The sequence below is a fragment of the Carettochelys insculpta genome, chromosome 32 (genome assembly GCF_033958435.1).
Source record: "Carettochelys insculpta isolate YL-2023 chromosome 32, ASM3395843v1, whole genome shotgun sequence".
Lineage (NCBI taxonomy): Eukaryota > Metazoa > Chordata > Testudines > Carettochelyidae > Carettochelys > Carettochelys insculpta.
This window is the reverse complement of record NC_134168.1, coordinates 5,678,683-5,803,752: the sequence shown is the minus strand read 5'-3', so window position 1 is coordinate 5,803,752 and position 125,070 is coordinate 5,678,683. Positions and strand designations below refer to the sequence as shown.

The window sequence follows — 125,070 nt, the reverse complement described above, 5'->3', positions numbered from 1 at the left end:
CCCATCAGCCCCACCCACAGTGACCTCACGCTGCTGTAGGTACTACCCTGTCCCATCACACCATCCCCGATGACTTCACACTGATCTAGGTACCACCCTCATCCCATCATCCCACCCCCAGTGACCTCACACTGAACTGGGTACCGCCCCCATTCCATCACCCTGCCCCCAATGACCTCACACTGTTGCAGGTACTGTCCCTATCCCATCACCCAACCCCCAGTGACCTCACCCTGCTACCGGTACCACCCCCATCCTATCACCCTAACCCCAGTGACCTTACGCTGCTGTAGGTACCACCCCATCCCATCATCCCAACCCCAGTGACTTCACACTGCTACAGGTATTACCTTTATGCCATCATTGCATACACCTAAATAACCTCTTTCCCTCTCTCTCTCTTCCCTGTCCCACTGGATCACTTCTCCTCTGCAGGGGAAGCATGTAGTTAAGAAAGGTGAAGGTGCCAGAATCCCACCAGAATCTGATCTGTGTCTTGGTGGAACCACGATGCCCACCACAGTATCCTCGGCATAGGTTGAAAGCCCAGACCCTGTTGTTAGCTGCTGAGCCAACTCCCCCAGCTCCGTGTCAGATGTCCCCATACCTAGTGGTGCTCTGCTGAAGGGGGTCCCAGTTAGATTTGCCCACAGCTGTGTCTGGCACCAGAAGGAGCAGCCCTCCACTAGGTAGAGATTCAGGGGCTCAATTACGGGGACAGGTGACCAGCTTGGACTGATCTCCCCACAAAGCCTGTGGAGTGGGGTTTCGAGAAAGGAAGATGGCTGAAGCCCTACCTGGAAGGTAGTAACCTCACCCTGCTCTCTCCCCACCCTTCATTTCTGATCTACACCAGGTGCTGGGAAGAAGAGGTTAGGAAGGATGCATCAGAGGATGTATCACAAGTTGCATTCATGCAGTGGAGTTGGGGATGTGTTGCTCTGAAAGACACCAGCCCTGAGAATCGGAGATACAGGTTCTGGAGCTGGGTTAACCAGAACACAGGCTGTAGCTTGGGGTCCTCCTCCTATGTACCAAGCCACTTCCCCCGGCTCAACAGGGATGCATGGCACCGCCTGGGGTGAGCAAAGCCTGTGATGGCCACCGCTCCACTGGAATGGTTGAGAACCTGCCCAGGGTGACTCCTCTTTCCCCCACCTTCCCCAGCTGGAGGGGTGAGGATTGGGGCATTGAGATGGCAGTTGTCTCCCCCAGGGCCCTGATCACCTGACCCTGAGGTTTCCTGCCCGTGAGGGAAGGGACTGTACTCGATGACATCTTGAGGTCCCTTCCAGTTCTAGTGGTCTATGGTTCTATGACAAAGGGAGAAATGCACAGTGGTAGTCCTCCCCAGGTAACAAAGACTTATCCTGTGCTTGATTATAAACATAAGAGCTTTTATTAAGCATAAACAGTGGGATTTAAGTGGTTATAAAAGAAAACAGACAGATCAAAATAAGTCACTAAATTGCAATGAAAAGAAAATGCATAGCCACATAAAGGCAGGGAAGGTCGTGAGCACACCTTAGCCCTGAGCCCCTGCTGTGCCACCAGCTGGACATTTAAAGGCCTGGTCTGAAATATCAACCTTTCACAAGAATCCCTTTTCAATCGTTGTGCGCCAGTGTGCAGGAAGCAGTGGGAGATTGGAGGAGGAGTAGAGAGGTGGAGCTCGTGGACCTGCCAGAGTGCCTTTGTGGACCCCCAGGTTCCACAGACCCAAGAAATGACATAGTTCACCTCAAGGTTAGGGTACGTATTAGAAAAAAAGTCACTACCAAGCAACTTGTCAGTAAAATATTGCTCATACTACTAATTTCTTGTCATATCACCCATGGGTACATATTTTCTATAATCGAGAGCAGAGGTATAGGATCAATCATTCTTTGGTCACTTTCGTCAAGCATTTCTGTTGTCTAGTGTGGCTCAGCTACTATATTTGGGTAAGTCTACACAGCAAAGTTATTTCAAAATAAGTAACCTAGTACCAAGCTGATGCAACCATTATTTCTAAATAAACCCAAAATACCAGTTGCCGTATTTCAAAATCAGTAAACCTCATTCTACAAGGAATAGTGCCTATTTTGAAATAAGCCAGTATGCATCCAATCACTTCATTTTGAAATAGGCTCTATGTGGAATAGGGAATTGTGGAAGATATTTCAAAAACGAGTCCCTGTGTAAACATGGCCTTAGAGATTAACCAATTCATTGGGTCATGAGCTTTCACGGGTGAAACCCACTTCATCAGATGGAAATGGAGAATAATATTCCCTTGAAAGCTTGTGACCTATTGAGTTTGCTAGTCTTGAAGATGCCACAGGACTGCTTCCTGTGCCACAGACTATACCTCTGAGATGCGTCCTACGCGTCCCTACTAACCACTCATCTATCTTATACTGTATAATGCTACCTTTAACCTCTATGCATCAGACAAAGGTTATATATGACACAGCAAGTGAGTTAATCATAACATCAAATACAAAAAGAGTAATTAGCTAAAATGCATGACTACAGATCCATCCATCTGCAATACCCAACTATATCTTCAGGCAGGCTAGGGGAGATGGAGGCTCCCCTCTAAGGTCTCAGGTGACGCAGAGTTTTCCTGATCCACAGGACATATTCGGAAACCCTGGTGAACACCCGGGGTGGTGATCCATCATCTCTGCCATAGGAGACAACGCCCTTGACCTTCCCGTCACAGATCAGTGGGCCCCCGGAGTCACCCTGAGAAGTAAATATCAGGCACGGGGTTACCGATGTCCGAGCAGCGGGAGATGCTTTTTCTATTCGTGGTTCTGAAATTCAGCTGTGAACTGAAGATCCATGGTCAAGTCACTGCTGGGACCCAGGGGCTCCCATCCCATGGTCCAAAGACCCAGCTGGCACCTATACCTGAATTCTAGAATCTCACCCATTCTAGTGCCTCATTGCTAATATCTCTTCCTGTTTTCTTTAACCTGCTCGGTTCCTAGCTTGGATTCCTCATCCTGATTTCCAGCATCTGGCTGACTCCTGACCTTCATTTCCAGGGTCTCATGTTGCTTTGTCAGCTGCACTCTTGGGTTCTTGGTTCACCAATTCCCCTCTCTGACTCCTAAAATCAAGCTGATTCTCAGTCTGGATTTCTCTGGGATCTGCTCCTCACCATTAATAACTATCCCTGGATGTATCTGTTTCTTGTCATTTCATTTCTGGAACCTTCAAATGCGCAGCTGATTTCTGTCACTAATTTTTTATGAACCAACCAGTTCCCCGCCCACATTATCAGGGTCCATGTGAACAAACTGCCTGGTTCTTGTCTCTGATTTCCAGGGGACATCCCTGATTCCCACCACGGGGATCAACCCTTCACAATCATCCCAGACCTATCATTCTCCTCTTCTTGCAGCACATGGCCCTGGGTGCCCTGTGCCCCTGGGCCATATTCACCTGGAATGATGCCTTTCTCTTCTTGGGGTCCCCCATGCACAGCATTTTGGACGGTACGTAATATTGATGGAAGAGAGAGTGACAAAGATCACTGCTCATGACCTTCAGTTCGACCTCCTGCAGCGTCGTGACAGGTTGGACCTTTGCCTTACTACTAGTACGGCCCCAGCCAGCCACACTGCACACAGACCCCTCCTTCGCCTTCTTCTTCGACACAGAGATGGTGGCAATGGCTCTGCTTAGCTTGGCCTTTTCCTTCAACTGTGATGGCAGGGAGAGGGAGAAAGAGATAATTTAGTATGCAATGATGGCATAAAGGTGGTACCGCCAGCAGAGTGAGGTCACTGGGGGTGGGGTGATGGCATGGGGGCAGTACCTGCAGCAGTGTGAGGTCACTGGGGGTGGGGTGATGGGAGGGGGTGGTACCTGCAGCAGTGTGAGGTCACTGGGGGTGGGGTGATGGGAGGGGGTGGTACCTGCAGCAGTGTGAGGTCACTGGGGATGGGGTGATGGGAGGGGGTGGTACCTACAGCAGTGTGAGGTCACTGAGGGTGGGATGATGGGATGGGGGCGGTACCTACAGCAGTGTGAGGTCACCGGGGGTGGGATGATGGGATGAGGGTGGTACCTACAGCAGTGTGAGGTCACTGGGGCTGAGGTAATGGGATGAGGGTGGTACCTACAGCAGTGTGAGTCATTGGTCATGGAAGGATGGGGTGGAGACTGTACCTGCAACAGCATGATGTCATTTTGAAACATCTCATCGTTATATTCTGGGTGGGGGATCCGGCGACGCACCAGGATCTGCTGCCTTTGGGGTTCATCCTGCTGGCCCAGGGCAATGTCGTGGGCCCCCAGCAGCACGGTGATGTTGCTGTGAAGCAGAAGGGGATGTGGGTTCTGCAGGCAGGCCACTGTGAGAGCCTTGTGTGGTGGTTTTAGTTCAAAGGGGTCGGTGTGGGTGGATCCTTTCTAACGCTCATTCTCAGCGTACAGTCCCCAGGTCTGCAGGACCTTTCCCATGCCGGAGGGAGGGTGGCTTTGGCATGGCTCAAGGTTAGGGGACGTGTGAGCTCAGGGGCAGGGGATGGTGCACTTCTTACCGCAGGTTGCAGTTACAATGAGCCGCTGTTACCACCACGTCCTCCCGGATTAGGAACCCTCCGCAGCTGCGTTTGTCTCTTTGTGACTGTATTGTCACCAAGGCCATGTAGGGTCTGGAGTGAGGCATGACTTCCCTTCCCCCGATGATCTCCCCTGGCAGAGCCCCCAAGAGAAGGAGTTAGTTCAGGCCCCCAATCCAGCCAGCTGGGGCCCCTATCTCCCCACTGAGATTAAGGTCCCCAACATACTGCATAGAAACAGCCTGAGAATCTCTGCTCCTGACAGGTCATGCTGACGGAGGGGGTGTATCCCCATTCCACAGCCAGGTGCAGTGGGAACGTGACTCACATCCAACCCCTGCTGTTGAATGTGGGGAATTGGAAAATGTACCCAGATTCCTCCTCTGCTCACCCTCCCTCAGCGGCACCCTAACCGCCAGCTCCCACTCCCTTCCCAAAACCAGAGAATGAACCAGAGACCCTGGCTCCCAGCCCTCCATTGACATCAGCCCTTACTGAGTGTTTCTGGGGATTTATTGGAGTAGCATCAATCTCTGTTCTCACTTTCTGCCTCCCACTTGGCCCCCCCAGATCCACTCGGCTGATGGGGACACTCCTATGGCCCTGCCAGAAGCAACTGACTCTGGGGAGGAGCCCTTGTTTGGAGACAATGCAATAGGCCTGGACTCAAGCACCTATTGGCTGTGTTCCCTCTAAGTTGCGCACCTGGGCACCCAAGGGAGGTTCAAATGCCGCTCAGATGAATGGCATGGGTTTCTGTTGGTGGGTCCTGGCCACCCATGCTTTGCTGCGCGTACAAAATTAATTCTGCATGTGGGTGGAAAAAAATAGAGGGGCCATTGTTTATGGGCATGAAGGACCCATGTCCCAAGTACTCACCTGCCTGAGATCCTGGGGTCAGGAGATAAGCAAAGGGGAGTAGGAGCAGTAACATCCTCAGAGGTAGTCTGGGGGAATTGGTGAGACATCTGCCTCTGGGTTCACTTATTGACCGTGAGGGAGGGGAGGATGAAAACGAGGGCTTTCCCACCCCCGGATGACAGTCAGTTCTGGTTAAACCCCAGCTGCAGAGTCCTGCGGGGGAGGAGTTTACATGAGTGAATCATGTACTAACTGCTGTGCAGAACGAACAGAGAGGAACCTGGCTGGGGATGTGCCCTGGTCCTCACTGGGACGGTGCAAATCTGGGGCCTTGCATCCCCGTGGGACGGTGCACATCTGGGGCCCTGCGTCCCTGTGAAACAGTGAACATCTAGGGCCCTGCATACCCATGGGACAGTGCACATCTGGGGCCCTGCATCCCTATGGGATGGTGCAAATCTGGGTCCCTGCATCCCCATGGGACTGTGCACATCTGGGGTCCTGCATCCTCATGGGACAGTGACCCCCATACAGGGCACAGCACCTGGGAAATCAATCCCCAGAAAAAATCAATGAAGGGGAGATGTGCCCATTGGCAGCTCTTTCCAGGTAATAACAATTTACACTGGGCCTGTTTATAAACCAGAGTTTTTCAGTAAGCAAAAGAGTAGGTGTTAAGTGCTTAAAAATAAAAAAGGGCAGATCAAAGTGAGTTATAAAATTAAACAAAGGAGAAAACACTGCTAATTCTGTTTCCCTAAAAATCTATTTACTTGTGAGTTCTCACCCTAAACAGCTGCCTTTATAGAAGGGGAAATCTCCAGGTCAGAAATGATCTTCTCCTGACCTGGGTCTCCAGTACAGTTCACTGTCTTTCTTAGGGTGTCTCAGGCAATTTCCAAAGCAGGCTGAAGACAAACATGGAGAAACCCCGAGCCTTCTTGATACCTCTTCCCTGTGGAGGGCATTCCATTGTTCTCTTTGTGTAGAGGTATTCTTGACGATGGAAACTGTCACGTGAGTGAAATCACCTGCCCCTGTCCTTTCTACGTAATCCGCCATTGCCTGCACAGTGATATGAATATGACAGCAAAGTTCTTCAGATGTTGATTAACACCCATGAAAGGCCCTTTGTTGGCTAAGTACTTCCATCCTCTCACAAACCACACTCTCACAATAGGGTCGCCACACGTCCTCTTGTGGTCTTCACAGAATGAGCATTTGCAACTTGAATATTTAGAAGATACTTATAAGTGCAGCTACAAAAAGAATGCATGTACAAAAATAAGAGTTAGCCGGCCAGCAGATTATACCATTCCAAATGTTAGGTTGCAAGTCGTGTTTTGTCCAAAGCAGTTCTGAGGTATGAATATTTATACTCATAACCCACTTACTATAAAGCATAGAGATGGGTCTGTCACAGGGACACCTCAGGGCCCAGATGTGCACAGCTCCAGAGGTGCCAAGCTCCAGATGTGTACAGCCGCAGAGGCCCAGGGCCCAGATGTGCACAGCCCCAGAGGTGCAGGGCTCCAGATGTGCACAGCCCCTGAGGTGCCGGGCTCCGGATGTGCACAGCCTCAGAGATGCAGGGCTCCACAAGTGCACAGCCCCAGAGGCCCAGGGCCCAGATGTGTACAGCCCCAGAGGCCCAGGGCCCAGATGTGCACAGCCCCAGAGGTGAAGGGCTCCAGATGTGCACAGGCCCTGAGGTGCAGGGCTTCAGAAGTGCAGGGCTCCAGATGTGCACAGCCCCAGAGGCCCAGGGCCCAGAATTGCACAGCTCCAGAGGCCCAGGGCCCAGATGTTCACAGCGCCAGATGCCCAGGGCCCAGACGTGCACAGCCCCAGAGGTGCAGGGCTCCGGATGTGCACCGCCTCAGAGATGGAGGGCTCCATATGTGCACAGCCCCAGAGGCCCAGGGCCCAGGTGTGCACAGCCCCAGAGGTGCAGAGCTCCAGAAGTGAACAGCCCCAGAGGTGCAGGGCTCCAGAAGTGAACAGCCCCAGAGGCCCAGGGCCCAGATGTGCACAGCCCCAGAGGCCCAGAGGTGCCTTTTTGAAAGCTTTGCTCTCTGCCAGCTCTGCCAGGAGGCTGGCAAGCACCCTGCCTGCATGTAAACTCCTCCCTGCCAAGATCCCGACACTGTGGTTTGCTCTGAGCCCTGCATCATCCGGTCAGCTCTATAAGAGACCCTGGAGGCAGCCACGTCGCCTCTGCCCTGGACACCCTCGCAGGATGCAGCTGCAGTTCCTGCTCCTCGTGGTCCTTCCCTTCCCCCACAGGGCTCAGGCGGGTGAGCACAGAAGAGGGCTGCAGCTGGAGAAGCCCAGGCTCCTCCCCAGAGTCAGCTGCCTCCCCCCAAGCTATGGGGGTGTCCCCAGCATCCTGCTGCAGTGCCATGAGATCTGGGGGCTTCTGGGGTTCAGCCACGACCCATTTGATGGCCCTCAGGGCTGTGGGGTCTGGGGAGGGCAGATTTTGAGGTGTGAGAATCCAGGACACAGCTGCGACACCCCATATGTGTGGGGTGTGTGGTCACGGCCAGCTGGGGAGCGGTCAGCAGGAAGGTAAATGGGAGAGGGGAATTGATACTACCCCCCTGAGATCAAGGGGAGACAGAAAGTCAAGAAGGGCTGCTGCAGGTAGCCAGCTCTTGGCCAGGAAATGCTCCTGGTGTGGCTAGACCTTCCTGGGGGGGGAAGTGATGGCAGGTGGTTAGAGCGTGGGGCTACAGGGGGCAGGGCATTGACTCCTGGGTTCTGTCCCTCTGGGAGGGGTGCGTGGTCTAGTGGTTAGAGCGGGTGTCCCAGGATCAGGACTCCTGGGTTCCTTTTCCATTTCTGCCCTGGGAAAGCTGAGGGAGTCACCTTCTCGGATGTCCTGTGGGGATGAGGACTGGTCCTCCGTCTATATTGAGTCTCCAGACCAGGGTTTCTTAAGCTTTCTCTGCCATACAGGTCACAACGGGGCCCCAGGTCTCAGTTAACACAGGGGGACATGACGAAGCGGGGTGTGTGTGAGGGTTTGATTCCCCTGGTTCGGTTGCATGTGCTTCCTCCTGTCCTGCAATAACTGGAGGTGGGTGCCTCAGTTTCCCTAGACATCAAATCCATGCAGGGCAGTGAAGGGAGTATGGTCTGAGGACTTCTCACAGGTACACAAGGGATCTCCAGTCTCTTTGCAACCTAGGCCACCAGGAGACATCTTAGACATCTTTCTTCTCCAGGAAACAGGACAAAGACAGGAGGACAAGCCTAGGCTAGGGACCTCCTCTCCTAAGGTGGATTGTACGGGCGGCTTCTGGTTTCTGTGCTAAGTCTGTTCAACACTGTGACCCTGTCTACTGAAAGCCCTTCTGTTCTCCCTGCTGAGTGAGAACCACCTCTACCTGTGGGTGGGGCAGGCCTTGGGGTCCCTCACACACCTTAACAGTAGGCCAGCTGAACTAACTCCTTCTCTCGGCGTCTCTGCCAGGGGACATCATTGGAGGGCATGAAGTCAAACCACACTTCCGACCCTACATGGCCTCGCTCACTATCCACAAAGGAGGGAACGCATCAGACAGGTGTGGTGGGTTCCTGATCCGGGAGGATGTGGTGGTGACGGCAGCTCATTGCAACTGCAACCTGGGGTAAGAAAGGCAGGGTCCCCTGGCCCTCTGCCAGCCCTTGTCCTAACCTGGGCCTGACTGTGTCTGATTCCCTGGAAAGGGTGATATTCGCCCACCATATTGAGGTTAACAAACCACGACTGAACCCAGAACATGGGTCTGTCTGTAGCATCTGTATCCCCTTATGTTTCACAGCAACATTTCTGTGCTGCTGGGGGCCCACAACCTTTCCATGGATGAACTGGGCACGCAGAACATCTTGGTCCAAAGGAGAATCCCCCACCCACAATTCAGAGATGCCACGTTTGAAAATGACATCATGCTGCTACAGGTACGGTCCCCTTGACATCACCCATCCCCAGTGACCTCACACTGCTGCAGAAACCGCCCCATCCCATCACCCCGCCCCTAGTGACCTCACACTGCTGCAGGAACCGCCCCATCCCATCACCCCGCCCCCAGTGATGTCATGCTGCTACAGGTACCATCCACATCCCATCACCCCACCACCAGTGACCTCGCACTGCTCCTCAACAACCTTAACTGCGGGGCAGTTAACTTTTTAGCTGAACCTGCACCAACTGCTGTAGTATACTCCAGAGGGCCCAGGTTCAAATCCCCTTCTCACCATCCTACCCCCGGTGGACATGTGGCATCCTAGTTGACATTGGGAGGTGCTCTACCTAATCCCATTCCCCTAAGAATGATTCACCTCCCAGCAGAAGTTCTAATTTCCCTTCTGCCTTTTCCCCCAATGACAGCTGCAGCACAAGGCCAAGCTGAGCCGGGCTGTGGATGTTATTCCTCTTCCCCACCATAAGGTGAAGAGGGGGGATGTATGCAGTGTGGATGGCTGGGGCCAGAAAAGTATCAACTCCTCAGCCCCAGCCACCTCAACTCTGCAGGAAGTGGAACTGAAGAACCTGGACGGGTGTATGTGTCTGCCTGGCCTTTATCCACAATTCGTGCCCTCGAGAATGCTGTGTGGGGGGGACCCCCAGAAGAGGAAGGGGCCTTTCCGGGTGAGTGTGGGGCTGTGTTGGTGGAGCAGGAGAAATGTCCTGGGAAGCAGGAGCCAGACCTGACCAGATCCTTGAAATTAGGAATATAGGCTCTGAGCCTAGGCAAGGAAGGGTAGCTCTGTGGTTGGGGTATTGGCCTTTTCAACCCAAGGCTGTGAGCTCCATTCTTTTAAGAGTCTGGAGCAAATTAAAAAAAAATCACTCAGGCATGGTGATAGGCTCTATTTTGAATGCAGAAGACTGGACTGAATGACGTCTCAAGATCCTTTCTATGTGGTATAAGCTCTCATGGGCAAAGACCCACCAAAGCTTATGCTCCAAAGTATCTGTTAGTCTATAAGGTGCCACAGGACTTCTTGTTGTTCTCGAAGATACAGACTAACATGGTTACCTCTCTGATACCTTTCTATGTGGTATGTATACTTCCATGTTTTAAGAACAAGGCAGGTCTTTCAAACGTGGCATGGCTCCTCAACATTTGGTAGAGGAACTGGCTGGATCATAGAGTTGGGGGGCAGGAATCATCATCCACGACAAGAAAACAGGGATGGACCATAAGTTCTGGCCAGAGAACCCAGAAATCAGGCTTGGGAATCAACTGGATCCTAGGGGAGAGATGACAGAAATTGCCACCAGCAGAAACCAGAGGTGGAGCAGAGAAATCGGTAGGCTAGCCTACAACAGGGAGCAGCCTGGTGCTGGAAATCGCAGCCAGGAATCAAGGATGGGAACTGGGCATTAGGGAGATCCTGGGAACCAGGGACGGGGCAGTTTGGGTTTTGGCATCCTAGAAGCCTAGGGCTGGAAGGGACCTCAGGAGGCCATTGAGTCCATCCCCTGCCCAAAGCAGGATCAACCCCTACTAAATCACCCCAGCCAGGACTTTGTCAAGCTGGGACTTAAAAACCTCTAGGGACGGAGATTCCACCAGCTCTCTAGGCAACACATTCCAGTGCTTCACCTCCCTCCTGGGGAAAGAGTTTTTCCTAATATCCAACCTACACCTCCCTCGCTGTCACATGAGACCATTGCTCCTTGTTCTGCCATCCGTCACAGCCTCTCTCCATCCTCTTTAGAGCTCCCTTCAGGAAGTTGAAGGCTGCTGTCAAATCTCCCCTCATTCTTCTCTTCTGCAAACTAAATAAGCCCAAATCCTTTGGCCTCTCCTCAGAGGTCATGTGCTCCAGCCCCCCAGTCATTGTGGTTGCCCTCTGCTAGACCCTTTCCAATGCATCCACATCCTTTCGATAGATTTCTCAGCCTGCCCTTTGCTTAGACCTCTGTAACTCTTCCTTTGGTTGTTGCTTCTCAGGGTGACTCCGGGGGCCCCTTGGTGTGTGATGGGAAAGCCCAAGGCATCGTCTCCTATGGCAAAGATAACTTGTCCGTTCCCAGCGTGTTCACCAAGCTCTCCAAATATGTTTGCTGGATCAGAAAAACTCTGCACAAGCTGAAGCCTTGAGGAGCACGACCATCTCCTCGAGAGTCATGGGAGAGATGGGTATAACAGAAGGATGGGAGGAGGGAGGGAGGGATGTGTAGCCAGCTATTTTAGTGCATTGCTCCTTCATAGTGTGGTGTTATGATTAAATGTACAGCTCCCCTGTCCATAGGAGGGGTCAGTGCAGACATCCAATGCCCCACTCTTTGGGGATGCCCCTGGTGGGTGCCTCAACCTTCCTGTGGATGGGACCTGCAGAGCTTAGGCAGCCTGGGGGATTACCTATGGGGCCAGTTGCAAATGGGTTGCTGAAAACATGCATCACATTACAAATCATTGTGTGCACGCTGTTCTTAAAACGGGTACAAAAGTATGGTTTGATGTTACTTGTGAAGGACCATCTCATAGTCACATCAATTGTAGCTCCTGCATTAGAGCTTTTTTTGCTGAAGTGGAAAAAATGGCTCTTCTTGATATTTTGGTTGCTGACTTCTGGTGTAGATCATCCCAGAGATGTCTTTCTGACCTGAGTTTGAATATCTCCAGGGATGGAGATTCCACAGTTGATTCCAGTGTTTAACCACCCGGACAGTTAGGAAGTTTTTCTTAATGGCCAACCTAATCCTCCCTGGCTAAGGTTTAAGCCCATTGCTTCTTGTCCTGATCTCAGAGGCCAAGAAGAACATTTTTAATCCCTCCTCCTTCTTGCAACACTCTTTACGTACTAGAAACCTGCTATCCACTCCCCCTCTGTTTGCTGAACTAAACAAGCCAATTTTTTTTCAGTCTTCCCTCATAGCTCATGTTTTCTAGGAACATGGAGATATACTTATCTCACAGAGCTGGACAGGCCCTCAAGAGGTTGTTAAGTCCACTCCCTTGCTCTGAGCACAGGGCATAGCACCATACCAGACAGATGTTTTCTTTTAATCTATCCTGCCCCTAGAGCCTGGAAAAGCCCACTCAAGGGCTGAGCTCACAAACCCGGGTTGACAAGGCCTGTGTTTTAAGCACTGAGACGTCCATCTCTCACCCTTTCTTTCCTTTTCTAATAGTGTTTCATGAGTTAGGTCCCAGAGGTGGGGGCAGGTCTAGTTAGAAGCCTATGACAGGCGTGTGGTTTGAACCCAGGCCTTCCTTGAAGGACCAGAACATCCAGACGAAGGAAAGAGAACATATTGGCTACATCTACACTAGCCCAAATCTTTCAAATGGCCATGCAAATGGCCATTTCAAAAATTCCTAATGAGGTGCTGAAATACGTAATCAGCGCCTCATTAGCATGCTGCCAGCCATGGCATTTTGAAATTGCTGTGGCTTGCTGCCATGTGGCTTGTCCAGACCGGGCTCCTTTTCGAAAGGACCCCACCAACTTTGGAATCCCCTTGTTCCTATCTGCTGATAGGAATAAGAGGATTTCGAGGTTCCCAGGGTCCTTTCGAAAAGGGCCCTCATCTGGATGAGCCGCGCGGCAGCAAGCCATGGCAATTTCGAAGGGCCACGGCTGGTGGCATGCTAATGAGGTGCTGGATGTGTGTCAGCGCCTCGTTAGTAATCTTTGAAATGGCCATTTGCATGGCTATTTCGAAGATTTGGGCTACAGTAGACACGGCCAAGGCTACCTCTACCCTGGAAGAACGTGTCTAATGGAAGCTACTGTTGGAAGAGATGTTCCAACAAAATTTCTCTTGACAGATTGCGCCTACACATAAAAGTGGATCGATCTTTTGATCTGCTTTATTGACAAACACTCCCCTCCCATCCCATCCTGAGCACCTACACAGCTTTTTTTTCTACAGTTGTCACCAGTTTTCTACAGTTGTCATCAACAAAATGCTCCCTTAAAAGGCCCCTCCCAGACACACTTGACCTGCACTGCATGAGATCCACAGAGCCAACAACCAGTTGCAGACCCCGTGCACGCATCATGGACCCTCAGTTGCAGCAGCAGCAGCAGCTGCCAGAAGCCCTGGGCTAAGGGCTGCTGCATGCGGCGACCATAGAGCCCCGCAGGGGCTGGACAGAGCGTCCGTCAGCTGATGGCCGCCATGGAGGACCCCGCTATTTTGACATAGCAGGATGTGGATCATCTACACATGCCCAACTTAGATGCTGAACGTCGAAATAGGGCACTATTCCCATCTTCGGATAGGAATAGCGATTTTGACGTCTCGCCACCTAACGTCGATTTCAACATCGAAATAGCTCACGGTGTGTGTAGACGTGACATGTGCTATTTTGACGTTGTGCCGGCTACTTCGAAGTAGCCAGCTACTGTAGACGCACCCTAAAGGAGCTACTTCGGTTTATACCAGAAATGCAGGAACACCGGTTTCCAACAAACACAGCATTTTTGTCTACACAAAACCTCTAAAAGGGATCTTGCTTGCTTTTTCCTTTACAAATGTTATTCTACAGCCACATTTAACAAATGACATTTCTCAAAGGAGGGCAAATTCTAATCTTAAGCCTCTCTTATTCCCCAGAACAATTGTAATGCAAGTATTGCCACTGGTGGTACAATTCTGATTAGCAGGAACGTCTCCCATGAGTAAAATGTTGAAGCGAACGTGTTGGAAGCATTTGAGGAATGAGAAACAGGTTGAATGGGGGTGGGAGGGATAGGTCACTGGTTAGAGCAATGTTCTTGTCAATTCAGGGTTATAAGGTCAACCATTCTTAGACAGAGGCAGCCCAACTGACCATATTGTGATCCAGATAGAGGCCCCCCGTCTCAAGAATGAACATTTCCTTTCAGATTCCAAGGTGGTGGGAGGGTTGGAGAAGAGAGAGTAAAGAGGACCAGAGGAGTAAGAAACAAGAAAAAAACCACCACCAACATAATAATGGTTTTGAAAACAATCCTTGGATGGGGGTGAGCATATTTGGTACTCCTCTATCCCCCGGTGGGCTCCATGGGATTATGGGACCAGCATTTCACCTGGTGTTAACAAGCATCACACCCCTGAAGTCAAGCTTCTGACCCATGATCTGTGAAACCAATTGAAATGAGAGTGATTGATTCAGAGACCAACAGAGACTGATACCTGACCAGATAGCCCACCAAGTGGATGTGACCAGGTAAGGTGGGTAGCAAGGTAGTTAGCTTAGCTAGACAGATGGTTGTTGTGTATCACATTACTGGAGGTACAGCCCCCTCATCCCATCACCCCACCCCCCAGTTGGTATGTGCCACCACTGTACTGCAGTTTTTAAAAGGATGCCCCACCCTGTCCCCTCCAGCTGTACCCCTACCTCAAGCAAAGCTCCATCGTCCAAGAGGAATCGTTCTCTCTCTCTCTCCCCAGTGACAGCTGAGTCAGAAGGCCAAGTTGACCCGGGCTGTGGGCACCATCCCCCTGTCCCAGCAAGAGATGAGGGAGGGGGACGTTTGCAGTGTGGCCAGTTGGTCGAACTCTATGTCTAGTGTAGACGTAGCCTTAGTCTGATTTCTTGCTCCCCAGAGATGATACGGATTGTCTGACCCCAGAAGGAAAACAATGAAAGACAGATACATGTGACTCTGAAACATTAAAATACATTGTTTAAAATTGTAATTAATAAGGAGGGTTAATACAGAAGGAAAGTGTTTGGAATGACTAGCACAGCCTCAGATAAGCAAAGATTGACTGAAAATGTAGATGCAACACCACCATCTACTGGATAGTGATGGAAGCAGCAGAGAAAGTAAGAGACTCAAAGTCCAGGAGTTCTTAGCAAGTGTCTAATATCTCCCGCTCACTTTCTCTCTCTCTGATGGGAGTCCATCTGTCTGTTGGTGAATCTGTTTTGCTCAAGAACACCGCCTAAACAGCAAAAGTTTGGGCCACCACATTTAGTATGCAGTTTCCTCTTCTCCTAATTTAGAGCCAGGTTGGGGTTTGGTTGTGCCAGGAAAAGGGGATGTGCCTGGAATGGAAAGGTTTTCCAGAACCTGGAATGGGAGGGGCACAGAGAGGAGGGATGCTATACTGCAGCGTGGCCACTGGGGGCAGTAGAATGGACACCTGGGGATGGGACTCTGCATGATGAAAGCCACTGGACTGAGTAAGTAATCTCCCTGTCCCAAACAAAGCTGCATTTGGGGATGGAGCCCAGGCTGTGGCTGGTCCCTGGAGCCTTGTCCCTTCCCCTCTGGACAGACTGGAGGATGGGGGTTGCGCAGCTGGAGGTCAGAACCAGCCCCCAGAGCCTCAATCTCTGGACCAGCTGTAGTGGGGGGCGGCAGCTGGAGGTTGGGACCAGACCCCGAAGTCCCACCCTACCCAGAACAGTGGGAGAGTGGGGGGCACTGGAGAATGGGGCCAGCCCCCACAGCCTTGACCCCCCTGGACAAGCTGAAGGCTGTGGCAGGGTAGGGGGTGGCTGAAGGCTAGGGCCAACCCATGAAGCCCTGCACCTGATCATCTTCAGACCAGGGAGTGGCTGCTAGAGACCACCAATGGTCCTCTCAGCCCTGTCCCCTCAAGAGGACCACTGCCCACTGTCATATTTCTTTCAGGCTTCCACCATGATCTCCAAAGAGACCCCAGCTCCAAGGCTCCTCCTCACTTCCTTCTGCCTTGCTTCTCTTGCCTCCATTTTCATCCTTTGACAGACCCCACTCCAAGAGAAAAACAAAGTAAATTCAATCCCCACAACTTGACGAATGCTCAAAAAGCAATTCTTTATTTAAGCTTCAGAGTTTCTTTGCATTTGGACCATTGGGTCAACCTCCAAACCGTTCCGAAGCAGAATTCAGGCTGTGGGTTATAATGTGAGAAGACAGAGAGAACATGCAATGAAATCATATGGCTTGGGAGCTAAATTAGGAGAGAAGCTGGAGAAACGGAGGAGTTGCGTTTGCAAGCTAGGATGAGGGGACTGAGAAACAGTAAGCGTGGATTTGAAGCAACAGATTTGGTCTCATTGGTTCCTAGGAGGCTAATATAAAATGCAACTTAAGAAGAATACCAAAATTGCAGCAAAGAAGGTTTATAGAATCCCAGGGCTGGAAGGGACCTCAGGAGGTTATCAAGTTCAGCCCCCTGCCTAAAGCAGGATCAATGCCAACTAAATTATCCCAATCAGGACTTTGTCGAGCCAGGACTTAAAAACCTCCAGGGACTGAAATTCCACCACTTCTCCAGGTAACACATTCCAGTGCTTCACCACCCTCCTGGGGAAATAACTTTTCCTAATATCCAACCTACACTTCCTTCTGTAGCTTCAGACCATTGCTCCTTCTTCTGCCATCTGTCACCACTGAGAACAGCTTCTCTCCATCCTCTTTAGAGCCCCCGTTCAAGAATTTATCAGATCACCTCACACTTGTCTCTTCTGCAAACTAAATAAGCCCAAATCCCTCAGCCTGTTCTTGTAGGTCATGTTCTCGTAGGTCATGTTCTCCAGCCCCCAAATCATTTTGGTTGCCCTCCGCTCGACCCTCTTCAGTGCATCCACATACTTTCTATATTGGGGCTGGGTGGCAGGATACTTCAGATGTGGCCTCACCAGTGTCAAAAAGAGGGGAATAATAACTTCTTTAGATCTGCTGGTAGCGTTTCTCCTAATGCACCCCAATATGCCATTCATCTTTCTGGCTACAAGGGCACACTGTTGACTCATGTCCAGCCTTTCATCCACAGTTTGAGCTGGAGGTTAAGAAAAACCTCCTGTCAGGGTGGTTAAGCACTGGAATAAATTGCTTAGAGAGGTTGTAGAATCTCAATTGTTGGAGATATTTAAGAACAGGGTCTGACTTGATCGATCTTCCGAGTAATCTAGATGAACCCTAACTGCTTGGACTATGGCATAAATTCTGGGACCCAACTTTGGTCCATCTGTGACCACTCAGTTTGGTACATCTCTAGAACATCTAGTGAATCTGATCTTTGAGATGTAAAGCTGATGATTACATGTCTGGTTGGCTGCATCCTTTGCCAATGAGTTCAGCTTCCAAATGAGAACGCTGCTTCTCCTTGGACTCAATAATACAGGGTTATCCTAATTAAATTTCATTCAGATGCAGACAGCCAATCCAGTCTGCTAGATTTCAGATCAGGCATCTACTCTGGTACCTTGGCAAATCCATAGTATCAATGTCTCATTCTTACGCACCCGTCTTTACAGATTACTCTGGTTTCTGCTAGACTCTTGACTGCGCAGAAGCCAGGACAAATGCTCATCTGTAAATACTAGTGATATGGGGAGAGAGAACAAGCATGCCATTCAATCAGTTATGATACAGGCAAGATCAGGAAGGAGATTTGCGAAAGTCCATGAAAAAGGTGGATGAAAGAGAGTGGAAGGAGGAGTTTAGAGGAAATATCGGCAGCTAGTGTCCGCTTCCCTCAAAATCCATCTCATTTTTATTTGTTCAGAAAATCTGAAAACGATTGGCAACAATTAAAATGATTTTCATTTTTCAGCAATATACATTTTTGTTAATTTTGGCAGATTTTTGTTTCCAGAGGAGGAGCAGAAACATCTGGAAGAAGGCGGAAGAAAGTTTGGACAGCTCAGGGAAAGACCTGAAGGAGCAATACCGGGACAAAGAAGCAAATATACACACATCCAGAACATCATCCAGATGCTCCTATTTTCCATCCTCATGGAAGTTCAGGAGACTGGAGGCAGTGGGATGTAGTCGGGTGGATTGTTTTCTTTGGTGAACTGGACATCTCTGCAGAACAAGATGGGCTCCTGGCCTATGCCAAGGCGGTACTGCCAGATGTAGAGGTTCTTTTTAGGTTCCAGGGTCACCTGGAGTGACTCTTCTTCTTCTCGGGCTTCACTCCAGTCCACCTGCTCCGTGTGGACACTTTTACCACCGTACTGGGCATTGAGGGAGAACTGGAACTGGGTGATGAGTCTAGTGAGGGCTCCAGCCTCGACGGACATCTCAGCCGAGATGGTCCAGTTGTGCTCGATGCTGGACATCTGCTGCTTCGCGTAGCCCACCTTGCAGACGACCTTGTCCGACCAGGTGATGGAGGAATCAGAGTCATTGTGCAGGGTCTTGAGGCAGTCCCAACCACCAGTTGAGTTTCCCTTGGTTAAGGTCAAGCCCCCGGGGAAGAAATTCAATATGTCAGGGTGGATGGAGTAGAAGGAGATCAGGTTTGGATCGGGGCTTGTCTTGTTGTACAGGTAGAATTGAGCCCCCCACTTCTCATCCACCTTTATCAGCGTTACGCAGTCGATGATCCCAAAGTAGTACAGCCCCTCGCTGCATTTGGGGCTCAGGTCTTCATTTCTTTCAAATGCAGCTGTGCTCAAATCAGTCACCCAGCGGATTTCACCCCGGTTTTGGAAAATGATGAAGAATCCGTCACTATTCCTCCCATAGTGGTCCCCATCACGGCACCGGGGATGCAAATCGAAGACGTTGGGATTCTCATCTGTGCTCAGGTTCCTCACAACCCGGCAGGAGCTGCCCTTGATGATGTAGATATAGGGGTCCCCAACACAGGCCACGTAATGCTCCCCACCCTGACATGCAGGGTGCAATCTTTGGATCTTGATGTCTTGCCCCTTCTCCAGGAGATCAGGTGTCTGCAGGTAGCAGCCCAGGTCGGAGCGGATGATGCAGTCCCCGCTGTTATTGCGGAAGATGTCTGTGCCTTGGGTGTCCTTCCGTGGGACCAATGATGCAGTGATTGGAATGTAGGCCTGGGATGGGGTTAAAAAAGGGTGGGAGAGAGGGGAGCCATTGATGGAAAAATCAAGGCAGATGGAGATCGTACCCATGTGGGGTTGGACAGGGAGACATCAGAGGACTTCTCCATTTCTATCAAGGAGAAAACTACAGGGATCCTTCTTCACTCTCCCCAGAGGAGCTAGGGCCGATACACACCAAAGGAGCTGGGAACATTTGACCTTAGCTGAGCTGATCTTTGGCAAACCTTAGGTGCTTGAAGGTGGACTGGGTCCAAAAGGGAGTGGTCACCTGGGATAGGAATCTAGCAGCTTTGGGAGGTGTCTACAGTGATGTCTCCTGAATGTGGCCTGCAGCCCTATCACCAAGAGGTGGGAATTTCCTGAAAGAGAATGGAAAGGGCACAAGGATCTCAACCTACATTGCATCCCACTTACCATGGTTGAGGGTTTTGATTGGGCCATGTCTCCTCCGTCTCGCCAGCTAGTACGAAGAGCTGTAGAGGGCAGCAAATATCTATTGTCTCCTGATGTACAACTCTGTCCAGCCAGAATCCCATGAATACAGCCCACAGGAAAACAACATGCCCAAGTCCCCACAATCTGATGCACAGCCAGCTCTGTCCCAGCCTTTGCCTCAGCGTTGCTGGTGCACCACAATCCCAAGACTGTCCCAGACTTAGGTTCTGCTATCCCCCGCCCCAGCTCTGCTGGTGCCCCTCAATTTCTGACCCTTCGCCCCTGCTGTCCCAGCTCCGCGTTGACTGATCATGAAGAACTGACTTACTGTGAGGATCTGAGCTTGATTTCTCTGTCTGTCTCCTGCTGGATTTCTGCTTGGGATCTAACACGACATGAAAGGAGTGCAGGTTATATAGTGCACAGCTGAGCCTTCCCACCTGCTTCCCCTGTCCTGCCTCTCTGATGTGGCACACCCTGCTCTCCCCTGGCTGTTAGCCGGCGGCCAGGTAATGTGCGGTGAGGTGCTCCCCTGGGTCCTAAGCAACCCAGTTTTTTACTGTTAGAGCAGGCAGCTCCGAGCACACTCACCCACGGCCAGGCTGTAGTAACCAAACGGTTAAAGTTCTTTTGTTGTGCCGGCTGTGTTGCAGTGACAAAAGGGTTAACAAAATGGTTAGGCTCAGAGCTTAACTAGTTACAAGTTTATTTAAGCTACAGTTATAAGCGTGCGGTTACAAAGGCTATTGTCTACTTCTTATATGCTAGCAAAGTACAGGTGTTAACAAGTTCCGTTACAATCCAATACAAAGATATCTGTTACCATCTAACACAATGATATCTTGGCACAATGACATCTAGTTACAGAGCTCTAATTCTTTAGCTGTGCACAAAAAAAGTCAGAGACCTAGCATGGGTGTATCTTACCCTCTCTGCATCTCTCGATACCAGCGTAGCCAAGCTGGATCGGTCACTCAATTCCGCGGAAAGACGAATACGAGGTTGGGCGTCCCCAGCTGTGGACCTCGGGAGGCAATCACCTGACCCGACCAGCAGGTAGTTGGTGGAGATGCACTCAAAGTTAGAGTTCTGCTGGACCCATCTTTTATACCCCTTTTGGGTTACGTATTCTCTTTCTTATCTATGGTGCCAGATCATACTGGTCTGTCTTTGTGACTCCAGTTTGTTACAAGGGCATTTCTATTTAGTTTGCACTTGTAAGACAAGAGATAAACAATTTAGGAGTACAGGACATTCTTTTGTGCGGGCGGGGCACGTCCCCTTCTGGGTGATTGTGTGTGTGCATCATATTGATCAATGCCAGCTGGGGTGATTTCTTGAGGGTCCCCCCCCCCTCATGTTGACAGTCTGGCCTGTTAGCCTTCTAGCTGTACTTTCTGCTTCTCAGGGTCACGATAAGCCAGCATATCTGGGCCTCAATGAGGGCATCAAAGACTGTGCTGTCAGCAGCCGTTTCCGTGCCCTGTGTGCTCCTCAGTGGGGGGTGGGCAACGAGCAAGCTGGCTTGTAAGGGGGAGACTTTGTCTGGCTACATTTCACCCCCTGATGCACCACACTACATCCCAGAACGCAAGGTGGTGGTGATGCCAGCACCTTTTGCCCTCCTTGGGGGAAGTCTAAAAGTGCCCAATGATCCAATCAGTATGTGGGGAATCGCGGAACTGGCTAGGATCACTTGTCAGTTCCATGTATCGGATTTGCGTGGAGGAGATAGCCACGTCAATTAGTCTCCTAACGATGCACAGTGTTATACAAGACACAACTACTATGATAAGAACAATCAAAATAGTGGTTACAATAGAATGCAGGAATGGAGTAAGAGAAAATTCTAATTGTTGAGCTAACCATTTTAACCATGAGATAGTTACAGCATGTAAGATTTTAACTGCATCTTTGATGGCAGATACATCCTGTTTAATCTGTTCTGAGTGTTTACCTAAAAGTGGCCAGATTGGTTAATTACAGCACAAACTCTTCCTTGTTGGGCCAGGACTGAATACTTTGAGACCCACCCATCACTTGCTGACACTCAGACAGAGAACAATTAGACAGGAAGGCAGATAAGCATTATGGTCTAATCCAGAAAGTTCAAACCAGTTACTTCTACCCACACCAGCTTGGCTGGGAGGATGGGACAAAAGGGCCCAGCTTAACCTTGGAGCTTCCTCGCACGCGATGGCTTCCACTCCAAGGAATTACAAGCAAGACACTCAGTGCCGCGAAAGTTTAAACCGGTTACCTCTACCCACACCAGCTTGGCTAGGAGGACGGGACAGAAAGGGCCCAGCTTAACCTTGGAGCTTCCTCGCACACGATGGCTTCCACTCCAAGGAATTACAAGCAAGACACTCAGTTCCACCCTCCCAGCACCCGGGACAACAAGGCTGTCAGGGACTCAAATCCCAGCAAGCCTCATCCCGTTACAGGGTACAATAACAAAACCAGAACCAGAACTTCCCACCAATCATTCAGGTTCAGAGGGACAAACTTAATTCCCAACGTGGTAGAGGAGTTCAGCAGGGTACACATCCAGCAATCCGTGGCACCAGCGGTGGAGACGATGGACTGGATGGCATTCCTGAGGGGATGCTTAGGTGCGGCAAAGGTCAGCGAGGTTGTCAGGAAGATGACGAGGAGTTGAGGTGCCATGCTGTCATCTGGGTTGAAGGTAGCTACAACACAACTAGGCCTATAGCAATTACTAAGAGTCTATTAGTATTAATATGGCATCTAGCAGCATGCATATATTATATACATTAAAGTTCTTTGGTGTGTACTGATGTTACAGGTGGCCATTGCCTTGCTTCCTCCCAGGGAGGTGTGTATTCCAGGTGGTTCCTTCTTTTCCTCTCTGTGTTTCTGAAAGACAAAAGAATACTTTTCTACCCCCTTTGGGGTGGCAGGTTACATATTGGAATATTCCATTTACAAATATGCTCAGTTCTTTCTAAACTCTGCAGGCTACTCACTCTGAATTTTCTCCAGACCCTTAGAGTTAAGGACTTACTCACTTACTCTTAGCCTCAAATCACATGCTTATTTTCCAAAGTGACATTTTATTGGATGTTACCATTTTAAGTATCACTAAAGGGATTTAGATCCTTTGTACCTATATTGAAAGGCGTCCATATCAGAAGGCGTCCCCTCCTTATGGATGCACCAGCAGGACAAACAGACAGACAGACAGACAACATTGAACAAAACCCCATGACATGACACAAACACGTGTTAGCAAAACAATTAATGTGAACAAAACTCCATGACACATACACATACACCACAACATAAATGTTTACACAACTACACTTTGTACCACAAAGAGTTAAGAACTTGAACTAGAGCTTTCAGAGTTGGGCAGTTTCTTCAAGGTCTTATAATCTGGGCTTTTGTCCAAGGAGCTGTATCTCACAGCCAGATACAAAACTACTCCAATATTCCTTTTTCTCTTTTAGTTTACAAGCAGTTCTCTGCTTACAGAGCTGCAACCGTGATTCCTCTGATTGTCCCCAGTTCTTTTCCAACATTTCCTCGTCCCATTTAGGGTCACCCCATCCTTCCCGGGTGAATCCCTTCTCTGTGTTGGGGAAATCCATGTTGTTTATCATGACTGGTTTCATTTTGTCACTGTGGTACAGCCTGTGTCACAACCCTGCTCGCTGCGCCAATTCTGTTAGCCGGCGGCCAGGTAATGTGCGGTGAGGTGCTCCCCTGGGTCCTAAGCAACCCAGTTTTTTACTGTTAGAGCAGGCAGCTCCTAGCACACTCACCCACGGCCAGGCTGTAGTAACCAAATGGTTAAAGTTCTTTTGTTGTGCCGGCTGTGTTGCAGTGACAAAAGGGTTAACAAAATGGTTAGGCTCAGAGCTTAACTAGTTACAAGTTTATTTAAGCTACAGTTACAAGCGTGAGGTTACAAAAGGCTATTGTCTACTTCTTATATGCTAGCAAAGTACAGGTGTTAACAAGTTCCGTTACAATCCAATACAAAGATATCTGTTACCATCTAACACAATGATATCTTGGCACAATGACATCTAGTTACAGAGCTCTAATTCTTTAGCTGTGCACCAAAAAGTCAGAGACCTAGCATGGGTGTATCTTACCCTCTCTGCGTCTCTCGATACCAGCGTAGCCAAGCTGGATCAGTCACTCAATTCCGCGGAAAGACGAATACGAGGTTGGGCGTCCCCAGCTGTGGACCTCGGGAGGCAATCACCTGACCCGACCAGCAGGTAGTTGGTGGAATGCACTCAAAGTTAGAGTTCTGCTGGACCCATCTTTTATACCCCTTTTGGGTTACATATTCTCTTTCTTATCTATGGTGCCAGATCATACTGGTCTGTCTTTGTGACTCCAGTTTGTTACAAGGGCATTTCTACTTAGTTTGCACTTGTAAGACAAGAGATAAACAATTTAGGAGTACAGGACATTCTTTTGTGCGGGCGGGGCACGTCCCCTTCTGGGTGATTGTGTGTGTGCATCATATCGATCAATGCCAGCTGGGGTGATTTCTTGAGGGTCCCCCCCCCATGTTGACAGTCTGGCCTGTTAGCCTTCTAGCTGTACTTTCTGCTTCTCAGGGTCACGATAAGCCAGCATATCTGGGCCTCAATGAGGGCATCAAAGACTGTGCTGTCAGCAGCCGTTTCCGTGCCCTGTGTGCTCCTCTGTGGCGGGGGGCGGGCAGCGAGCAAGCTGGCTTGTAAGGGGGAGACTTTGTCTGGCTACACTGGCCTGGCCTGCAATTGCCCTTTTCCCCAGCCTGATAAGCAGAGAGGGCTTTTGTTCCCGAGTTCAGTGCTGCACCTCGTTCCAGAGTCCAACTCAGCTTGGCTTCTACAATTGCTTAGGGAAGTCGTGCAAAGCCAGAGACAAATTCTGGGGCTGTCTGGATTCGCTAGGCTGAAGGAACAGAGCTCAGGTGTCCACAGGGGGAAGGCTCAACTGTGATCAGTGAGGATCGTAGATGGGAGCACCTGTTTAAAGCTGGTAGCGCTGAAACCCACTTCTGTTGGTGAAGAGCAGTGCCACAAGGCTTCACGCATTCCTGGAATGCTTTTATCTGGGGATCCCCCACAGGGGCTGGAGCAACAGAACTGAGCATCACCAGCATGGTTACCTCCCCAGTCATCATTGGTGATGTAGGAATCCACTGTTACACCCTTGAACCGTCGTCCTCCTGATCCTATCAGAGTCCAGTGCGGACGGGGCCAAAATCCATATGTCCCCAGATCCAAGTATCCTGCCTGCAAATCTGTGCTTTCCAACCCCACTTGCAAACATCTGGTAGAGTGTGGATGCGTTGGCTTAGTATGAGACATCCCTGGGGGTCTTCTGGTACGTAATCCCTGTGGCTTAGGCCTCCAGAGCTTGGATCATGGAGAATTGTAAGAGATTCTGTCTGTCCCGCAGCGCTTATAGAATCACAGAATTACAAGGCTGGAAGGGACTTCAGAAGGTCATCGAGTGCAGCCCCTGCCCAAAGCAGGATCAACCTCAACTAAGTCATCCCAGCCAGGGCCTTGTCAAGCCAGGACTTAAAAACCTCTAGGGATGGAGATTCCACCACCTCTCTTAGTAACACATTCCAGTGCTTCACCACCCTCTGGGGGAAATGGTTTTTCCTAATATCCAACCTACCCCTCTCCCTCTGTAACTTCAAACCATTGCGCCTTATTCTGACATCCATCACAGACCACTCTCTGAGGAGCAAATAAGCTGTGCTCCAAATCCTAAGTAAGGGTGGAGGTGAGTGAGGTGTTGAACTGGGGGAAAGGAGGGCTGATTCTCCCAGTAGTTATCTAAAACAGCCCACAGGTTGGTGGAACCCCTTTGCAGTTATCTGTCCCAATTGCTAAGGGCTGTTATCTACCCCCAAGAAGTGTGAGTTTTGAGTTTCAGGGGTAGGACTTAAGGCTTAATAAGAGGGTGTGAAACACAGACAGGCTCTGTCTTGTCGAGCACAGAGGCTCAGGGATCACGCTTCCCAGCGGAGGCAGCTTGCTTTCAGAACTTCCTGGTCATTGGGTCAAAGCCCTTTCGGGGGTTCTGGGGCGTCTTTGCCTCAGCCTCACATCTGACCTTTACAGGCTGATGAAACTAAAACATAAATGCATCACCAGATGGACAGACTTGCCACAGGACAGGATACAAACAGACAGAATGCAAATGGAGTTCTCTCTCTGGCATCCTTCAGTCTGCATAGACTGTGGATCGCGCCCTTTATAGTTTCAACTGAGGACTTCATTTACAGTGTCTACTGTGACTATGAAGACCCACACGAGAGTGACAGTCCTTGCTGCATCTCTTGCAGATGTGGTGGGTGTCTGGCAAGTCCGTAGTGTGCTTTCTGTGCGCTCGCTTCTCCTCTGCTAGCTGTCTGATCCTCATCTCGCCCTTCTGAAGGCCCTTGTGTAACCCCTGCCTCCATCTGCTGCGGTCGTCTGCCAGTTCTTCCCAGTTGTCCAGCTCCATGTCTACCTCTCTGAATTCTCTCTTGCAGACATCTTTGTAGCGCAACTGGGGGCATCCTGGAGTTCATGAGAGCATTTACTTACACAGTTAAGCAGATACAGGAATAAGCCACCCCGTTGCACCACGTTATTGAGCTAGCTAGATTACTAATACAAGTTTTCGTGGTACCGATAGGTATTCGTGCCCTACTGTATCTAACTTGCGAGCAGGCGGGAGGAGTGAGGCCTTGTCGCAGACAGCGTCCGGTCTCTCCAGGATTCGGGAGTTCCTCCTCCTCCTTATGCTGTTGCCCCCCTTTATGGTCCTGCCGTTTGTGAGCTCCACACGAGGCCTTACACGTCACATCCTGGTTGCTTCTGCTTCTCTTTGCCTGCAGCCCCTCTTAACTGCTCTCCCCATTTTACACAGCAATACAGCTCTTGCTTATTTTTATCCTTTTAAGGTACGCAGCTGGTGCTTCTGGGTTGCTAGGTCAGAGGCCATGGGTCCTTCCTACATAGGTTTTTCCTGTTTGTCAAATTTAGACCGGGGGATGCGGCTGCTGCTAAGACAGTCTGCAAGCAACTCAGTAAATTCCGGCGCTAACGAGTTCAGACTTGCCCAATTCACTTGGTTCCTCAGTTCTTGCTCTGGGGTTGGTGTGTTAGCCCTTTTGTGCTGAGGCGTATTTCTCTATAACATTTTAAAAGGGTCTCTGGACCCTGCCTCCACCCCACGTACCTCACCGTGTTGTTCAAGTGCCCATGCAATTCACCCTAACATGCCCAAGCGTGGCTGTTCACTTAGGGGTCACCAGGTAATTTTGCACGCTCTAGTAGTTTTTCCTAATATCCAACCTACACGTCCAACTCTGCAACTCAAGGCCATTGCTCTTTGTTCTGCCATCCGTCACCACTGAGAACAGCCTCTCTCCATCCTCTTTAGAGCCCCCTCCAGGAAGTTGAAGGCTGCCATCAAATCACCCCTCACTCTTCTTTTCTGCAAACTGAACAAGCCCAAGTCCCTCAGCCTCCAGGAGATGGGACCTTAATTTAGGAGTCTTGGCAAACAAATCACCTTGCTCTGACTCACTGGACTTACCTCCAGCAGCTTGAAAGACAACCCACAAGTCCCGACTCACATCCATTCTCCTCCTTACCTCTCACTAACCACCCAGAGATGTGAAAACAATCCAGAAGTTCTGCACACCCCGAATATTACCCTCTGGACCCCCTTCCCTTCCCAGAGCTGGGCGTTCAACCCTAAAATGCAAGAGTCAAAGAATCCGAGATTGATAGAATCATTCTCTTTGTTCGGCCTAACAGTTTCCCTCTATTCAGCTTCACCAGTGCCAAACAGAGGAGAATAATCACTTCTCTAGATCTGCTGGAACGCACCCCAATATGCCGCTCTCTTTCTTGGCTATAAGGGCCCTCTCTTGGATTATCTCCAGCCTCTCATCCACTCTAATGCCCAGGACCTTTTCTGCTGCTTAGCCAGTTGGTCGCCAGCCTGGACCAACACTTGGGATACTTCCAAGCCAAGGGCAGGACTCTGCTCTTCTCTTTGTTGCACCTCCTCAGATTTTTTTTTTTTGGTCCAATCCTTAAATTTATCCAGGTCACTCTGGAGCCTATTTCTACCCTATCTAACTCTCCTCTGATCTTAGGGTCATTTGCAAACTTGCTGAGGGTTCAATCCAACCCCTCTTCCAGATCACCTGGCCCTTCGGGGTCTCCTGGGTGTAGGCCCTGCATCCAGTAGTGGTTAAAGAGGCTGATATTGTAGCTGCTTAAAGTCCACAGACTTCTCGGCAAATTTTCCTTTCTTCCTCCCTGTCCTGAGCTCCTGACAGATTTCCTTTTATCCCCTTTTCCTAGGAATTTCTCCAGATCACGTTTCTTTGCTGCGCGTGATACCCAGTATCTTCCTGGCCTTCTGTCTTGTCAGGTGCCAGATTACTGGCAAAGGATTTGGAAGCTCAAAGTTTTCATCTTTGAAGAAATTTCATAGACTAGAATCAGAAAGGTGCAGGAAGGGAGAGTTGGCAAATAACAAAGGGTGTTGTCAACCGCCAAGTTTTGTAAAGAACAAGAGGGCATAAATAATCAGGGTACTTATGACTCAGTTATGTTGTGTAATAAGGCAACTTTACTGTTAGCAATGACATTTTCTGTGATTAATGAAATGGTGATCTGGTCACAGATGTCGTTAACGCTTTAGGAATTACTTGTTTCCTCAAATGTTCATAGAATCATAGACTCCCAGGACTGGAAGGGACCTCAGGAGTTCATCGAGTTCAGCCTCCTGACCAAGCAGGACCAACCCCAACTAAATCATCCCAGCCAGGGCTTTGTCAAGCTGGGGCTTAAAAACCTCTAGGAATGGAGATTCCACCACCTCTCTTGGTAACACATTTCAGTGCTTCACCACCCTCCTGGAGAGAGAGTTTTTCCTCATATCCAGCCTACACCTCCCGCTCAGTAACTTCAGACCACGGCTCCTTGTTCTGTCATCTGTCATCATTGAGAACAGCCTCTCTCCATCCTCTTTAGAGCCCACTTTAAGGAAGTTGAAGGCTGCTATCTAATCACTCCTTACTCTTCTCTTCTGCAAACTAAACAAGCCCAAATCCCTCAGCCTCTCCTCATAGGTCATGTGCTCCAGCCCCGTAATCATTTTGATTGCCCTCCGCTGAACCCTCTCCAACGCATCCACATCCTTTCTGTACTGGGGGCCCAACAACTGGGCATTGTACTCCAGAAGTGGCCTCACCAGTGCCGAACGGAGGGGAATAACAACTTCTCTAGATCTGCTGGAAATGCTCCTCCTAATGCACCCCAATATGTCATTAGCCTTTTTGGCTACAAGGGGCGTGCTGTTGACTCCTGTCCAGCTACTCATCCACTGTAATCCCCAGGTCCTTTTCCGCTGCACTGCTACTTTGTTGTCCATTTTGGAAACGATTGGTCATATCTCTGATCAATCATACACATTTTGGGCTGCAATGGCCATCTGGTCCAGCTCCCTGCGCTGAGACGGCCCAAGATCACTCCTCAAGGATATTTGTCCAACCTGGCCTTCAGAACCTCCAGTGATGGAAATCCACAAGCTCTCTCGGTCACCTGTTGCTGAGGTTCATTTCCCTTTAGGAGAACAAATGTCTTCCTCATCTCTAACCTAAAAACGGTTTGTGGCAGACTAAGTCCATTACTTCTTGTCCTACCTTCCTTGGGCATGAGGAACAATTGACCCTCGTCCTGTTTAGAACAGTGTTTCAGGTATTTGAAAACTGTTACCAGCCCAGCTTGTCTTCTTAAGATGAAAGCTGTGCTATTTTTCATTGATACACTCATTTGCACAGAAGGAGTCGGGGTAAGAGTGAAGGGCTACAGGAGATAGGGTAATAAGATAGGGCAGAGGACTATAGAATGTGTACAGAACCCATGCGCGACTGGGGCAATGGAACACCATGGCCATAGATGCCGGGGCACCAAAATGAAAATGTGCCCAAATGCCATTTTCTCTAAGGCCGATCTTGCTCTTTACCCTTGTTGTCTATTATCTCAGCCCTGGGTTCTGCCTGCCCCTGCCAGCTCTCCCAGTCCCCTCATGCCTGACCCAAAGTCCCCTGTGGGCCCAAGCTGGGCTCTCCTGAGCTCTGCCAGTACGTCTCCCTCCTGACCCACAGCTGAGCCAGCTCAGCCCTGGGCTCCCTCAGCTCTTTCAGTGCCCCTCACTTTTGAAGAACCACCCTCAAGGCCCCAACCTTGGGCTCCTTTCGTCTCTGCCAGTGCCCCTGTCGCCTGACCCACAGCCCTGCCATCCCAGTCCTGGGCTCCCCCAGCTCTTCCGGTATCCCTCACTCCTGACCCACAGCCCCTCCCAGCCCAGCTCTGGGGAACCCCCACCAGATCTCCCAGTCATGGTCTCGCCTGGTAAATGATCTTGGCCAACAATCGCCTTGCTTTGGGACAGGAGCAATCTTTTGGGCAGATGGGAGCTTAGAGGGAAGAAAAACCCATCCTGCAGCTTTCTGGGCATTTGTTAACTCTTCAGTGGCTCCTTCCTCTTTGACACCCCCTTGGGGTGAAGGGAAGCCTCCATGAACATGGATCTCTGCCATACTCTTCTCTGCACATTCCGTATTGTTTGCATGTGCATTTGTGGTGGAGGAAGCTATGGCTGGAGGAAGGCTTAAGATTCCCCAGATGGTGAGACGGTCAATGCACCAGCCACTCTCCACCATGTTTGGGCCAGGGTGGCCTGCTCAGTGGTAGGGGGCACAGCAGCTGTGGGAGCAGGCCCAGGAAGCCAGGTGGAAAGAGAAGGGTTCGGAGGTTGGTTGAGGAACAGGTGGAGGGACCAGAGCAGACAGAGCCCAACAGCCTGCCCTGGGCCCCACACTTTGGGGGAGCTCCGTGCGTCAGGGGGATACAGGGCACTTCACAGAGTTAGTGGGGGGTGATGTTGGAAGCAGAAAGGGGGGTGTACTTAAGAACATCCCTCCTGGGTCGGACCAAAGGTCCATCTAGCCCAGGGTCCTGTCTTCTGACAGTGGTCAAAGCCAGATGTCCCAGAGGCAATGACCAGAACAGGCTGTTTAGAAGTAAGGGCCCACTACAGAGCTGTCCCAGATGATTCATTGACAATAGTCCCATCAGAATGAATGGGCCGGATTTCTATCTGGGTGACTTGGTGGGACTTCAATAAACTCAGCGGTGCCAGAACCCCAGCTGGTGTAAATCCAAGTGGCCAAATGACACCCGCCGAGCCTCTGGCCCGCTGGCAGCTGGGCAGTGGACAGAGCAGCCAAGCAGAGCAGTCGTCATGAGAATGTTCTCCGGTTGGGCAAAAGGTTGCTATGTAACGTCTGGTTCCCCCAGCAGCTCGGTAAACATCTTGTTTATTTTTTTAATTGTTTAAATGTTAGCCGTAGCAGGAGAGGCTGGCAAACAGTGAGCTTGGAAAGTCTGTTTGGAAAGAGAAGGGAATTTCCACTAAGGGAAACCCAGCTGTGTCCCGGCGGGTTCCCTCTCTGACACTCGATGTGCAGAAGGTGGAGGCCTGCAACAGATTTTAAAATGACCACGCCTCTATGGAGTTCTGCTTAAAAGCTTCCCAAGGTCACAGATCCTGGGAGGAAGCTGCCACCACCCAAGTTAAAAAAAAGCCCCCTTTGAAAATCCAGGAAGACACACTTGGGATGTCTTTCTGCAGGGAAACCCCAAGCTTGTAACCCTATCTTAGGAGAGCGCTTGAAAACAAAGAGAAACAAATTAAACTGCAAGCTGCCGGCTGACTTTTCAGTCTTAGGCATGGGTATACAGAGCAACTTTTCTCCGGGGCACTGGAATCATGTCATTGCCTTAGAAAAAGGTGATTTATTACCAAAGCAAAAGATGTACGTGATAAAGCATATTTGGCTGCTAAGTGGTACAGAGCAACTAGAAAAAAAAGATCAGTGAAAACCATTAGAATTAAAAATAGGAGACATGCATCAACAAGAGCTAGAACGGACCTTGGGAGGTCATCTAGTCTGCTGCCCTGCCTTCTTGGCAGGACCGAGCGCCATCTTTGGCATCTATTTGGCCTAATCCCTAAATGGCCTCCACAAGGGTTGAGCTTGCAACCTGGGGTTTAGCAGGCTAATGCTCAGCACTCTGTGCTATCCCTCACCCCTACCCCTGCTATTTATGTCCCTGGGACTCAGTTTAAAGGTTACAGTGGACAGGAGGTACCTCAGCCAGCTGGAGAACTGCCACAGTGTGGTAATGAGAGATTTGGTGTCAGGCGAAAGGCCGAGGACAACCGTCAATGCTTTGTTAACAGACAGCAAAACTAAAGGCCTCAAGCCTGAAAAAGAGTAGGTTAAAGCAAGAACTAGGCTAGGTAGATTCTGCTCACATGAAGGAGCAAGAGACAGAGCTGGTAAGTCACAGGGCCTAAAAGCACCCAGAGCTGGGCACTGAGTGATACACATAAACACATCCCGCTTGGTGCCCTGAAATCCCCATCCCCTCCCCATAGATAACAGCTCAGCACCAGGTACGTTCCCACCCAAAATCAGGAACAGGTTGTAGTGACAGCAGGATGGAGTGTTTTGATTGGTACCACGATCAAATACCACCAGCTTTTCCCCAAGTTAATGGTTTGATCTAGTTACATTGTGGGGTGTCAATGTATTACAACGAGGGGGTCTTTCCTGGATACGTCACTTGTTTATATCTGGGTATAACAGGGCGTGTAACAGGGGCTGTATCAAGCGACCAAGGGGATGACAGAGCCCCCTTTTCTGTCAACTGAGTCGTGTCCATGGTTACACCGTATGCATGTACCAGTGCAAACTGTTGAGTCATGTTGGAGACTCATGAGGGTGTTGGAGACCATACATCAACGACAATAAACCTGGCTCCAGGGCCTTCATGCCTCGCTTGATTTGTGGTTCTTGGGGGCTCTCACAGGTCTGCATTGTTGGCTAACTACAGCGTCGACACTGTTGACCAAAGACAGCACAAGCATGCGGCCAAAGTGCTTAACGTCAAAGGGAGCAGACTGGACATCTGAGCACCTTTCTGGTAGAGGCGCCCGACCGTGTTCACCAAACCCATAATACATCCTTTTTCCCGCATCCCGAGGAGGAGGTATCCAAGCAACTTGCAAATCTGTCATGGATTTAACCTCTCCAGAACCCCAAGGGAAACAAAAATATAATTCTAACTATCCAACAAGTTGATTCATGCAGAACTCAATGCACCCACTTGCCATGCCCTGGAGGGGTTGGAAGCCCCCTTGGACAACCTTAATTCTGCAATAACACATATTCTGGGGAGTAAATTTCCAGGACGCTGTCAATCCCAGCACAGTACTAGACTAGAAAAACTACTTCACCAGGAGGGTGGTGAAGCATTGTAATGGAGGACTGAGCCAAAAGAAATCTGATGAGGTTCAACAAGGAGAAGTGTAGAGTCCTGCACCTGGGGTGGAAGAATCCCAAACCTTGTTACAGGCTGGGGACCGACTGGCTCAACAGCAGTATGATGGAAAGGGACCTAGGGGTTATGGTGGATGAAAGGCTGGAGATGAGTAAACAGTGTGCCCTTGTAGCCAAGAAGGCTAACGGCATACTAGGGTGCATTAGGAGGAGCATTTCAAGCAGACCTAGAGAAGTAGTTATTCCCTTCTATTTGGCACTGGTGAGGCCACATCCTGAATATTGTGTCCAGTTTTGGGACGCCCAATATGAAAAGGATGTGGATTTGCTGGAGCAAGTTGAGCGGAGGGCAGCAAAAATGATTAAGGGTCTGGAGCACAAGACCTATGAGGAGAGGCTGAGGGATTTGGGCTTGTTTAGTTTACAGTAGAGAAGACTTAGAGGTGAATTAATTGCAGCCTTCAACTTCCTGAATGGGAGCTGTAAAGCGGAGGGTGAGAAACTGTTCTCAGTGGTGTCAGATGGCAGAACAAGGAGGACTGGTGTGAAGTTGAAGAGGGACAGGTGTAGGTTAGACATTAGGAAAAATTACTTCATTGTAGTTTGGAATGTGTTGCCTAGAGAGGTGGTGCATTCTCCATCGAATGAGGTTTTTAAGTCCCGGCTTGACAAGGTGCTGGCTGGGATGACTTAGTGGGGGTTGATCCTGCTTGAAGCAGGGGGCTGGACTAGATGACCTCATGAGGACCCTTCCAGCCCTATTGTTCTGTGATTCTGTGACTCCAAGATCTCTTTCTTGAGTGGTAGCAGCTACCCTGTCATTTGATACGAATAGTTGGGATTATATATTCTAAGGTCCATTACTTTGCATTTACCAACATTGGAACACCTCCGCAGGTCAATTTGAAATGCATTTCTATGCAAACCCATTTGCTCCCCCCCACAGCTGCCGCACATCAGCGGGCAGGGATTTGGCATATCAGTTTTTTCAGAGATGCTTTCACCTCCTTGTTCCTCAGGGTGTAGATGGCCGCGTTCAGAACGGGCGCCACCACGTTGCCGAAGATCTGAACAGGGGTCACCAGCACTTTGCTAAGTTGTGGCTGAGTGTACACCAGGAAACAGGGCCCAAAGAAGAGCGTCGCCACAGCCAGATGGGAGGCACAAGTGGAGGCTGCTTTGCGCCAGGCATTGGCTGAGTTCATCTTCAGGAGGGAGCAGACAATCCTAACATAGGAAGCAAAGATGAGGAGGAAGCAGGTGATGGGCACCAATCCAGTGTTGGTGATGGTCACGGTCTCAAGGACATGTGTGTCAGCACAGGCCAGTTTCACCAATGTGAAGATGTCACAGAGGAAATAGTCCACCACGTTGGAGCTGCAGTAGGGCAGCGTGAAGGTCAGGCTGGTGAGGATGGTGGCATTGAAGGAGCTGGCGATCCAGGTGGCAGCAGCCAGGAGGGCGCACACCCTCCAGTTCATGATGAGGAGGTAGCGCAGAGGATGGCAGATGGCCACGTACCGGTCGTAGGCCATGACTGTGTAGAGAAGGCTCTCGGTGCTGCCCAGAAAGTGGAAGAAGAAGACCTGGGACACGCACCCTCCCAGCGAGATGACTCTGCTCTGACTCCAGAGGGTGGCCAGCAATTTTGGGGTGCTGATGGAAGACAGTCCAATGTCCAGCACAGCGAGGTTGCAGAGGAAGAAATACATGGGGGTGTGCAGGCGGGAGTCAGCGAGGACGGCTGAGAAGATGAGCAGGTTGCCCAGCAGAGCACAAAGGTAGAAGACTAGGAAGGTAAAGAAGAGGACTGTCTGAAAGCCATCGGTGTTGGGGATCCCTAAGAGGATGAAATGAGTCACCATCGTGTGATTGACCAGTCCCATTTGGGACTCATTCCTGGGTAGAGGAGAGAAATAATGTCAAGGACCTACTGAAACAAAACCTCTATCAAGCCATGGCTGGAATGCTCACTCCTCCACTGCCCCTGTTATGGTTCGTGTGTGTCCTTGTAATGCCATGTGGGATGAAGGCCTCACGTGGCTGGCTTTGGTCACACAGAGGGAAAGTGTCTGCTGGGAAGATCTTGCAGTTGAGAGATAAGAAGAGAAATGGGATGTCTATTCTGTTTGTGTTGGTTTCTGGAGGCCCTTAACCCCAAATCTAACCAAAGTATCTGCGCACATTCTATTAGCCGCTAACGTTTGTCATTTGTGGTTTTTTCACGCTCTGTCTTTCCTTCCCTGCTGAGGGATGGCCATGCATGTGTACCACCAACAGACCCAGGTTGCCAGCCTCAGGGATTGAACCTGTCATCATAAAGGCTAATGCCCTATGCTCTACCACATGAGCGAAAGGCCATCTGGCACTCAGCTGTGGCTGCAGAGCAGAGACTTCACTCACTCTATAGTATGAGGTCTCAGTGCATCTGGGTACTACACATACAGGGAAGCACGGCATTGTGGGAATAGTTTGTTGTTAGAAACACACGGGCTCTTCTATGTTTGCGTTAAGGAAGGGGAGGAGGATGGAACATGTGGCAACCCAGTGCCTAAGATCTCTTAATGCTGGGGGCTGTTAGGGGGGCATTGGTGGGTCAGAGAAGGAAGGAGGAGTAAAGAAAGAGAAGGAGAATAGCCAGATCCACTGGAATTATGGGTGATGGGGGTTGAGGTGCTCCCATTTCCATCATACTCGGAGTACACAATCTCATTCATGGACTCTCAGCACGTCCACGGCACCAATGGTTCCAGGCCTCCTGGCCCCAGTGAATTATCACTATGCCGTGACCACCTGGTCGGGCCGTGTTGAGGTCACAGCGGACGACATCTGAAGGACAAAGGTGACGTGTCTGTTTGCAGTTTGCCAGGGATGTCCCCCACGCCGGAGAGGCCGGGGCGAAGGGAGATGCTAGCGGGTTGGTGTGATGACAGATGGGGAGAGGGAGGGAAATGATACGGAGATGGACAGGCAGGTGCTACACAGGGAAGGACAGGTGGACAATAGGTCAATTACTCTTCAAAGAAAATATCCGGCTGAGAACTTCCCCAGGATGTGGCCAAAGGGAAAAGCCGTCCAGGAGCACTTTAAAGATTTACAAAATAATTTCTAAGGTGATGCGCTCTGGTGGGACAGACCCACTTCTTCAGCCCAGAGCCAGACCAAAACAGACTCAGGATTTAAGGCACAGAGAACCAAAAGTAATTATTAAGGTCCATCGATGGTCTGAAGAAGAAGGTCTGTCCCATGAAAGCTCATCACTCAAGAAATTATTTTATTTGTCTTTAAAGTGCTACTGAGCTGCTGTTTTGTTTCGATAGTATCTAGACTAGCAGGGCTTTCTCTCTGTTACTATTCAGGGTGTGGCAGAGGGACAGATTCAGAGACCAAGGGACACACAGCGAGAAGATCGTTACCAGAGCACGAGCCTTACAGTGGCTGCATCATGAGAGGCTGTTCCAGAGGAGGAGAATTCTTCCCTCTCGTCTCCAGCTGGGACTCCGGTCTAGCACCTTCCAGCTCTCTCATCCCAGTGGCCCATCGTCCAGGACAGGCGCAAGGCCTGGGTGTTTGGGGTTCACCTGGGAGCTCCAATCCACTCTGAAGCTAGAGACGGCCACCTGCAGCACATCACCCCACGCTACCTCTGATCCCACCACATCCAACCTCATTGGCTCTTGTCTTTGTATCCCTGCCGGCCTCGTGGGACCAGGGCTGTGACTCTCCTCCAGGTTCCTGGTCTGAAACCTCTGCAGAGTCCGCCAATTAAATAAGTTTGCTCATTGGTTGTTTCAGACAACATAGATCGGCCCCTGGGACCAGGACTCTGCCTTCATCCCCACACCCCACCACCTGGCTGCCTGCTAATTTCATTGGATTCCCTGGGGTTTTTTCCTCTCCTGGACGCCTGCTTGGTGTAAATCAGGAGTAAATTCACTGAAATGACAGTTGCTGGGTAGATCTCTGCTAGCTGAGGATCGAACCCAGCCATTCTTATGGGGATGGGCCCGTCATGCTTGTCCAGGTTCTCCTGCCGTGTGACACAAGGCAGAAAATACCCCGCGAGGGTGTGAAATGGGAGTAAACTGGCTCACGCGCTCTTCAGGAGCTCTCTGTAGCCAGCTCAGCTTTCAGCTTCATCTGTTTATCCCCTGCTGCTCCACTGCCCCGTCTCTGCATGCAGAGGATGTGTTGGTGCATGGGGTGGTTCGGTGTGAAGGTGAAATTTACTGCTCTGCAGACAGAGAACAGCCCTGGTCCTGTGCATCACATCACATCCCCTGTTGGCCCTGTGGCAGATAATTGAAGAAGAGCATTGAGCCATCGGTGACAGGTCAGAAGACCCAAGAAACACCAGCTAGATTCTTCCGTGATTCTTCTTCGTGTCTGCTCAGGTGCCAAGCAGAAGAGACCCTGCCTGACAGTGTTCACCAGCTAACTAGACCCACACTCTGTGAATTATCAGCTCTGCTTTACAAGGGGAAACTGAGGCTCTATGTCCCTTCCAGCCCTGGTGTTCTACAGTTCTATGATTCGATAACAAGGGACTGGCTCTGTAAATAGGGGGACTCTCTGTTCTCTAATTGGTCAAAGTCATAGCCTCTGAGGTACATCTGTCTACACAAACCCAACCCAATGACATATTTCCATTCTGCTGAGGTGTTCAGGGCCCCTCATTACTGGGTACCCCTTGGTTCCATCCAAACCTCTCTGCCCATCAAGATGTTCTCGTGAACTCCTTACGATGGCTCGTGCCGGTCCCTGTGCTCCTGGGGGTAACGTGTCTGGCATTGAGGTCTCCTGCTACCACTGTTATGGACTGGGCATTTCTGCAGGATCAGGCCTGTTCCTGCTGGGTTCTGGGAGCCGGGTCTGGTCTGCTTACAAGTGAACTTTGCAGTTTGGCTGTGAAGCTTTGACTACTTTACCCAAGGCCTCGGTCCTCACACCAGGCCTCTGACTTCGGGTCTCCAATCTTCTGCTAGGGGTTTTTCCATCCATGATCTCATTGTTCCGTGGGGCCATGCCCTCGCATCACAGTGTTAATAAGGTCCCTTGAGTATCCTCTCATTAACTCTAATTTCCTACCGTTCCCCTGGTGGGCAGCTTACTTGGGAGGCAGAATTCAGGGGCGGAAGTAGACGTGATAATAAATCTCAGGAGATTTATTGTCAGCAGCCTGGGCATCACATCCCACATGGGCAATGGCCTTTGGAGTTAATTAAAATGCCACTTCTGATGAGTAGCTCCAGGCAAGGCTTTCTCACTGGGATGGGGACCCGGCTCAGAACTTACTCTTTATTTGCTTCAGCTGAGTGCTTCGTTTGATTGCCATGGAAACTAGCGCTGGTATCACATTTGACTAGTTTTTTTTGGAAAAGGACTATTTTTATCACAGGTATTACGTGTGTTATGGTAGGACCTACAGTCTGTCCCTGAGACGTGAGCCCCTTTCTGAGACATCCAGCCCCGACACATAGAATCTGTTTGCACCTGAATGTGACACACGACACACCAGAGAGACAAAGATTGTAAATGATCCATGTACAACCCATGGGGAAAGTGAGTTGGCCGAGGTCAGCAACCCTGAGGAGGTACCGATAAAGGTGGGGACACTGGAGTTGCTGGAGTTAAGAACCTCAAGAGAAAAGGGCACCACCCAAGCTACTTGGAGGTGGGTCTTCAGCTCATGGTTTATGTAGATGAACCCTGTTTGCCCTGTTTTCTCAAACAACGGTGGGCTCAATTTCCTCCTCTAATTAAAGTGTTTCTTTCTCTGCTCCGTCTCTGTGTTGTCCCTGGGGGAAGTATGGTTGCTGGAGGTATCCCAGGCATGGTGTGAAATTTTCCCAGATCACTGGGGTGCGGAGGGAGGTGGGCGGACGTTGAGTAGGGTCTGTGTTGTATTGACGGGAAGGAACGCCTAGTTATTAAACCTGACCCTGATTCCTGCCATCTCCACCTCAAAAAAAGGTTGTTGTTGGACCACATACAGGTCACGAAGAGTGACCAAACCTCACATCTCTGGAGCCTCTACTGCAAGGGGTCAGCAACCCCTGGCAAGGGTGCCAATAGAGGCATGCTAGCTGATATTTATTGAAAAGCAAGGCAGGAGCTCCGCCCCACTCCTCCTCCCCAACACAGCTTGCTCAAGGCCATTCCAACTGTGGATTGACAGAAGACCAGCTAATGCTACCAACCACCACCTAAGGAGTAAAGTTCTGCATCTTAATTTATTTATTAATGAAGTCAAGTTACTCGTGACTTGGAAATATCACCAGTACTTGGACCGTACATGGAGGTCGAAAGGTCAAATTTTGGCTCTCCATCTTGGAAAGGTTGCTGATCCCTTCTCTTTCATATAAGCTTGTTGTGAAGGCTCCTTTATTTCGCGTTCTTGGTAAATGGTCTCGGTTCTACCAGACGGCACAGAACGCCACACCCAGGAGGTGTGTGAGTTTCGTTTGCAGTGGTACACAAAAAAAAGTTTGAGCTGTGAAGATGGGTGAAGGAAGGATGACATTTCCAATGTCTTCGAGGAGACTGTGGTCTCCAACAGTCCTACCACTGAAGTCAGATTCAGGGTGCCTGTCCCGCAGATAGATCTGTGCGTTCATCAACACACAGACCTGCTTACTACCTCGAAGGCTGCTGTGTGTCAGTGTGCAAGCATGTGAGTCCTTTTGAGTTTTCTCAGAGCCGCTTTCACTTCCTTGTTCCTCAGGGTGTAGATCACTGGATTCAACACAGGTGTCACCACGATGCCAAAGATCTGAAGAGGAGTCACCAGCACTTTGCTGAGTTGGGGCTGAGTGTACACCAGGAAACAGGGCCCAAAGAAGAGTATCACCACGGCCAGATGGGAGGTGCAAGTGGAGGCCGCTTTGTGCCAGGCTTTGGCTGAATTAATCTTCAGGAGGGAGCAGAGGATCCTGAGGTAGGAGGTGAAGATGAGGAGGAAGCAGGTCATGGGCACCAGTCCAGTGTTGGTGAAGGCCACGGTTTCAATGACATGTGTGTCGGCACAGGCCAGCTTTACTAGTGGGAAGATGTCACAGAGGAAATAGTCCACCACGTTGGAGCCGCAGTAGGGCAGAGTGAAGGTCAGGCTGGTGAGGATGGTGGAGTGGATGGAGCTGGCGATCCAGGTGGTGGCAGCCAGGAGGGCGCACACCCTCCAGTTCATGATGATCAGGTAGCGCAGTGGGTGGCAGATGGCCATGTACCGGTCGAAGGCCATGACAGTGTAGAGCAGACATTCAGTGATGCCCAGGAAGTGCCCAAAGAAGACCTGGGAAATGCACCCGCCCAGCCAGATGACTCTGCTCTGACTCCAGAGGATGGCCAACAATTTTGGGGTGCCAATGGAAGAGAGTCCAATGTCCAGCACAGCGAGGTTGCAGAGGAAGAAATACATGGGGGTGTGCAGGCGGGAGTCAGCGAGGACGGCTGAGAAGATGAGCAGGTTGCCCAGCAGAGCACAAAGGTAGAAGGCTAGGAAGGTAAAGAAGAGGACTGTCTGAAAGCCATCGGTGTTGGGGATCCCTAAGAGGATGAAATGAGTCACCATCGTGTGGTTGACCAGTCCCGTTTGGGGCTCATTCCTGGATAGAGGAGAAAAATAATGTCAAGGACCTACTGAAACAAAACCTCTATCATGCAATGGCTGGAATGTTAACTCCTCCACTGCCCCCATTAAGGTTTCTGTGTGTTGTATATGTGCGTCCTTGTAAGGTCATGTGGGATGAAGTCCTCGCTGGGCTGGCCTTGATCACACAGAGGGAAAATGTCTGCTGAGAAAATCTTGTTGTGCAGAAATGAGGAGAGAGATGGGATGTCTGTTCTATTCTATTCTATTTGTATTGCTTTGAGTTGGCCCTTACCCCCAGTTCTAACCAAAGTACCTCAGTTAATTGCATTTGGGCCAACATTTGTCATTTGTGGTTTGTTTGCTCTCTGCCTTACCTTCCCTGCAGAGCGACAGCCATGCATACATAGAAGCACTTCATTCTGGGAACGTTTTTTTGTTATGAGCACAAGGGCTGTTCTACGTTTGTCTTATTCAACATCTTTATTAATGACCTGGATGAGGGACTGAATTGCACCCTCAGCAAGTTTGTGGATGACACAAAACTAGGGGGAGAGGTAGATTCGTTGTAAGGTGGAGAGAGAATCCGAAGGGACCTGGATAAATTTGAGGACTGGGCCAAAAGAAATCTGATGAGGTTCAATAAGGAAAAGTATAGAGTCCTGCAGCTGGGGTGGAAGAATCCCAAACATTGTTACAGGCTGGGGACTGACTGGCTCAGCAGCAGTACGATGGAAAGGGACCTAGGGTTATGGTGGATGAAAGGCTGGATGTGAGTAAACAGTGAGCCCTAGTAGCCAAGAGGGCCAACGGCATACTAGGGTGCATTAGGAGGAGCATTTCAAGCAGATCTAGAGAAGCAGGTATTCTTCTTTATTTGGCACTGGTGAGCCCACATCTGGAATATTGTGTCCAGTTTTGGGCCCCCCAGTATAAAAAGGATGTGGATTTGCTGGAGCACATTCAGCGAAGGGCAACAAAAATGATTCAGGGTCTGGAGCACAAGACCTATGAGGAGAGGCTGAGGGATTTGAGCTTGTTTAGTTTACAGAAGAGAAGACTTCGAGGTGATTTAATAGCAGCCTTCAACTTCCTGAAGGGGAGCTCTAAAAAGGAGGGTGAGAAACTGCTCTCAGTGGTGTCAGATGGCAGAACAAGGAGCAATGGTCTGAAGCTGAAGAGGGAGAGGTGTAGGTTAGATATTCCGAAAAACTACTTCCCCAGGCGGGTGGTGAAGCACTGGAACACGTTGCCTAGAGAGGTGGTGGGTTCTCCATCCCTTAAGGTTTTTAAGTCCTGGCTGGACAAGGTCCTGGCTGGGATGACTTAGTGGGGGTTGTTCCTGCTTGAAGCAGGGGCTGGACTAGATGACCTCCTGAGGTCCCTTCCGGCCCTGTGATTCTGTGATTTTGTGATTCTTAAGGAAGAGGAGGAGGATTGAACATATGGCAAAATATTGCTCCATTTCTCTTAATGCTGGGAGCTGTTGGGTGGGCATTGATAGATCAGAGAAGGAAGAAAGAGGAAAGAAAGAGAAGGGGAACAGCCACACCCACTGGAATTATGGGTACTTGGGGTCAGAAGCGCCCCTGTTTTCATCTTACTCAGAGCTCACTGTCGCATTCATAGGTGCTCAGCAGCCCCACTGCAGAAATTATTCCAGGACTCGTGGCCGTGGCGTATCACCACTACACCATGACCAGCCAGCTGGGCCTATTGATGTCACGGGGGATGAAATTTGAAGGACAGCGATTATGCGCCTCTTTGTGCTTTTCCAAGGAATTCTTGCAGGCTGATGCTGCAGGGCCGAGGCGAGATGCTGGCCAGCTGGGGTCATGACAGATGGGGAGAGCGATGTAAAGTTCGAGATACAGGCGGACAAGTGTTGCAGAGAGAAGGATGGATGGATGGCAAGGTGAGCTTCTCTCCAAAAAAATATTTGGCTGAGAACTTCCCCAAGGTGAGGCCGAGGGATGGATTCAGGGAATGAGAAACACACAGCGAGAAAGTATTTAGCAGAGCGGGAGCCTTACAGTGGCTGAATCATGGGAAGCTGCTCCAGCTGAGGGGAGTTCTTCCTTCTCGTCTCTGGCCGGAAATCCTCTCTAGCCCCTTCCAGCTTTCTTATCCCAACAGCCCATCACCCAGGACAGGTGCACGGCCTAGGGTCTTCGGGTTCACCCAGGAGCCCTCATCCACTCTGACACTAGAAATGGCACCTACAGCACATTGCCCTGTGCTATCTCAGACCTCACGGCAGTCTCACCACGTCCAACCTCATTGGCTCTGTCTTTTTATCCCTGTACGCCGCATGGGAAAAGGGCTGTGAATCTTCTCTAGGTTTCTGGTCTGAAGCCCCTGTAGAGTCCACTAATTAAAAGAGATGGGTCATCGTTTGTTTCAGATAATACTGAGAAGCCCCTGGGGACCAGGCCTCAGCTGTCAGTAATACGAGTACAGCCCTGGAGCTGAAAGGGCCAAATCCCCAGCTCCACCAGTATCTGGATTCTGTCCTCCCTCCCCATGCCATAGTCCCGGGGAACTCCATTGGATTACCTGGGGCTGTTTCCCTTCCAGACATGCCCCTAGTGTAAATCAGGAGTAAATTCATTGGAATGAAGAGAACTGCATAGATTTCTGCCAGCTGAGAATCAGACCCAGCTATTCTTATGGGCATGGGACAGTCATGTTTGTCCAGGCCAGGAGATCTCTGTAGCCATCACAGCTTTCTGCTTTGTCTGTTGATCCTCTGCTCCTTCCCTGTCCCATCTCTGTGTCTCTTTGTGCACAGGGATGTGTTGGTGCATCCAGAGCCCAAGAAGAGCATTGAGCCATCAAGGGCAGGACAGAAAACTGAGAAACACCACCTGGGTTCTTGCACGATTCTTCTTCGTGTCTGCTCTGGTGTCAAGCAGAAGAGACCCTGCCTGTTAGAGTTCACCAGCTAACTAGAGCACACATGGTGTGAATGCTCAGCCCTGGTTTACAAGGGGAAAATGAGGCACAGAAAATTTCAGGAGAAACTTTTCAAAGAAGCCAGCATCCTCTCTTATTGTTGTGCACTTGCATTGGGTTCTCTTCCTGCAGCCTTGTGCAAACGCTCCATCTGGCTGAATTGTGCAAAGTCCCAATGGGCATCTGTGGGAATTCTCCCGGATTCCTGTCTAAACGTTGGCCATAACACTCTTCTCTTCTCTTCTCATAAGATTAAACATAGCTCAGTGTCCTTCAGCACCTCACATGGGGTCTCTTACTCTCCCCTTTGCACTCCTGAGGTTCAGGACAAAAGGAATCGAGAGCTTACGGCTGATGGAACTGAACCAGAGCGGCTTCTTCATTAGCCAAGAAAGTGGAGAAGATACACACCTCTCCTGAACATCTCCGTTAAGGGATGGGTGGTGGTCAGCTGCAGAGGTGGAACACTCTTCAATGGAGACAGAGCCCGAGAAGCCATAGAGAGGGGGATGTGAGAGACACAAGGGAGCTCAGGAGTGCTGATAGATGCTCAGTGGTGGGCTCTGCTAACCCAAGCCAGAGAGCCCATACAGCCGATGTAACCAAGCCACCCCAATAAATGAGCACAGTCAGATTTCAACACAGGCACTCAGTCAGGTTTTATCAGTGGCAAGGCAAAGATCTAGTGCCCTGGCTCCAAGATAAGAGGTCGAATCACATGTGTACATCCATGGAATTTCCACCCCTGGGGAATATCTAAGGGCAGGCTAGGTGGACATCTCTCAGGGATTGTTTATACGGTTTTGGTCCTCTTCTGAGGGCAGGGGACTTGAGTTCCTGAATGCACGAGGTCCCTTCCAGTTCTCAAGTTCTACAATTCTTTGATTCTATAATGAGGGACTGGCTCAGTGAATGGTGGGCCTCTCTGTTCTCTCATTGGGCAAAACCATTGCCTCTGAGGTACATCTTTACACACCAACACAAACCCAAACCAGTGACCTATTTCCACTCCATTGATGTATCCAAGGCACCTTGTTGCCTTGTTCATGCTGGTTCAACCCAAACTTCTTTACCCATCAAGATGTTCTTGTGAACTTCTCCTTATGATGTCTCAGCCTGTCCCTGCGCTCCTTGGGGTTGTGCCGAGCACTGAGCTCTCCTGCTACCGCCATTAAGGACTGGGTGTTTTTGCAGGACCAGGCCCCTTCCTGCTGGGTTCTCGGAGCCAGGCCTGGCCTCCTGCTTCCAACTGAACTTGGCTGTATGGCTGTAAAGTTTTGACTACTTCAGATCAGGCCTCAGGCTTCACACTAGGCCTCTAACACCAGGTCTCAAAACTAAGACTAGGGGTTTTCCCATCAATGGTCTCATTGTTCCGTTGGTCCATGCCCTGACATCACAGTGTTAATAAGCCCCTTTGAGAGTCCTCTAATTACTCTAATTTCCTGTCCTTCCTCTGTTGGGCAGCTTACTCGGGAGGCAGAATGCAGGGGCAGAAGCAGAAGTGATAATTAATCTCCAGAAATGTGTTATCCTCAGCCCGTGCATCACATCCCACAGCGGCGGGGGCCTTTGGGGTTAATTAAAATGTTATTTCTAATGAGTTTGCAAGCGAGGTTTTCTCACTGGGATGGGGACCAGGCTCTGAACTTACTCTTGGCTTGCATCAGCTGAGTGCCTTGTTTCATCGCTATTGACACCAGAGCTGGAACCACATTTGAATATTTTTATTTGGATTAGGACTATTGTTATCATGAGGCTTATGGTAGGGCCTACAGTCTCTAACTGAGACATGGGCCCGTTTGTGAAACATCCCGCAGAGATACATAGGCTATGTCTACATGCGCACACTGCAGCGAAGTAGCCTATTTCGAAGTAAGGATATCGAAATAGGCTACTTCAACGCGTATCATCTACAGGTCCTCCAGGGTTGATGCCGTCGATGTTCAAGGTCGAAGTAGCGACGGGGAACGTGGAAAGGAGCCGCCCCGGAAGGAAATGTGGAGCGTCCACACATACAAGCCCTCCCCATCGAAATAAGGGGCCAGCAAAGCCTCAAGCCGCTCCCTTAAAGGGCCCCTCCCAAACACACTCGGCCTGCACAGCACGAGATCCACAAAGCCGACAACCGTTTGTAGACCCCGTGCATGCAGCATGGACCCCCAGCTGCAGCAGCAGCAGTAGCATCTGCAGCCAGAAGCCCTGGGCTAAGGGCTGCTGCAGGCAGTGACCATAGAGCCCCACAGGGGCTGGACAGAGCGTCTCTCAACCCCTCAGCTCATGGCTGCCATGGAGGACCCCGCTATTTCGATGTAGCAGGACCAGATCATCTACACACACCCTCGTTTGACGTTGAATGTCAAAACAGGGCGCTATTTCCATCTTCAGATAGGAATAGAGATTTTGACGTCTCACCACCTAATGTCGATTTCAACGTCGAAATAGCACACGGTGCGTGTAGATGCAATGCGTGCTATTTCGAAGTTGTGCCGGCTACTTCGAAGTAGCCGGCTAGTGTAGATGCACCCATAGAGTCTGTGAACACATGAACGACACATGTCACTCCTGAGAGGGACACAGAATGTCAATGATCCATATATAACACATGGGGAACGTGAGCTGTCCAAAGACAGCAATGGCGAGGGCGGACCTATAAAGGTCGGGCACGTGAAAGAGACTGGGGTGTTGCAGAGTGTGAGAACCTGAGGGGACAAGGACACTGCTCAAGCTACTTGGGGTGGTGGGGTGTCTTCTGCTCATAGTTTAAGCATGTGAAACCTGTTGGCCATGTTTCCTGGAATGAACTCCAACCAACTTCTGTCCCATTGTACTGAAATGTTTCATTCTGAACTGAGCCTCGGTGGTAGCAGAAAGGGAAGTATTGACTTTGAAGACAACCCAGGGATGGTGTGAAATTTGCCCAGGTGACTAAGTGGAGGCTGGTGGGGGTTCTGTGTTGTATCATAGAATCATAGAATTACTAGGACTGGAAGGGACCTCGAGAGGCCATCAAGTCCAGCCCCCTGCCCCAATGACAGGACCAAGTACTGTCTAAACCATCCCTGATAGACATCTATAAAACCTGTTCTTAAATATCTCCAGCGATGGAGATTCCACAATGTCCCTTGGCAATTTATTCCACTGTTTGACTTCCCTGACAGTTAGGAACTTTTTCCTAATGTCCATCCTAAACCTCCCTTGCTGCAGTTTAAGCCCGTTGCCTCTTATTCTATCCTCAGAGGCCAAGAAAGAACAAGTTTTCTCCCACCTCCTTATGACTCCCTTTTAGATACCTGAAAACCGCAATCATGTCTCCCCTTAATCTTCTCTTTTCCGAACTAAACAAGCCCAATTCTTTCAATCTTTTTTTATAGGTCACATTCTCTAGACCTTTAATCATTCTTGTTGCTCTTTTCTGGACCCTCTCTAGTTTCTCCACATCTTTTTTGAACTGTGGTGCCCAGAACTGGACACAACATTCCAGCTGAACCCACGGGCTACATTTATACTGCATCACTATCTCAAAATAAGACTCACCGTTATTGCTACGGAAATTGTGTAACCTCTTCTGAGTTAATTTCAGAACAGACTATTTCAGTATTTGGTGCCATCTATATAGCATCCTCCTCCTAGGCATCCTCCACTCTGCATAGACTATGGATCGCGCCCTTCGTAACTCCATTTCAGATCGTCATTTGCAGCGTTGACTGTGACTGTGGGGGCCTACGCGAGAGTGACAGTCCTTACTACATCCGCTGCATATGGATATCTATATAGCACTCAATGGCAAAATACTATGTTATTTCAAGGTGTCCCTTACTCCTCCTGCAATGAGGAGCAGAGGGATGCTGAAGTAGCACCCCCAGTGTTTTGAAAACTTTTTGAAATACCAAGCAGATTTCAAAGATACAGAGTTGTTATTTCAAGACACATTCACAGCCTGACATAGGTCTGCTGTGGAAACATAGCCATAGATATTGAAATCGACCATAGTCCCCTGGTGTAACCGCTCACAGATGGACTAGAACCCTGGAACGCTGGAGCTTAGTGGAAGAGCTTTTACATAACATTACAAAACCCTTAGGAAAAGCTGTGAAGTGGACTCCTTTGGCTCTCTGACTATACATGGTGGTGGTGCTACTTGCTGAGACAGACCACCCCAGGGAGCCAGTCGATGGGTTACATCATCACGAAACACCTGAAGAGTCTGAGGTGTGTGTATTAAGACTGAAATTTTCCACGTTCTGTATGAGATTGGATCTCCATATAATATGATGCATGGAGACCCATATCTCATTGAGCTAGAAAGGTCATGGAGTCCACTCCCATGCCTTCTTGGCAAGACAAAGCACCATGACTTTTTTAATTTACTTGCCCTGGCTCCCTAAATGGCGTCTTCAAGGACTGAACTCAAAACCCTGGGGTGAGGAAGCCCATGCTCAAAACAATGAGCTAGCCTTCCCCATCTCTGAACATCCTTGGGTTCATCTCCATTGGGTAATGGCCTCTCTAGCAGGCTGACAATAACAGCTAGGAACATTCAGGAGCATTTTTAGCACTCCGGTTAGATAGACAGGGATAGGGAGAGATACAGAGGTTCAGAAAAGCTGTGGAGCAACCATGAAGAGAGATTTACAAATGCATTTGCATGCAAACCCACTTTCAACCCCTGCAGTTGCCAGGCATCAGTGGGCAGGGATCAGCCCTTCTCTAAGTTTTTTCAGAGACGCCTTCACCTCCTTGTTTCTCAGGGTGTAGATTACCGGGTTCAGCATGGGTGTAACTACAGTGCAGAACATCTGAACAGGCGTCGCCAGCACCTCGCTCAGTTGTGGCTGGGTGCTCACCAGAAAGCAGGGCGCAAAGAAGAGCATCACCACAGTGAGGTGGGAGGTGCAAGTGGAGGCTGCTTTGTGCCAGGCGTTGGCTGAGTTCATCTTCAGCAGGGTGCAGACAATCCTGACGTAGGAGGTGAAGATGAGGAAGAAGCAGGCGATGGGCACCAGTCCATTGTTGGTGATGGTCACAGTTCTGACGACGTGTGTGTCGGCACAAGCCAGCTTCACCACTGTGAAGATGTCACACAGGAAATAGTCCACCACGTTGGAGCCGCAGTAGGGCAGCGTGAAGGTCAGGCTGGTGAGGATGGAGGAGTGGATAGAGCTGGCGATCCAGGTGCCGGCAGCCAGGAGGGCGCACACCCTCCAGTTCATGATGAGGAGGTAGCGTAGCGGGTTGCAGATGGCCACGTACCGGTCATAGGCCATGACCGTGTAGAGCAGGCACTCGGTGCTGCCCAGGAAATGCCCAAAGAAGACCTGGGACACGCACCCGCCCAGCCAGATGACTCTGTTCTGACTCCAGAGGATGGCCAGCAATTTTGGGGTGCCAATGGAAGGGATTCCAATATCCACAATGGCGAGGTTGCTCAGGAAGAAATACATGGGCGTGTGCAGGCAGCGATCAGTGAAGATGGCTGATAAGATGAGCAGGTTGCCCAGCAGGGTGCAGAGGTAGAAGACTAAGAAGGTGAAGAAGAGGATGGTCTGGAGGCCATCGGTGTTGGGGATCCCTAAGAGGATGAAATGAGTCACCACCGTCTGGTTGACCAGTCCCATTTGGGACTCATTCCTGGGTAGGACAGAAAAATAATGTAAATTATTGAGAGAAAAATACCACCATTCAGTAGCCCACAATTGTCTTCCATTAGGAACAGTGTATATTTCAGTCATTCTCATGTCACTTGGGGTAGGACGCCCCTTGCTGACCTTGATCATATGGGGAGAAAGCGTCTGCCTGGAAGATCTTACAGTACAGAGATGAAGATGGAAAGGAGACGTCTATTCTATTCTATTCTATTCTGTTCTATTCTATTCTGTTCTGTTCTAGCAATTTCTCCTCTCTCTAGGTCATTGTCCCTAATTCTACCCAAAGTACATTAGAAGTTTCCATTTGTGGTTAACGTTTCTCATCTGTGGTGTGTTCACTGTGGCACTGTTTACACTGTAGCGCTGTTTCAGGATCCCGACGTATCCCAAAATACTAACTCCCCATCTCGGAAACACACACAGTATTGCAAAACATAGAGGAGTTGCAAATAGCTCACTCGATAGAAATAAGTAGCGCACTTGGTAGAAATGCAATATCAGCATCCTTTTACCCCTTCTTGTTTCAGGAGAAGGAAGGGACGCTTCGACAGTACCCCGAGACACACCCATTCGGGTTATGAGAATTCAAATTTACAAGGAGTTTGATTGAAAACGCCGACCTCGTCTTACGAGGTGTTTCCTCGCATTTATGAGGAGCAATTTCAATTCTGTGCGCCTCAGTGGGAGGCGGACGCCCTGCAGCGGGTGAAAGGCCACGGCTCCAGGCAACGGCTTCCCGCAGCTGCATCCCACCCAGCGCATCTCTCCAGAGCACCCGGTGGCGGTTTCCCGGAGCCTCGGGCCCAGCCTTTACCTGTGGCTGGTCTGGTCTCTGCCTTGGCTCTGCAGCAGCGGAGAGGCCCAGCCCAGCCGGTGGCTGCGGGCTCCCAGGTGCTCCTGCCAGACTTGGCTGCTGGGCCTGAGCCCATCCCGGCCCCATCCCTGCCGCTCGCTTCCCGCCCTGAGCAGGTGTATCTCGGGTGCTGCTGGCCACCTGGGGCGTTCCTCGGCCGCTGCTGGCGGGACCTCTCTACCGCACAGCCCAGCAGGAGTGAGGCATCGCCCTTGCCCACTGGGGGCCTCCTGTGACTGCCTAGCTCCCCGCATGGCCAGCCCCTGACACTGCCCCCTCCCCGCTTAACCTAAGCTGCGCTCAGGCTGGGCTGCCTCCCCATGCCCTGCTTTGCCCTGCCCGCCCCCTTGCACCGGCCCCGCTTCTGTAGCCGCAGGCAGCCACCTGGCTTTGCGCCCCCCTCCCAGGCGCTCTTCGATTTCCTTCCTCTGCCTCTGCAGGTAAACAGCCATATTGTAGAGTCATTAATGAAGGGAAAATGCCTTGTTAGGTTGTGTTATAACTCATGTTAACTATTGAAGTAATTGTGTTCATTTGAATGGGATTTGGGGGTGGTTTAGCGTAAACGGGTGTAAACTTTGGATCTCACTAATGCATAAAATTTTTTCCCATTGAAATTAATGGTAATTACATTTTCAACTTTTCAACCAAGAATTCGCCCTAAGAGGAGTTTTTCAGGAACGAATGACTCTTGCATGGCGGGGGAAGACGGTATTTTGAAATCTGGTGTTGTATAGACAGTGAAAAGTCCTGAAAAGCCTGTTTTGAAATTGACTTGAAATAGGATATATAATTTGCCTAGAGCCAATGGTGCATCATATTTCGAGTTAAGGGCACAGGGGAAACATATCCTCTCAGTCTTACCCTCTCGGCAGAGGGACGGCCATGTGCACACGGCAGCCGTGTGTTAACGGAAAGTTTTGTTGTTAGAAACAAATGGGCTGTTTCACGTTTGCATGAAGGAAGAGGAGGATGGAGCGTATAAACCACTGGATGGGGTGGGGAATTGTGGCAGATTTACACATGCTGGGAGCCATTGGGTGGGCATTGGTGGGTCGGAGAAGGAAGGGAAAAATAAAGGAGAAGGGGAAGAGCCACACCCACTGGAATTATGGGAACCGGGTGTTCAGCAGCTCTGTTTCCATCACACTCACAGCTCTCAGCAACCTCACTGCACAAATTCCTCCAGGCCTCCCGGCCACAGCTCGTCAGCACTCGGGCATGACCAGCGGGCCGCTTGTTGAGGTCACAGGGGATGAAATCTGAACGACAATGGTGCCAGGTCTGCTTGCAGTTTTCCCGGAGTCTCTCTAGGTCATAGAGGCCGGGCTGAGGGGTGATGCTGGTAGGTCGGGGTTATGCCAGATGGAGAGAGGGAGGTAAATGGTGCGGAGATGAGCAGGCAGGTGCTGCAGAGGGAAGGACGGCTGGGTGGCTGGTTCAGTTTCTCTCTAAAGAAAACATCTGGCTGAGAACTTCCCCTGGCCGAGGCAGAGGGACAGATTCAGAGGGACAGAGAGAGAAGACCTTTACCAAAGCAGGAGACTTACACTGGCTGCATTGCAAGAGGCTGCTCCAGTGGAGGGGAAATCTTCCTTCCCGTCTCCGGCCAGGACTCTGGTCTAGCCCCTTCCAGCTTTCTTATCCCAACAGCCCATCGTCCAGGACAGGTGCACGGCCTGGGGGAGCCTGTATCCACTCTGACACTAGAGATGGCGCCTGCAGAATATTGCCTCAGGCTACCTCCGACCCCACGGCATTCTCACCCAATCCAACCTCTTTGCCACTTGTCTTTATATCCCTGCAGGCCGCATGGGACCAGGGCTGTGAATCTCCTCCAGGTTCTGGTCTGAAACCTCTGCAGAGTCCACCAATTAAACGAGATTGGTCATTGGTTTTTTCCGATAACACAGAGAGGCCCCTGGGACTGGGCCCCGGCTGGCATTAGTACAGGGAGACCAATGGCGTGAAAGGCCAGATACCTACCACCACCAGAGTCTGGATTCTGTCCTCCCTCCCTCTCCCCGAGTCCCGGGGAGCTCCATTGGATTCCCTGGGGTGTTTCCCCTCCCTGAGATGCACCTGGTGTAAATCAGGAGTAAATTCATTGACAGGAAGGGCACTGTGTTGATTTCTGCCAGTTGAGAATCAAAGCCAGCCATTTGAATGGGGATGGACCTTCATGCTTCTCCAGGGTCTCCTGCTGTGTGACTCAAGCCAGAGAATTCCCCCAGGGGAGTGAAATGGGAGTAAACTGGCCCACACGCTCAGCAGGACATCTCTGTGGGCAGCTCCCCTTTCTGTCTGGTGTGTGTCCCCCATTGCTCCCCTGCCCTATCTCCGTGTGTCTGTGTGCACAAGGATGTGTTGGTGTCTGAGGGGGTTTTGCGTGCGGGTGAAGTTCACTGCCCTGCAGATGAAGGACAGCTCTTGTCTTCTCCACCACCTCACGTCCTTGTTTTGCATTAGGGTAGAGACTCGAAGAAGAGCATTGAGCCGTCGGGGGCAGGACAGCGGATCTGAGAAACACCAGCTAGATTCTCGCACTATTCATCACTGCCTCTGCTCAGATGCCAAGAAGGAGAGACCCTGCCCGTTAGTGTTCACCAGCTCACTAGACCGCACGCGGTGTGAACGATCAGCCCTGTTTTACAAAGGGGAAATGAGGCCCAGAAATGTCCTGAGAAACATGCCAAAGGAGCCAGGAGCCTCCCTTTCTTTGGGTACTCCTCTTGGGCTCCCTTCCTGCAGCCTTGTGGAAACGCTTAGCTGGTTGAATTACGTAAAGGCACAATGGTCATCTGTGGAAGATCTCCTGAATTCCCACCTAACCATTGGCCATAACGCTGTGGGGAAAAACCTGCTCTAAGGGTTAAAGGTCTGTGGGGGGAAAAACTGCTGTAAGGGTTAAAATTTTTCTTTTCCACACTAACCAGACCCCACTCTGTAAGGGGATACTTGGGGGTCATCTGCACCTCTGTGAAGTCCCTACCTGGTCGCCTAGAGACAAGTTATCCTGTAGGCTCTTCTGTCTGGGTTATCAGGTACCTTTGTAGTGCAAACTGGCCTCAAGCACAGCTGGTGTTTGCAGACACGTCCCAGGACAATTCTGCTGAGACTTTCATATGTTAAAGAAAACCATTAACGACTAAACTGTCGAAACAAACTGTACAAAGAGTCCTTGGAACTGGTTCTCAGGGCTCCCACTTCTTTGGCAGCTGGCAGCCTGCATGCGTGCAAATAAAGTCTCCTTTAAATCTCACTCTTGCCTCACTGCTTTGACCTCCAGCCTTGGACCTTTGGGGGACACTGTGCCCCAGGGGAAAGTGGCTTCCCCAACAACTGGCGCTGTGAGCAGGGTGGCTTGGAACTGCAGCTGGAGAGGGTGACGATGGGGAACAGGATGAGGCCACAGCGCGCCTCTGAAGCGTAAGGGATCCATTTGAAATCCCCCTGTCTGGTCCGCCTCCCTGTTCTCGTCCCCGGCTGGCGGTAAGAGTCACCTTTTATTCCTAAATTTTCTCTGGGAGGCTTGAGAGAGACTTAAAACGTTTTGTGTAGCCAACATAAGGTATCGGTTGGTGCTGACCGACTGGTGGTGAGTCCAAGTGCGTGGTTTTGAGTGAGTGAAGTCCAGAACAGAACCGTGGCATCTGCTGAAAGCAAGGGAGGTTTCTCCCCGGCGTGTAAGAAGTGTGAGTGAAGCTGACCGTCTGTCTGGGCTCCCCCACCAACCTTGCAGAGGGTCGTGTTACTGGACGCCTGTGTTGCCCTTGGACAGGACAGTGCTATCATGGGTGGGAATGCTCCCTCGAGTTTGTCTCCAGCTGAGAGGAAAAGCACCTCACAGCCTGAGGCTCCCTTGTCTCAGATGATGAGAATTTACAGTCCGCTGGGGAAATTGCCGGCAGGTTTGAAACTTAGGAGACTTAAGAAGCTGATGGACATTTGGAATGGCTCTGCTTATGGGAATCCCTGGAAACCGTGGCCACTAGAGGGCAGTTTTGATTTGGAAAAGCTTGTCTATATTAGAGGTTTCCTCGAGGAAACACATCCTAACCAGATGGACTATTGGTACCTGTGGGAGGATGTGGCAGAAAAGAAAAAGAACCAAAGCTCAATGGCTCACCAAAAAGACTCAATTGAAAAGCTGCAGCAACAATTGGCGACTCTAAAGAAACAGCCCGATTCCCCAGAATCACCGTCTGCGCCCCCACTCTACTCAGCAACAGCACAATTATATCCTCAGTTGCCTGAGAATAAGGCTACCCCAGCCCCAATCCCTGACCCGCCAGAGGACCTTCTGGACCTGTGGACGGGTTGCCTACGGCCACCCCTGCCTCCCACACATCCACCATCTCCACCAGATCAGGCTTCTTCTGCACAAATGAGCCAGACGCTGTCTAATCAATCAGACCAGGCCCCATCTCTGCACCAGGGAGAAGCAGCCTTCACCCCACTTGAACCGGATCACCCTGATATGAGTTTTGTTCCCATTAAGCCTCTTAAGGAACATACTCTTCAGGAGTTGATTGACAGCTTTAACCCTGAATTGCTTAAAGCTGGCTGGAAGCCAACCGGAATTTGCACAGATAAAAACATGGTTATAACTGTGAAGGGTGCTCGCCCATCTGAAGTTTCCTTCGAGCGACGCTGCTTCCCGACTTTATTTAAGAACTCACAAGAGTTGTCACCAGCAATCGATATTTCTGATCAGGGAAACTCGTCACAAGTCATAGCGACTCCCCTTAGAATGCTCCCAGGGCCTTCAGGAGACGGTCCACAGCGGATCCACATCCCATGGACTGCTGCTGACATCTTAAACTTTCACAGCATTTTGCCTCCTTTCCGAGAGGACCCCCAAGGATTCTGTGAGGAAACGCAAAGGCTGATTAACATTTATAACCCCGCTCATCGGGACGTGGACTGGCTCTAAAGAGGGAATCTGCCTCCACGTGATTATGCAGCTTTAATTCAGCAAGCTTGGTGAGCAGCCCCACATGATGAGGGTGCTCAATGGCCAAACGACCCTCTCCCTCGTCCCCCAACTAATGATAATGAGCAAAATGTTTTGAACAATGACTTGAAGGGACTTCTTAATGCAATCACTGAGGTTGTCCCAGTGCGGCAGGTCAAAAACACAAGCTGTTAAGCAAAAGCCAGACGAACATACATTGAACGCCTCCCATCTGCCTTTCAAAAATTTTCCCAAATTGACCCAGAAGTGGAAGGTAATCGTCCCATTATTATCACAGTTATAGTGGAGAATCTCCTCCCTCAAATCAGAGAGAGGATTAAAAATAACGTTGTAGGCTGGAGAGAGAACACAATCCTCCAAATTCAGGGGGCAGCTACACAGGAAACTATTCCGAGAAAGTATTGGTTGCCCTCAAAATCTGATGTTGCTGTGTTAGGAAATCTGTCAAAGGTCATCTAAAAAGAACACAATTCATTCCCAGTTAATATATTTCGATTTCCTTTAGGCAGCATTTTGCCAAAGATTTTCATATTTTGATATAATTTTGGCTGGAGTGTCTCATTTTAGAGCAGTTTTCACCCAATTTTGGGACGTTTTCACTGTTACCATTCTTTTTGGTTTTGCAATGGAAAGCGTACCTCTTCGTTGGAAAATCAAACACGAGTTACCAAGCAGGCGTAACAAGAGAAAGCACAGGAGAGGTCATGAAATCATCTGTGTTGCAAATGACTTTTAGGAGAATGGGGGCATGGGAAGCAGAATTACAGGAGAAAGAGTTGGGTGAGGAGGGAGGAATTTTGGCAGGTTAGGGAAAGATGAAAAAGCCCAAAGCACACCCAAAAAGCTCGTACACACATCAGAAATCAGAGCACAGGGCTGGCTTTCTTCATCCTCACGGCTGTTTAAGGGACTGGAGGCAATGGGATGCATTGAGGCAGGTGGTTTTCTTCAGTGAACTCCATATCCCTGCAGAACAAGATGGGCTCCTGGCCCAAGCCGAGGCGGTACTGCCAGATGTAGAGGTTCTTTCTGGGCTCCAGGGTGACACTGAGCGACTCCTCTTTTTCTTGGGCTTCGTTCCAGTCCTCCTGCTCCGTGCGGACGCTTTTCCCTCCGTACTCGGACTTGAAGGAGAACTGGAACTGGGTGATGAGCTTGGTGAGCTCCCCGGCCCCGATGGACATCTCCGCCGAGATGTTCCAGTTGTGCTCGATGCTGGACATCCACTGCTTGGCGTAGCCCACCTTGTGGGTGACCTTGCCCGTCCAGGTGATACTTGAATCATAGCTGTTGTACAGTGTTTTAATGCACTCCCAGCCGGCAACTGAATGTCCCTGGGTGAAAATCAGGCCCCCAGGAAGGAAGTTAAGAACATCGGGGTGGATGGAGAAGTAGCCTGTTTTTTCTGTGCTACGGTATGAACAGTGGTGGCACTGTGGCCCCCATTTCTCATCCACCTGGATCAGGGCTACATGAAAAGGGAGGCCAAAGAAGTACAGCCCCGTCTTCCATCCTTGAGGCAGGGAGTAACCTTCAATGTGTTCAGTTCTGCTCAGGTCATGGACAAAACTCACAACCTCGTGCTCAAGGGAGATGATGCAAAAGGCAGAAGCCCAGCACAGGTATTGGTCCCCACCACGGCACTCAGGATGAAGGTCATGGACCTGAGCCTCAGCATCTGTGCTCAGATCCTTCACCACCCGATAGGAGTCGCCCTTGATGATGTAGATGTTTGGTGGGATGTGAAAGTCACCGAGACAGAGATCCCCTCCCTGGCATGCTGGGTGCAATCTCTCGATCTTGATATTTGTTCCCTTATTTAGATCATCTGTTTGCAGGTAGCAGCCCAGGTCGGAGCGGACGATGAAGTATCCTTCGTGCGTGCAGAAAATGTCAGCTCCTCGGGCATCTTTGTGAGGGACCAACGATCCACTGGCAGGAGTCCAGTCCTGGGGTGAGGATAGAAGAAGGGGGAAGGGAGCGGAGGAGGTGAATAAAAGATCCAGGGACCTGCTGTGTCGGAGACCAGTCTGATGGCGGGAAGATGCCCAGGTGGGGATGGTCCTGTTTGTATCAGTGGATGAACTTGCCAGTGACACCTTGAGTAATCACCACAAAGTAACCATGGCTCCCCTCCACTGACTCAATTAAAGCTACGGCCCCATTGACCCCAGCTTGGATATGGCCCCACTATGTTCCATGGGGCTACAGGACATACCACCAAGTTGGGATCAGCCCCGATGACTCCCATGGACCTACTGCCCATTCATACCAGTTGATCTAATCTTAAAAAACCCTCTAGCTCTCTGACACATCCGGTTCAAACTGTGAGCAGGAAGTGGGGGCCGGACTGGGGCAGCCCAGGGAGATGATCACAGTGACGTCTCCGAGCTGTGCCCTCCCACCCTGACCCCAGCGGTGGGATTGTTCAGAGGGAGAGAAGAGAAGAGAGGCCCAAGGTCCTGCCCTACCATGACCCCACTTACCGCTCCGATGCTCCTGGTCTCTTCCATGTCTCCTCTTTCTTTCCCTTAGCAGGAGGTGCTGTTCTGGCTGGAGAGAGAACCAGGGACACGGAAAGAACCTGGGGTTAAGGGAAGGCTTCAGGAATATGGGTCACAACTAAAACAAAGCTGCCCAGAACTGCCCAGCTACACAAGCAAATTCAATGGGCCCGTATGTTAAGCCCCTGCCAGGCCAACCCTGACCTCTCAGTTCTCCCAGTGCTCGTCACACCCAGCCCACAGCCCCCCAGCCAGCCCAGGGCTGTTCACCCCTCAGCTCTGCTGGTGCCTTTCATTCTTGACCCACAGCACTGGCTAACCCAGAGCTGGGTGCCCACTGGTGGCCCTCACTTTCGACCCTCAGCACCCTGGGAGGTCAGATTGGGGTTCCCACTAGCTCTACTGGTGCCCCTCAATCCTCATCTATGTGCTGTCTCCCTAGGAAGAGTTTTAAAGTTTGCCCTCACGATCAAGGGCAGGTGTTTCACCCTGGCCTTTGTAATCAAGTGTACCTTCGATTTCTTTCAACTTATGTGCATGTTTGGCTTCTCTTATCTGCTTATTTCCTGGCAATCAGTAACTTTCATTGTTAAATAGGTTCCTGCTCTGTCTCTCTCTCTCCCATACTTTGCCCTTTTTCTCTCTGCCTCTCCCTAACCTGTTTTCTTCTGCAGCAATTTCCTTATCTTGCAGCTGAATCGAAGGGCACAGGAAGGTCACAGCTTAGCTCTCCTTTGCACCCCAGCCTACCAAGGCACAAAAGGGGCCGGCTCTGATGCTCTCTATAAATGGGGATGTGCCTCCATCTGATTCCAGGATGAGAAGAACCCAGCCCTGGGGAACCTAGCTTGTGCAGTACAGCTCCGTTGGGCTGGAGCAGACGGAGGGTAAGCAGGGCTCTGTCTGAGAAGACACGTGACCCATTCAGAACATTTAGACAATTACTGTTAATCCCTCTTCAAAAGCATAACCCTAATAATGAAGACAAGCCCAAAGAAAGGGACAAATTCCATAACACGCCTGGCCATTTATTGCCCAAGCCTAACAACATGTGCACCACCTCCCGTGTTTCTGGACTTCGGGTTATTATGTTCCCTGATATCATCCTCAGAGTGTCTTGGGCCAAACATTCCTCTTTCCCACGTCTGAGTAGCCCCCTTCCCTGTTACCCAACGCCCGTTGCTTCTTAACACTGCCTGCCACACTGGGGCATTCCACCTGCCTGATGAAAATATGTGCAGTGGGGTCCCTGAAGCCTGGATAGTCAAGTGGTGAGATGGCTGACTTGGTGGGGGAAGGAAGGAGAAGACCAACCTCACTTTCTCCCCTCTTTTTCCTCAGGGTGTATATGAAGGGGTTCAGTAACAGGATGACTGCTGTATAAAACACGGCGATGACCGCGTCGGAGGCTTGACTTGAAGAGGGGTGCAGGTAGTTGAAGACGGGGGGCCCATAGTAAAACACCACCAGGATGAGGTGGGCACTGCAGGTGGAGAAAGCTCGCTGCCTCCCCTCGGCTGTGTGGATCTTCAGGATGGCCGTGGCTACGTATGCGTAGAAAATGCAGATCAGCAGGAAGCTGGAGGCCACTACTGCCCCGATGTCGGCCAGAATGATGACTTGGTTGGTGACTGTGTCAGTGCAGGCCAGTTTCAACAGAGCAGGAAAGTACTCCACCAAGTTGAACATCCCCACTAGAAACACAAAATTGAAACCCGAAAGACTGACCCAAACCAGGTCAATCTTCCAGTACTTGTAGATGAACCCTGAAAGGGCAAGTCCTTTAGGCAGCTTTGGAAATGTCCTCCTGACAGCACATCAAAGAGAGCTAGGGTCTTTTAGGAGCATTTCTGTGACTTGTATGGCTCCAGGTAGAGAGATGGGGCTGTGTGGGCCTACGGGGAGGAATCGAGGTTCACAAAAACCATGGACCAGCCATATAAATGCATTTCAAGGTGGATTTCCATTCCGACCCACTTGCTACTGCTGTAGCGGCCGCACCTCAACGTGTAGGTATTAGACTCCCTTTCAGTTGTGTCAGAGCTGCTTTCACCTCCTTGTTCCTCAGGGTGTAGATCATTGGATTCAGCATGGGGGTCACCACATTGCCGAAGATGTGAACAATGGTCACCATCAGTTTGCTCAGGTGGGGCTGAGTGTAGATCACGGCGCATTGCCCGAAGAACAGCGTCACCACCATCAGATGCGAGCCGCAAGTGGAGGCAGCTTTGAGCCGTCCATTGTCCGAGCTCATCTTGAGGACGGAATGCATAATATGCACGTAGGACGCAAGGATGAGGAGGAAGCACGTCATGGGCACCAGTCCAGTGTTGGTCAAGGTCACGGTCTCAATGACATGTGTGTCTGCACAAGCTAGCTTGACCAAAGGGAAGATGTCGCAGAAGAAATAGTCCACCACATTGGACCTGCAGAAGGGCAGCGTGAAGGTCAGGCTGGTAAGGATGGTGGCATGGAAGGAACTGGCAATCCAGATGCCAGCGACCAGGAAGATGCATGCCGTCCAGTTCATGATGAGCAGGTAGCGCAGTGGATGGCAGATGGCCACGTAACGGTCATAGGCCATGACGGTGTAGAGCAAGGACTCAGTGCTCCCCAGGAAGTGGTAGAAAAAGACCTGGGACATGCAACCACCCAATGAGATGACCTGGTGCTGAAACCAGAGGTTGGTCAGCATTTTGGGAGTACTGATGGAGGAAAAGCCAATGTCCAGCACAGCGAGGTTGCAGAGGAAGAAGTACATGGGGGTGTGTAGCCGGGAGTCTATGAGGACAGCTGATAAGATGAGCAGGTTGCCCATCAGGGTGCAGAGGTAGAAGGCTAGCAAGGTGATGAAGAGGACGGTCTGGAGGCCATCGGTGTTGGGGATCCCTAAGAGGATGAAATGAGTCACCACTGTGCGGTTGACCAGACTCATTTGGAATTCATTTCTAGGGAAGGGGAGAGAATAATACCAATAAGTTACTGAATAACACCCGCCCTCACAAAAAAACTATTGTCCCACACCTGCAATGCTCACCCTTCCCTTTACTTTCCCCATGACTGAGTTTCATTGGGCAGAGTGTATATTTCTCTCACTGTCATCCCATTTGGGGAGAAGGCTTCTCTGGGCTGGGTCTAATCAGGGAATAAGAAAATGTCTGCCTAGAAAACCTTCTTCTCTTCTCTCCTCAACTATTCTAATTTCTTCAGTTCTGTCCTACCTTGTCCTTCTACCCAACATACCTTAGAACCTTCCTCTGGAGTTCTCTTCTGTGGTCTGTCCCCTTCTTCTCTCACACACACACTCCACAGAGGGATGGTTGTGCGTGAAGGGCTGTGCTGTGTTTTGGTAGGGTTTGTTGGTATAAGGTCCTCCTATTACGGGCTCCTCTTTGCATTAAAGAAGCGGAAGAGGATGGAACAAACAAACCAAGGAACCCTGAAGAATTGCCCCAGCTTTCTTGATGATGGGGGCTGGTTTGGAATATTTAGTGGGGTTACAGAAGGAAAAGGAAAGAAGGAGAATAGAATAACTACGGTCACAAAGGCTGGAACTAGAGATGCTGGGTGAACAGCCGCACTGCCTGGCTTGTTGTGATTTCCCATCTATCCTGGGTTCACAGCTAGTTCAATGACTCTTCGCACCTTCCCCCAACCCATCCACCACTACACAAATTGTTCCAGAACCCTGGTCTCCGCTTGTCATCGTTCCCGTGCTCAGCAGTGTGAGTCCGGCAAATGTGGCGGGAGATTTTGAGAATGAGCCTTAAATGCCAGTGACGATGTGTCTGTTTGCGTTTTGCCAGGGAGTTTCTCGGGGCTGAAGAGGAGATGCTGGTGGGTCGTGTAGAAGACAGATGGGGAGATAAATGATACAGGGGATGGCAGATGCTGCACACAGGGAAGGATGGATGGAGAGATGGACAGCAGCACTGGGTGAGGAAGAGGGACAGATTCAGAGACTGAGGAGAAAAGAGAGAAGATCTTTACCAAAGCAGGAGCCTTACAGTGGCTGCATTGGGGAGGCTGTTCCAGCTGGTGGGAATTCTTCCTTCCTGGCCCCCAGCCAGGACTCCATGCCACCTTCCAGATTCCTTATCCCAACGGTCCTTGGCACAGGACAGGGGTGCAGCTGGGTGTTTGTTTCCCATCCAGCAGTCCTAATCCACTCAAATCTAGCGAGGGCTGTCTGCAGCACATATAGCATATACCATGCTACTACAGATTCCACTCTTCCTTATGGCTTTCCCTTGTCTTTATATCCCCTTCGGGCCTCATGGGACCAGGGCATTGAATCACCACCGGGCTCCTTATCTGAGCCATCGATGGAGTCACCAATTAATGGAGATACGGCATGATTTCAGATCACGCCCAGGGTCCCCCTGGGTCCAGGTCCTCAAGCAGCATCAATAGGTGTAGCACGATGGAACTGAAAGGACCAGATCCACAGCTCCAGCAGGGTCCGTATCCTGCCCTTCCCTGACTCCTGAAGGACTCCACTGGATTCTCTGGGGCTACATCGCCTCCAGTCATGTACCTGGTGTAACTCAACAATAACTGCTCTGGAAACAAAGGACCTGTGGAGTGGCCTGCAGCAGCCCATAACTTACGAAGTTTCCGCTTCTGGCCCCCAGGTCCACTTGTGAACCCTCTTCCCCACACACCTCACGCATACTGGAGCGCCACACTTACTTTCTTCTCCCCCCTCCCTCCCAGCACTTTCAGAGTGTGCAAATCACACAACTCATCTTCTGTCCCCGCTCATCCCGGAGCTGGAACTCTGCAAACAGCTGATTGGTGGCATTCCAGCTCTGGAAGGGAAGGAGAAGAGTGGGAACAGATAGATAAACAGGTGATCTGTACCTCCTGCAAAAGTGCTGGGAGGGTGGTATAAGAGGTGTGGGGTGCCGGTGTAGGAGAGACAATGGGGGATGGAGGCAACCAGAGGTCTGTGGGCCACAGATGAAGCCCCAGTGGACCTCATGAGGCCCACCAGCCACAGGTTGCCCACCATTTTTCTGAAGGCTGTGAGTGGTTAGCTACAGAAGTGGAATGCTCTGCAATGGAGACAGGTTTAGCGACACCTGAGAGCAACGGTGCTGAGGGATGATGGCTGTGGGCTGTACTGACTCCAGCCAGATACCACGTAGCACCAGCTCCGATCGAGCTGCCCAACAAATCCTCAGACTCTGTTTCCAGTGACGGCCTGAGCTCAGGTTCTTTGACAGCAAGTGCTGGTTCTCAAGCCCCACTCAATGGTCACATATGGGCGCCCATAACCGTTGAACGCCTTGGTGAGTGGTGGGTCTTTATACTTTCCCCTCAGGCCAAGAATCATGGAATCATAGAGCACTAGAACCGGAAGGGACCTCAAGAGGTCATCGAGTTCAGTCCCCTGTCCCCATGGCAGGCCCGGGCACCATCTAGACCATCCCTGTTAGATATTTATCCAAAGAAAGACACTGCCTCTAAGACACATCTTTATACACAGATACAAAGGGGTTAAACCTTGCTTCCGACGTATTAGGGTGCCCCTTATTGCTGTGTTTAAGAACCCCATGTTACCTTGTTCATGTTGGTTCAATGAAAACATCTCTATCCACCATGCTGTAGTCCCGAGCTTAAGCTAACAATATGTTTGCGTATTCCTACTCTCTTTGGGGAATGTGTTTTGTATTGAGGGGTTTGGGCGCCACCTTTCTGAATCATGAGTTTATGCAACACCTGTTCTTGACTGATTCCGTGAGCCAGCTCTACCTCCTGCTTACAGCTTAACCTTGCCGTGTAGCTCCTACCTTTTGAGAAATTTAGCTCAGGCTTCACATCTCAGAACAGGCTCAGGTACGAGGCCTCTGATCTCAGACCCTCTTTCTACAACTAGGTTTTTTTTTCCAGCAATGAGTTCATTGACTTGTTTGCTGGTGTCTTGGCACCATAGGTTTAATAAAGCTCCTTGCGATTACTCTAATGACTCTCATTTCTTGTTCTTTCTCAGATTTCTTGGGAGCCAAAATGAAGATGCAAAAGCAGTCATGATAATTAATCCCTGTAGGTGCGTAGGCCCAATCCCAGAATCCCATGAGGTACAACGACCATTGAAGTTAATTAAAGTGCTATTTCTAATGAGTACCCAGGCGGGATCTTCTCACTGGGATGGAGACAATTCTCAGAGCTTACTCTTGGCTTGATTAGTCTCAGAGCTTACTCAGATGAGTACCTTGTTTCGTTGACATGGAAACTAGAGCTGGTACCACTTTCGACTATTTTTGTTGGTATTATCTCTATTTTAAGCATTGGTATTGTGGTAGGACATACGATCTGGAACTGAAATTTGGGCCCCCTTGTACCACACCCACCAGAGAGCCTCCCAACCCTGAATGTGATACATATTTAATAACCGAGAGTGACCACCGATTTAATTACCCGTGTATAATAGATGAGAGAACTGAGGGACATAGTGATTTAGTGAATTACTCATGGACTAGTAGGGTTTCCTCTCAAGATTCTGTACTGGAATCCAAGTCCTCTTTGTCCCAGGTTTTTGTCTAAGTGAGAAGGAAATTGTTTACCCATAACTCCCACAGGTTCTTTCATAGAATCATAGAACACTAGAACTGGAAGGGACCTTGAGAGGTCATCGAGTCCAGTCCCCTGCCTTCACAGCTGAACCAAGCACCACCTAGCCCGTTCCTGATGGATGTCTTCCTAACCTGCTCTGAAATATCTCCATCAATGGAGATTCCACCACCTCCCTAGGCAATTTATTCCAGTGCTTAACCCCCCTGACAGTTGAGAAGTTTTTCCTAATGTCTAATCTAAACCTCCCTTGCTGCAGTTTAAGCCCATTGCTTCTTGCCCTACGCTCAGAGGCCAAGGACAGCAATTTTTCTCCCTCCTCCTTGTAATCCTCTTTTAGGTGCTTGAAAACCACTATCATGTCCCCTCTCAATCTTCTTTTTTATACACTTAACAAGCTCAATATCCTTGGTCTTCGCTCACAGCTCATGTTCTCTTGACCTTTAATCATTCTTGTTGCTCTTCGCTGGACCTTCTCCAATTTCTCCACATCTTTCTTGAAATGCGGTGCCCAGAACAGAACACAATACTCTAGCCGAGGCCTAATCAGAGCTGAGTAGAGCAGAAGAATGACGTCCCTTGTCTTGCTCTGAACATACTTGTTAACGTATCCCAGAATCGTGTTTGCTTTTTTTTGGAACAGAATCTTTAAATGGATGTGCATTCTGCAGGCCTTCCAAGTGGCGATGAGACAGAATCACAGAACCATAGAATGCTAGAACTGGAAGGGTCCTTGAGAGGTCATCGAGTCCAGCCCCCTGCCCTCATGGCAGGACCAAGTACTATCTAGACCATCCCTGATAGATACTTATCTAACCTATTCTTAAATATCTCCAATGATGGAAATTCCACAACCTTTCTTGGCAACTTATTCCACTGTTTGACCACCCTGACAGTTAGGAACTTTTTCCTGATGTCCAACCTAAACCTCCCTTGCTGCAGTTTAAGCCCATTGCCCCTCGTTCTATCCTCAGAGGCCAAGAAGAACGAGTTTTCTCCCTCCTTCTTATGACACCCTTTTAGATACTTGAAAGCTGCTATCATGTCCCCCTTCAATCTTCTTTTTTCCAAACTAAACAAGCCCAGTTCTTTCAGCCTTCCTTCATAGGTCATGTTCTCTAGACCTTTGATCATTCTTGTTGCTCTTTTCTGGACCCTTTCCAATTTCTCCACATCTTTCTTGAACTGCGGTGCCCAGAACTGGACACAATACTCCAGATGAGGCCAAAGCAGCGCAGAGTAGAGCGGAAGAATGACTTCTCGTGTCTTGTTCGCAACACACCTGTTAAAGCATCCCAGAATCACTTTTGCTTTTTTTTGCAACAGCATCACACTGTTGACTCGTATTTAGCTTGTGGTCCACTATAACCTCTAGATCCCTTTCTGCCATACTCCTTGCCAGACAGAAGAGGCAGTTGCCCCTGGACTTGGCATTTCAAAGGGATCCAAAGCACCAGCCACTGCTACTCTGAGACCAGTGGCAGCTTCTGGAGCTCTGAATCCCTTTGAACTACCCCAGATGTTCTGCTGTGTGTGGCTTTAGGGGAACTGGGGTCAACACTGTAGTCTGCGAGGCAACAAAGAACCGAATGCCTAAGGCTCTTCCCCTTTCACTCTTGACCCAGAGCTGAACACCATGGAGAGCCTGCCTGGCAAAGACAGGTGGCAAGCTAGTGAGGTGTGCAAGTAACAGAACAGCTGGTGGAGAGGCATAATGAGAGGTCAACTGGAAGGCTGGTGGAGCAGTGTCATGAGCAGGTGGCCACTGTTTGGCCAATGGAGTCACCCATGGCCTCCACACCCAGTAGGAGGTGAACTCTGGGAATGCACCTGTGAACTCTGGTTCAACCGAGTCCAGAGACAGCACCTGGGTGTGGAATACATAAAAAGGTCTGGCATGTGAAAGTGACATTTGTGTGGCTGGATTTCAGAACCTGAGGGGACAAGGACACTGTCCAAGCTTCTTGTGGGTGGGTCTGGGCTTACAGTCCAAGTTTAGAAAACTTTGTGGGCCATGTTTTCTGAAAATTAACCCCAACTTACTTCCCCCTTTTTATAGTGTTTCATTCCACCTTGAGACTCCGTGTTAGCAGACGGAGAAGTATTGACTTTGGAGACAACCCAGGGATAGCGTGAAATTTTCCCAGGTCACTGAGTGGAGGCAGTTGTGTGTTGTGTCAATGGACAGGAACCCCTTGATATTGAACCTGACCCTGGTTCCTGCTACTGTAAATTCCCACAGGCAAACTTAAACCTAGGATCTCTGGACCTTTGTGCAGGAACCAAAATCTAGAAAATCTTCCAGCAGGCTCTAGCTGTCTCAGGTTCAAATCTGCCTTTAGGCAGTTATGCAAGCTTCACCTGCCCAAAAGTTTGCATTTGAACTGCCTGCCAACCGAGATTTTCACTGGATATTATCAAACTTTTGCCCCCTGAAGCTAAAAACATGACCTTAAACATCACATAACCCTTGGAAAAAAGCTGTGGAGTGGACTCCTTTAGCTCTCTCTCTGTATGTGGTCTTGGTTACATGCAGCATGACATTCTTTGGCTACTCTAGAAGTATCTGTCATGCTCTCTAGTGGAAACGTAGCCTTTATGGTTTTCATGATAACCTTGCATGCGTGGGTTACACTTATCATGAAAACCATAAAGGCTACGTTTCCACTAGAGAGTTTGATTGACAAAAATGGGGGTTTGTTGACAAAATACACGGAGTGTCTGCACACAAAATGCATTTTGTCGAAAGAAACTGTCAACGAAAACGCCTGGTAGATGCTCCAGGGGGTCCTTTTCTCTACACAGCAGATCAAACCATCTATCTGCCTTTACGCCTAGACGCAATCTGTCGACAGAAGCTTTCTCGGAACATCTCTTCTGAGAGCAGCTTCTGCTGACAGATACTTCTAGAGTAGCCAAAGAACGTGACGTGTGTATAAAGGCAGAACTTTTCAAAATACACCCCCCGTCAGTGTTTCTAAAACGTTCTGAAACCACGGAACACCAAATAATAATATTTTTATATGGAACACCAATGAAAATATTCTTCAAAAAATTGTTCTTGGACAGAAACAAAACAAACAAGCAGCAAGATAGGCAGCATAACCAAAATAAAGCAATTTAATCAGGTATGATAGCAACGAAGAAGTCTCATTGTATCTGGTTTTAATAACAGACAAGAAGCAATGGGCTTAAACTGCAGCAAGGGAGGTTTAGGTTGTACTTTACGAAAAACTTCCTACCTCTCCAGGTGGTAAAACACTGGAATAAATTGCTTTGGAAGGTTGTGAATCTCCAGCCCTGGAGATATTTAGGATCAAGTTAGATAGACATCTATCAGGGGGAGCTAGATGGTGCTTGGTCCTGCCATGAGGGCAGGGGACTGGATTTGAGGACCTCTTGAGGTCCCGATCCAGTTCGAGTGGTCAATGAAGTTAAAATATACACCATCCATGTGTGATATCAAAAAAGTGCCAGGAGCTGATGACAAACCTGTGAGGTGTTCATGGAACACCAGTGCTCTGCAGAACATCATCGAAGAAACACTGCTGTAGGAGATTTTGATCTCCAATTCCCTTCGAATGCAATGCCTACTGAGATTGCATCTCCCTTCACAAAGGTCTCCTTAGGAGAAAGTCACACAGAATCACAGGGCTGGAAGGGACCTCAGGAGGTCATCTAGTCCAGCCCCCTGCTTCAAGCAGGATCAACCCCCACTAAGTCATCCCCTCCAGGACCTTGTCCAGCTGGGACTTAAAAACCTCAAGGGATGGAAAATCCATCACCTCTCTAGGCAACACATTCCAATGCTTCACCACCCGCCTGGTGAAGTAGTTTTTCCTAATATCTAACCTACAACTCTCCCTCTTCAGCTTCTGACCATTACTCCTTGTTCTGCCATCTGACACCACTGAGAACAGTTTCTCACCCTCCTGTTTAGAGCTCCCCTTCAGGAAGTTGAAGGCTGCTATTAAATCACCTCAAAGTCTTCTCTTCTGTAAACTAAACAAGCCCAAATCCCTCAGCCTCTCCTCATAGGTCTTGTGCTCCAGACCCTTCATCCTTTTTGTTGCCCTTCACTGAACCTGCTCCATGCTCTTTATACTGGGGGGCCCAAAACCGAACACAATTTTCCAGATGTGGCCTCACCAGTGCCAAATAAAGAGGAATAACTACTTCCCTAGATCTGCTTGAAATGTTCCTCCTAATGCACCCTAGTATGCCATTAGCCTTCTTGGCTACAAGGGCACACTGTTTACTCATCTCCAGCCTTTCATCCACCATAACCCCTAGGTCCCTTTCCTTCGTACTGCTGCTGAGCCAGTCGGTCCCCAGCCTGTAACAATGCTTGGGATTCTTCCGCCCCAGGCGCAGGACTCTAAACAACTACAACAACAACAACAACAGCTAGGGATTTTTATGAGCATTTCTAGAGCTCCAGAGAGATAGTCAAGGATAGGGAGAGACACAGAGGTTCAGAAAACCTGTGGAGCAACCCTAGAGACAAATTTGAAAATGCATTTCAATGCAAACCCAGACTCCTGCAGTTGCCGCACATCAGTGGCCAGGAAATAGACCTCTTCTCATTTTTTTCAGAGAGGCTTTCACCTCCTTGTTCCTCAGGGTGTAGATGGCTGGATTCAGAACAGGCGTCACCACAGTGCAGAAGATCTGAACAGGCGTGGCCAGCACTTCGCTCAGTTGCGGCTGAGTGTATACCAGGAAGCAGGGCCCAAAGAAGAGCATCACTATGGCCACATGGGAGGTACAAGTGGAAGCTGCTTTGTGCCAGGCATTGGCTGAGTTCATCTTCAGGAGGGAGCAGATAATCCTGAGGTAGGATGCGAGGATGAGGAAGAAGCAGGTGATGGGCACCAATCCAGTGTTGGTGATGGTCACAGTTTCAATCACGTGCGTGTCCGCACAAGCCAGCTTGGCCACCGGAAAAACATCACAGACGAAAGTTTCCAACACATTGGAGCCGCAGTAAGGCAGCGTGAAGGTCAGGCTGGTGAGGATGGTGGCGTGGATGGAGCTGGCGATCCAGGTGCTGGCAGCCAGGAGGGCACACACCCTCCAGTTCATGATAAGCATGTAGCGCAGAGGGTGGCAGATGGCCACGTACCTGTCATAGGCCATGACCGTGTAGAGAAGGCACTCGGTGCTGCCCAGGAAGTGGAAAAAGAAGATCTGGGACATGCACCCACCCAGTGAGATGGCTCTGCTGTGACCCAAGAGCATGTCCAGCCATTTTGGAGAGCAGATTGAAGGGTTTCCAATGTCCAGCACAGCGAGGTTGCAGAGGAAGAAGTACATAGGGGTGTGCAGGCGGGAGTCAACAATGATGGCTGAGAAGATGAGCAGGTTGCCCACCAGGGTGCAGATGTACAAGGTTAAGAAGGTGACAAAGAGGATTGTCTGGAGTCCGTTGGTGTTGGGGAAGCCTAAGAGGATGAAATGAGTCACCACCGTGTGGTTGACTAGTCCTGTTTGGGTCTCATTCCTGGGTGGGACAGAGAGATAATGTGAGCGAATTATTCACACAAAAAAACTACCACCCAGTCACATCAATACCCACCCTTCCTTCCATTCCCCATTGCTCTCTTCCATTGGATCCAGTGTATTGGATCCATCATTGTCATGCCATTTGGGGTGGGCACCGCCAGGCTGATCAAAATCAGACAGAGATAAAGTGTCTGTCTGGAAGATCTTACAGTCTATTGATAAGGCGAAAAAGGGGACCTCTATTCTGTTCTATTCTATGCTATTCTATTCTAGTGTAATTGAGTCATTTCTCCTCTCTCTACACCATTCCCTGTAATTCTAGACAAAGTACCCTACAGGTTTCCATCTTTGGCTAACATTTCTCATCAGTGGTGTGTTCAATCCGGCCTTTTTTACACTGTGGAGCTGTTGCAGGATACCGACGTATCCTGAAATTGTAACTCCAAGTCTGGGAAACGCACATTATTAGAAAATATAGAGGAGTGTCAAAATTGCGCACCCTGTATATAAAAAATATTTTTCAAAGTACCAGGCAAGTTATTTCAGCATCCCTGTGCCCTTTGTTTGAGGAGTAAGGATTGCCTCGACACGGCCCAGTATTTTGAAATCTAGTGCTGTATAAACAGAGCCAAACCCCGAAACATCCTGTTTGGAAATTCACTCAAATAGGATATAAAATTTGCCTAGAGCCTATGGTGCATCTTATTTCAAGTTAAGGGCACAGGGGAAACACATCCTCTCAGTCTTACCCTCTCGGCAGAGGGACGGCCATGTGCACACGGCAGCCGTGTGTCAACAGAATGTTTTGTTGTTATAAACACATGGGCTGTTCCACGTTTGCATGAAGGAAGAGGAGGATGGAGCGTATAAACCACTGGATGGGGTAGGGAATTGTGGCAGATTTAGAAATGCTGGGAGCTCTTGGGTGGGCATTGTGGAGTCAGAGAAGGAAGGGAGAAGAAAAGAAGGGGAAGAGCCACACCCACTGGAATTATGGCTACCAGCTGTTCAGCATCTCTGTTTTCATCACACTCACAGCTCTCAGCAACCTCACTGCACAAATTCCTCCAGGCCTCCTGGCCACAGCTTGTCAGCACTCGGTCGTGACCAGCAGGCTGCCTGTTGAAGTCACAGGGGATGAAATCTGAGCGACAATGGCGCAGCGGTTGTTTGTAGTTTGCCAGGAGTCTCTGCAGGCTGCAGAGGCCAGACTGAGGACAGATGCCAGCAGATTGGGATTATGATAGATGGGCAAAGAGAGGTAAATGATAGGGAGAGAGGCAGGCAGGTGCGGCCCAGGGAAGGACAGAGGGATGGATGGGTCTATTTCTCTCCAAAGAAAATAGCTGGCTGAGAACTTCCCCAGGGTGTGGTAGAAGGACGGATTCAGAGACTGAAGGACACATAGATAGAAGATCTCTACCGAAGCAGGAGCCTTACAGTGGCTGCATCGTGACAGGCTGCTCCAGCACAGGGGAGTTCTTCCTTCACATCTCCGGATGGGATTTAGGTCTAACCCCTTCCAGCTCTCTCACCCCAATGGCCCATCGTCCAGGACAGGCATGCAGCCTGGGGCCTTGGGATTCACCCGGGAGCCCTCATCCCCTCTGACACTATAGATGGCATCTGCAGCACATTGCCCCACACTACAGTAGACCCCACGGCAGTCTCACCCCATCCAACCTCGTTGGCTCTGTCTTTATATCCCTGCAGGCCGCATGGGACCACGGCGGTGAATCTCCCTCAGGTCTCTGGTCTGAAACCTCTGCAGAGGCTGCCAATTAAACAAGGTTGGTCATTGTTTGTTTCAGATAACATGGATAGAGCCCTGGGACCAGGTCTCAGCTGACAGTAATACAAGCACAGCCCTGGACCTAAAAGGGCCAGATCCCCAGCTCCACCAGGGTCTGGATTCAGTCCTTGCTCCCCTTGCCTGACTCTTGGGGAACTCCACTGGATTATCTGGAGTGGTTTCTCCTCCCAGACACCCAACTGGTGTAACTCAGGAGTAAATTCACTGAAACAAAAGAAGTTGCGCAGATGTCTGCCAGTTGAGGACCAAACCCAGCCATTCTAATGGGGATGGGCCAGTCATGCTTGTCCAGGTTCTCCTGATGTGAGACTCAAGCCGGAGAATTCCCCCGGGGGGTGTGAAATAGGAGTAAACTGGCCCACACACTCACCAGGAGATCTCTGTAGCCAGCCAAGCTTTGTCCTTGGTGTGTGTCCCCCCCTCCACTTTTGCCCTCTCTGTGTGCACAGGGATGCGTTGGTGCATTAAGCGGTTTGGCGTCAGGGTGAAATTCACCCCTCTGCAGACGGAGAACAGCCCTCGTCCTGTGCACCCCTTCACGTCACTTTTGGCACTATGGCAGAGACCTGAAGAAGAACACTGAGCTTGTAGGGGCGGGACAATAGACCAGAGAATCTTCACTTAGTTTGAGTCATCATTTTTCTCAGTGTCCTGTTAGCATTCACAAGCTAACTAGCCAAGACACAGTAAGAGTTATGAGCCCTGTGTTGCAAAGGGAAATAGAGGCATAGAAACAATGGGGAAAACTTTTCAAAGAAGCCAGGATCCTCCCTGTCATTGTTCTGCACTTGCTTTGGGCTGTCTTCTTGTAGCCTTGTTTAAATGCTGAATTTGGTTTAATTGTGTAACTTCACAATGGGAATCGGGGGAAGCTGTCCTGGATTCTGGGCTAACAATTGGCCATACCACTCTCCTCTTTTCCGAGGGTAAAAGTAGTGCTTTGTCTTTCAGCACATCCCATGGGGTCCCTTTGCAATATCAAGGTTAAAAAGAATGGGAGTTGAAAATTTTACTGCTATTAGAATTGAACAAAACCTCCTTTTTCATTAGCAATGAAAGTGGAAGAGATACACACCCCGACTGCACCTCTGAACTAAGAGATTGGTGGTGGTTAACTACAGAGGTGGGACACTGTTCAATGGAGACAGAACCTGAGACCCCAAACAGAGGAGGATGGGAGAAAGACAACGGAGATAAGGAGTGCTCATTAATGCTCAGCTATGGGGTCTGTTAACTCTGGCCAGATAGCCCATACAGCTGATTCCAATCAAGCTGCCCAATAAATGTGCAGAGTCAGTTTTCAGTGAAGGCAGTAGGACATGTTTGTTTACTGGCAAGGGCTGATCTAATGCCTTGGCTCAGTGGTACCAGGTAGAGTCACACGTGTATGTCCTTGGCATCTCCATCAATAGAGATATTTAAGAGCAGGTTAGAGAGACATCTATCAAAAATGGTCTAGGTGGTGCTTGGTCCTGCCATGAGGGCAGGGGACTGAACTTGATGACCTCTTGAGGTCCCTTCCAGTTCTAGTGTTCTACGAGTCTATAACGAGGGACTGGCTTATCAAATGGCGGAATTCTCCGTTCTCCCTTTGGTCAAAGAAATTACTTCTGAGGCACATCTTTACATGCAAATACAAACAAGGGACATATCTGCATTCCATTGACATATCCAGGACCCCTCGTTACTCTGTACACGTTGCTTCAATCCAAACCTCTCTACCCATCAGGCTCTTCTTGTGAACTTCTCCTTACAATGGCTCAGCCTGTCTCTGTTCTCCTTTCGGGATGTGTCTGGCCTTGAGATCTTCTGCTACCACCACTCAGGACTGTGCATTTCTGCAGACTCAGGCCGTGTCCTGCCAGGTCCTGGGAGCCAGGCCCGGCCTTCTGCTTACAACTCAACTATATTTTATATCTGCAAAGTTTTAACAACTTTAGCTCAGGCCTCACACCAGCCCTCTGGTGCCAGGCCTCAAATCTACCACTCAGGGATTTTTCCATCCATGATCTCATTGATCCATTGGTCCCTGCCCTAGCATCACAGTGTTAATAAGGTACCTGGAGATTCCTCAAATCACTGAACTTTCCTGCCCTTCTTCTGGTGGGCAGCTTATTTGGGAGGCAGAATTCAGGGGCAGAAGCAGACGTGATACTTAAACTCAGGAGATGTATTGTCCCCAGCCTGGGCATCACATCCCACAGAGGCAATGGCCTTTGGAGTTAATTAAAATCAAATTTCTAATGAGTACCCAGGCAAGGCCTTCTCACTGGGACAGGGCCCCGACTCTGAACTTACTCTTGGTTTGCATCAGCTGAGTGCCTTGATTCGTTGCCATGGAAAGCAGAGCTGGAGCTGCATTTCAGTAGTTTTGTTTGGATTAGGACTATTTTTATCACCGGTATTATGGTAGGACCTACCATAATGTGGTAGGACCTACAGCCTCCAACTGAGATGGGGGCCTCTTTGGGAAACATCCAGTACAGACAAATCGAGACTCTCATCACATGAATGTGACAAACACGTAACTCCTGAGACAGTCAAAGAACGTCCATGATCCACGTATAACACATGGGGAATGTGAGCTGGCCAAGGACAGCAATCGGGTGGGGGTACTGAGAAAGGTTGGGCATGTAAAGAGAAGTTGGGGTTGTTGGCCATAAGAACCTGTGGGGACAAGGGCGCTGCCCAAGCTATCCAGGAATGGGTCTTTGGCTCATAGTTTGTGTATGGAACCTATTGGTGGTGTTTTCTCAAATTAAATCCAACTTACTTCCCTCCCACGGGATAAAAATGTTTCATTCCACCCTGAGGCTCAGTGGTACCAGAAAGGGACGTATCGACTTTGGAGCCAATTGAGAGACGGCGTGAAATTTTCCCAGGTGCCTAAATAGGGACTGGAGGAGTTTCTGTGTTGCATCAATGGAAAGGAACTGAGAGGCTACACGTACACTGCATCGTTAACTCAAAATAAGACACACTGTTACTGCTATGGAAATTTGAGACCTGGAGTGCCAGAAAAGCCAAGGAAGAGCCATGCAGAGAGATGCGCAAATCCATTTCCATGCAAATCCGCTTGTGACCCCAGCAGCTCTCGCACGTCAGCAGGCAGGGATCCGACCTCTTCCCAGTTTTTTCAGAGAGGCTTTCACCTCCTTGTTCCTCAGGGTGTAGATTACTGGGTTGAGCATGGGCGTCACCACACTGCAGAAGATCTGAACAGGCGTCGCCAACACCTCGCTCAGCTGGGGCTGAGTGTACACAAGGAAGCATGGTCCAAAGAAGAGCATTACCACGGCTAGGTGGGAGGTACAAGTGGAGGCCGCTGTGCGCCAGGCGTTGGCTGAGTTCATCTTCAGCAGGGCGCAGACGATCCGGACGTAGGAGGTGAAGATGAGGAGGAAGCAGGCGATGGGCACCAGTCCAATGTTGGTGAGGCTCACAGTTTTGATGACATGTGTGTCAGCACAGGCCAGCTTCACCAGCATGAAGATGTCACAGAGGAAATAGTCCACCACATTGGAGCCGCAGTAGGGCAGTGTGAAGGTCAGGCTGGTGAGGATGGTGGCGTGGATGGAGCTGGCGATCCAGGTGCCAGCAGCCAGCAGGGCGCACACCCTCCTGTTCATGATAAGCAAGTAGCGCAGTGGATGACAAATGGCCACGTAACGGTCGTAAGCCATGACCGTATAGAGCAGGCACTCGGTGCTGCCCAGGAAGTGCCCAAAGAAGATCTGGGACATGCACCCACCCAATGAGATAACTCTATTCTGACTCCAGAGGATGGCCAGCAATTTTGGGGTGCTAATGCAGGGGATTCCAATATCCAGCATGGCGAGGTTGCTCAGGAAGAAATACATGGGCGTGTGCAGGCAGCGATCAGTGAAGACGGCTGATAAGATGAGCAGGTTGCCCAGCAGGGTGCAGAGGTAGAAGGCTGAGAAGGTGAAGAAGAGGATGGTCTGGAGGCCGTCGGTGTTGGGGAACCCTAAGAGGATGAAATGAGTCACCATCGTGCGGTTGACCAGTCCCATTTGGGACTCATTCCTGGGTGGGACAGAGAAACAATGTGAGCAACATATTGAGACAAAAAACCTGGCATCCACTAGCTCCCTTTGCTCTCTTCCATTGGGTGCAGTGTATATTTCTGTCATCGTCATGCCATTTGGGGTGGGGCCCACAGTGCGGACCATGAACTTAGGGAGAGAAAGTGTCTGCCTGGAAGATCTTACACTCCAGAGACAAAGAGAGAAAGGTGAAATCTATTCTATTCTATTCTATTCTAATTGAGTAATTTCTCCTCTGTCTTGGCCATTACACCTAATTCTACCAAAAGCACCTTATGGGTGTCCATTTGTGGCTAATGTTTCTCAGCTGTGGTGTGTTCACTCTGGCAATGTTTACAGTGGGGCATTATTTCAGGATACCGGTGCGTCCTGAAATAGTAATTCCCCGTCTAGGAAACGCACACGGTATTGCAAAACAGAAAGACGTGGGAAAGTAGCACAGCTGGTGTATAAACAAATTTTTCTGAATACCGAGCATGCTATTTCACCATCCCTCTTCCCCTTAATGCGGGAGGAGTAAGGGATGCCTCGACACACCCCAGTATTTCAACATTTGGTGCTGTATAGACAGTGCCAAATCCCGAAAGAGCCTATTTGGAAATTGACTCAAAATAAGATCCAAAATTTGCTGAGAACCAAGGGTGGATCTCATTTCGAGTTCAGGGCTCAGTGTAAACATCACATCTCAATCTTTCCCTCTCTGCAGAGGGTTGGCCGTAGGTACACAGAAGCACTGGGTTCAGGGAATGTCTTGTTATAAAAACATGGTCTCTTCCATATTTGTATTAAGGAAGAGGAGGAGGATGGAATATATAAACCACTGGAAGTGGTGAGGAATTGCTGCAAATCTCTAATGTTGGGAGCTCAGGGGAGGGCATTGTTGGGTCAGAGGAGGAAGGGTTAGGGACAGGAGAAGGTGAGTTATGGGAACAGCTCTGCTGTTTCCATCATATTCATAGCTCTCAGTAACCTCACTACACAAGTGGCTCCAGGCCTCCTGGCCACAGTGTATTATCAGTGCCTCGTGAGCAGCTGGTTGGGCCCTATTCAAGTCACAGCAGATAAAATCTGAAGGACAAGAGGCAAATTGTCTCTGCAGGTTACCAGGGATTTCCCCCAGGCAGGAGGGACACGGCTAAGCGGAGTTGTTGGTGGGTTGGGATTATGAACGATGGGGAGAGGGGTTAAGAATATGGATATGGGCTGGCAAATGCTGCAAAGGGAAGGATGGATAGAGGGCTGGATAAATTTCTCCTAGAGAAAGTATTTGGCTGAGAATTTACGCAGGGCGAGACAGAGGGACAGATTCAGAGACCGAGGGACAGAACGAGAAGATATTTGCCAAAGCAGGAGCCTTACAGTGGCTGCATCACGAGAGGCTGCTCCAGCAGAGGGGAATTCCTCCTTCCTGTCTCCAGACTCCCCTCTCCAGCTCCAGGACTCTGACCTAGCACCTTCCAGCTTTCTTATCCATCATCCAGGACAGGTGCAAAGCCCGGGCGCTGGGATTCACCCAGGAGCCCTCATCCACTCTGACACTACAGATAGTTTCAGCAGCACATTGCCCCACACTACTGAAGAGCCCATGGCATTCTCACCGCATCCAACCTTGTTGTCTCTTGTCTTTATAGCCCTGCAGGCCACATGAGACCAGGGCTCTGAATCTCCTCCAGGTTCCTGGTCTGAAACCTCTCCAGAGTCCTCCACTTAAATGAGATTGGTCATTGCTTGTTTCAGATAACTTGGATAGAGCCCTGGGACCAGGCCTCTGCTGGCATTAATCTGAATGCAGCCCTAGAGCTGAAAAAGCCAGATCTCCAGCTCCACCAGGGTCTGGATTCTGTCCTGACTCTCGGGGAACTTCATTGGATACCCTGGAGCTGTTTGTCCTCCCAGAAACCCAACTGACATAAGAGTAAATTCACTAAAATGACAGGAGTCGTGTAGATTTCTGCCAGCTGAGAAGCAAACCCAGACCTCCTAATGGGGATGGGCCAGTGATACTTGTCCTGGTACTCCTGCCGTGTGACATGAGCCCCAGAATTCCCCAGCTTTGTGAAACAGGAGTAAAATCTTCAGGGGGAAGCAGATAATCCTGATGCAGGATGCGAGGGTGAGGAAGAAGCAGGTTATGGGCACCAATCCAGTGTTGGTGATGGTCACAATTTCACGACTGTGAATCTCCATCAGGTCTCTGGTCTGAAACCTCTGCAGAGGCTGCCAATTAAACAAGGTTGGTCATTGTTTGTTTCAGATAACATGGATAGAGCCCTGGGACCAGGTCTCAGCTGACAGTAATACAAGCACAGCCCTGGACCTAAAAGGGCCAGATCCCCAGCTCCACCAGGGTCTGGATTCTGTCCTTGCTCCCCTTGCCTGACTCTTGGGGAACTCCACTGGATTATCTGGAGTGGTTTCTCCTCCCAGACACCCAACTGGTGTAACTCAGGAGTAAATTCACTGAAACAAAAGAAGTTGCGCAGATGTCTGCCAGTTGAGGACCAAACCCAGCCATTCTAATGGGGATGGGCCAGTCATGCTTGTCCAGGTTCTCCTGATATGAGACACGAGCCAGAGAATTTCCCTGGGGGTGTTAAATAGGAGTAAACTGGCCCACACACTCAGCAGGAGATCTCTGTAGCCAGCAAAGCTTTGTCCTTGGTGTGTGTCCCCCGCCCTCCACTTTTGCCCTCTCTGTGTGCACAGGGATGTGTTGGTGCATTAAGTGGTTTGGTGTCAGGGTGAAATTCACCCCTCTGCAGACGGAGAACAGCCCTTGTCCTGTGCACCCCTTCACGTCACTTTTGGCACTATGGCAGAGACCTGAAGAAGAACACTGAGCTTGTAGGGGCGGGACAATAGACCAGAGAATCTTCACTTAGTTTGAGTCATCATTTTTCTCAGTGTCCTCTTAGCATTCACAAGCTAACTAGCCAAGACACAGTAAGAGTTATGAGCCCTGTGTTGCAAAGGGAAACAGAGGCAGAGAAACGCTGGGAAAAACTTTTCAAAGAAGCCAGGATCCTCCCTGTCATTGTTCTGCACTTGCTTTGGGCTGTCTTCTTGTAGCCTTGTTTAAATGCTGAATTTGGTTTAATTGTGTAACTTCACAATGGGAATCTGGGAAGCTGTCCTGAATTCCGGGCTAACAAGTGACCATACCAATCTTCTCTTTTCATGGCGTAAACATAGTGCTCTGTCTTTCAGCAGCACCCATGGGGTCCCTTTGCAATATCAAGTTGAAAATTTTACTGCTAATAGAATTGAACAAAGCCTACTTTTTCATTAGCAATGAAAGTGGAAGAGATACACACCCCTACTGCACCTCTGAACTAAGAGATTGGTGGTGGTTAACTACAGAGGTGGGACACTGTTCAATGGGGACAGAACCTGAGACCCCACTCAGAGGAGGATGAGAGAAAGACAACGGAGATAAGGAGTGCTCACGGATGCTCAGCTATGGGGTCTGCTAGCTCTGGCCAGATAGCCCATACAGCTGATTCCAATCAAGCTGCCCAATCAGTGTGCAGAGTCAGTTTTCAGTGAAGGCAGTAGGCCAGGTTTTATTACTGGCAAGGCTCAGACCTAATGCCCTGGCTCAGTCATAACAGGTCGAGTCACGCATGTATGTCTGTGGCATCTCCATCATTGGAGATATTGAAGAGCAGGTTTCAAGGTGATGGATAAGATCCGGAAAAGCAAAGCAATTAGCTTAAGAACAAAGCTGAGCATCTTGAAAATGTGTGTATTCAGCAACGTGTTGCACAGACGTGAGACACGGGTGATAACGAAAGATTCAAAAAGAAGAATATTGGCGTTCGAAAGGAGTTCTTATAGAAAGATTCTGAGAATAGGATGGATGTAGAAGGTCACCAATGAGGAATTATATCGGAAGATGCAGCCAAAAGAGAACCTGCTGCAGAAGGTTATAAAACAGAAGCTACAAATATTTGGACATATTTGCGTAATGAACAACAAACGAAAAATCATGACGCTAGTATTTAGCATAATGGACGTTTCGAATAGGAGAGGCCAACCCCACAGAGAATGGATAGATGATGTAGTAGATTGGTGTGGAGCTAGTCTATAGAAACTAACCCACTCTGCTTTGGACAGGGAAGGATGGAAGGAAATAGTGAGAAAGTCATCAGACACCAACGGGTGCTGAGCCCACAGTTATTGATGATTATTGACGATGATGAGGTTAGATACACATCTAGCAGGGAAGGTGTCGAGGGTGCTTGGTCCTGCCATGAGGGTAGAGGCCTGAACTCGATGGCCTGTTGGAGTTCCTTCCCGTTCTAGTGTTCTATGACTCTACTGAGAGGGACTGGCTTGTCGAATGGTTGAAATCTCCATTCTCCCATTGGTCACAGAAATTGCTTCCGAGGCACATCTTTTATGAAAATACAAACAGGTGACACTTGTCCATTCCATTGATATCTCCATGGCCCCTCATTACTCTGTACACATTGGTTCTGTCCAAACCTCTCTACCCAACAATCTGTTCTCCTAAACTTCTCCTGACAATGGCTCAGCCAGTCCCTGTTCTCCTTGGGGGATGTGTCTGGTCTTGAGTTCTTCTGCTACCATCACTCAGGATCGTGAATTTCTGCAGGATCAGACCTGCTTCTGCCAGGTTCTGGGAGCCAGGCCCAGTCTTCTGCTTTCAACTCAATTATACTGTATATCTGAGAAGTTTTAACAAATTTAGCCCAGGCGTCAGGCCTCGCGCCAAGCCTCTCATGCCAGGCCTCAGATTTACTACTAGGGGTTTTTCAATCCATGAGCTCATTGATCCATTGGTCCCTGCCCTAGCATCACAGTGTTAATAAGGCCCCTGGAGATACCCCAAATCACTGAACTTTCCTGCCCTTCTTGAGGTGGACAGTTTATTTGGGAGCCAGAACGCAGGGGCCGAAGCAGATGGGATAATTAATCTCAGGAGATGTGTTTTTCCCAGCCTGAGCATCACATCCCACTGGGGACAATGACCCTTGGGGTGAATTAAAATGCTACATCTAATGAGTTCCCAGGGAAGCCTTCTCATTGGGATGGGGACCAAGCGCTCAACTTGCTCTTGGCTTGCATCAGCTGAGCGTCTTGTTTCGTTGCCATGGAAATCAGAGCTGGCCCTGCATTTGCCTATTATTATTTGGACTGGTGTCAAGTATCAGAGAGGTGGCTGTGTTAGCTTGTATCTTCGAAAACAGCAAGAAGTCCTGTGGCACCTTATAGACAAACAGATAACAGATCTGTAAGTCTATAAGATGCCATAGGACTTCTTGTTTTATTTGGATTATCACTATTTTTTCACCAGTATTAGGGTAGGACTTACGGTCTCTAACCGAGACATATGTCTCCCATATGTTTTGACTTACCACCTGACTGGCTGGGTTACTATGGCATGTTCCTATTTGTTGTAACGCAGAAGGAAAGTCCCACATTCTTGAGATGTGTATTGAACGTCTGGGAATCAGTTCCTTTGTCTTAGCCCCTCTTCCTGGCTGGGCTGGCGGTCACAGCTCCCACTGTGAAACTCATCACTAAACATTTCTAATCCAGCTGTAGAGCCAGAATATATAACATCACCTACAAACCTGGCACAGACCTACAAGTAACATGGATAGATTCAGGGCATCACCAGCTTTCATTAGACTCCTCACTTGCCCCAGCTGGCACAAGGGTCGGTGCCTGCCAGCAACAAGAATGATCAAAGGTCTAGAGAACATGACCTATGAAGAAAGGCTGAAAGAACTGGCCTTGTTTAGTTTGGAAAAAAGAAGACTGAAGGGGGAGATGATAGCAGCTTTCAAGTATCTAAAAGGGTGTCATAAGAAGGAGGGAGAAAACTCGTTCTTCTTGGCCTCTGAGGATAGAACGAGGGGCAATGGACTTAAACTGCAGCAAGGGAGGTTTAGGTTGGACATAAGGAAAAAGTTCCTAACTGTCAGGGTGGTCAGACAGTGGAATAAGTTGCCAAGGGAGGTTGTGGAATCTCCATCGCTGGAGATATTTAAGAACAGGTTAGATCGATGTCTATCAGGGATGGTTTAGACAGTACTTGGTCCTGCCATTGGGGCAGGGGGCTGGACTCGATGGCCTCTCGAGGTCCCTTCAAGTCCTAGCGATCTATGATTCTATGTTACAGCTGAGAGAGACAAAGCATTTAAATGATCTGTGTGTAACAACTGGGGAAACCGACCTGGCCAGGCCAGCAACCATGAGGGGATACTGTAACATGGTAGGGTTTCCAGGCACAGCTAAAGAAATTAATCAGGGCGTCTTTGCTTAAAATCTGGGACACTTGCAGCCCCAGGCTGGCATTTCCTTCCTGCTAAGGCAAATCTGACAAGCCTCAGAAGTACCTGTGCCAGCCCCACTGACCTGCCAGAAGCCACGCAAGTGAACCCACAGACTTCCCAGCTGCTCTACCAGCCCGGAGGAAACAACCCCAAACGAGCACACATCCAAATCCTTTAGTCTAAAATCTAAAGGTTTATTAGCAAGAAAGAAAGAAAGAAAGAACAGGGTTAGCTTGAAAAATTGTTAAAGTGATAATTTACATACATCAATTACAGTTACAGATGCAGCCAGCGAGGTTATATGCTGATTCTTGAAAGTCTCCGAAAGTCGACCCCATGCTGCGGTAGGATTTCAGACCTCATAGTTCTAGTTACTGGAGAATTGGAGATCTGGAGAGCTGAAGTCAGCATGAAGAACTGAGACAAAAGTCCAAGAGCCCACCTGCTAGGTCCCCTTCACAGTTCTCCCTCGTCCAAGGACGAAGCCTTTCTTCATCCCATAGGCCCTTGAGGGTCAATGCCACCTGACCCAGGTGAGCCGCTGTGGAAAAATGCCAGTGGATCCCGGTTTTCCCAGCACACCCCAGTCATTCACATGGCAGGTGGGATGGATGTTTGGGCATCTGATTTCAATTTCTTTGTTCAGCCCAGGTCACCTGAGCAGTGGGCGGCAATGTCCTGGCTGGGGCTGAGTTCATACCTCTCATTGTGAAGCTGACCACTAAAATATTTCTAACAGGGCTACAGAGCTACAATCTATAACTTTACATACAAACATGATACGGACATATAAGTAACATACATGGATTTCATTAGACACCTCACATGGCCCCCCAGGACACTGTTTGGGGCCAATAAATATCACAGACACATCAAATGGATTCCACAGCCAATCTAAAGTCCGGTCACGTGACTGGTACCTATAAAGGTCAGGCACATGAAAGAGACTTTGGGGCTGCTGGAGTTAGGAACCTGATGGGAAAAGGGTGTTTCTCAAGCTATTTGAGAGTGTTTTAGCTCCTGGTCTATGTTAAAGAACCCTGTTGGATGTTTTCTCCTTTTTACGATTGGAGATACAATCTCCTAGTGCCAGAAGGGACCTCAGGAGGTTATCTAGTCCAATTCCCTGCCCTCTGGGCAGGGCCAAGCACAGCCCCTGACATCTATTTGCCCCCATCCCTAAATGACCACCTCAAGGATGGAGCTCACAACCCTGGCTTTAGCAGGTTAATGCTCAAACCACCGAGCTATCCCTCTGCATCAAATGATGGTGGACCTAGCTCCCTCCTTGTATTAAAGTGTTTCTTTCCGCACTCTGACTGTGATAGCCCATGAGGAAGTATGGACTTCCAAGGTGTGAAATTTCCCCAGATTACTGGGGCAAGGGGTGAGCTGGTCTGTCTTGTGTTGATGGGAAGCAACGCTTAGATATTAAACCTGACCCTGGCTCCTGCTGACTCAACCTATAGACCCAGTTTATCAGCGGGAGGGACCAAACTTCAGGCCTCTGGGTAAAATGCGTGAGCCTCTACTGCATGTGTTAAAAGTCCCATAGCCCTCAGCAAAGGCTGGAGAGTAGAGTCACTTATCTCTGTCTGAAAACGATCTCAGTTCTACTACAGGTTAAAACTCTCTAAAGTTGGTTGCCAGACACTGGACCTGGCTGTCAGTGTTCTGTGACGTTCTGTAGCTGTAAGTTAAGAAAAATGTCTTCTAAGAGCCCAGTAAGCAGTGGAAGTGTTGGTAATGCTGCTAGACAACCCTGACCTACCATGCTCTAGCATATTCTCTCGACCGGCATCAGTCAGGTCCCAAAGGTGCCAGATCAGAGACGTTCAACCTGTAGATGGGACAGAACTCCACAGTCAGGAGTTATGGGAGTTACACTTACAATGATGCGCATAGACAGGTTGAGACATGAAGATGGGCAGAGGAAGGCTGATCTTTTCAAACTCCTCTAGGAGATTTTGATCTCCAAGACTCATTGAATGGAAGTCAGGTGAGGCCCCTCTGTCCCAGAGGCAGCTTTGCAAATGTTCCCCTTACAGCGTGTCAGAGAGAGCTAGGGATTATGGGAGCATTTCTAGAGCTGCAAATAGCTGGAGAAGGGGGAGACACAGAGGTGCATAAGAGACACAGAGCCGCCATGCAGGGATATGTCCAGATGAATTAGCACAGATACCCCCTTACTACCTCTACAGTTCCTGCACATCAGTGGGAAAATATGTGAGCCCCAACAATCTTTTTCAGAGCACCCTTCACTTCTTTGTTCCTCAGGGAGTAGATCATCGGGTTCAGCATGGACGCCACCACAAGGCCGAAGACCTGAACGGCTGGCACCAGCACGTGGCTGAGCTGGGGTTGAGCGTAGACCAGGGCACAAGGCCCAAAAAAAAGCATCACTGCGGTCAGATGCGAGCTGCAAGTGGAGACCGCTTTGCATGGCCCTTTGCCTGAGTTCATCTTTAAGACGGAGAAGATAATGCAGATGTAGGACACGAGGATGAGGAGGAAACAGACCATGGGCACCATGCCCGTGTTGGTGAAGGTCACTGTCTCAACAATGTGTGTGTCTGAACAGGCTAGCCTGACTATTGGGAAGATGTCACAGAAGAAATAGTCCACCACGTTAGACCTGCAGTAGGGCAGCGTGAATATCAGGCTGGTGAGGATGGTGGAGTGGAAGCAGCTGGTGATCCAGGTGCCGGTAGCCAGGAGGGCGCACACCCTCCAGTTCATGATGAGGAGATAGCGCAGCGGGTGGCAGATGGCCACATACCAGTCATAGGCCATGACAGTGTAGAGCAGACACTCGGTGCTACCCAGGATGTGACCAAAGAAGACCTGGAAAACACACCCACTTAGGGGGATGACTCTGTTCTGACCCAACAGGACGGCCAGCATTTTTGGGGTGATGTTGGAAGAGATTCCAATGTCCACCATGGCGAGGTTGCAGAGGAAGAAATACATGGGAGTGTGCAGATGGGAATCAGCAAGGACAGCTGATAAGATGAGCAGGTTGCCCAGGAGGGTGCAGAGGTAGAAGGCTAAGAAGGTGAAGAAGAGGATGGACTGCAGGCCGTCGGTGTTGGGGATCCCTAAGAGGATGAAATGAGTCACCACTGTGTGGTTGACCAGTCCCATTTGGAACTAATTCCTGGGAAGGACAGAGAAATAATATGAGCAAGGTATTGAAACAAAAATCTACCTCTCAATAGCACCAACGCCCACCCTTCCTTCTACTGCCCATTGCTCTCGTCCATTGGGTGCAGTGTGTATTACTGTCATTGTCATGCCATTTGGGGTGAGGGCCTCACCGTGCTGAATCTGATCATAGGGAGGATTCTTGGAGGATCCTACCGTCCAGAGATAAGGAGGGAAAGGGGACCTCCTATTCTATTCTATTCTATCTGAGTAATTATTCTTCTGTCTAGGCCATTATCCCTATTCTAACCAAAGTAACTTAGAGGTTCCTATTTGCGGCTCACATTTCTTACTTGTGGTTTGTTCTTGTCACCCTCTCCACAGTGCGATGGCCATGCAAGCAGGGAGCAAACTGAGCACCTTACTTCCAGTTATGGGTATAGTTTAGGCGTAGCCGGAGGTTTTAGCTGATAAATGATAAATGTAGATAAATGCTACCGAGACAGTCAGGCAAACAGCTCACAGGGAAGGACGGATGGATGGATGGATCCATTTTGCTTATGGATATATTGGATGACAATTTCCCCAGGGCAAGGCAGAGTGGCCGAGACAGGCAGAGACTGGAGGACAGAGAGAGAAGATCTTTACCAAAGCAGGAGCCTTACAGTGGCTGCATTGGAGAAGCTTTTCCAGCTGATGGGAATTCTTCCTTCCTATCTCCAGCCAGGACTCCAGTTTAACTCCTTCCAGCTTCCTTATCCCAACTACCTATTGCCAAGAACCCGTGCACAACCTGGGGGCTTGGTCTTTCATCCTGCTAAACAATACTGTGGAAGAAACAAAGCTTCACTCGACGTTTGGTGAGAAACCATCAGGGACTCTTTATTAGAATATACAAGCAGAGTTTTCCCTAGCCTGTTGGAGGCGTATCCCCAAACATTAATTTGGGGAGATATATATATTTTTACAAGTAAAGAAAACTACAGTCACGTAGGCTTAGTAACAAACTTCAAAGCTTACTGTCCTAGTTAATGGGAGCTGGCATGGCCTGGGTCTGGCTTATCTCAAAGCTCCTTGACTTTATAAGTATGATAGAGGTATCGGGGTCTCATCCCTCGTCTCCACATACCTTCAGCATAGTACCCATCATTCCTTTCAGGCCAGGCTATAGTTTCACCAAACTTTTGCTAGGCCTCTGGTCTCTTGTTTCCACAATAGTGACCTCCGCGGTCCAACAAATTCCCTCGTCCCGCCCTGGTCACGTCCTGAAGGTGCTGGATTAGAGAGCTTGCAGATGGGACAGAAGGCTGGTTGGAGATGTGTGAGTTACACTGATGATAATGTACATAAACACTTTGAGAGGAGTTGATGGGTGTAATAAGGCCCATCTTTCCAAAGTCTTCTGGAAGATGGTGATCTCCAGCACCCATTGAATTGAGCGCAGGTTACGTGTGCCTTTGGCAGCTTTGAAAATGTCACCCTCACAGCATGTCACAGAATCACAGGGCTGGAAGGGACCTCAGGAGGTCATCTAGTCCAGTCCCCTGCTTCAAGCAGGATCAACCCCCATTAAGTCATCCCAGACAGGACCTTTGTCCAGCTGGGACTTAAAAACCTCGATGGATGGAGAAACCACCACCTCTCCAGGCAATGCATTCCAATGCTTCAGCACCCACCTGGTGAAAGTTTTTCCTAACATCTAACCTGCACCTCTCCCTCTTCAAATCCTTGCTCTGCCATCTGACACCACTGAGAACAGTTTCTCACCCTCTTCTTTACAGCTCCCCTTCAGAAAGTTGAAGGCTGCGATTAACCACCCCTAAGTCTTCTCTTCGAAAATTAAACAAGCCCAAATATCTCAACCGTTCCTTGGAGGTCTTGTGCTCCAGTCCCTTAATCATTTTTGTTGCCCTCTGTTGAACCTGCTCCAGCAAATCCACATCCTTTTTATGCTGGGGGGGAGGCCAAAACCATACACAATATTCCAGATGTGGCCTCACCAGTGCCAAATAGAGGGGAACAACTACTTCTCTAGACTTGCTCGAAATGCTCCTCCTAATGCAACCTAATATGCTGTTCGCCTTCTTGGCTACAAGGGCACACTGTTTACTCATATCCAGCCTTTCATCCCCCATAACCCGTAGGTCCCTTTCCATCGTACTGCTGCTGAGCCAGTCGGTCCCCAGCCTGTAACAATGCTTGGGATTCTTCCGCCCCAGATGCAGGACTCTACACTTCTCCTTGTTGAAATGCATCAAATTTCTGTTGGCCCAGTCCTCCAATATATCCAGGTCACTCTGGATTCTCTCTCTACCCTCCAACAAATCTACCTCTCCCCCTAGTTTTGTGTCATCCGCAAACTTGCTGAGGGTGCCATCCAGTCCCTCATCCAGGTCATTAATAAAGATGGTGAATAACACCAGCCCCAGAGCTGAGGCTTGCATCACTCCGCTTGAAACCGACCACCATCCAGATATTGAGCCATTGACCCACTACCCGTTGAGCCCAACCATCAAGCCAGCTTTCTATCCATCTTATAGTCCGAGTATCCAATCCATATTTCCTTAACTAATGGACAAGAATGTTGTGGGAGACCATATCAAAAGCCTTGCTGAAGTCAGGGAATATCACATCCACTGACTTCCCCATGTCCACAGAGCTTGTTACCTCATCATAGAAGCTAATCAGATTGGTCAGGCAGGACTTGCCCCTGTTGAATCCATGTTGGCTATTTTGGATCGCTTTTCCCTCTTCCAAGTGTTCCAAAATGGATTCCTTGAGGATTCCCTCCATCATTTTCCCAGGGATTGAGGTAAGGCTGACCGGTCTATAGTTCCCTGGATGTCAAAGACCGCTGGGGATGATGGGAGCAATTCTAGTGCTCCGAATACATAGCTGGGGAAGTGGGGAGACACCGAGGTTGAAAAAGTTACAGAGCAGCCATGAACGTATCTTTGCGGACACATGAAGACACAGACCCATCTATTAAGTCTACAGTAGTTGCACGTCAGCTGGCAACCATGTGAGGCCCTGTGAGTTTTCTCAGAGCTGCTTTCACCTCCGTGTTCCTCAGTGTGTAGATAACCGGGTTCAGCATGGGGGTGACCATGTTGCCGAAGATATGAACAGCTGGCACCAGCACTTGGCTCATCTGGGGCTGAGTGTAGACCAGGGCACTGGGCCCGAAGAACAGGGTCACCATGGTCATATGCGAGCCGCAAGTGGAGGCTGCTTTGCTTCGCCCTGCGCCGGACTTCATCTTCAGGACAGAGAAGATGATGCGGACGTAGGAGAGGAGGATGAGGAGGAAGCAGGTCATGGGCACTACACCAATGTTGGTGAAGGACACGGTCTCAAGGATGTGTGTGTCCGCGCAGGCCAGCTTAGCTACTGGGAAGATGTCGCAGAAGAAATAGTCCACCACGTTGGAGCCGCAGTAGGGCAGCGTGAAGGTCAGGCTGGTGAGGATGGCAGAGTGGAAGATGCTGGCGATCCAGGTGCCGGCAGCCAGGAGGGCGCACACCCTCCAGTTCATGATGATCAGGTAGCGCAGTGGGTGGCAGATGGCCACGTACCGGTTGAAGGCCATGACCGTATAGAGTAGGCACTCGGTGCTTCCCAGGAGGTGCCAAAAGAAGGCCTGGGACACGCACCCGCCCAGGGAGATGACTCTGTTCTGACCCCACAGGATGGTCAACAATTTTGGAGAGCCGATGGAGGGCATTCCGATGTTCAGCACGGCAAGGTTGCAGAGGAAGAAGTACATGGGGGTGTGCAGGCGGGAGTCTATGAGGACAGCTGATAAGATGAGCAGGTTGCCCATGAGGGTGCAGAGGTAGAAGGTTAAGACAGTGAAGAAGAGGATCGTCTGGAGGCCATCGGTGTTGGGGATCCCCAAGAGGATGAAGTGAGTCACCATCGTGTGGTTGACCAGTCCCGATTGGGACTCATTCCTGAGTGGGGCAGAGAAATAATATAGATTAGTGAAACAATAAATATTCTATCATCCAGAAGCGTCGATATCCACCCTTCCATCCACTGCTCCCATTACTCTCTTCCATTGGGTGCAGGTTATAGATCTGTCATGGTAATGCCATATGTGGTGAGGGCCTCATCATGATGATACTGAATATGGGGAAAGAAAGGGACCACCTGGAGGATCATACAGTCCAGAGATGAGCAGAGAAAGGGGACCTCCTATTCTATTCTATTCTATCTGAATAATTTCTCTTCTGTCTAGGCCATTACACCTATTCTAAGCAAAGTAACTTATGGGTTCCCATTTGTGGCTCACATTTCTTATCTGTGGTTTGTTCTTGTCACCCTCTCCACAGCTGGATGGACATGCAAGCAGGGAGCAAAATGTGCATCTTACTTCCAGTTATGGGCACAGTTTCAGCATAGCCAAAGGGTTTGGTTGTTAGAAATGCAAAGGTTGATCTGAGTTTGGGACTAATGGTATGGAACATGCAGTCGATAAGCATAGTGATGGATTTCCCCACATTTGTTAATGACGGAAGGCTGCTGCTTCGGGGGAGTTCTGCCGACATCCTGGTCATCCTCGTACCACGAGGAAGAAGGAACGTCTCGGCAGAGGAGGGGCCTTGCAACAGTTGTCCCTGTGAAGTTGGATGAAATTTCAGAAAAGCCTCTCCCGACAGAACTGTCAGCATTAGATACGGAAATGTGTTGCTCATTTGCCCATTTTTTGCCCGCCGTTCTCAGCAATCTAGACGATGCGTTACAGAGAGATAGAGAGAGAAGGAAGAGGAATGGAAGGAAAGGGGAACAGCCAGAGCCACCCATGCTGGAGATATGGGATCTGGAGGTTCAGCAGGTTAACACTGGCTTAAAATTGTTTCCTTCACACTCGGGGTTCAGTTTGATCTAGAGGTTCTTGGCAGCTCCACGACTCAAATTGTTCCAGCCCCTAGCACAGCTTGTCCTCACTGTGCCGTGATGCGCAGGTCAGGCTTTGTCACTACGACAGAGGATGAGGTTGAAATGACAATGTTGAAGTGTCTGTTTGCATTCTGCCCTGGAGAGGCTTAAAGGGTGATGCTGGTGGGTCGGGGTTATGACAAATGAGGAGGGGAAGATTAATGCTACAGAGACAGTCAGGCAAACAGTGCACAGGGAAGGAAGGATGGATCCATTTTGCTGATGGATATATTGGATGATAATTTCCCCAGGGCAAGGCAGAGTGGCTGAGACAGGCAAAGAATGAGGGAGAGAGAGAGAAGATCTTTACCAAAGCAGGAGCCTTACAGTGGCTGCATCAGGAGAAATTGTTCCAACTGATGGAAATTCTTCCTTCCCGTCTCCAGCCAGGACTCGTGTCTAATCCCTTCCAGCTTTCTTATCCCAACTTCCCATTGCCAAGAACCCGTGCACAGCCTGGGGGCTTGGTAACCAGCCAGGAGCCCTAACCTCCTACAGAACTGGTGAGAGCTGTCTGTATCATATCACCCCACACTGACACAGACCTCACAGCTCCTCGCCTCCTTATGGATCTCCCTGCTCCTTATATCCCCATTGAGACCCATGGCAAAAGGGTTGTAAATCCCTCCTGCTCTCCTGCTCTCACAACTCCACAATTGCAAATTAACGGAGGTGGGTGATAATTTCAGACAACACTCATGGACCCCAGAAATCACGTCTGCAGCCGACATAGACACATGGAGCCCCACAGAAAGTAAAGGACCCACAGCATCTGCCCACACATGAATGTAACACATGTGACAGCTGAGAGAGACAGAGCCGAGAAATTGTCCAGGTAGAACACATGGAGAAATTGACCTCGCCAAGGACAGCAACTTTCAAGAGTTTCTCATAAATGTTGGGCAAGTGAAGGAGACTTTGGGGTTGCTGGACTAATGCATCTGAAGGGCAAAGGGCACAGCCCAAGCTGCATGGAGGTGGGTCTTTAGCTCATGGCTTGTGTGTATGAACTCCGCTTGATGGACAGTGGACTTATTTCCCACCTTTTATTCATATACACATCTCATAGAGCTGGAAGAGACCTCTGATCTGCAAGATGGCACCGATCACAGGGCGAGAAAGGGGCCACCTGGAGGACCATACACTCCAGAGACGAGCTGAGAAAGGGGACATTCTATTCTATTCTCATTGAGTCGTCTTGGTCCTTACCCCCAATTCTAATTAAAGTACTTTACAGCGTTCTATTTGTGGCTAACATTTGTCACCTCTGGTTTATGTCCTCTCTGTCTTACCCTTTCTGCAGAGAGATGGCCATGCCTACACAGAGATGGGCAGGCAGGTGCTGCCCAGGGAAGGACAGATGGCTGGATGGATCGATTTCTCTCCAAAGAAAATATTTGGCTGAGAACTTGCCCAGGGTGAGGCAGTGGGATGGATTCAGAGACTGTGGGACACAGACAGAAGAACGTTGCCAAAGCAGGAGCCTTACAGTGGCTGCAGTGTGAAAAGTTGTTCCAGCTGAGTAGAATTCTTCCTTTCTCTCTATGGCCCGGACTCCAGTCTACCATCCAGCTTTCTCATCCCAAGGCCCATCATCCAGGACAAGGGCACAGCCTTGGTACTTGGGATTCACCCGGGAGCCTTCTTCCACTCTGACGCTAGAGCCCACAGCACTGCAGAGCCCACAGCATTCTCACCACATCCCACCTCATTGGCTCTGTCTTTATATCCCTGCAGGCCGCATGGGACCAGGGCTGTGAATGTCCTCCAGGTCTCTGGTCCGAAACCTCTGCAGAGTCGGCCAATTAAACAAGATTGGGCATTGCTTGTTGCTGATAACTGACCAGGCCTCAGCTGGCATTTATCTGAGTACAGCCATGGACCTAAAAGGGCCAGATCCCCAGCTCCACCAGCGTCTGGATTCTGTCCTCGCTCCCCTGTCTGACTCCTGGGCAACTCCACTGGATTGCCTAGAGCAGTCGCCCCTCCCAGACTCCTCACGGGTGTAAATCAGGAGTAAATTCACTGAAGTGAATGGAGCTGTGTAGATTTCTGCCAGATGAGGATCAAACCCAGCCACTCTAATGGGGATGAGTCATGTTTCTCCAGGTGCTCCTGCCATGGGACACAAGCCAGAGAATTCCCCCCGAGTTTGTGAAATAGGAGTAAACTGGCCCACACACTCAGCAGGACATCTCTGCCGCCATCACAGCATTCTGCTCGGTACGTCTCCCCTTCTGCTCCCCTGCCCTCCCACCTCCGTGGAACCCTGTGCTCAGGGATGTGTCGCTGCATTGGGTGGTTGGGCCTGAGACACAGACACAGGAGAACAATTGTCTTGTGCACCACGTCACATCCCTTTTTGGATTATGACAGAGGCCCGAAGAAGAGCATCGAGTGGTCTCATGCAGGACAGTAGACCCCAGATAATCCAACCAGATTCTATCCTTATTCTTCTTTGTGCCAGCTCAGGTGCTGAGCAAGAGAATAATAGAATTATAAACTCCTAGGGCCGGAAGGGACCTGAGGAGGAGAGAGAGTCCAGCCCCTGCCTCAAACAGGATCAACCCCAACTAAGTCATCCCAGCCAGGACTTAGTCAAGTCAAGACTTAAAACCCTCTAGGGATGGAGAATCCACCGCCTCTACCATGTCTGATAGTATTCATGAGCGAAGTAGACCAGACAGAGTATGAATTATCAGTCCTGTTTTCCAAGGGGGGAAACTGAGGCTCAGAAAGTGTCAGGGGAAACTTTTAAAGAAGGCAGGATCCCCTCCCTGATTGTTGTGCACTCACGTTGCACTCTCTTCCTGCACCCTTGTGCAAATGCTCAATCTGGTTGAATTGTGGAAAATGACAATGGATATCTGGGGAAGCTTTCCTGGATTCCAGTGTAAGCATTGGCCAGGCCACTCTTCTCTTCTCATTGCGTTCAGCGTAGCTCTGGGCCCTTCATCACTTCACATGGGTCTCTTACTCTCCCCTTTGCACTGTCAAGGCTCAGGACAAAGGGAGTTGAGATCTTTATGGCTGATGGAACTGAACCAAAACTACTTCTTTATTCGCCAAGAAAGTGGACAAGGTACACACCTGTACTCCACAGCTCCACTAAGACATGAGTAGTGGTCAGTTGCAGAGGTGGGAAATGCTTCAATGGAGGCAGAGCCCAGCGCACCATGGAGAGGGGGATGGGAGAGACACAAGGGAGATGAGGAGTGCTGATGGATGTGCAGCTCTGGGCTGTGCTAACTCTGGCCAGATGGCCCATACATGTGGTTTCAATCAAGGCACCCAATAAATACACAGAGTTGGTTTTCAGCAAAGGCACTTGGCCAGGTTTTATCACCGGCAAGGAACAGATCTAATGCCCTGGCTCAATGGTAACAGGTAGCATCACACATATATGCACATAGAATCTCCCTCACTGGAGATATTTAAATAAGAGTTAGATAGACACCCGTTAAGAAAGTTCTAGATGGGGCTTGGTCCTGCCACGAGGTCCCTTCCAGTTCTCGTGTTCTCTGCCTCTCTAACGAGGGACTGGCTCACTGAAAGGTGAAATTCTCCTTTCACCATTGATCAAAGCCGTTGCCCCTGAAGAAGATCTTAAAACACACCAGTGACCCCTCGTTACCTTCTGCAGTTTGGTTGTATGTAAACCTCTCTACCCATCAAGCTGCCCTCGTGCACATCTCATTTAGATGGCTCAGCCCGTCCCTGTGTTCCTTGGGGCATGTGTCTGGCAATGAACTCTTCTGCTACCACCATTGTGGACTGAGTGTTTCCGCAGGATCAGGCAGGTGCCTGCTGGGTTGTGTGAGTTGGGCCCGGCCTTCTGTGTACAACTGAGCTGTGGTGTATGGCTGAGATGTTTTGACTACTTCAGCTCAGGCTTCACATCGGGTCTCTCATACTAGGCCTCAAATTTACCACGAGGGGTTTTTCCCTCAATGATCTCATTGATCCGTTGGTCCATGCCCCAGCTGACAGTGCAAAGAAGGCACCTTGAGATTCCTCTGATTGCTCTAATTTCCTGCCCTTCCTCTGGTGGGCAGCTTCCTTGGGAGCCACAATGCAGGGGCAGAAACAGTTGTGATAATTAATCTTAGGAGACTTGTTTACCTTAGCAAAGGAATAACATCCCACAGGGAGGCATAGCCATTGGGGTTAATTAAAAAATTGTTGCTAATTAGCACGCAGGCCAGGCCTTTACTCTGGGATTCGAACCAAGCTTTGAACTTGCTCTTGGTTTGCATCAGCTGAGTTCCTTGTTTCATTGCCACGGAAACCAGACCTGGAACCACTTTGGGTTGTTTTATTTGGAGGATCGTTACTTTTATCACCAGTATTATGGTAGAACCTACAGTCTGTCACTAAGACGCGGGGGCCTTTGCGAAACGCAGAGCACAGACACCTGGGGACTGTCCGCACATGAATGTGTCATGCACGTCACAGCTGAGAGAGACAAAGAATTGAAGTCATCCACGGGGAAAGTCATCAGGCCAAAGACAGCAACCAAGGAGATTGTAGATAAAGATCAGCTAGGTGAAGAAATCTTTGTGGTGGCTGGACGTAGGAAGCTGAAGGGAGATGAACACCATCCAAACTACTTGGGAGGTGTCTCTTTTGCCCATCGTTTTGATTTATGAAACCCGTTGGGTGTGTTCCCTCAAATTAGCTCCAACTTCCCTCCTTTTCTCCAAGTGTTTCTTTCCACACCCTGAGTCTGTGCTCGCAATCTTGGGAGCGTTGGTTGTGGAGACAACCCAGGGGTGGTGTGAAATTTACCCACGTTACTAAGTGTGGGCTGGAGGTGGTGCTGGGCTGTATCAATGGAAAGCAGACTCTAGAGATTAAACTGGACCCTGGTCCACATGAATGTCTCCACCGGGAGGTGCAGTGGAAGCTGGCACCGGTTGTGCTTAATGCGGGAGTTTCTATGGCTTGAACTCAAAGCCAGCTGCCTGTCAGCTAAAGCTGTAGGGAAGACTCTCGCTGCCATTAGATGGGACAGTGATGGACACCCCACACCCATGGGGTTGACATAATTCCCCAAGCTGAGGAACAACAAGAAGTCCTGTGCCACCTTATAAACTAACACATATTTAGGAGCATAAGCTGTGGTGGGTAAAGGCCCGCTTTGTCTTATGCTCCAAAATATCTGTAAGCCTATAAGGTGCCCCAGGACTTCTTGTTTTCAAAGATACAGACTAACTCAGCTACCCCTCCCATACAATCCGAGGAAGTGCTTCCAGAGCCCCCCTTAAATTCCCGGATGAGTCCCCACTTGTAACCACGTACAGATGGACTCATTCCTGGGGCCTCTGTCACTTTCGGCAGGAGCTTGGACATTTTCCGTGAAATGACAGCTGGTTTTTCTAACTCCTGCACTGAGATGTCCAGGTTCTAGGTTCTACTCTACCTCTGGGCAAGGTACTCTACCAGGTTCTACTCTACCTGCCAGCTCCAGGATTACAACTCAAGTGCCTGAATACCCCAGTTTTCACTGGGTGTTTTCATTGATGCCCTGGAACTAAAAGCATGACCGGAAACATCACTTAACTCTTAGGAAAAGCTGGGGAGTAGACTCCTGTATCTCTCTAGCTATACGTGGTTGTGATTCTGCTTGACGGCACAGAATACCACAGACAGGAGGCGTGTAGGCTACACTTAGCATGAAAACCATTAAGACTTTGGCTATGGCTACACTCTGGTTGCTATTTGAGGAACAAACGTAACTCAAAATAGCAACTCTATGGCTGGAACTCAAAGCAGCAGTGTTGTTTGGAGAACAGGAGTCCATTTCCTCTACTCAAGCTGTGAATCTGTGGAATAAGTTAACTTGAAATACATCAGAGAGGTAGCCGTGTTAGTCCATATCTTCGAGAACAACAAGAAGTATTCGGGCACCTTATAGACTAACAGACCTTTTAGAGGATAAGCTTTTCTGGGCAAAAACCCAAGACTCATGCACCTGACGAAGCAGTTCTTTGCCCAAGAAAACTTATTCTCCATGGGAATTTTCTAAGTCACTCGAGGGGCCCGTCTGCATACTTGGCTTAATCTAATTCTTGACCTACCCTGCACCCCTCCACGCTCTGATTTGCTCACCTTGATCACTTTTTTCTGATTTCTCCTCCTTGATTACTGTTTTTGGTTCTCTGTGCCTTAAATATTGAGTCTGTTCTGGTCTGGCTATGGGCTGAAGAAGCGGATGTGTCCCACGAAAGCTCACCTAATAAATGACTTTCTTAGTCTTTGAAGTGCTACTTGACTGCTTTTTGGTTTGATAGTGCTCTTTTAAGAATGCTTTTCAATTTCCACTAGCCATGGTGGTAAGAGGTTCACTAGAAGCTTTGATAGAAGTTCACCCAAGAAGACTTATGCAATATGCATTCCCATCACTAGGTAGACTCACACCTGGGACCTCTGTGATGCAGTTTGAGCTCCTCAGCTAAGACTATAGAGATGATTCACTCTTTCTCTTGGCCAGTGATCTAGGTGCCACTCCATGGGACAAAACCACACCCTGGGTCTCTCTGTCCCCCAGATTACAGCTGACATTTTCAAAGTTCTCTATGAGATTTGGATCTCCAGTTCCCACTGAATAGGGTGCACTCGGACAGTGCTAGTGGTCTCCCAAGCAGTATGTAAACAAGAACTAGTTATTTTAACGAGCATTTCTGCAGCTCCAAATACGTAGAAAGGGACAGGGAGTGACACAAAGGTTCGGAAAAGCCATGGAGCAACCATGCACAAAGACGTTTCCATGCAAACCCACACATCAGTGGGTAGGGAATACAGCCCCTCTCAGTTTTGTCAGAGAAGCTTTCACGTGCTTGTTCCTCAGGGTGTAGATGGCCGGATTCAGCGCGGGCGTCACCACTGTGGAGAAGATCGGAAAAAAGGTCACCAGCATTTGGCTCAGTTGTGACCGTGTGTAGAGCAGGGCACAGGGCAAAAAGAAGAGCATCACCACGGCCAGATGTGAGGAGCAAGTGGAGGCTGCTTTGCGCCATTCTTTGACTGAGTTCATCTTCAGCAAGGACCAGACGATCCTGATGTAAGAGGCGAAGATGAGGAGGAAGCAGATCAAGGGCACCAATCCACCGTTGGTGATGGTCACGGTCTCGACAACGTGTGTGTCGGCACAGGCCAGCTTCACCAGCAGGAAGATGTCACAGATGTAATAGTCCAACACATTGGAGCCGCAGTAGGGCAGCGTGAAGGTCAGGCTGGTGAGGATGGTGGAGTGAATGAAGCTGGAGATCCAGGGGGCGGCAGCCAGGAGGGCACACACCCTCTGGTTCATGATGAGCAGGTAGCGTAGTGGGTGGCAGATGGCCACGTACCGGTCATAGGCCATGACCGTGTAGAGAAGGCACTCGGTGCTGCTCAGGGAATGGAAGAAGAAAACCTGGGACATGCATCCGCCCAGCGAGATGACTCTGCTCTGACTCCAGAGGATGGCCAGCAATTTTGGGGTGCTGATGGAAGACAGCCCAATGTCCACCATGGCAAGGTTGCAGAGAAAGAAATACATGGGGGTGTGCAGGCGCGAGTCAGTGAAGACAGCTGACAAGATGAGCAGATTGCCCAACAAGGCACAAAGGTAGAAGGCTAGGAAGGCAAAGAAGAGGATGGTCTGGAGGCCGTCAGAATTGGGGATCCCCAAGAGGATGAAATGAGTCACCATCGTGCTGTTCACCTGGCTCGTTTGGGAATCATTTCTGGGGGGAGGAGAGAAATAATGCCAAGGACTTAGTGAAACAAAACCCCTATCATACACAGCCACGATGTTCACTGCTGCATTTCCCCCCATTACTGTGTGGGTGTGCTGCGTATTCCTGGCATTGTAATGCCATTTGGGGTAAGGAGTTCACTGGGCTGGCATTGATCAGAGAGGGGAAAAACTTCTGCCTGGAAGATCTAGCAGTCCAGAGATGAGGAGAGAAAGTGGTCATCTATTCTATTATATACTAGTATAGCCTAGTCTAGTCTATTCCAATGGCGTTATCTAGGCTTTTCACCTCATATCTAACCAAAGCACCTTAAACGTCCCTTTGGAGGCAAACATTTGTCATCTGAGGATCGTTCCCTAACCCGTGTTACCCTCCCTGCCGAGTGACGGCCATGCCTACGCGGCAGCCCTGTGCTCCGGGACCCTGGTGTTGTTATAAAAGCAAGGGCTGTTCCATGTTTGTGTTAAGGAAGAGGAGGAGGGTGGAACATGGAAAGCGATGAATGTGGCGAGGGATTACCTCAGATCCATCAACGATGGGAGCTCTTGGGTGGGCACTGAGAAGGAAGAAAGAGGAAAGAAGAAGAAGGGGAATTGCCACAGCCACTGGAATTATGGGTAATGGGTTTGGCTTCTCCTCTGCTTCCAGCATGGTCAGAGCTCACAATCTCATCCGTAGGTTGTCAGCAACCTCACTGAAATTGCCCCACTCGTCCTGGCCACGGCTTGTCAGCAAGAAGCCATGACCGCCTGGCTGGACCCTGTGAGTGTTAAGGAGGATGAGATGCGGAGGACAACATCAGTGAAACTGTCTGAAATCTCCCAGGGATTTTATCCAGGCTGGGCTGAGAGGAGATGCTGGCAGGTTAGGGTGATGAGAGATGGGGAGAGGGAGGTAAATGACGTAGAGACAGGCAGGCAGGTGCAGCTCAGGGAAGGACAGATGGACTTTGGGATCAAGTTCTCGCTCAGGAAAATACCTGGCTGAGAACTTCTCCAGGCCGAGGCAGAGGGACTGGTGCAGAGACCGAGAGACGGAGAGAGAAGATCTTTACAAAGCAGGAGCCTTACAGTGGCTGCATCGCGAGAGGCTGCTCCAGCAGAGGGGAATTCTTCCTTCTCATCTCCGGCCGGGACTCCAGTCTAGCATCTTCCAGCTCTCTCGTCCCAAGGGCCCATCGTCCAGCACAGGTGCAAAGCCCGGGCGCTGGGACTCACCCGGGAGCCCACGTCCACTCTGACGCTAGAGATGGTTTCTGCAGCACATTGCCCCACGCTACTGCAGAGCCCATGGCATTCTCACCCCATCCAACCTCATTGGCTGTTATCTTTATATCCCTGTCGGCCGCATGGGACCAGGGCTGTGAATCTCCTTCAGTTTACTGGTCTGAAGCTCGTGCAGAGTCCATCGATGGAAATTCTTGCTTACCGTCTCCAACCAGGAGTCCTGTCTAACCCCTTCCAGCTTCCTTATCCCAACTTCCCATTGCCAAGAACCCGTGCACAGCCTGGGGGCTTGGTAACCAGCCAGGAGCCCTAACCTCCTACAGAACTGGTGAGAGCTGTCTGTATCATATCACCCCACACTGACACAGACCTCACAGCTCCTCGCCTCCTTATGGATCTCCCTGCTCCTTATATCCCCGTCGAGACCCATGGCAAAAGGGTTGTAAATCCCTCCTGCTCTCAGAACTCCACAGTTGCAAATTAACGGAGGTGGGTGATAATTTCAGACAACGCTCATGGACTCCAGAGATCACGTCTGCAGCCGACATAGACACATGGAGCCCCACAGACAGTAAAGGACCCACAGCATCTGCCCACACATGAATGTAACACATGTCACAGCTGAGAGAGACAGAGCCGAGAAATTGTCCAGGTAGAACACATGGAGAAATTGACCTCGCCAAGGACAGCAACTTTCAAGAGTTTCTCATAAATGTTGGGCAAGTGAAGGAGACTTTGGGGTTGCTGGACTAATGCATCTGAAGGGCAAAGGGCACAGCCCAAGCTGCATGGAGGTGGGTCTTTAGCTCATGGCTTGTGTGTATGAACTCCGCTTGTCGGACAGTGGACTTATTTCCCACCTTTTATTCACATACGTATCTCACAGAGCTGGAAGAGACCTCTGATCTGCAAGATGGCACCGATCACAGGGCGAGAAAGGGGCCACCTGGAGGACCATACACTCCAGAGATGAGCAGAGAAAGGGGACATTCTATTCTATTCTCATTGAGTCGTCTCGGTCCTTACCGCCAATTCTAATTAAAGTACTTTACAGCGTTCTATTTGTGGCTAACATTTGTCACCTCTGGTTTATGTCCTCTCTGTCTTACCCTTTCTGCAGAGAGATGGCCATGCCTACACAGAGATGGGCAGGCAGGTGCTGCCCAGGGAAGGACAGATGGCTGGATGGATCGATTTCTCTCCAAAGAAAATATTTGGCTGAGAACTTGCCCAGGGTGAGGCAGTCGGATGGATTCAGAGACTGTGGGACACAGACAGAAGAACGTTGCCAAAGCAGGAGCCTTACAGTGGCTGCAGTGTGAAAAGTTGTTCCAGCTGAGTGGAATTCTTCCTTTGTCTCTATGCCCCGGACTCCAGTCTACCATCCAGCTTTCTCATCCCAAGGCCCATCATCCAGGACAAGGGCACAGCCTTGGTACTTGGGATTCAGCCGGGAGCCTTCATCCACTCTGACGCTAGGGCCCACAGCACTGCAGAGCCCACAGCATTCTCACTACAACCCACCTCATTAGCTCTGTCTTTATATCCCTGCAGGCCGCATGGGACCAGGGCTGTGAATGTCCTCCAGGTCTCTGGTCCGAAACCTCTGCAGAGTCCGCCAATTAAACAAGATTGGGCATTGCTTGTTGTCGATAACTGACGAGGCCTCAGCTGGCATTCATCTGAGTACAGCCATGGACCTAAAAGGGCCAGATCCCCAGCTCCACCAGCGTCTGGATTCTGTCCTCGCTCCCCTGTCTGACTCCTGGGCAACTCCACTGGATTGCCGAGAGCAGTCGCCCCTCCCAGACTCCTCACGGGTGTAAATCAGGAGTAAATTTACTGAAGTGAATGGAGCTGTGTAGATTTCTGCCAGATGAGGATCAAACCCAGTCACTCTAATGGGGATGAGTCATGTTTCTCCAGGTGCTCCTGCCATGGGACACAAGCCAGAGAATTCCCCCCGAGTTTGTGAAATAGGAGTAAACTGGCCCACACACTCAGCAGGACATCTCTGCCGCCATCACAGCATTCTGCTCGGTACGTCTCCCCTTCTGCTCCCCTGCCCTCCCACCTCCGTGGAACTCTGTGCTCAGGGATGTGTCGCTGCATTGGGTGGTTGGGCCTGAGACACAGACACAGGAGAACAATTGTCTTGTGCACCACGTCACATCCCTTTTTGGATTATGACAGAGGCCCGAAGAAGAGCATCGAGTGGTCTCATGCAGGACAGTAGACCCCAGATAATCCAACCAGATTCTATCCTTATTCTTCTTTGTGCCAGCTCAGGTGCTGAGCAGGAGAATAATAGAATCATAAACTCCTAGGGCTGGAAGGGACCTCAGGAGGAGAGAGAAACCATCTCCCTGCCTCAAGCAGGATCAATCCCAACTAAGTCATCCCAGCCAGGACTTAGTCAAGTCAGGACTTAAAACCCTCTAGGGATGGAGAATCCACCACCTCTACCATGTCTGATAGTATTCATGAGCGAAGTAGACCAGACAGAGTATGAATTATCAGTCCTGTTTTCCAAGGGGGGAAACTGAGGCTCAGAAAGTGTCAGGGGAAACTTTTAAAGAATGCAGGATCCCCTCCCTCCTTGTTGTGCACTCACGTTGCACTCTCTTCCTGCACCCTTGTGCAAATGCTCAATCTGGTTCAATTGTGAAAGGTGACAATGGACATCTGGGGAAGCTTTCCTGGATTCCAGTGTAAGCATTGGCTGCACCACTCTTCTCTTCTCATTTGGTTCAGCGTAGCTCTGGGCCCTTCATCACTTCACATAGGTCTCTTACTCTCCCCTTTGCACTGTCAAGGCTCAGGACAAAGGGAGTTGAGATCTTTATGGCTGATGGAACTGAACCAAAACTACTTCTTTATTCGCCAAGAAAGTGGACAAGGTACACAACGCTACTCCACAGCTCCACTAAGAGATGAATGGTGGTCAGTTGCAGAGGTGGGAAATGCTTCAATGGAGACAGAGCCCAACGCACCATGGAGAGGGGGATGGGAGAGACACAAGGGAGATGAGGAGTGCTGATGGATGTGCAGCTCTGGGCTGTGCTAACTCTGGCCAGATGGCCCATACATGTGGTTTCAATCAAGCCACCCAATAAATACACACAGTTGGTTTTCAGCGAGGGCACTTGGCCAGGTTTTATCACCGGCAAGGCACAGATCTAATGCTCTGGCTCAATGGTAACAGGTAGCATCACACATACATGCACATAGAATCTCCCTCACTGGAGATATTTAAATGAGAGTTAGATAGACATCTGTTAGGGAAGTTCGAGATGGTGCTTGGTCCTGCCAAGAGGTCCCTTCCAGTTCTCGTGTTCTCTGCCTCTCTAACGAGCGACTGGCTCACTGAAAGGTGAAATTCTCCATTCACCATTGATCAAAGCCGTTGCCCCTGAAGAAGATCTTAAAACACACCCGTGACCCCTTGTTACCTCGTGCAGTTTGGTTGTATGCAAACCTCTCTACCCATCAAGCTGCCCTCGTGCACATCTCATTTAGATGGCTCAGCCCGTCCCTGTGTTCCTTGGGGCATGTGTCTGGCAATGAACTCTTCTGCTACCACCATTTTGGACTGAGTGTTTCCGCAGGATCAGGCAGGTGCCTGCTGGGTTGTGTGAGTTGGGCCCGGCCTTCTGTTTACAACTGAGCTGTGGTGTATGGCTGAGATGTTTTGACTACTTCAGCTCAGGCTTCACATCGGGTCTCTCATAGTAGGCCTCAAATTTACCACGAGGGGTTTTTCCCTCAATGATCTCATTGATCCGTTGGTCCATGCCCCAGCTGACAGTGCAAAGAAGGCACCTTGAGATTCCTCTGATTGCTCTAATTTCCTGCCCTTCCTCTGGTGGGCAGCTTCCTTGGGAGCCACAATGCAGGGGCAGAAACAGTTTTGAAAATTAATCTTAGGAGACTTGTTTACCTTAGCAAAGGAATAACATCCCACAGGGAGCCATAGCCATTGGGGTTAATTAAAAAATTGTTGCTAATGAGCACGCAGGCCAGGCCTTTACTCTGGGATTCGAACCAAGCTTTGAACTTGCTCTTGGTTTGCATCAGCTGAGTTCCTTGTTTCATTGCCACGAAAACCAGACCTGGAACCACTTTGGGTTGTTTTATTTGGAGGATCGTTACTTTTATCACCAGTATTATGGTAGAACCTACAGTCTGTCACTAAGACGCGGGGGCCTTTGCGAAACGCAGAGCACAGACACCTGGGGACTGTCCGCACATGAATGTGTCATGCACGTCACAGCTGAGAGAGACAAAGAATTGAAGTCATCCACGGGGAAAGTCATCAGGCCAAAGACAGCAACCAAGGAGATTGTAGATAAAGATCAGCTAGGTGAAGGAATCTTTGCGGTGGCTGGACGTAGGAAGCTGAAGGGACATGAACACCATCCAACCAACTTGGGAGGTGTCTCTTTTGCCCATCGTTTTGATGTATGAAACCCATTGGGTGTGTTCCCTCAAATTAGCTCTAACTTCCCTCCTTTTCTCCAAGTGTTTCTTTCCACACCCTGAGTCTGTGCTCGCAATCTTGGGAGCGTTGGTTGTGGAGACAACCCAGGGGTGGTGTGAAATTTACCCACATTACTAAGTGTGGGCTGGAGGTGGTGCTGGGCTGTATCAATGGAAAGCAGACTCTCGAGATTCAACTGGACGCTGGTCCCCACGAATGTCTCCACCGGGAGGTGCAGTAGATGCTGGCACCGGTCATGCTTAATGCGGGAGATTCTATGGCTTGAGCTCAAAGCCAGCTGGCTGTCAGCTAAGGCTGTAGGGAAGACTCTCGCTGCCATTAGATGGGACAGTGATGGACACCCCACACCCATGGGGGTTGACATAATTCCCCAAGATGAGGAACAGCAAGAAGTCCTGTGCCACCTTATAAACTAAAAGATATTTTGGAGCATAAGCTGTGGTGGGTAAAGACCCGCTTCATCTTATGCTCCAAAATATCTGTTAGCCTATAAGGTGCCCCAGCACTTCTTGTTTTCAAAGGTACAGACTAACTCGCCTACCCCTCCCATACAATCCGAGGAAGTTTTTCTAGAGCCCCCCTTAAATTCCCGGATGAGTCCCCACTTGTAACCACGTACAGATGGACTGATACCTGGAGCCTCTGTCACTATGAGCAGGAGCTTGTACATTTTAAGTGAAATGCCAGCTGGTTTTCCCTCCAACTCCTGCACTGAGATGTCCAGGTTCTAGGTTCTACTCTACCTCTGGGCAAGGTACTCTACCAGGTTCTACTCTACCTGCCAGCTCCAGGATTACAACTCAAGTGCCTGAAGACCCCAGTTTTCACTGCGTGTTTTCATTGACGCCCTGGAACTAAAAGCATGACCGGAAACATCACTTAACCCTTAGGAAAAGCTGGGGAGTAGACTCCTGTATCTCTCTAGCTATACGTGGTTGTGATTCTGCTTGACGGCACAGAATACCACAGACAAGAGTTGTGTAGGCTACACTTAGCATGAAAACCATTAAGACTTTGGCTATGGCTACACTCTGGTTGCTATTTCCGGAACAAACGTATCCCAAAGTAGCAACTCTGTGGCTGGAACTCAAAGCAGCAGTGTGGTTTGGAGAACAGGAGTCCATTTCCTCTACTCATGTCGTGAATCTGTGGAATAAATTAACTTGAAATATATCAGAGACGTAGCCGTGTTAGTCCGTATCTTCGAGAACAACAAGAAGTGCTCGGGCACCTTATAGACTAACAGACCTTTTGGAGGATAAGCTTTTGTGGGCAAAAACCCAAGACTCATGCACCTGACGAAGCAGTTCTTTGCCCAAGAAAACTTATTCTCCATGGGAATTTTCTAAGTCACTTTAGGGGCCCATCTGCATACTTGGCTTAATCTAATTCTTGACCTACCCTGCACCTCTCCACGCTCTGATTTGCTCGCCTTGATCACTTTTTTCTGATTTGTCCTCCTTGATTACTGTTTTTGGTTCTCTGTGCCTTAAATATTGAGTCTGTTCTGGTCTGGCTATGGGCTGAAGCAGTGGGTCTGTCCCACGAAAGCTCACTGAATCAATTACTTTGCCAGTCTTTAAAGAGCTATTTGAATGCTTTTTCTTCCAAAGGATCTGTGAGTCTATAAGGTGCCACAGGACTTCTTGTTGTTAACCAGAAATAGTTTACAAAGTTTGGGTAATGTAAGTTATTAGCAGGTCATAGCCTTTGACCAGTTTTCTTCACCATTACTGCTCCAAGCTGAGTTGTTCTCTGCTAAGGCTGTAGAGCCGACTCAGTCTTTCTGCAAGTCGTCGAGGTGCCACTACATGGGACAGTCAACCACACCGCTAGGTGTGTAGGTTACATAGAGTACATCTGAAATTTTCAAAGTCCTCGATGACATTTGATCCAAAGGTGCGTACCCAAGTTTCACAGTGCTATTTTTATAGAAAGTGTGAGAAAGCCCTTCTAGTCTACATACCATCAAAACAAAAAAGCAGTCAATTAGCACTCCTGACCCACAAACCTGTTAGCCAGCATTTTAATGGAGTGGGCCATTCTGTTAATGACTTTAGAGTTTGCATCTTACTGAAGAGGAATTTGCACAACGCTGAAATCTCTTTTGTATTCAAATTTGACACATTAAGACATGGTTTGAACCGGGATGGGAGCATTCTGGGTCACTATAGGGGTTCGTTTGCATACTTGGCTTCATCTAATTCTTTACTTCCCTCCCCCCCACCCCTCTACTCTCCAATTTGCTCACCTGGATCTTTTTTTTTCTGATTTGTCCTCCTTGATTACTGTTTTTTTTTCTCTGTGCCTTAAATATTGAGTCTGTTCTGGTCTGGCTATGGGCTGAAGAAGCGGGTGTGTCCCACGAAAGCTCACCTAATAAGTGACTTTCTTAGTCTTTAAAGTGCTACTTGACTGCTTTTTGGTTTGATAGTGCTCTTTTAAGAATGCTTTTCAATTTCCACTAGCCATGGTGGTAAGAGGTTCACTAGAAGCTTTGATAGAAGTTCACCCAAAAAGACTTATGCAATATGCATTCCCATCACTAGGTAGACTCACACCTGGGACCTCTGTGATGCAGTTTGAGCTCCTCAGCTAAGACTGTAGAGGTGATTCACTCTTTCTCTTGGCCAGTGATCTAGATGCCACTCCATGGGACAAAACCACACCCTGGGTCTCTCTGTCCCCCAGATTACAGCTGACATTTTCAAAGTTCTCTATGAGATTTGGATCTCCAGTTCCCACTGAATAGGGTGCACTCGGACAGTGCTAGAGGTCTCCCAAGCAGCATGTAAACAAGAACTAGTTATTTTAACGAGCATTTCTGCAACTCCAAATACGTAGAAGGGGACAGGGAGTGACACAAAGGTTCGGAAAAGCCATGGAGCAACCATGCACAAAGACGTTTCCATGCAAACCCACACATCAGTGGGTAAGGAATACAGCCCCTCTCAGTTTTGTCAGAGAAGCTTTCACGTCCTTGTTCCTCAGGGTGTAGATGGCCGGATTCAGCGCGGGCGTCACCACTGTGGAGAAGATCGGAAAAAAGGTCACCAGCATTTGGCTCAGTTGTGACCGTATGTAGAGTAGGGCACAGGGCAAAAAGAAGAGCATCACCACGGCCAGATGTGAGGAGCAAGTGGAGGCTGCTTTGCGCCATTCTTTGGCTGAGTTCATCCTCAGCAAGGAGCAGACGATTCTGATGTAGGAGGCGAAGATGAGGAGGAAGCAGATCAAGGGCATCAATCCGCTGTTGGTGACGGTCACGGTCTCAAGGACGTGTGTGTCGGCACAGGCCAGCTTCACCAGCAGGAAGATGTCACAGATGTAATAGTCCAACACATTGGAGCCGCAGTAGGGCAGCGTGAAGGTCAGGCTGGTGAGGATGGTGGAGTGAATGAAGCTGCAGATCCAGGTGGCGGCAGCCAGGAGGGCGCACACCCTCTGGTTCATGATGAGCAGGTAGCGTAGTGGGTGGCAGATGGCCACGTACCGGTCATAGGCCATGACCGTGTAAAGAAGGCACTCGGTGCTGCTCAGGGAATGGAAGAAGAAAACCTGGGACATGCATCCACCCAGAGAGATATCTCTGCTCTGACTCCAGAGGATGGCCAGCAATTTTGGGGTGCTGATGGAAGAGAGCCCAATGTCCACCATGGCAAGGTTGCAGAGAAAGAAATACATGGGCGTGTGCAGGCGGGAGTCACTGAAGACAGCTGATAAGATGAGCAGGTTGCCCAACCAGGCACAAATGTAGAAGGCTAGGAAGGCAAAGAAGAGGATGGTCTGGAGGCCGTCAGAATTGGGGATCCCCAAGAGGATGAAATGAGTCACCATCGTGCTGTTCACCTGGCTCGTTTGGGAATCATTTCTGGGGGGAGGAGAGAAATAATGCCAAGGACTTAGTGAAACAAAACCCCTATCATACACAGCCGCGATGTTCACTGCTGCATTTCCCCCCATTACTGTGTGGGTGTGCTGCGTATTCCTGGCATTGTAATGCAATTTGGGGTACGGATTTCACTGGGCTGGCATTGACCAGAGAGGGGAAAAACTTCTGCCTGGAAGATCTAGCAGTCCAGAGATGAGGAGAGAAAGTGGTCATCTATTCTATTCTACCCTAGTATAGCCTAGTCTAGTCTATTCCAATGGCGTTATCTAGGCTTTTCACCTCATATCTAACCAAAGAACCTTAAACGTCCCTTTGGAGGCAAACATTTGTCATCTGAGGATCGTTCCCTAACCCGTGTTACCCTCCCTGCCGAGTGACGGCCATGCCTACGCGGCAGCCCTGTGCTCCGGGACCCTGGTGTTGTTATAAAAGCAAGGGCTGTTCCATGTTTGTGTTAAGGAAGAGGAGGAGGGTGGAAAATGGAAAGCGATGAATGTGGCGAGGGATTACCTCAGATCCATCAACGATGGGAGCTCTTGGGTGGGCACTGAGAAGGAAGAAAGAGGAAAGAAGAAGAAGGGGAATTGCCACAGCCACTGGAATTATGGGTAATGGGTTTGGCTTCTCCTCTGCTTCCAGCATGGTCAGAGCTCACAATCTCATCCGTAGGTTGTCAGCAACCTCACTGAAATTGCCCCACTCGTCCTGGCCACAGCTTGACAGCAAGAAGCCATGACCGCCTGGCTGTACCCTGTGAGTGTTAAGGAGGATGAGATGCGGAGGACAACATCAGTGAAACTGTCTGAAATCTGCCAGGGATTTTATCCAGGCTGGGCTGAGAGGAGATGCTGGCAGGTTAGGGTGATGAGAGATGGGGAGAGGGAGGTAAATGACGTAGAGACAGGCAGGCAGGTGCAGCACAGGGAAGGACAGATGGACTTTGGGACCAAGTTCTCGCTCAGGAAAATACCTGGCTGAGAACTTCCCCAGGCCGAGGCAGAGGGACTGGTGCAGAGACGGAGAGACGGAGAGAGAAGATCTTTACAAAGCAGGAGCCGTTCAGTGGCTGCATCGCGAGAGGCTGCTCCAGCAGAGGGGAATTCCTCCTTCTCATCTCCGGCCGGGACTCCAGTCTAGCATCTTCCAGCTCTCTCGTCCCAAGGGCCCATCGTCCAGCACAGGTGCAAAGCCCGGGCGCTGGGACTCACCCGGGAGCCCACGTCCACTCTGACGCTAGAGATGGTTTCTGCAGCACATTGCCCCACGCTACTGCAGAGCCCATGGCATTCTCACCCCATCCAACCTCATTGGCTGTTATCTTTATATCCCTGTCGGCCGCATGGGACCAGGGCTGTGAATCTCCTTCAGTTTCCTGGTCTGGAGCTCGTGCAGAGTCCATCGATGGAAATTCTTGCTTACCGTCTCCAACCAGGACTCCTGTCTAACCCCTTCCAGCTTCCTTATCCCAACTTCCCATTGCCAAGAACCCGTGCACAGCCTGGGGGCTTGGTAACCAGCCAGGATCCCTAACCTCCTACAGAACTGGTGAGAGCTGTCTGTATCATATCACCCCACACTGACACAGACCTAACATCCCCTCGCCTCCTTATGGATCTCCCTGCTCCTTATATCCCTGTCTAGACCCATGGCACCAGGGTTGTAAATCCCTCCTGCTCTCCTGCTCTCACAACTCCACAGTTGCAAATTAACGGAGGTGGGTGATAATTTCACACAACGCTCATGGACTCCAGAGATCACGTCTGCAGCCGACATAGACACATGGAGCCCCACAGAAAGTAAAGGACCCAAAGCATCTGCCCACACATGAATGTAACACATGTGACAGCTGAGAGAGACAGAGCCGAGAAATTGTCCAGGTAGAACACATGGAGAAATTGACCTCGCCAAGGACAGCAACTTTCAAGAGTTTCTCATAAATGTTGGGCAAGTGAAGGAGACTTTGGGGTTGCTGGACTAATGCATCTGAAGGGCAAAGGGCACAGCCCAAGCTGCATGGAGTTGGGTCTTTAGCTCATGGCTTGTGTGTATGAACTCCGCTTGTTGGACAGTAGACTTATTTCCCACCTTTTATTCACATACGTATCTCACAGAGCTGGAAGAGACCTCTGATCTGCAAGATGGCACCGATCACAGGGCGAGAAAGGGGCCACCTGGAGGACCATACACTCCAGAGACGAGCAGAGAAAGGGGACATTCTAGTCTATTCTCATGGAGTCGTCTAGGTCGTTACCCCCAATTCTAATTAAAGTGCATTACAGCGTTCTATTTGTGGCTAACATTTGTCACCTCTGGTTTATGTTCTCTCTGTCTTACCCTTTCTGCAGAGAGATGGCCATGCCTACACAGAGATGGGCAGGCAGGTGCTGCCCAGGGAAGGACAGATGGCTGGATGGATCGATTTCTCTCCAAAGAAAATATTTGGCTGAGAACTTGCCCAGGGTGAGGCAGTGGGATGGATTCAGAGACTGTGGGACACAGACAGAAGAACGTTGCCAAAGCAGGAGCCTTACAGTGGCTGCAGTGTGAAAAGTTGTTCCAGCTGAGTGGAATTCTTCCTTTCTCTCTATGGCCCGGACTCCAGTCTACCATCGAGCTTTCTCATCCCAAGGCCCATCATCCAGGACAAGGGCACAGCCTTGGTACTTGGGATTCACCCGGGAGCCTTCTTCCACTCTGACGCTAGGGCCCACAGCACTGCAGAGCCCACAGCATTCTCACTACAACCCACCTCATTAGCTCTGTCTTTATATCCCTGCAGGCCGCATGGGACCAGGGCTGTGAATGTCCTCCAGGTCTCTGGTCCGAAACCTCTGCAGAGTCGGCCAATTAAACAAGATTGGGCATTGCTTGTTACCGATAACTGACCAGGCCTCAGCTGGCATTCATCTGAGTACCGCCATGGACCTAAAAGGGCCAGATCCCCAGCTCCACCAGCGTCTGGATTCTGTCCTCTCTCCCCTGTCTGACTCCTGGGCAACTCCACTGGATTGCCGAGAGCAGTCGCCCCTCCCAGACTCCTCACGGGTGTAAATCAGGAGTAAATTCACTGAAGTGAATGGAGCTGTGTAGATTTCTGCCAGATGAGGATCAAACCCAGCCACTCTAATGGGGATGAGTCATGTTTCTCCAGGTGCTCCTGCCATGGGACACAAGCCAGAGAATTCCCCCCGAGTTTGTGAAATAGGAGTAAACTGGCCCACACACTCAGCAGGACATCTCTGCAGCCATCATAGCATTCTGCTCGGTACGTCTCCCCTTCTGCTCCCCTGCCCTCCCACCTCCGTGGAACCCTGTGCTCAGGGATGTGTCGCTGAATTGGGTGGTTGGGCCTGAGACACAGACACAGGAGAACAATTGTCTTGTGCACCACGTCACATCCCTTTTTGGATTATGACAGAGGCCCGAAGAAGAGCATCGAGTGGTCTCATGCAGGACAGTAGACCTCAGATAATCCAGCCAGATTCTATCCTTATTCTTCTTTGTGCCAGCTCAGGTGCTGAGCAGGAGAATAATAGAATCATAGAATCCTAGGGCCGGAAGAGACCTCAGGAGGTCAGTGAGTCCAGCCCCCTGCCTCAAGCACGATCAACCACAACTAAGTCATCCCAGCCAGGACTTAGTCAAGTCAGGACTTAAAACCCTCTAGGGATGGAGAATCCACCACCTCTACCATGTCTGATAGTATTCATGAGCGAAGTAGACCAGACAGAGTATGAATTATCAGTCCTGTTTTCCAAGGGGGGAAACTGAGGCTCAGAAAGTGTCAGGGGAAACTTTTAAAGAAGGCAGGATCCCCTCCCTCCTTGTTGTGCACTCACGTTGCACTCTCTTCCTGCACGCTTGTGCAAATGCTCAATCTGGTTGAATTGTGGAAGGTGACAGTGGATATCTGGGGAAGCTTTCCTGGATTCCAGTGTAAGCATTGGCCACGTCACTCTTCTCTTCTGATTGGGTCAGCGTAGCTCTGGGCCCTTCGTCACTTCACACGGGTCTCTTACTCTCCCCTTTTCACTGTCAAGGCTCAGGACAAAGGGAGTTGAGATCTTTATGGCTGATGGAACTGAACCAAAACTACTTCTTTATTCGCCAAGAAAGTGGACAAGGTACACACCTGTACTCCACAGCTCCACTAAGAGATGAGTAGTGGTCAGTTGCAGATGTGGGACATGCTTCAATGGAGACAGAGCCCAACGCACCATGGAGAGGGGGATGGGAGAGACACAAGGGAGATGAGGAGTGCTGATGGATGTGCAGCTGTGGGCTGTGCTAACTCTGGCCAGATGGCCCATACATGTGGTTTCAATCAAGCCACCCAATAAATACACAGAGTTGGTTTTCAGCGAAGGCACTTGGCCAGGTTTTATCACCGGCAAGGCACAGATCTAATGCCCTGGCTCAATGGTAACAGGTAGCATCACACATATATGCACATAGAATCTCCCTCACTGGAGATATTTAAATGAGAGTTAGATAGACATCCGTTAAGGAAGTTCGAGATGGTGCTTGGTCCTGCCATGAGGTCCCTTCCAGTTCTCGTGTTCTCTGCCTCTCTAACGAGGGACTGGCTCACTGAAAGGTGAAATTCTCCATTCACCATTGATCAAAGCGGTTGCCCCTGAGGAAGATCTTAAAACACACCAGTGACCCCTCGTTACCTCGTGCAGATGGGTTGTATGCAAACCTCTCTACCCATCAAGCTGCCCTCGTGCACATCTCATTTAGATGGCTCAGCCCGTCCCTGTGTTCCTTGGGGCATGTGTCTGGCAATGAACTCTTCTGCTACCACCATTTTGGACTGAGTGTTTCCGCAGGATCAGGCAGGTTCCTGCTGGGTTGTGTGAGTTGGGCCCGGCCTTCTGTTTACAACTGAGCTGTGGTGTATGGCTGAGATGTTTTGACTACTTCAGCTCAGGCTTCACATCGGGTCTCTCATAGTAGGCCTCAAATTTACCACGAGGGGTTTTTCCCTCAATGATCTCATTGATCCGTTGGTCCATGCCCCAGCTGACAGTGCAAAGAAGGCACCTTGAGATTCCTCTGATTGCTCTAATTTCCTGCCCTTCCTCTGGTGGGCAGCTTCCTTGGGAGCCACAATGCAGGGGCAGAAACAGTTGTGATAATTAATCTTAGGAGACTTGTTTACCTTAGAAAAGGAATAACATCCCACAGGGAGGCGTAGCCATTGGGGTTAATTAAAAAATTGTTTCTAATGAGTACCCAGGCCAGGCCTTCTCTCTGGGATGCGAACCAAGCTTTCAACTTACTCTTCGTTTACATCAGCTGAGTTCCTTGTTTCATTGCCACGGAAACCAGACCTGGAACCACTTTGGATTGTTTTATTTGGAGGATCGTTACTTTTATCAGCAGTATTGTGGTAGGACCTACAGTCTGTCACTAAGATGCGGGTCCCTTTGCGAAACGCAGAGCACAGACACCTGGGGACTGTCCGCACATGAATGTGTCATGCACATCACAGCTGAGAGAGACAAAGAATTGAAGTCATCCACGGGGAAAGTCATCAGGCCAAAGACAGCAACCAAGGAGATTGTAGATAAAGATCAGCTAGGTGAAGGAATCTTTGCGGTGGCTGGACGTAGGAAGCTGAAGGGACATGAACACCATCCAACCAACTTGGGAGGTGTCTCTTTTGCCCATCGTTTTGATGTATGAAACCCATTGGGTGTGTTCCCTCAAATTAGCTCTAACTTCCCTCCTTTTCTCCAAGTGTTTCTTTCCACACCCTGAGTCTGTGCTCGCAATCTTGGGAGCGTTGGTTGTGGAGACAACCCAGGGGTGGTGTGAAATTTACCCACATTACTAAGTGTGGGCTGGAGGTGGTGCTGGGCTGTATCAGTGGAAAGCAGACTCTAGAGATTAAACTGGACCCTGGTCCACATGAATGTCTCCACCGGGAGGTGCAGTGGAAGCTGGCACCGGTTGTGCTTAATGCGGGAGTTTCTATGGCTTGAACTCAAAGCCAGCTGGCTGTCAGCTAAAGCTGTAGGGAAGACTCTCGCTGCCATTAGATGGGACAGTGATGGACACCCCACACCCATGGGGGTTGACATAATTCCCCAAGCTGAGGAACAACAAGAAGTCCTGTGCCACCTTATAAACTAACACATATTTAGGAGCATAAGCTGTGGTGGGTAAAGGCTTTGTCTTATGCTCCAAAATATCTGTAAGCCTATAAGGTGCCCCAGGACTTCTTGTTTTCAAAGATACAGACTAACTCAGCTACCCCTCCCATACAATCCGAGGAAGTGCTTCCAGAGCCCCCCTTCAATTCCCGGATGAGTCCCCACTTGTAACCACGTACAGATGGACTCATTCCTGGGGCCTCTGTCACTTTCGGCAGGAGCTTGGACATTTTCAGTGAAATGAGAGCTGGTTTTTCTAACTCCTGCACTGAGATGTCCAGGTTCTAGGTTCTACTCTACCTGTGGGCAAGGTACTCTACCAGGTTCTACTCTACCTGCCAGCTCCAGGATTACAACTCAAGTGCCTGAAGACCCCAGTTTTCACTGGGTGTTTTCATTGATGCCCTGGAACTAAAAGCATGACCGGAAACATCACTTAACTCTTAGGAAAAGCTGGGGAGTAGACTCCTGTATCTCTCTAGCTATACGTGGTTGTGATTCTGCTTGATGGCACAGAATACCACAGACAGGAGGCGTGTAGGCTACACTTAGCATGAAAACCATTAAGACTTTGGCTATGGCTACACTCTGGTTGCTATTTGAGGAACAAACGTAACTCAAAATAGCAACTCTATGGCTGGAACTCAAAGCAGCAGTGTTGTTTGGAGAACAGGAGTCCATTTCCTCTACTCAAGCTGTGAATCTGTGGAATAAGTTAACTTGAAATACATCAGAGAGGTAGCCGTGTTAGTCCGTATCTTCGAGAACAACAAGAAGTATTCGGGCACCTTATAGACTAACAGACCTTTTGGAGGATAAGCTTTTCTGGGCAAAAACCCAAGACTCATGCACCTGACGAAGCAGTTCTTTGCCCAAGAAAACTTATTCTCCATGGGAATTTTCTAAGTCACTCGAGGGGCCCGTCTGCATACTTGGCTTAATCTAATTCTTGACCTACCCTGCACCCCTCCACGCTCTGATTTGCTCACCTTGATCACTTTTTTCTGATTTGTCCTCCTTGATTACTGTTTTTGGTTCTCTGTGCCTTAAATATTGAGTCTGTTCTGGTCTGGCTATGGGCTGAAGAAGCGGATGTGTCCCACGAAAGCTCACCTAATAAATGACTTTCTTAGTCTTTGAAGTGCTACTTGACTGCTTTTTGGTTTGATAGTGCTCTTTTAAGAATGCTTTTCAATTTCCACTAGCCATGGTGGTAAGAGGTTCACTAGAAGCTTTGATAGAAGTTCACCCAAGAAGACTTATGCAATATGCATTCCCATCACTAGGTAGACTCACACCTGGGACCTCTGTGATGCAGTTTGAGCTCCTCAGCTAAGACTATAGAGATGATTCACTCTTTCTCTTGGCCAGTGATCTAGGTGCCACTCCATGGGACAAAACCACACCCTGGGTCTCTCTGTCCCCCAGATTACAGCTGACATTTTCAAAGTTCTCTATGAGATTTGGCTCTCCAGTTCCCACTGAATAGGGGGCACTCGGACAGTGCTAGAGGTCTCCCAAGCAGTATGTAAACAAGAACTAGTTATTTTAACGAGCATTTCTGCAGCTCCAAATACGTAGAAGGGGACAGGGAGTGACACAAAGGTTCGGAAAAGCCATGGAGCAACCATGCACAAAGACGTTTCCATGCAAACCCACACATCAGTGGGTAGGGAATACAGCCCCTCTCAGTTTTGTCAGAGAAGCTTTCACGTGCTTGTTCCTCAGGGTGTAGATGGCCGGATTCAGCGCGGGCGTCACCACTGTGGAGAAGATCGGAAAAAAGGTCACCAGCATTTGGCTCAGTTGTGACCGTGTGTAGAGCAGGGCACAGGGCAAAAAGAAGAGCATCACCACGGCCAGATGTGAGGAGCAAGTGGAGGCTGCTTTGCGCCATTCTTTGACTGAGTTCATCTTCAGCAAGGACCAGGCGATCCTGATGTAAGAGGCGAAGATGAGGAGGAAGCAGATCAAGGGCACCAATCCACCGTTGGTGATGGTCACGGTCTCGACAACGTGTGTGTCGGCACAGGCCAGCTTCACCAGCAGGAAGATGTCACAGATGTAATAGTCCAACACATTGGAGCCGCAGTAGGGCAGCGTGAAGGTCAGGCTGGTGAGGATGGTGGAGTGAATGAAGCTGGAGATCCAGGTGGCGGCAGCCAGGAGGGCGCACACCCTCTGGTTCATGATGAGCAGGTAGCGTAGTGGGTGGCAGATGGCCACGTACCGGTCATAGGCCATGACCGTGTAGAGAAGGCACTCGGTGCTGCTCAGGGAATGGAAGAAGAAAACCTGGGACATGCATCCGCCCAGCGAGATGACTCTGCTCTGACTCCAGAGGATGGCCAGCAATTTTGGGGTGCTGATGGAAGACAGCCCAATGTCCACCATGGCAAGGTTGCAGAGAAAGAAATACATGGGGGTGTGCAGGCGCGAGTCAGTGAAGACAGCTGACAAGATGAGCAGATTGCCCAACAAGGCACAAAGGTAGAAGGCTAGGAAGACAAAGAAGAGGATGGTCTGGAGGCCGTCAGAATTGGGGATCCCCAAGAGGATGAAATGAGTCGCCATCGTGCTGTTCACCTGGCTCGTTTGGGAATCATTTCTGGGGGGAGGAGAGAAATAATGCCAAGGACTTAGTGAAACAAAACCCCTATCATACACAGCCGCGATGTTCACTGCTGCATTTCCCCCCATTACTGTGTGGGTGTGCTGCGTATTCCTGGCATTGTAATGCAATTTGGGGTACGGATTTCACTGGGCTGGCATTGACCAGAGAGGGGAAAAACTTCTGCCTGGAAGATCTAGCAGTCCAGAGATGAGGAAAGAAAGTGGTCGTCTATTCTATTATATACTAGTATAGCCTAGTCTAGTCTATTCCAATGGCGTTATCTAGGCTTTTCACCTCATATCTAACCAAAGCACCTTAAACGTCCCTTTGGAGGCAAACATTTGTCATCTGAGGATCGTTCCCTAACCCGTGTTACCCTCCCTGCCGAGTGACGGCCATGCCTACGCGGCAGCCCTGTGCTCCGGGACCCTGGTGTTGTTATAAAAGCAAGGGCTGTTCCATGTTTGTGTTAAGGAAGAGGAGGAGGGTGGAAAATGGAAAGCGATGAATGTGGCGAGGGATTACCTCAGATCCATCAACGATGGGAGCTCTTGGGTGGGCACTGAGAAGGAAGAAAGAGGAAAGAAGAAGAAGGGGAATTGCCACAGCCACTGGAATTATGGGTAATGGGTTTGGCTTCTCCTCTGCTTCCAGCATGGTCAGAGCTCACAATCTCATCCATAGGCTCTCAGCAACCTCACTGAAATTGCCCCAGGCGTCCTGGCCACGGCTTGTCAGCAAGAAGCCATGACCGGCTGGCTGGACCCTGTTGGTGTCATGGAGGATGAGATGCGGAGGACAACATCAGTGAAACTGTCTGAAATCTGCCAGGGATTTTATCCAGGCTGGGCTGAGAGGAGATTCTGGCAGGTTAGGGTGATGAGAGATGGGGAGAGGGAGGTAAATGACATAGAGACAGGCAGGCAGGTGCAGCTCAGGGAAGGACAGATGGACTTTGGAATCAAGTTCTCGCTCAGGAAAACACCTGGCTGAGAACTTCCTCAGGCCGAGGCAGAGGGACTGGTGCAGAGACCGAGAGACGGAGAGAGAAGATCTTTACAAAGCAGGAGCCGTTCAGTGGCTGCATCGCGAGAGGCTGCTCCAGCAGAGGGGAATTCTTCCTTCTCATCTCCGGCCGGGACTCCAGTCTAGCATCTTCCAGCTCTCTCGTCCCAGGGGCCCATCGTCCAGGACAGGTGCAAAGCTTGGGGGCTTGGGACTCACCCGGGAGCCCACATCCACTCTGACGCTAGAGATGGTTTCTGCAGCACATTGCCCCACGCTACTGCAGAGCCCATGGCATTCTCACCCCATCCAACCTCGTTGGCTGTTGTCTTTATATCCCTGTCGGCCGCATGGGACCAGGGCTGTGAATCTCCTTCAGTTTACTGGTCTGAAGCTCGTGCAGAGTCCATCGATGGAAATTCTTGCTTACCGTCTCCAACCAGGACTCCTGTCTAACCCCTTCCAGCTTCCTTATCCCATTTTCCCATTGTCAAGAACCTGCGCACAGCCTGGTGGCTTGGTAACCAGCCAGGAGCCCTAACCTTCTACAGAAGTGGTGAGAGCTGTCTGTACAATATCACCACACACTGACACAGACCTCACAGCTCCTCGCCTCCTTATGGATCTCCCTGCTCCTTATATCCCCATTGAGACCCATGGCAAAAGGGTTGTAAATCCCTCCTGCTCTCCTGCTCTCAGAACTCCACAGTTGCAAATTAACAGAGGTGGGTGATAATTTCAGACAACGCTCATGGACTCCAGAGATCACGTCTGCAGCCCACATAGACACATGGAGCCCCACAGAAAGTAAAGGACCCACAGCATCTGCCCACACATGAATGTAACACATGTCACAGCTGAGAGAGACAGAGCCGAGAAATTGTCCAGGTAGAACACATGGAGAAATTGACCTCGCCAAGGACAGCAACTTTCAAGAGTTTCTCATAAATATTGGGCAAGTGAAGGAGACTTTGGGGTTGCTGGACTAATGCATCTGAAGGGCAAAGGGCACAGCCCAAGCTGCATGGAGGTGGGTCTTTAGCTCATGGCTTGTGTGTATGAACTCCGCTTGATGGACAGTGGACTTATTTCCCACCTTTTATTCACATACGTATCTCACAGAGCTGGAAGAGACCTCTGATCTGCAAGATGGCACCGATCACAGGGCGGGAAAGGGGCCACCTGGAGGACCATACACTACAGAGACGAGCAGAGAAAGGGGACATTCTATTCTATTCTATTCTATTCTCATGGAGTCATCTAGGTCCTTACCCCCAATTCTAATTAAAGTACTTTACAGCGTTCTATTTTTGGCTAACATTTGTCACCTCTGGTTTATGTCCTCTCTGTCTTACCCTTTCTGCAGAGAGATGGCCATGCCTACACAGAGATGGGCAGGCAGGTGCTGCCCAGGGAAGGACAGATGGCTGGATGGATCGATTTCTCTCCAAAGAAAATATTTGGCTGAGAACTTGCCCAGGGTGAGGCAGTCGGATGGATTCAGAGACTGTGGGACACAGACAGAAGAACGTTGCCAAAGCAGGAGCCTTACAGTGGCTGCAGTGTGAAAAGTTGTTCCAGCTGAGTGGAATTCTTCCCTTCTCTCTATGGCCCAGACTCCAGTCTACCATCCAGCTTTCTCATCCCAAGGCCCATCATCCAGGACAAGGGCACAGCCTTGGTACTTGGGATTCACCCGGGAGCCTTCTTCCACTCTGACGCTAGAGCCCACAGCACTGCAGAGCCCACAGCATTCTCACCACATCCCACCTCATTGGCTCTGTCTTTATATCCCTGCAGGCCGCATGGGACCAGGGCTGTGAATGTCCTCCAGGTCTCTGGTCCGAAACCTCTGCAGAGTCCGCCAATTAAACAAGATTGGGCATTGCTTGTTGCCGATAACTGACGAGGCCTCAGCTGGCATTCATCTGAGTACAGCCATGGACCTAAAAGGGCCAGATCCCCAGCTCCACCAGCGTCTGGATTCTGTCCTCGCTCCCCTGTCTGACTCCTGGGCAACTCCACTGGATTGCCAAGAGCAGTCGCCCCTCCCAGACTCCTCACGGGTGTAAATCAGGAGTAAATTCACTGAAGTGAATGGAGCTGTGTAGATTTCTGCCAGATGAGGATCAAACCCAGCCACTCTAATGGGGATGAGTCATGTTTCTCCAGGTGCTCCTGCCATGGGACACAAGCCAGAGAATTCCCCCCGAGGAGTAAACTGGCCCACACACTCAGCAGGACATCTCTGCCGCCATCACAGCATTCTGCTCGGTACGTCTCCCCTTCTGCTCCCCTGCCCTCCCACCTCCGTGGAACCCTGTGCTCAGGGATGTGTTGCTGCATTGGGTGGTTGGGCCTGAGACACAGACACAGGAGAACAATTGTCTTGTGCACCACGTCACATCCCTTTTTGGATTATGACAGAGGCCCGAAGAAGAGCATCGAGTGGTCTCATGCAGGACAGTAGACCCCAGATAATCCAACCAGATGTTATCCTTATTCTTCTTTGTGCCAGCTCAGGTGCTGAGCAAGAGAATAATAGAATTATAAACTCCTAGGGCCGGAAGGGACCTGAGGAGGAGAGAGAGTCCAGCCCCTGCCTCAAACAGGATCAACCCCAACTAAGTCATCCCAGCCAGGACTTAGTCAAGTCAAGACTTAAAACCCTCTAGGGATGGAGAATCCACCGCCTCTACCATGTCTGATAGTATTCATGAGCGAAGTAGACCAGACAGAGTATGAATTATCAGTCCTGTTTTCCAAGGGGGGAAACTGAGGCTCAGAAAGTGTCAGGGGAAACTTTTAAAGAAGGCAGGATCCCCTCCCTGATTGTTGTGCACTCACGTTGCACTCTCTTCCTGCACCCTTGTGCAAATGCTCAATCTGGTTGAATTGTGGAAAATGACAATGGATATCTGGGGAAGCTTTCCTGGATTCCAGTGTAAGCATTGGCCACGCCACTCTTCTCTTCTCATTGGGTTCAGCGTAGCTCTGGGCCCTTCATCACTTCACATGGGTCTCTTACTCTCCCCTTTGCACTGTCAAGGCTCAGGACAAAGGGAGTTGAGATCTTTATGGCTGATGGAACTGAACCAAAACTACTTCTTTATTCGCCAAGAAAGTGGACAAGGTACACACCTGTACTCCACAGCTCCACTAAGAGATGAGTAGTGGTCAGTTGCAGAGGTGGGAAATGCTTCAATGGAGGCAGAGCCCAGCGCACCATGGAGAGGGGGATGGGAGAGACACAAGGGAGATGAGGAGTGCTGATGGATGTGCAGCTCTGGGCTGTGCTAACTCTGGCCAGATGGCCCATACATGTGGTTTCAATCAAGGCACCCAATAAATACACAGAGTTGGTTTTCAGCAAAGGCACTTGGCCAGGTTTTATCACCGGCAAGGAACAGATCTAATGCCCTGGCTCAATGGTAACAGGTAGCATCACACATATATGCACATAGAATCTCCCTCACTGGAGATATTTAAATAAGAGTTAGATAGACACCCGTTAAGAAAGTTCTAGATGGGGCTTGGTCCTGCCACGAGGTCCCTTCCAGTTCTCGTGTTCTCTGCCTCTCTAACGAGGGACTGGCTCACTGAAAGGTGAAATTCTCCTTTCACCATTGATCAAAGCCGTTGCCCCTGAAGAAGATCTTAAAACACACCAGTGACCCCTCGTTACCTTCTGCAGTTTGGTTGTATGTAAACCTCTCTACCCATCAAGCTGCCCTCGTGCACATCTCATTTAGATGGCTCAGCCCGTCCCTGTGTTCCTTGGGGCATGTGTCTGGCAATGAACTCTTCTGCTACCACCATTGTGGACTGAGTGTTTCCGCAGGATCAGGCAGGTGCCTGCTGGGTTGTGTGAGTTGGGCCCGGCCTTCTGTTTACAACTGAGCTGTCGTGTATGGCTGAGATGTTTTGACTACTTCAGCTCAGGCCTCACATCAGGTCTCTCATACTAGGCCTCAAATTTACCACGAGGGGCTTTTCCCTCAATGATCTCATTGATCCGTTGGTCCATGCCCCAGCTGACAGTGCAAAGAAGGCACCTTGAGATTCCTCTGATTGCTCTAATTTCCTGCCCTTCCTCTGGTGGGCAGCTTCCTTGGGAGCCACAATGCAGGGGCAGAAACAGTTGTGATAATTAATCTTAGGAGACTTGTTTACCTTAGCAAAGGAATAACATTCCACAGGGAGGCGTAGCCATTGGGGTTAATTAAAAAATTGTTGCTAATTAGCACGCAGGCCAGGCCTTTACTCTGGGATTCGAACCAAGCTTTGAACTTGCTCTTGGTTTGCATCAGCTGAGTTCCTTGTTTCATTGCCACGGAAACCAGACCTGGAACCACTTTGGATTGTTTTATTTGGAGGATCGTTACTTTTATCAGCAGTATTGTGGTAGGACCTACAGTCTGTCACTAAGACGCGGGTCCCTTTGCGAAACGCAGAGCACAGACACCTGGGGACTGTCCGCACATGAATGTGTCATGCACATCACAGCTGAGAGAGACAAAGAATTGAAGTCATCCACGGGGAAAGTCATCAGGCCAAAGACAGCAACCAAGGAGATTGTAGATAAAGATCAGCTAGGTGAAGGAATCTTTGCGGTGGCTGGACGTAGGAAGCTGAAGGGACATGAACACCATCCAACCAACTTGGGAGGTGTCTCTTTTGCCCATCGTTTTGATTTATGAAACCCATTGGGTGTGTTCCCTCAAATTAGCTCCAACTTCCCTCCTTTTCTCCAAGTGTTTCTTTCCACACCCTGAGTCTGTGCTCGCAATCTTGGGAGCGTTGGTTGTGGAGACAACCCAGGGGTGGTGTGAAATTTACCCACGTTACTAAGCGTGGGCTGGAGGTGGTGCTGGGCTGTATCAATGGAAAGCAGACTCTCGAGATTCAACTGGACGCTGGTCCCCACGAATGTCTCCACCGGGAGGTGCAGTAGATGCTGGCACCGGTCATGCTTAATGCGGGAGATTCTATGGCTTGAGCTCAAAGCCAGCTGGCTGTCAGCTAAGGCTGTAGGGAAGACTCTCGCTGCCATTAGATGGGACAGTGATGGACACCCCACACCCATGGGGGTTGACATACTTCCCCAAGATGAGGAACAGCAAGAAGTCCTGTGCCACCTTATAAACTAACAGATATTTTGGAGCATAAGCTGTGGTGGGTAAAGACCCGCTTCATCTTATGCTCCAAAATATCTGTGAGCCTATAAGGTGCCCCAGGACTTCTTGTTTTCAAAGATACAGACTAACTCGCCTACCCCTCCCATACAATCCGAGGAAGTTTTTCTAGAGCCCCCCTTAAATTCCCGGATGAGTCCCCACTTGTAACCACGTACAGATAGACTCATTCCTGGAGACTCTGTCACTTTCGGCAGGAGCTTGTACATTTTCCGTGAAATGCCAGCTGGTTTTTCACTCCGACCCCTGCACTGAGATGTCCAGGTTCCAGGTTCTACTCCACCTGTGGGCAAGGTACTCTACCAGGTTCTACTCTACCTGTGGGCAAGGTACTCTACCAGGCTCTACTCTACCTGCCAGCTCCAGGATTACAACTCAAGTGCCTGAAGACCCCAGTTTTCACTGGGTGTTTTCATTGACGCCCTGGAACTAAAAGCATGACTGGAAACATCACTTAACCCTTAGGAAAAGCTGGGGAGTAGACTCCTGTATCTCTCTAGCTATGCGTGGTTGTGATTCTGCATGACGGCACAGAATACCACAGACAGGAGGTGTGTAGGCTACACTTAGCATGAAAACCATTAAGACTTTGGCTATGGCTACACTCTGGTTGCTATTTCCGGAACAAACGTATCCCAAAGTAGCAACTCTGTGGCTGGAAATCAAAGCAGCAGTGTTGTTTGGAGAACAGGAGTCCATTTCCTCTACTCATGTCGTGAATCTGTGGAATAAATTAACTTGAAATATATCAGAGACGTAGCCGTGTTAGTCCGTATCTTCGAGAACAACAAGAAGTGCTCGGGCACCTTATAGACAAACAGACCTTTTGGAGGATAAGCTTTTGTGGGCAGAGACCCAAGACTCATGCACCTGACGAAGCAGTTCTTTGCCCAAGAAAACTTATTCTCCATGGGAATTTTCTAAGTCACTTTAGGGGCCCATCTGCATACTTGGCTTAATCTAATTCTTGACCTACCCTGCACCCCTCCACGCTCTGATTTGCTCACCTTGATCACTTTTTTCTGATTTGTCCTCCTTGATTACTGTTTTTGGTTCTCTGTGCCTTAAATATTGAGTCTGTTCTGGTCTGGCTACGGGCTGAAGCAGTGGGTCTGTCCCACGAAAGCTCACTGAATCAATTAGTTTGCCAGTCTTCAAAGAGCTATTTGAATGCTTTTTCTTCCAAAGGATCTGTGAGTCTATAAGGTGCCACAGGACTTCTTGTTGTTACCCAGAAATAGTTTACAAAGTTTGGGTAATGTAAGTTATTAGCAGGTCATAGGCTTTGACCAGTTTTCTTCACCATTACTGCTCCAAGCTGAGTTGTTCTCTGCTAAGGCTGTAGAGCCGACTCAGTCTTTCTGCAAGTCGTCGAGGTGCCACTACATGGGACAGTCAACCACACCGCTAGGTGTGTAGGTTACATAGAGTACATCTGAAATTTTCAAAGTCCTCGATGACATTTGATCCAAAGGTGCGTACCCAAGTTTCACAGCGCTATTTTAATAGTAACTGTGAGAAAGCCCTTCTAGTCTACATACCATCAAAACAAAAAAGCAGTCAATTAGCACTCCTGACCCACAAACCTGTCAGCCAGCATTTTAATGGAGTCGGCCATTCTGTTAATGACTTTAGAGTTTGCGTCTTACTGAAGAGGAATTTGCACAACGCTGAATTCTCTTTTGTATTCAAATTTGACACATTAAGACATGGTTTGAACCGGGATGGGAGTTTTCTGGGTCACTATAGGGGCTCGTTTGCATACTTGGCTTCATCTAATTCTTTACTTCCCTCCCCCCCACCCCTCTACTCTCCAATTTGCTCACCTGGATCTATTTTTTTTCTGATTTGTCCTCCTTGATTACTGTTTTTGGTTCTCTGTGCCTTAAATATTGAGTCTGTTCTGGTCTGGCTATGGGCTGAAGAAGCGGGTGTGTCCCACGAAAGCTCACCTAATAAATGACTTTCTTAGTCTTTAAAGTGCTACTTGACTGCTTTTTGGTTTGATAGTGCTCTTTTAAGAATGCTTTTCAATTTCCACTAGCCATGGTGGTAAGAGGTTCACTAGAAGCTTTGATAGAAGTTAACCCAAAAAGACTTATGCAATATGCATTCCCATCACTAGGTAGACTCACACCTGGGACCTCTGTGATGCAGTTTGAGCTCCTCAGCTAAGACTATAGAGATGATTCACTCTTTCTCTTGGCCAGTGATCTAGGTGCCACTCCATGGGACAAAACCACACCCTGGGTCTCTCTGTCCCCCAGATTACAGCTGACATTTTCAAAGTTCTCTATGAGATTTGGATCTCCAGTTCCCACTGAATAGGGTGCACTCGGACAGTGCTAGAGGTCTCCCAAGCAGCATGTAAACAAGAACTAGTTATTTTAAGGAGCATTTCTGCAACTCCAAATACGTAGAAGGGGACAGGGAGTGACACAAAGGTTCGGAAAAGCCATGGAGCAACCATGCACAAAGACGTTTCCATGCAAACCCACACATCAGTGGGTAAGGAATACAGCCCCTCTCAGTTTTGTCAGAGAAGCTTTCACGTCCTTGTTCCTCAGGGTGTAGATGGCCGGATTCAGTGCGGGCGTCACCACTGTGGAGAAGATCGGAAAAAAGGTCACCAGCATTTGGCTCAGTTGTGACCGTGTGTAGAGCAGGGCACAGGGCAAAAAGAAGAGCATCACCACGGCCAGATGTGAGGAGCAAGTGGAGGCTGCTTTGCGCCATTCTTTGGCTGAGTTCATCCTCAGCAAGGAGCAGACGATCCTGATGTAAGAGGCGAAGATGAGGAGGAAGCAGATCAAGGGCACCAATCCGCTGTTGGTGACGGTCACGGTCTCAAGGAC

General features: G+C 49.7%; 13 protein-coding genes across 13 annotated transcripts in view; all 13 read right to left on the bottom strand.

Annotated features, from left to right (window-relative positions):
* Window positions 1-2,580: 2,580 nt before the first annotated feature.
* Window positions 2,581-5,493, bottom strand: LOC142004427 (granzyme B(G,H)-like). The gene is made up of 5 exons (XM_074982083.1): window positions 5,439-5,493; window positions 4,539-4,692; window positions 4,165-4,309; window positions 3,436-3,696; window positions 2,581-2,730 (listed from the first exon to the last, which is right to left on the bottom strand). Exons 1-5 carry the CDS (start codon window positions 5,491-5,493, stop codon window positions 2,581-2,583), a joined length of 765 nt encoding a protein of 254 aa, XP_074838184.1.
* A 28,465-nt stretch (window positions 5,494-33,958) lies between these two features.
* LOC142005035 (olfactory receptor 10D3-like) lies at window positions 33,959-34,888 on the bottom strand. Its single transcript, XM_074982714.1, has one exon. It carries the CDS (start codon window positions 34,886-34,888, stop codon window positions 33,959-33,961), a length of 930 nt encoding a protein of 309 aa, XP_074838815.1.
* A 2,995-nt stretch (window positions 34,889-37,883) lies between these two features.
* Window positions 37,884-40,584, bottom strand: LOC142004624 (olfactory receptor 10D3-like). The gene is made up of 2 exons (XM_074982242.1): window positions 39,690-40,584; window positions 37,884-38,005 (listed from the first exon to the last, which is right to left on the bottom strand). Exons 1-2 carry the CDS (start codon window positions 40,570-40,572, stop codon window positions 37,884-37,886), a joined length of 1,005 nt encoding a protein of 334 aa, XP_074838343.1. The 5' UTR covers window positions 40,573-40,584.
* Window positions 40,585-48,230: 7,646 nt separating this feature from the next.
* LOC142005045 (olfactory receptor 10D3-like) lies at window positions 48,231-49,163 on the bottom strand. The gene has a single exon (XM_074982722.1). It carries the CDS (start codon window positions 49,161-49,163, stop codon window positions 48,231-48,233), a length of 933 nt encoding a protein of 310 aa, XP_074838823.1.
* Window positions 49,164-59,530: 10,367 nt separating this feature from the next.
* Window positions 59,531-60,463, bottom strand: LOC142005015 (olfactory receptor 10D3-like). The gene has a single exon (XM_074982693.1). It carries the CDS (start codon window positions 60,461-60,463, stop codon window positions 59,531-59,533), a length of 933 nt encoding a protein of 310 aa, XP_074838794.1.
* An 8,198-nt stretch (window positions 60,464-68,661) lies between these two features.
* LOC142004623 (olfactory receptor 10D3-like) lies at window positions 68,662-69,585 on the bottom strand. Its single transcript, XM_074982241.1, has one exon. The coding sequence runs from the start codon at window positions 69,418-69,420 to the stop codon at window positions 68,662-68,664; it is 759 nt and encodes a 252-aa protein (XP_074838342.1). The 5' UTR covers window positions 69,421-69,585.
* A 4,938-nt stretch (window positions 69,586-74,523) lies between these two features.
* LOC142004622 (putative olfactory receptor 10D4) lies at window positions 74,524-75,456 on the bottom strand. Its single transcript, XM_074982239.1, has one exon. It carries the CDS (start codon window positions 75,454-75,456, stop codon window positions 74,524-74,526), a length of 933 nt encoding a protein of 310 aa, XP_074838340.1.
* An 8,549-nt stretch (window positions 75,457-84,005) lies between these two features.
* LOC142004621 (putative olfactory receptor 10D4) lies at window positions 84,006-84,938 on the bottom strand. The gene has a single exon (XM_074982238.1). It carries the CDS (start codon window positions 84,936-84,938, stop codon window positions 84,006-84,008), a length of 933 nt encoding a protein of 310 aa, XP_074838339.1.
* Window positions 84,939-87,945: 3,007 nt separating this feature from the next.
* On the bottom strand, window positions 87,946-88,869 carry LOC142004620 (olfactory receptor 10D3-like). Its single transcript, XM_074982237.1, has one exon. The coding sequence runs from the start codon at window positions 88,855-88,857 to the stop codon at window positions 87,946-87,948; it is 912 nt and encodes a 303-aa protein (XP_074838338.1). The 5' UTR covers window positions 88,858-88,869.
* A 7,794-nt stretch (window positions 88,870-96,663) lies between these two features.
* Window positions 96,664-97,584, bottom strand: LOC142004618 (olfactory receptor 10D3-like). The gene has a single exon (XM_074982236.1). It carries the CDS (start codon window positions 97,573-97,575, stop codon window positions 96,664-96,666), a length of 912 nt encoding a protein of 303 aa, XP_074838337.1. The 5' UTR covers window positions 97,576-97,584.
* Window positions 97,585-106,273: 8,689 nt separating this feature from the next.
* Window positions 106,274-107,182, bottom strand: LOC142004617 (olfactory receptor 10D3-like). The gene has a single exon (XM_074982235.1). The coding sequence runs from the start codon at window positions 107,030-107,032 to the stop codon at window positions 106,274-106,276; it is 759 nt and encodes a 252-aa protein (XP_074838336.1). The 5' UTR covers window positions 107,033-107,182.
* A 7,881-nt stretch (window positions 107,183-115,063) lies between these two features.
* On the bottom strand, window positions 115,064-115,984 carry LOC142004616 (olfactory receptor 10D3-like). The gene has a single exon (XM_074982234.1). The coding sequence runs from the start codon at window positions 115,973-115,975 to the stop codon at window positions 115,064-115,066; it is 912 nt and encodes a 303-aa protein (XP_074838335.1). The 5' UTR covers window positions 115,976-115,984.
* Window positions 115,985-124,716: 8,732 nt separating this feature from the next.
* LOC142004615 (olfactory receptor 10D3-like) overlaps window positions 124,717-125,070 on the bottom strand; it is a 912-nt gene continuing 558 nt past the window's right edge. The window contains exon 1 of the mRNA XM_074982233.1: window positions 124,717-125,070. This exon is cut by the window's right edge and continues 558 nt beyond it. Within this exon, the coding sequence (XP_074838334.1) occupies window positions 124,717-125,070 (354 nt within the window).

Coding starts and splice junctions, on each gene's coding strand:
- LOC142004427 (XM_074982083.1), bottom strand. CDS start 5,493: ATGTTACTGCTCCTACTCCCCTTTGCTTATCTCCTGACCCCAGGATCT. Junction 3,697..4,164: donor ATGACATCATGCTGTTGCAG/GTACAGTCTCCA, acceptor CTGCCATCACAG/TTGAAGGAAAAGGCCAAGCT. Junction 2,731..3,435: donor AGAGAAAGGCATCATTCCAG/GTGAATATGGCC, acceptor TTTACTTCTCAG/GGTGACTCCGGGGGCCCACT.
- LOC142005035 (XM_074982714.1), bottom strand. CDS start 34,888: ATGGGACTGGTCAATCACACGATGGTGACTCATTTCATCCTCTTAGGG.
- LOC142004624 (XM_074982242.1), bottom strand. CDS start 40,572: ATGGTGACTCATTTCATCCTCTTAGGGATCCCCAACACCGATGGCTTT. Junction 38,006..39,689: donor GAAAGCGGCTCTGAGAAAAC/TCAAAAGGACTC, acceptor GGAACAATGAGA/TCATGGATGGAAAAACCCCT.
- LOC142005045 (XM_074982722.1), bottom strand. CDS start 49,163: ATGGGACTGGTCAACCAGACGGTGGTGACTCATTTCATCCTCTTAGGG.
- LOC142005015 (XM_074982693.1), bottom strand. CDS start 60,463: ATGAGTCTGGTCAACCGCACAGTGGTGACTCATTTCATCCTCTTAGGG.
- LOC142004623 (XM_074982241.1), bottom strand. CDS start 69,420: ATGTACTTCTTCCTCTGCAACCTCGCTGTGCTGGACATTGGAAACCCT.
- LOC142004622 (XM_074982239.1), bottom strand. CDS start 75,456: ATGGGACTGGTCAACCGCACGATGGTGACTCATTTCATCCTCTTAGGG.
- LOC142004621 (XM_074982238.1), bottom strand. CDS start 84,938: ATGGGACTGGTCAACCACACAGTGGTGACTCATTTCATCCTCTTAGGG.
- LOC142004620 (XM_074982237.1), bottom strand. CDS start 88,857: ATGGTGACTCACTTCATCCTCTTGGGGATCCCCAACACCGATGGCCTC.
- LOC142004618 (XM_074982236.1), bottom strand. CDS start 97,575: ATGGTGACTCATTTCATCCTCTTGGGGATCCCCAATTCTGACGGCCTC.
- LOC142004617 (XM_074982235.1), bottom strand. CDS start 107,032: ATGTATTTCTTTCTCTGCAACCTTGCCATGGTGGACATTGGGCTCTCT.
- LOC142004616 (XM_074982234.1), bottom strand. CDS start 115,975: ATGGCGACTCATTTCATCCTCTTGGGGATCCCCAATTCTGACGGCCTC.